The following is a 144,179-nucleotide window of genomic DNA, read 5'->3' on the forward strand; positions in this document are numbered from 1 at the left end:
CATTTCGGAAACAAGGAAAGCCCGCCAGACGTCGAGAGAAGGAAGCCTGTGATGATGAGAGTGATCGAGAGGATGAAGAGGAAACCAGTGAGCAAGAGTTTCAGAAGGCCACTGACGCCCTGTGCATTGACGGTGGTGCGTCTCTGCACACCTCTCACCGCTAGCTCAAGCGGTGGGCGTGGGAGGTCAATGCCGTGGAACCAGCGCCAGAGGCCCGGAAGCCGCTCAAGTGGTCGCGCACGCCCATCATCTTTGACGAGGAGGATCATCCTAGCTGTACCACTGCGGTAGGGTGTTTGCCATTGTTGGTCTCTCCAACAATTCGCAACCTCAAGGTCACAAAGGTGTTGGTGGACGGCGGGGCCGGGTTGAATATGATCTCCCCAGCTGTTATCAGCAAGCTTCAGATAGCAGAGGAAGAGCTAGAGGTGACCGGCACGTTTCAAGGAATTAATCCCGGCAAGAGCCGTCCTAGAGGAAAGATTACGTTGCCAGTAACGTTTGGGGGAGAACTGAACTACCGGACTGAGAGGATTGTGTTTGATGTGGTCGATCTCCCCTGCCATACAATGGGATTCTTGGACGCCCGGCCTTGGCTAAATTCATGGCGGCCTCCCACTATGCCTACAACACCTTGAAGATGCCTGGGCCACTGGGAGTCATCACCATCCCATCTGATGAGAAGGATGCAATCATTTGTGTGGACAAGATGTACCAGGATGCAGTTGCGGCAGAGGCAGCGACAACAGTAGTTCCTGCAAGGAAAGCAAATGGAAGAAGGATTGTAGGGACTCCGGCAAAGAGTCCGGGATGCGTGCCCCATCGAGTACACGGCACCTGTTGACGACGTCCCGGAGTGTTCCAATAGCAAGAGATCCAAGGTCGCTGCACCCCAACTGAAGAAGGTCCCGGCAGGGCTGGCTGGCATTGATGGTACTTTCACTATCAGCGCCACCCTTGATGACAAATAGGAAAGCGCGCTCATTTCCTTCATGCAGGCGAATATCGATGTGTTTTCCTGGCAACCATATGATATCCCCGGTGTTCCCAGGGAGGTAATCAAGCACCACCTTGGTGTCTGCCCACATGCCTGACCTGTCAAGCAAAAAGTCCGGAAGCAGGCCTTGGAGAGGTAGCAGTTCATTGCGTAAGAGATCAAGAAACTTGAGGCAGTTGGTTTGGTCAGAGGAGTGCTGCATCCCACGTGGTTGGAAAATCCAGTGGTAGTCCGGAAGGCCAATAGGAAGTGGAGGCTTTGCATAAATTTCACTGATCTCAACAAAGCTTGCCCGAAGGACCCATTTCCCTTGTCGCATATCGATCAGATTGTGGATTCCACTTTAGGTTGTGATTTTCTCTCCTTCCTAGATGCATATTCTGGGTATCACCAAATCTTCATGTCCAAAGAAGACGAAGAGAGGACGTCGTTCATCACTCCATGTGGTACGTACTGTTTTGTCCGCATGCCATTCGGATTAAAGAGTGTCGGGTCCACTTTTGCAAGGGCAGTCTAGATTGGTTTTGAGCCACAGCTGCACAGAAACATGGAAGCTTATATGGATGACATTGTGGTCAAGACCAAGGATAGAGCCACCCTTATTTAGGATTTGGAGGAGACATTTGCTAATCTGCGCAAGATCAATTTGAAGCTCAACCCGGGGAAGTGTGTATTTGGTGCTCCCTCGGGCAAGTTGCTTGGGTTCTTTGTGTCCCATCGTGGGATCGAAGCCAACCCCGACAAGATCAAAGCTATAGATACGATCCAGGCGCCAAGGACAATTAAGGATGTGAGGCGTCTGACAGGATGCGTTGCCGCGCTAAGCAGATTCATCTCCAAGTCTGCCGAGCGCGCCCTGTCGTTCTTCAAAATTTTGAAGAAGGCAGGGCCCATGAAGTGGACCCCGGAAGCAGATGCAACCTTGCAAGAGTTGAAGGCCTATTTGTCCTCTGTGCCTACCCTAGTTGCTCCCAAACCCCAGCAGCCGTTGCTGTTGTACTTAGCGGCAACCAACCAGGTGGTCAGTGCAGCCTTGGTAGCGCAGCGAGAAGTGGATGAAGCGGAGAGTGATCAAAGACCGGCAGAGTCAGAGAAGAGGCGGGACAGTGATGTGCACGACAGCGAGAGCAACCCCAAGGACACGGAAAGGAAGAAAGTGGTGCAACACCCAGTGTACTTCGTCAGCTCCTTGTTACAGGGGCTAGATCGAGGTACTCTAGTGTGCAAAAGTTGATCTTTGGTCTCATCATGGCCTCAAGGAAACTGTGCCACTACTTCCAAGCCCATGAGATCACGGTTGTCACTCGTTTCCGTTGCAAAGGATACTCCGAAACCCCGAGGCTACTGGCAGAATAGTGGAGTGGGCTTTGGAGGTATCCAACTTTAGTTTAAAGATTGAGAGCACATCAACCATCCAGAGTAGGGCATTGGCAGAGTTTATTGCAGAATGGACGCCAACCCCTGATGAGGAAGTGCCAGAGACAGTTATCCCCGGCAAGGAATCACCCCAAGAATGGATTATGTATTTTGATGATGCTTTTTCCCTACAAGGTGCAGGAGCTGGCGTGCTTCTTGTCGCCTCCTCCGGGGAGCACTTGAAGTACTTGTCCAAATGCATTTTGCTCGGGAAGAAGCAACCAACAATACAACAGAATATGAAGGACTCCTTGCCGGGCTCAGGATTGTAGCCGAATTGGGAATTAAGAAGCTGGTCATTCGAGGAGATTCATAGCTCGTGGTGAGACAAGTCAACAAGGATTACCAAAGTCCATTGATGGAGGCATACGTCGAGGAAGTGAGGAGATTGGAGGAGCGCTTTGACGGATTGCAAACAGAGCACGTACCCCATGCGGAAAACAGTATAGCTGATCATCTGTCAAAGTGTGCTGCGCAGAAGCTTCCTGTGGAACCAGGGACTTTTTTTCTCCATCTCTCTCAGCCCTCCATATCCCCAGCAACAATGGCCCAGAAGAGGAGAAAGTTGGACTCCGGTAAGCCTCTCCTGGTAGAGCCGTCCGCTCTTGGCAGAGACCCTGCCAGAAACAACTCCTCGCAGCCTGCCGGACCGCACCCTCCAGCCAGGCCCATGGACTCCGCAAATGAGGCATGTACTCCCACAGTAGAGGAGGTGCCGTTAGTCCTCGTTGCCGAGCCCCAGGCTCCAACTTGGGCAAGGCACATTGTCCACTTCCTCCAAACCAGAGCTTCCCGGCGGCCAAGATGAAGCTGAAAAAGTAGCTCGGAGGGCCAATATGTATCAGTTTGTCGATGACACTCTGTATAGAAGGAGGCCCAACGGTGTGAAATTGAAGTGCGTCTTACGGGAAGAAGGAAAGGAACTGCTGGCTCAGATACACAAAGGCATGTGCGGCTCCTACATTGGATGAAGGGCCTTAGTTGGGAAAGCATTCCGGCAAGGATTCTATTGGCCCACAGCCCTCCAAGATGCGGTCGAGCTAGTCACTATGTGTGAAGCCTGTCAGTTCCATTCCAAGAAAATCCACCTGCCTGCCCAAGCTCTTCAGACAATCCCTCTATCATGGCCATTTTTGGTCTAGGGGCTCGATATCCTCAGCCCCTTCCCCCCGAGCAATCGAGGGCTTTGAATCCTTGTTCGTTGCTATTGACAAGTTTACAAAGTGGCCGGAAGTGACTGCCGTGAGAAAGGTGACTGCTCAGTCAGCTATCAAGTTCTTGAAAGAATTGGTGTGTCATTTTGGAGTTCCGGCAAGGATCAGTACCGACAACGGCACCCAGTTCACGAGCCGCGCCTTCATGCAATATGTTCATGCCCTCGGATGCAAGATCTCATTTGCCTCCGTGCCACACCCCCGGAGCAATGGACAAGCTGAGAGGGCGAACGCTGAAGTGCTGCATGGACTCAAGACGAGAACCTTTGATACACTTCAGAAGCACGGCAGGCGGTGGATCGAGGAGCTACCAGTAGTTCTCTGGTCCCTCAGAGCGACACCAAACCGAGCTACCAGGCAGACTCCCTTCTCCCTGGTCTACGGGACAGAAGCAGTTATCCCCATAGAACTCATTTACGGGTTGCCTCGAATGCTTGCCTACGATGAAGTAGCGCAAGATCAGCACCGGCATGACGACACTGTGCTACTCGAGGAGAACCATCTCCGGGCTGCTATGCGTGCTGCATGCTATCAGCAAGCCCTACGTCGCTATCATAGCCACAGGGTTCATGCCCGGTGTTTTGAGGAAGGTGACCATGTCCTTAGGCGCGTTTGGTCCGCCAAGGGTACAAACAAGTTGTCACCGAAGTGGGAAGGCCCTTACCGGGTAGTACGAGTCACCAGACCTGGCGCAGTCCGTCTGGAGATCGGAGATGGCATTCAATTGCGAAACTCATGGAATATTGAGCATCTCCGCAAGTTCTACCCATAAGGCACGGCTGTCGAGCCCTGCCAGGCAGCCACCCTTTTGTATAGGCCTTGCCTCAGCTGCATGTAACTCCTTGTACAAAGATAGGGCGATGACCCTGTGCAAGAGAAAATAAAGAAGTGTTGTGGGGGGCCCCGGACCAAAATTGCATGCATGCATGAGCATCCCAAGACCACTGCATAAGCATTTCATGAGTATTTGCATATGCATATAGATAGGATCGCATCCTGCATTTATCCTCATCTGCATGAAGCTGCAGGTTCCTGCCGTGAACTTGGCTTCGACAAGGAGTTGAGAAGATTTCCCGGCATTGCGATCCCCGGCAAGCCACATAGATAAGTTCTACCTCTTGTCCATTTGTGTTCTGTAAGCTACAACTTGTGCATAAGGAAACCTCGCCACCCCTTTGAGACTTAGGTGCTCCCATCCTTGACTCGAACGTTGCTTTGGTCAGGATGGTCGCAGTGGCCTTTGATAAAAAGGAGTTGGCGGGGGCCTGGACCCTTTGTATTTTGCCCAGTAGACGTAGTTCTCTGGCAAGCAAAAGGGTACCGGCAAGATAGCCTGCCGGGGAAAACTCGTTTATTTACACTAAAGAGGCACCTCACATCTGCATGGACATATACATGCACGAGTTCCCAACAAAGTTCATCTTTTTCGTTAATATGCTGATACAAGTACAAGCATTACAGAACACAAATATGGACTCGAGAGATTTCATTATTTGAATTAAAATTTGGCAAGTCCCTACAGGTTTAAGATTTAAAAAGATAAAGTGCCCCGTAATCCTTTTTCCTTTCTCTACTCCTCCTACTCAGGATGTTGAAACAGGAGGGAAAGGGGAATAAAAGGGGCGCATAGGAGAGGAGGGCGATGAAGCACTGGTATAACGACGTCCTAAACAAACGATTTAAAACCCCTTTCCACGATGGCATTTGGAACCGTCGCCAAGTGAGTGTGGGAGATAGGGGGGGTCCTTCCCACACGACCCAGAAATCGTCGGGGATAGGCCCTCCTGGGACCCAGGCTGGGGCCGTGTGCGATCGGGCAAGGCATGGAAACCCAATCATTTCCGTAGGTATGTACGTCCCACATGGTATATCCCAGAAATCATTTCCGTAGGTATGTACATCCCACACGGTGAATCCCAGAAATCATTTCCGTAGGTGTGTACATCCCACACGGTGAATCCCAGAAATCATTTCCGTAGGTATGTACACCCCAAACGGTGAATCCCAGAAAATCATTTCTGTAGGTATGTACATCCCACACAGTTCTTTGTGCGGAAACGTTTGTGCAAGGTGGCCTAATGCAAACAATTTGCTGCCGGAAGCCGTGTGTGATTGTTAGTTGATCGAACACGCCTACATTCTAGAAACCGTGCGGGTTGTTTGAGTTCATCGCCCACGGTGTTGTCTGAGTAACCGTTTGCAATATAGAACCCCAATAAGCAGGGTAATTAGCCTATTATTGATAATCCATGTACTAATCAAACTAATATTTCTTATAAAACACGCCAGATATTTCATATCCGTATAAAAGCAACCAGAATTTCATAATCGAATTACATCAGATAGCTTCGGCACTCAGTTACACCATTACACAACAGCACCAAGTTTCACATGCAGCATCAAAAACCTTTGGAAGGTAGCATCATACACGGTAAATAGACAGATGGATCTCTTCTGGGAAACTGCAGAAGCGTAAGGCAAGTATTGAGCCTTCAGTGATGTTGAATGTCCTTGCGACTTTAGGCCAGTGGCTATGGATAAGTGTCCGCCCAACCTTTGTCCTCTTCAGCAAGACTTCAATATTGTACCGCGGGTGTTGAATGAATACCTTCCTCGCCTCTTGACCATGTAGGTGGTTTGAGAGGTAATCATCGGTGAACTGCTTTGAAAAGTACTGAAAACAAAGCTATGCATAAATCGCTATTGTAAATTTTGAAATGGCGCAAGGGATAAAAACAAGGTAAAAGAGTTGGTACCATCCTATAGTTGACCGATGTCTTCTTCATTGTGCAAACAAAGATCTTGCTGTTATTCGTCGCAAGTTTCTTCATCCTAACAATCTTTCTGAGTTTCTTGACTTGACTGATATTCATGGACATCTCATTTCCCCATATGCAAAATGGGTCGAACAGTGGGTCTAAGCCTCTGACAGCAGGACCTACATGTGCAAGACCAAATTGTAAGAAACCTAAATATTAGAATGATTCCTGCAACTACACAATAATGTGCTATTAGCCAAAGGACCCTACTTGAACAAACCTCGATGGTAAACCGCAGTGTCTCCCATTGTTTCCCTGCAACACACATAAGGAAGATCTTGATCAGGTTAACTGAGAGTTGCCATACTATCAGTAGAATATGTATTGAGTACAGCCAAATTCGATTGGTGTCAGATGCATAAGATTACAAAATTGTACCCACAACAAATGAAAATCAAATTGCAGAACTGAACCAAACAGTTAAATGGACAGCAGACCAAATGAACCAAAATAGTAAACTGAGCACGACATTGCAGAATAGAAACATGTATGAGAAGATCAGACAGTTAACAAAACAAAGAATGCTTGAGAACAGTACTACGAAATGTAGCAATTGTTCGACCAAAGTGTTAACTGAACATTACATTTCAGAGGACCGAACTGTTAACTGAACATCAGATTGCATATTAACATTACAGAGGACAAATCAATATAAGGCACTACTGGTGGCCTTATATTTCAATGTAGCAATAGTAAACATCACGGACTGTATTTTAAATAGACAACCGCGTGGTGGTGTCGACGGTGGCCTCGAAGACGAGGTGCTCCTCCAAGATCTGGCGGTTGACACGCATGGCAGCCATAGGGAGCTCGTTCGCGCGTGCGGCCGCATGCTACTGAGCTCCACGTTATACTGCATGCAAAATGGTTGTGGGTGGCGCTTAATTGGAGTAGGGGGGCAGTGATTTTGGTGGAAGGTGTCGCTCCATCGGTCGGGGCATGTGGGACGGGAAATGAGGAGGATGGTGTGGGTGGGGTGTGGATTACCTGACCATATCGACGAGGCCGCGCAGCAAGAAGAAGGGTCGGCGGCGAGGAGGCGGCGCTGCAAGAAGATGGGTCGCCGGTGAGGAGGCGGCGCTGCAAGAAGAAGGGTAGCCGACGGGGAGGCGGCACTGCAAGAAGAAGGGTAGCCGGCGAGGAGGCAGCGCTGCAAGAAGAAGGGTCACCGGCGAGGAGGCTGAGCTGCCAGTAAGCAGCAGTGAAGGTTTGAACTTGGAAAGCAAGGAGGAACAGTGGAAATGTGGCTTTTGGTAGGAGGGAGGGGGCGGGGAGATAGATATTTCTGCGGTGGAAAAAAATTTGCTCGGTGTTGCGAGAACTGGCGCGCAAGTGTGGTTCAAGCGGGGGCGGTGGACTATAGATGACGAAGCTTCCTGCATAGGCCAGACAAGACGGCGCGCCAAGATATTTTATATCACATCCCACATGATTCTTTCTAGTAAACTGTTTGTGGTATACCTGATTTTTTCATTATGTTTTTAAAGACAAAATGGTGTTACAGAGGGAAATGATGGTGTTTGAGTTGCTAGAACATTTACGTACAGTGAACATCCAACTAGTACATGAGTGTCATGTCTAAATTTGGAATTATTCCAGGTTCGTTTGGCATTTTTATGCATTAATTGAGTTTCTGGGCATTTAATGTGCATAATTCAAATTTGAACTACAAGCACATGCTCCAATGCACCAAAGTTTGTTGAAAAATCACATGTGTGTCTTTGGGTGAATTTATAGGTCCCATGCAAGAAATGGGAATGAAATTCAAACATCTGGGCGTCGTGGCTCGGCCGGAATGATTGAGAAACTTGGTTTTTTAATTCCTGTAAATCCAAAACATGGCTGAAAATCATGAACTTGGCATGGTGTCATGACATGGCACCAACATGTTTGAGTAATTTTTTTGGCCGAATTGGGACAAGCTTTGGTGTAAGCTTCTTGCAAACCGGAGCTTCCGTCAAGAAGGCTCATGGTTCCGAGAGGGAACGTGCCACCTCCGTGTGTGAAACGACATACGTACACTGCCTTCTCCCGCCTTAATTTTTTTTACACTGGCAAATTAGACCAAATAGAAGTATCGTGCTAAAATTTGGAATTATTCCGGGTTCGTTTGGCATTTTTATGCATTAATTGAGTTTCTGGGCGTTTAATGTGCATAATTCAAATTTGAACTACAAGCAGATGCTCCAATGCACCAAAGTTGTTTGAAAAACCACATGTGTGTCCTTGGGTGAATTTATAGGTCCCATGCAAGAGATGGGAATGAAATTCAAACATCTGGGCATCGTGCCTCGCCTGGAAAGATTGAGAAACTTGGTTTTTCAATTCCTGTAAATCCAAAACACGTCCGAAAATCATGAAACTTGGCATGGTGTCATGACATGGCACCAACATGCTGCGGTAAATTTTTTGGCCGAATTGGGTCAAGCTTTGGTGTAAGCTTCTTGCAAACCGGAGCTCCGTCATGAAGGCTCGTGGTTCCAAGAGGGAACGTGCCACCTCCGTGTGCGAAATGACATACGTACACTGCCTTCTCCTGCCTTAATTTTTTTACACTGGCAGATTAGACCAAATAGAAGTATCGTGCTAAATTTTGGAATTATTCCGGGTTCGTTTGGCATTTTTATGCATTAATTGAGTTTCTGCGCATTTAATGTGCATAATTCAAATTTGAACTACAAACATAGGCTCCAGTGGACCAAAGTTGTTTGAAAAACCACATGTGTGTCCTTGGGTGAATTTCTAGGTCCTATGCAAGAGATGAGAATGAAATTCAAACATCTAGGTGTCGTGTCTCGGCCGGAAAGATTGAGAAACTTGGTTTTTTAATTCCTGTAAATCCAAAACACGCATGAAAATCATGAAACTTGGCATGGTGTCATGACATGGCACCAACATGCTGCGGTAATTTTTTTGGCCGAATTTGGACAAGCTTTGGTGTAAGCTTCTTGCAAACCGGAGCTTCCCTCAAGAAGGCTCGTGGTTCCGAGAGGGAACGTGCCACCTCCGTGTGTGGAACGACATACGTACACTGCCTTCTCCCGCCTTAATTTTTTTACACAAGCAGATTAGACCAAATATAAGTATCGTGCTAAATTTTGGAATTATTCCAGGTTCGTTTGGCCCTTTTTATACATTAATTGATTTTATGCGCATTTAATGTGCATAATTCAAATTTGAACTACAAGCACAGGCTCCAGTGCACCAAAGTTGTTTGAAAAACCACATGTGTGTCCTTGGGTGAATTTCTAGGTCCTATGCAAGAGATGGGAATGAAATTCAAACATCTGAGCGTCGTGGCTCGGCCGGAAAGATTGAGAAATTTGGTTTTTAACTCCTGTAAATCCAAAACACGCCTGAAATTCATGAAACTTGGCATGGTGTCATGACATGGCACCAACATGCTGCGGTAATTTTTTTGGCCGAATTGGGACAAGCTTTGCTCTAAGCTTCTTGCAAACCGGAGCTTCCGTCAAAAAAGCTCGTGGTTCCGAGAGGGAACGTGCCACGTCCGTGTGCAAAACGACATACATACACTGCCTTCTCCCGCCTTAATTTTTTTACACACGCAGATTAGACCAAATATAAGTATCTTGCTAAATTTTGGAATTATTCCGGGTTTGTTTGGCCTTTTTGTACATTAATTGAGTTTCTGCGCCTTTAATGTGCATAATTCAAATTTGAAGTACAAGCACGGGCTCCAGTGCACCAAAGTTGTGTGAAAAACCACATGTGTGTCCTTGGGTGAATTTTAGGTCTATGCAAGAGATGGGAATGAAATTCAAACATCCGGGCGTCGTGGCTCGGCCGGAAAGATTGAGAAACTTGGTTTTTTAATTCCTATAAATCCAAAACACACCTGAAAATCATGAAACTTGGCATGGTGTCATGACATGGCACCAACATGCTGTGGTAATTTTCCTGTCCAATTTGCCAAGGCGCACACATTAACAATCAACAAAGTCATTTTGGAACAAGTGATGTCACGTTACAAATCGGAAACACAAGTATTATTGAAACCATGGGCGTTCTACTTACCAATTAAGTGCCGCCATGCGTCCCCTTTTTTATTGGCTAGGAGGTGCCGTGCGGGGTAGCTATTTGAGTACGGGAGGCGTGTGATCAGACCCCTGCGCGTGCTCATCGGGAGGAGAGCCCTTTGACCGCTGCCCGCCGCACACCTCCCTCCCAACGTCCCCATAAATGACGCCCGAGCACCTGTTCTACGGCGTGGCTATATGTCTCATTGGACTGAGATTTAAGAGAGAAAAATGAAAATCTGAAAAGAAAGTTTTGCACAGATCTTGATGTAAGATCCGACTGACCTATATAGCATCGACTGCGACTTATAGCAAGCATGATGAATATAAGGACGATGACAGTGGATAATAATTGTCTTACATATTTAGGAACATAATAAAAAAGCCACATGCGGCAAAGCCCGTAATACACAAGGGCAAAAGAAGAAGGAAGACAATGATCTGGCTCGCTGATCTCTACTTTGTTGATGCGTTGCTGCAGGCCGCGGGAACTAGTCTCCGCGGCGAGTGGCGATGAGCTCTTTCTTGTCCTCAAGATGCTGCTTGAGAGCATCCATGGATTCCTCCACCAGCTTTCTGCGCTCGATGCGCAGCATGACATTCTCGTCCATAAGTTTCTTGACGATGACGCCGGTCCTCTTCAACAAGGCAGTGGTCTGCTCCTGCTGCCCCGCACTTCCGACGATCTTCGCCCTCAGCAGGTCGCGCTCAGCCTGGAGCTTCGCATTGCTCTCATTTAGTTGCCGGATGACGCCGGTAGACTGTTCAAACGAGGCTTTCAGGTCATCCTGCAACCTCGCCCACCTGGAGATCTGATCCATCTACCTAAGGACGAGGGAACGCATGCGCCTGTAAGAGTCCTCGCCTGCCCGCGAGACATTTTCCCAGGCCGCCGCGACGCGGGAGGACATCTCTGCTGGATTCGCGGCATGGCGGGACATCTCTTCTACTTCCGCAACACGGCTGGACCAGTCTGCTGCATCGACGGCGCGGCGGGACCTCCGTAATGCTTCGGTGGCGCAGTGGGACCTCTCTGCTGCTACGACCGCACGACGGGACATGTTGGCTGCTTTCGCGGCGAGGCGGGACATCTCTCGTGCTTCCGCTTCCAGGCTCGCCTCTCCCTGGTGGCAATCTCTCGACCCAGAACTCACGGTGGCCATGGCAGACGCAAGGGAACAATGATGAATCACTTGTTTGTTTTTGTGGATGAGGAGTTGAGGAGGAATGTGCAGTCATCTTGGAGTAGTAGTATTTATAACGGAGTAGTAATACGCTCCTAAGTGGGAAACCGTTTAGGTTTTGATCGGTGTGAACAGGTTTGCAATTTGGAATGTGACAGGATGCGGCCTCCCTGTTCTTCTAAAAAAAATATTGTGACGGGACACATGCTCAAAATTTACTGACGGTTATAAGTGCGGCACTATTCCCGGAAGGCGTAACGTGGGCACGCACGCCTTCTTGGCCGCATACGTGGCGTTTGCACCATAGGGTGCACCGCAATAGGCAATGTGAGCACACGTCTTGTTCCAACAACCGTGTGCGCTCGTTATTACCATCGCGCACGCTTCTTTTAATTAGAATGTGTGTGCCCGTCTAGTGCACACATGTTGATCTATCTAACTGTTTTAGTTTGTTGTGGCTAATCGCATATAGTTCATCCATGTGAAGTTTATGCCATCAATCGCAGACACTTTGATCTGGCTGACCCGTTTCTGTTCTGTTGCCTAATCGCAAACAGTTAACCCTTCTGAAGCGTGTGCCCTCAATCACACACACCTTGATCTGGCTGACCGTTTCTTTTGTGTTGCCCAATCACAAATAGTTCATCCAAGTGAACCGTATGCTGTGTATCGCACACGCCTTCATCTGGCTGCCTGTTTGTTTTGTTCCTCCTCATCGCAATAGTTAATTGAATTGAACCGCATGCCCTTCATCACACACGCAACTAAAACCTGAACTGTGTTTGATGCATATGTCATCGCAAACGTTTTATACATTTCTGACGGTTTTCATACATCTCTGTTTGCGATTATTGCATCGCACACAGTTTCTCGAAGGGTCTCTGATCGTAGTGTCGCGTTAGCAGCATCCCGCAGTAGTGAAGGGACCAGCGGGACGGCCGCCCGCTGTGGCACACAGGTGGTGTACACTCAGGAGCTACGCAAGGTGACGAGCAAGACCCGCCGCCCCTCCCAAAGAAGCAGAAAACGGTAGCGACATCGCCCACAATGGGCATAGAGTGTTACCGCCCGCTTTGGCGGGTTGGAGGACCGTCTTCTTCAGCATCGGCCTCCAGCTCCGCTAAGAAGGGCAGTGCAAGGGACACCCATGACCTCATGCACTGCGCCCTAGAGTGGCGCCTAAAGCTCCGGAGACCCAGTCGCCGGGAGGTAGGGACGAACATCGACAATTCGAGAAAGGAGACAGACATCCCACCATACTGGCGGTGCTCAACGCCTCCCGCGCCCCGAGCGTCCCAGCCGCGACACCTTCCCGCGTTAAGGACCAGGCTCACTCCCCCAGCACCAGAATTTGGCAACACTAGCCCCCAACCAAGAGCCCGGGACCTGGCCCCATGCCCTTTTCTTCAGCACAACCAACAAGAAGTAGGGAACGGAGGAGAAGGAGCGCGAGGATGGATTACTCCGCCCTCCTCCGCCCCTCCTTTTATAAGAGAGCCGGGGAGGGGAGCCGCTCCCTCAGTTGGCGGCCACCGTCCTCCTCTGCCAATTCAAGAGAACCGGGCCCTCGCCTTGATGCTCTCCCGCGCCACGTGCCTCCGTTACCTACCCCGCGCGATGCATGCAGCATACGTGGCTAAGGATAAGGGCGTGGTGGGAAGAGTGAATTGGCAGTTTCTACCCCGTGTGTTAAAGTCATTCACGGGCCATTACTGGAGCGGCCCCACCACTATTGGCTTTACACGACGCGCGGGGAAATCGGAAGCTAGCCCGGAATCAAGACTAATGAAGAAGCAACAAAGACCTCAAGAGATCAACCTCTTCAGCACCCCCGCCTATGCACTTATTGGGCCCTACCCCGACGATGCTCGGCAGCGCGTTCGGGGCAGGCCCGGGGGCTTCTGTCGGTGCAACAAACCCTGGGTCTGTTGCCCAGAATGTGCACAGGCACGGGAACAAGATTGAAGCACCAACCAAGTCAGAGTACAAGTAATCAAGATCATCGAAGGAAAAACATGCAGATCAAGAGGACCAGGATCCAGCCAGAAGAGCAAGATACCTTCAGAAGAAGGGCCTCCCTTGCCTGGCAGGCGAGCACGGCAAGGGGCAAGGCCGCCCTCGAAAGAAGATACCCAAGACGTCCCGGCAGAGCCTGCCGGGACTCGCGAAGGCAACAAGACCTCACCCAAGCACTCCGCCACGACCCACGTCGTCAATCAGTGCGGTGTCAAGCCGCAAAGTGACTAAGTGGCAGCCATTCGCCACATGGCAGCCTCTTTCTACAGGAAATACCTATAGATGACACCCATCCAGCGACGTGTCAAATGAGCAGGTGTGGAGCTGGCAAGATAGCCCAGCAAGGCTTGCCGGGCAACCAACGGCGTCACATTAAGCGGTGCATTTAATGCGCCCTGTCAGCCTACAGAGTTAGGTATGATAGCACTGTTTGCTATCTTATCAGTGCATAATGACTACTTTGCCATTGTGGTAACCCCTTTGATATCTAAAAGGAGGCCCATGGCAACCGTAGAAAGGGTTGGAAGATTGGATAACTCACACCCCCATACACGTGTAGCCACGGTCGCCCTGAGGCAACCCTTGCCGGGCAGCGTGCTACGCCTCACCACCTGTTTTTCCCACCATCAGTCCACCAAAGCAGGAGTAGGGTTTTACGCCTCATGGCGGCCCGAACCTGGATAAAAATGCCTATGTGATCTTTGCTGTGTTGCCCCATGCTCGTCTGCTCTTTTTGCAACAAGACACCCCCTGCCGAACCAGCAAGGGGCCTTTTGGTCCCATAGGTGGCCATGGTTTCCCGCGATAGAGACGGATCGACCGCTATGTACGTACACGTTCGCGGCCAGACAGATAACGCTACCTTCGCTTCAACCTGGTGGGTCCTAGCTGTCAGGGGGTAAGAAGGCAGTTCCTTCCGTGCAAAGATAAAGTCGGGTGGAGGAATTATTATTTTGCACATAATAAGGAGGCACTTCCTTGCGTGCGTCCATGGACCCAGCTGTCAGCCTCTCCACTTACAGTCCTCTTCAGAGGCTGTCGTTCGTTGACCGCGTTGACAGAGCACCAAGGTGGTGAACGATGGCGCGACCTAGGAAGGGAACGACTCAGAGCCGGGGAATACGCAGGAGTGGATGCCCACGCGGAGGGGAGTACGAGGGTTGACTGGTTCGGCTGCGGTTTGAGGCTGGCATTACCGGAGAATAATAGGGGGTGTGGGTGATTAGAGGGAAGGCCTGGCCAGCGGTGGGAGTAGGGTGGGGCGGTGAGGCCTGCGTGGCAGCACAGCCGGCCATGGGAGGCAGGAGCAGGCGGCACGGTGGGCGCTGGTTTGGGCGGCTGGAGTAAGAAGACCAGATGTTGAAGAAGCACAACGACCGTTGGATGGACATCATACGGTCACGGCAACTAGAATCGTTTATATTGACTAAGTTGACAAAGCCCTGCGTCCACGTCAACTTAGTAGGCCCACAAGTCAGCCTCCAAATATGGTGGGACCGACCTAGCAGCGGGGGTATTCATTACTTTTGTGCGTAATAGCTGGTGGATCCGAGCTATCAGCGGGGCGAATGTTTTTTCGCGAAATACAGAGGCCCTTCTGGTCGGTCCCAGCTGTCAGGAGGAGGAATCATTATTTTGCGCGTAATAAGGAGGCACTTCCTACTCGCAAAAAAAGGAGGCACTTCCTTGCGTGCGGCCGTGGACCCAGCTGTCAGCCTCTCCACGTACAGTCCTCTTCTGATGGATGTCGTTCGTTGACCACGCCATGCCAAGAGCACCAAGGCTGTGGATGACAGCGAGGCCAAGTAAGGGAACGGCCCAGAGCCGAGGAAGACTTGGCAGTTGTTTCCCACGCGGGGTGGGTACAATGGTTTACTTGTTCGGCCGCAGTGTGAGGTTGCCGTCACCGGAGAATAACAGGAGGTGTGGGTGAGTAGAGGGATAGCCAGGCCAGGGATGCGAGTATGATGGGGCCATGAGGCCTGCATGGCAGCACAGCCGGCCATGGGAGGCGGGAGCAGGCGGTTCCGCCTGCGCTGGTTTGGGCGGCTGGAGCAGGAAGATCGGAGACAGAAGAAGCACGATTGCCATTAAATTGACATGTAACGCTCTGACACTGGTAGAGTCAAATAAGTTTCTTTTTTTGAGAAACCTTGTGTATGCATGAACTTAGTAGGCCCACAAGTCAGTCTCCAAATTTGTGGCAGACAACACAGAGCCCATTTGCTATTTTTTTATAATTTTCAGCCCATTTGCTAATTCTTAAGGAATTTATTACAACCCATTTTCTGCCCAGGACCACGATCAAAAAGTTCAACCTAATTTTGCATATTTCGGTGGAGTCCAAACTATTTTAATCCAGAAATGATAAACATTTATTTTTTAAGAACTTATTGATTTGCCAAATAAAATATTGTTTTATTTTTCTAAGCTAATATGACATAGGACAATTGAGTTTGTTTTAGGGAAAACCAGTGGTAAAAAATCAGCGCTGGGAGAAAAAAAAGGATGTAAAGATGAATAGGGAACTTTATGTATTTTCAATATAATAATACGTGTATATGAACTAGTAAAACTATAGGTAGAGATTAGAAAACGGAAGTAGGACATGGAGTTTCAAGAGGAAAATAGAACTAGACTGCGTGTTTGATTCAGTAAAAAAAACTGCCTGCGGATGTTCTAAGAGAAACTATAACTAAGGCTGGCGGGCCAGAGGCCAGTTGATACCTGCTGGATCTTTGTGCCCCGTTGTCTTCATGGGCTGGGCATGTTAAAAACAAAACCAAGCCTGGGCAGTCTACAGCCCAGTTGAAACTTGCTCGACCTAAAAAAACAATATACTTGCTGGATCCCAGTTATAAGTCTATACTTGCAGAATTCTCTCGTTTATTGACTACGTTAAAAACTTCATGGGTTTCACCGTCTCAGACGTCAGCACTATTTTTCCATCGTGATAATAAGTGCATGCACTTGCTTGCGTACGGCCATGGACCTGCTAGTTCCGTACGGTTAGGCTCTGTATGGACAGCCGTCTTGTGGATCCACGGACAAATTTCATGCAAATCGGATGGTTTTCAGTGAAAGCGGACTAAATTCATTGCATTTTACATATTTCTTTTCATTATGGAATATTTTACCTATTTCAACTAATAATAACCGACTAGGCCTTTTTTTAGTCCATGGGAGGCGCTTCACGATCGAGGTCGCGACACTTAACTGTTCTGGAAGGCCCAAATCCATCGCTCCTCTCTTTTAACAATTTGCAGCTAGGCTTGGCGTGCCACAGCCCAGTTCCGACGTGCTGCGTCCAACTATCAGCCTATGAAACCGGATGGATCCCCTGCTTACTTCGAAGATGTAATAAATTTGGAGAACCGGGAATTCAAACGGCTGGTGCTTATGCTACCCATCAAATAAAAAGCAGGTGCCTAAAAATTCGTTTTGAAATAATGATTCAGCTTGATATCCACATCGACCCTCGACATGATGGTTGGAAGCAAATGCCAAGTTCATACCGGAAGATCCTTAACAATAGTACCAACTTGCAGACGACCAGGTAGTACAAGTACCGATACCAAACTAACTTATAATCTTTTTAGTACTGGCCCTAGTATTCGTCTGGTAGAAAATCTTGCAGAGGACCGGCTCCCGCTCCTTCTCTTGCTCCAGGCCCCGAGGTGGTACTACTACATCACCTAGTTGGTCCTCTGTTGGTCGAAGTTCTTGTTGGTGTGCAGCACCAGAACCTTTTTGCTGCCCGTCTGCCGGTCGTTGACCATCACCAGCAAGGTATTCCCGGTCTTGTGCCACATCACGTGCATGCATCACTCCGACTGTATCTTGCGATGCGTTCGCATGCCCCTTTTGAACGCCCTGGAGTTGCGCTGGAAGAAATGCTTGCTTAGGCCACTAAGTGTGTGATGTCTACTACACAACTTGTTCTTGTAGACTCGTGCTGGGCCTCCAAGCGCAGAGTTTTGTAGGACAGTAGCAAATTTCGCTCAAGTTGATGACCTAAGGTTTATCAATCCGTGGGAGGTGTAGGATGAAGATGGTTTGTCTCAAACAACCCTGCAACCAAATAATAAAAAGTCTCTTGTGTCCCCAACACACCAAATACAATGACAAATTGTATAGCTGCACTAGTTCGGCAAAGAGATGGTGATACACGTGTAATATGAATAGTAGATATTGATTTTTGTAATAGTAACAATAAAAAACAGCAAGGTAGCAAGTAAAAATTGAGCACAAATGGTATTGCAATGCTTGAAAATGAGGCCTAGAGTTCATACTTTCGCTTGTGCAATCTCTCAACAATGCTAATATAATTGGATCATATAACAATCCCTCAACATGTGATGACGAATCACTCCGAAGTTCTTATCTAGCGGAGAACATAAGAAGAAATTTTTTGTAGGGTACGAAACCACCTCAAAGCTATTCTTCCGATGGATCTATCCTAGAGTTCATACTAAAAATAACACCAAGCTATTCTTTCCGATCGGTCTATCCAAGAGTTCATACTAAAATAACACCATATGATACACATCAACCAACTCTAATGTCACCTAGATACTCCAATGTCACCGCGTGTATTCGTGAGTTAATTATACGATATGCATCAGACAATTTCAGATTCATAATACTCAATCCAACACAAAGAACCTCAAAGAGTGCCTCAAGATTTCTGTCGGAGAAACAAGGACGAAAACGTGCATAAACCCCTATGCATAGATTACCCCAATGTCACCTCGGGAATCCGTGAGTTGAGTGCCAAAATATATATCAAGTGAATCAATATGACACCTCAATGTCACCACTAGTATTCACAGCAAGACATACATTACGTGCTCTCAAGTGCATAAAGTATTCAATCCGATAAGATTTAAATCTCAAAGGAAAAACTCAATTCATCACAAAGATAGAGAGGGAGAAACACCATATGATCCAACTATATTAACAAAGCCTGTGATACATCAAGATCATGCCATCAAGAACACGAGAGAGAGAGAGATTAAACACATAGCTACTGTTACAAACCCTCAGCCCCGAGGGTGGACTACTCCCTCCTCATCATGGTGGCCACCGGGATGATGAAGATGGCCACCGGTGACGATTTCCCCTCCGATAGGGTGCCGAAACGGGGTCTAGATTGGTTTTTATGGATACAGAGGCTTGCAGCGGCGGAACTTCTGATCTAGGGTTATTTCAAATGGTTTCCCTATTTATAGGATTTTTTGGCGTCGGTTTCACGCGTAGATGGGCCTCGAGGTGAGCACAACCCATCAGGGCAAGCCAGGCCCCTCTGGCATGCCATGGTGGGTTGTGCGCTCCTCGTGGCTCTTTTGGCCCTCCCACGAAGCTTCGGGGGCCTCTTTTATTCAAAAAAATAATCAAAAAGTTCAACTCATTTGGAGAACTTTCATTTCTGCACAAAAAACAACACCACGGTAGTACTGCTGAAAACAGCGTTAGACCGGGTTAGTTCCATGCAAATCATACCAAAACCATATAAAATTGTTGTAAACATGGCATGAATATAAATTATAGGTACGTTGGAGACGTATCAGTGTGATACCTACCGTATTGGCGAATACAGGTTTTAGGGTACGTAGTTGGCATTTTCATAACATCTTTGGCATGTTGCAGTCACTTGTTTCACTTTTTATTAACTGTCAAATTGTAATTGCTTCACTAGGTTTGCGTCTAAAAAGAAAAATAGAGCTATAAACAAAGGAATATGTTTGTGCAAGTAGACGGCCGATCGGTGTCTCACCTAGGAGTTTCTCGGGATGGGTGTAGCATATGCTGTGCTTGCTGTCGATGGTTGGTATGAACAAATCGATGAGAGGGTGAGATCTCGTGCTGTCAGCACTCACTTTGGCCTCAAGGTGCTCGACCAACTCCTGATCCGTGGGATCGAACTTGACGCTAGCCGGCAGCACCAGCTAATCCTTCTTGGACTTGCATCGGTTAATTCCAGTTAAATGGTACTCAATGTATGATCAATCAACTATTTTAAGTAAATGATGAAAGATATCGACGGATAAGTGGTACTCCAAATCTGAAGTCCACAATACCCGAACAAACTAGGGTCTCGGCTTCGTTACTACATGCAGACTCTAAAGACTTGAAAACCCCCATAAAGATCGAAATAACATACAGGCCAACGTGACGAATACTCGCAGCAGCGGCCTCGCTGGTTCCTTCCTTCATCCGGCTAGCGTGAAGAGCATCCTTGTTGAGATCAATTTTTTCAGCGTCTTCCTTTTGACTACTTGCAATGAAGTATAGCAACTCCAATAGCTCATCGCTCATCGTACCAAATGGATCAGAACAAGGCGGCGGCTGGGAGGCGGGGAGATCGGGAGAGAATGGGAGAGCGATTTTCTAGAGAATGCGAGAGTGATGTTGTAGTATGATGTTTGCTTGAACTACGTCGGTATTTCCCCAAAGAGGAAGGGATGATGCAGCACATCAACGGTAGGTATTTCCCTCAGTGATGAGACCAAGGTTATGGAAGCAGTAGGAGACCATGCAACACTACGTGAACGACACCTGCACACAAATAACAAATACTCGCAACCTGTCATGGAATTGTCACGGCAGATGTCCTCGAGCTAGGACTTAGTCGTGGAGCCATCGCAACTAGGAATCTTGAAGGGGTTAATGTGGGACAAGGAACACGAGGGTTTATACTGGTTCGGCCCCTTACGGTGAAGGTAAAAGCCTACGTCCAGTTGAGATTGTATTGATTAGGGTTACGATCACCAGGGAGCTAAACTGCTATGCCCGGCTCTCGATGAGATTGTTGTTGTCCCCAAACCGCTGCCGGGTCGTCCCTTTATATAGGGAGGAAACGCCCAGCATCCCTTAAAGTCCCGGCCGGCTCATAAGAGTGTCCAGCTCGGACTCTCAACTATACTTGCCTTATGCTACAAGTTCAACCATAATAATGATTGTAACTACGGGCTTTAAGCCACATCCGAGTCTTAGCCCATCTCTGGCCCATCGTCTTCAAGCTTGGCTCCGGGCTTCTGGCAACGACCATATGAGTAACCCGGCCCCCCCCTGGCGGGTGACTCTAAGGTCTATATCCTCAACATTAGGCCCCAGATTGATTTGAGCCGGCTCATGTCAATCTTCAACTCTGCCGACAGAAAAAATCTCCGGCTTACCATTCATGTGAAAGCCATAACCCGGCGTGACGTCATCCTCTGGACTCCGGATAATCCGCCGTGACATCATCTTCCATTAAGCCCCTTTTTTACTCCACCAGATCCGCAACGGATCTTTGCTTTTACTGTCATTCCGAGAATCGAGGCGTCGTGGGGGGAGATAACCACGCCGTGGTCTCCTTGAATCTCGCGCCCACTTATGACCTTGCCTTATAAATAGGCCGGCCCGACGGGCTTTCAGCCACTTCCTCCCCATCTTCTTCCTCGTGCCATTGCTCCTCTGCCCGAGCTCCTCCGCCGTCGCCGCCGCGGGTCTTCTCGTCGTCACCAAGCTCAGGCCGCTGCATCACCCTGAACGGACCAGAGAATCACAACAACCTCCGCAGCTCTCCAACTTCGGTAAGTCTTGCTTGCCCTGTAAGATAGATCTACCGTAGGGTTCGTCTGTGTTCTTCGTGTTCGTCGCCATTGCCGCATACTTCGGTAGCTTTCTTTCTTACTGCTCCTGTTGATCTTAGATCTGTATAGACTTGCTGCAGTAGTTGTTTAGTACTCATTTTACCTGCAAAACACACTTCTTTCTACTGCATAAGACCTCCTTCGAGCTCAAGAACACCCCTGCGTCCGCTTTTTTAGGTCTAGAAAATTTTCTTTGGACCGACCATTTTGATCCAAAAAAGTTACGGCAATATGTGAAACCTGTTTTACCACACTTAGTAAAAACTGCAACCATTGACCCTTGGCGGCTTACAATTCCGGTTTAAAGAGACCACGCGCCGTAGAATCCTCTGGCTTTAAAGAAAACCATGCTTCGTAGAATCCTCCGGCTTAACTGTGGTAAGGCCGTAGATAACCAACTTAGTCTGAATGCCCTTGCAGCTTAAATAACCCACTGTACCAGAGTATATATCATTAGTCCCCTTCATAAGCCGCCACCTTAGTTGTGAATTGTAGATCTCTGGCTTAAAGTTAACCCGGACATTTTTCCTTTTTGTCATAGACTGCCAACTTTCACCATGCCTCCTAAGGCTCCCATCACTTGCAACTGGATGAGGTCCAACATCACCAACGAGACCCTAGCCAATTTTGTTAAGTCCGGATATCTGCCTAAGAAGGAAATCATGTCCTACCGTGCCCCTGACCCGTCAGAAGAGAGACCACAGCCAAAGGACGGGGAGGTAGTGATTTTCGCAGATCATATGAGCCGGGGCTTCGCACCGCCCGGCTCAAAGTTTTTCAGGGACGTGCTCAACTTCTTCGACTTGCGGCCTCAAGATATAGGCCCCAACTCAGTGTCCAACATCTGCAATTTCCAAGTCTTCTGCGAGGTTTACCTTGGAGAAGAGCCTAGTCTGCTGCTCTTCAGAGAGCTTTTTTATTTAAACCGCCAGAATGAGTGCGCCAACGGACCAAGTCTGGAGTTAGGTGGCATTTCCATCCAGCGGCGTAGGGACTGTCTTTTCCCTTACGCAGAGCCGCCGAGCCACCCTAAGGACTGGAACATGACTTGGTTTTACTGCCAAGATACGTCCCCGGCTGATGAAAGCCCGCTGCCCGGCTTTCGCCCAACACGTCTGGAGCCGACTCACCCACTGTCGGACAAGCTGACTCAAGCGGAGCGCCAGCCTCTGCTTCCTACTATCAACAAAATCAAGGCCCTCCTGGGCAACGGTCTGAACGGAATTGACCTGGTCCGGGTCTGGATCTCCTGGCGGGTGATCCCATTGAGCCGCCGCCCCGGCTTAATGTGTGAGTACACAGGGCGAAAGGATGACCCTCAGAGGCACAGCCGCAATGATCTTCCAGAAGACGTTGCAGAGGAGGAGACCAAGGCTCTTTTAAACGAGAGCCTGGCAGACTGCGGAAGGACCGGGTTAGCCCCCTTCTGCAAGACCAATCCAGCCCCAGCGGTAAGCCGCTGACTTTAACTTTTTATCTTCGTCTGCATATAACCTTCATCTGAACCGTTTAAAAATCTGTCATTGTATTTTTCAGGCTGATGATAAGTTCTGGCGGGTCAAATATGACCATGAGGCGGCCAAGAAAGCCAGGAAGGCAAAGAAAGCCGCCAAGAAAGCCGCCCCTCGCAAAAAAGGAAGCAGGCCTACTGCTTCGGAGCTGATGCAATTAAGCGACAGCTCCGAGTCAGAGGTAACTCCTGAGCATTTAAGTCTTTACTATATTCACTGTTTGTTGCTGTCCGCCTTATCGATACTTGCTCATTGACAGGATGACACCGGCGCAAGTAACCCGGTGGTTGAAGAGGTAATGCCACTTTCCTCCGACTTGGAGCCCTTGCCACAGCTGAAAGTCCGAAGGGTAACCCGGAAAGTAAGCTTTTCACATCCTTTAGCTCATCAAGACCCTCAATTTCTTTTGAAGCGACAGGTTCACGAAAGCCGGCGTCACACCCGGACCAACAAGGACACCGACCTCTCCGCCGGGTTACCCGACGCAACAAGGAAACGCCGAACTGAGGTTATTTTCCACTTGTACCCTTTTCATCCGTTGGCGGGTGTTATCCGTCAGCCACTCAATTCTTCTGACTCCAATTATCAGGAGACCTCCCCTTCTTCGGGCGACTCTATGCAGTCGAGTCTTCCGGCTTTCAAGACCGCGCCCGGGTAATGACAACCATCTTACATTATATTTGTCTATACTTACTCTTTGTGTGCTTAACACTTCTGTCCTTCCAGTGCTCAGGCAAAACTTACCAAAAGAGCAAAGAAGACCAGATCAGCCGGAGTGCCGGATTTGCCTGAACCGGAGGTGACGGCTCAAGAACCGCCGGCTGCCTCCGCCCCCGAAGCCACCACTCCAATGGACACGGCACCTGAAGCCGCTGCCCCAACTACCAAGGCAACAACCGAAGCATCGGTTAACCCGGAGGCCTCCGGCTCAGCTCCACCAGCAGACGACCCGGACGTGGTAATCACCCGGACGGAGTTTGTTGAGCCGGGGAGACCGACCGTGTTGGCCAAGTGCTCCGCTAAGGGGGAGCTGCTGCAACCCCACCGGGCGAATCTGGACCTCTCCAACTACAGCAACCTGAGCATTGGAGAGCTCGTCTCTGGCTACATCAACCAAGTACACAAGAGCCGGGACGCCGAGGTCGCCATGGTAAACCAGATCCAGCAAAAATCTGAGGTATCCTTCTGTTATCTTCTTACTAGCCCCCAAGTCGACGACTTATGATTCGAATATGTTGTAGACTTAGGTTCCGGCTTACTCAATTGAGCCGGCTGTATGTAGATAGATACGTTCAATATGCATTAGCCCCCAAGTGCCAAGTATCTTTGCTTGGAAAGTGCTTGGGACTTATATAGTAATGCTCATGTCATAACCCGGAAATTTATACAGGCTATTGGCAAGAAACTAGAGTCGGACCTTGCGGATCTCAAGAGCCGGCTGAAGACGCAGGAGATGGAGACCCGGAAGGCAAACGCCAAGTTTGTCTCCAGCATCGCCGCTCAAGAGAAGCTGAAGACGGAATTTGATGCTGAGCGGAAGGCCTGGGCTGAAGAGAAGGCCGCACTGGTGACCCGGGCAGAACAGGCGGAGAAAACTCTCTCTGAGAAGACCGCCGAGCTCTCCGGCCTAAAGCGCCAGGTTTCCCAAATGGTGGCCGCCATCTTCGGTAAGTCGCCTCACCGGCTTTCATCAATGTTAGAATGTTTATATCTCATGATTCATCCTTGGCGCCGACTTACTTGATTCTGTTAAACAGGTCCCAGAAGTGCTAACCTCAACCAGAACGTGGTCACCAAGCTAAAGGCCGTGTATACCCTGGTGGAGCATCTCTACACCGGGTCACAGCGTGCCTTAGCTGTGGTGGCCCTCTCCAACGAGGTGCCGACTCACCTAGCAGAAGTCCTGCGCCGGCTCGCCGTTCTGCCTCAGCGGATCCAAGAGCTGCGACGGGCTTCTGCGAGAGCCGGAGCGATCGCCGCGCTGAGCCGGGCCAAGGCATTCCTGCCGGAGTTAGACCCGGCGGACATCGCCCTTGGCTATCCAAGCCTGAAGGAAGACGGCTCAGCTTTTGATCAGAAGGACTTCGCGGCGTGCGTGAAGGCTGTACGCCCGGTGGCCACCCTCATCGGGAACGACACAGATCTGACCAAGTACCAGCCGGGTTACGACGCGGAGAATCAGAGGATTCCAACCCCTCGCGATGAAGCCCTCAACCTGATCCCGCCGGCTCGTCAGCACACCTTCGCCCCGGAGATTGACCCGGCCGGGTTATTTGACGAGGAAGCCCAATTCGAGGCTCTCCGCGGCATCGACTGGAAGTCATCAACCTTCCAAGTCTTGGGATCAGCCGGAGGAGAGGACAGGAACGAGCCAGAGACTTCCACTCAGCGGGCATCGTAACGCGGCTGGCGATTTACCAAACAACGCTCCACCCTTTTGAGACTTGATGAGTTTTGTAATAGAGTAGGTGCAACAGTCTATCTCTGCCGTGCCATCATGCACGTATTGAATGCCAACGTCTTTTGAAATTGTCTCTTTAATGTTTCTCCGGGTTATAATCATCCCTTTGTTTTTCTCAACCTGAAAGAGGTGCCTTTAAGTATCCTGCACAGAAAGGCAAATCACAAGTCTCGAGGCGGCTTACCGCCCTGAGAATCAGGTGTTTCGGATAGATAACCCGGAATATGAATCAAAAAAGACTGGTCCTCAATTATACCCTTAACACAGTCGTAATAACACCCTTAGTGGCCTGTAAGCATACTTCCGGTTTAGATAACCCGGGAAACAAGGTTGATATCTTAACTCCGAGTTACCTGTCTTGATGACACCCATGGTGTTCAACTAACATCGTAAACCAAAGTTAAGCCGGCAAAGCGAGACCCGGCCGTATACACCTTGACATAATCAGAGTAAACTTGTGATAGAACATAGGAACTCAGGGGCTTCCAGTTCGAATACGACCAGAAACCCAGCCCAAAGGGGTTAAGCTAAGTTTCGGATACGATCACATAGCCCCCAGTGGGTGCGGCGATGCCAATCAAGAGGGTACCGACAGCTATGCTCTCTTTGGTTCGAATACGACCCATGTTTGAACAGGAAGCCCCCAAGTGATTTTAAGAAATTGTTTAACGACGCTGATTCGAATACGATCCACGTCGGTTCTCAGAGAGGTTAAACTATGATTCAAATGTGACCAAAGGTAACCTCCCAATGAGCTCGGCACTTTGCCAATCAAATGGGTATCGACAGCTATGTTCTCTTTGGTTCGAATACGACCCATGTTTGAACAGGAAGCCCCCAAGTGACTTTACTGCTTACGGCTCGATTCGAATACGATCATAAGCCGGATCCTCCTTTAAGCCATCATGTAATCTTGTATAAAAACAACACGTGCATATTTGGAGGAGAAAATAGGACAGAGGTCCTGCTTTATTGCTTTATCATAATATATACATGTCTGAGAGAAATATGTACACCACGAGAGCCGGTGGCTCAAGTGTAGTAGGGCCGAAGCTGAGCTATGTTCCACGGCCGATGGGTCTCCTCCTCCGACTTACGTGAATCTTTGTGCTCCCGAATGTCAATGAGGTAATACGACCCGTTGTGCAAGTTCTTGCTGACCACAAAGGGCCCTTCCCAAGGCGGGGATAACTTGTGTGCATCTGTTTGATCCTGGATGAGCCGGAGCACAAGGTCGCCTTCCTGGAAGACCCGGGATTTGACCCGGCGGCTATGATAACGGCGCAGGTCTTGTTGGTAAATCGCTGAACGGGCTGCTGCCACATCACGCTGTTCGTCCAACAAGTCAAGAGCATCCTGGCGCGCCTGTTCATTATCCGTCTCAACATAAGTCGCCACGCGAGGTGAGTCGTGACGGATGTCACTGGGGAGGACTGCTTCTGCTCCATAAACCATGAAGAAAGGCGTGAAGCCTGTAGACCTGTTAGGAGTAGTGTTGATACTCCATAAGACGGAGGGCAACTCCTCCACCCAACAACCCGGCGTCCGTTGCAAAGGGACCAAAAGCCGGGGCTTGATGCCCTTCAGGATCTCCTGGTTAGCTCTCTCAGCTTGACCATTGGATTGAGGATGAGCCACTGAGGAAACATCAAGTCGGATATGCTCTCGTTGACAAAACTCTTCCATAGCGCCTTTGGAGAGATTGGTGCCATTGTCAGTTATGATGCTGTGCGGAAACCCGAAGCGGAAAATCACCTTTTTCATAAATTGAACCGCCGTGGCTGCATCGCACTTGCTAACTGGCTCAGCTTCCACCCACTTTGTGAACTTATCAACCGCCACCAAGAGGTGGGTCTTCTTATCCTTGGACCTTTTAAAAGGCCCAACCATGTCAAGCCCCCAGACCGCAAAGGGCCAAGTGATTGGGATCATCCTCAGCTCCTGAGCCGGCACATGAGCCCGTCGTGAGAACCTCTGGCAACCATCACATTTACTGACCAAGTCCTCTGCATCAGCATGAGCCATCAACCAATAAAAACCATGACGAAAAGCCTTGGCCACAAGAGACTTTGAGCCGGCGTGATGGCCGCAATCCCCTTCATGGATCTCACGCAAGATCTCTTGACCTTCCTCAGGGGAGACACAACGCTGAAACACTCCTGTAACACTGCGATGATGTAACTCGCCATCGATAACAGTCATTGACTTGGCGCGCCGGGTTATTTGCCTGGCCAAAATTTCATCCTCAGGCAACTCGCCCCGGGTCATGTAAGCCAGATATGGCGTTGTCCAGTCTGGTATGATATGGAGAGCCGCCACCAGTCGTGCCTCCGGGTCAGGGACAGCCAAGTCTTCCTCCGTAGGCAACTTAACCGAAGGGCTATACAGGACATCCAGGAAAGTGTTAGGCGGCACCGGCTTTCGCTGAGAGCCTAGCCGGCTTAGGGCATCAGCCGCCTCGTTCTTCCTGCGATCAATGTGCTCTACTTGGTAGCCCTGAAAATGCCCAGCAATGGCGTCAACTTCGCGGCGATAAGCCGCCATGAGCGGGTCCTTAGAGTCCCACTTGCCGGATACTTGTTGAGCCACCAAGTCTGAGTCACCGAAGCATCTTACCCGGCTCAAGCTCATTTCCTTAGCCATCCGAAGACCGTGGAGCAAGGCCTCGTACTCAGCCGCATTGTTAGTGCAAGGAAACATCAACCGTAGCACATAATGGAACTTGTCACCTTTTGGGGAAGCCAATACAACACCAGCCCCCGAGCCCTCCAACTGCCTGGACCCATCGAAGTGAATAGTCCAATATGTGTTATCCGGCTTCTGCTCAGGCACTTGTGACTCTGTCCAATCATTGATGAAATCCACCAAGGCCTGAGATTTAACAGCAGTGCGTGGCACATATTTGAGACCATGAGGTCCAAGTTCTATAGCCCACTTAGCAATTCTCCCTGTAGCCTCTCGGTTTTGGATGATGTCACCAAGGGGGGCAGAGCTGACCACAGTGATGGGATGACCCTGAAAATAATGCTTGAGTTTCCGGCTTGCCATGAACACACCATACACGAGCTTCTGCCAATGCGGGTACCGCTGCTTGGACTCAATGAGCACCTCGCTGACATAATAAACCGGCCGCTGAACCGGATGTTCTTTACCCCCCTCCTTGCGTTCTACCACAATGGCCGCACTGACTCGTGCGTTTGCCGCCACATACAGTAGTAAGGGCTCCTTATCAACCAGAGCAGCAAGGACTGGGGGCTCTGCCAGCTGCTTCTTCAAATCCTCAAGGGCGGTATTAGCTGCATCATTCCAGACAAAGTTATCAGTTTTCTTCATCAACTGATATAAGGGCATGGCCTTCTCACCCAAACGGCTTATAAACCGGCTTAAAGCAGCAATGCGACCTGCCAAGCGCTGAACATCATTTATACACGCCGGCTTAGCCAGGGAGGTGATGGCCTTGATCTTCTCCGGGTTAGCCTCAATGCCTCTGTCAGAAACCAAAAAGCCCAAGAGTTTGCCTGCAGGAACATCAAAGACACACTTGGCCGGGTTAAGCATCATCTTATAGACCCGGAGATTATCAAAGGTTTCCCTTAAATCATCTATCAGGGTTTCCTCTTTTATGGATTTAACCACAATATCGTCCACGTAAGCGTGAACATTACGCCCAATCTGTTTATGAAGACAGTTCTGTACACAACGCTGGTAAGTCGCCTGTGCACACTTGAGTCCAAAAGGCATGGATACATAGCAGAAGGCCCCAAAGGGAGTAATGAACGTTGTCTTCTCCTGGTCCTTAACTGCCATCTTAATCTGATGATAACCGGAAAACGCATCCAAGAAACTTAGACGTGCGCAACCTGCCGTGGCATCAATGATTTGATCAATACGGGGGAGGGCAAAAGGATCAGCCGGACACGCCTTGTTCAGATCCGTGTAATCCACACACATCTGCCAGGTGCCGTTCTTCTTGAGTACGAGCACCGGGTTAGCCAACCACTCTGGGTGAAAGACTTCAACGATAAACCCGGCCGCCAAGAGCCGGGCCACTTCTTCGCCAATAGCTTTCCGCCTCTCTTCATTAAACCGCCGAAGGAACTGTCTGACCGGCTTAAATTTAGGATCAACATTGAGAGTATGCTCAGCGAGTTCTCTAGGTACACCTGGCATGTCAGAAGGTTTCCATGCGAAGATGTCCCTATTCTCACGGATGAACTCGATGAGCGCGCTTTCCTATTTTGGATCCAGATTGGCACTGATGCTAAACTGCTGAGATGAGTCACCTGGAATAAAATCAACAAGTTTAGTCTCATCAGCTGATTTAAATTTCATTGCCGGCTCTTGTTCTGTAGGTTGCTTTTTCAGAGAGGTCATATCTGTTGGGTCAACATTGTCCTTGTAAAACTTCAACTCCTCTGTAGCACACACAGATTCTGCATAAGCCGCATCGCCTTCCTCACACTCCAGAGCTACCTTCCGGCTGCCGTGAACCGTAATGGTCCCATTGTGACCCGGCATCTTGAGTTGTAAATACACATAACACGGCCGTGCCATGAACTTGGCGTAAGCTGGCCGTCCAAATATAGCATGGTAGGGACTTCTTATCTTGACCACCTCAAAGGTCAATTTCTTCACCCTGTAGTTGTTTTCATCACCAAAAGCCACTTCCAATTCGATCTTGCCGACTGGATAAGCCGACTTACCAGGTACCACGCCATGGAAGATAGTGTTTGACTGGCTGAGGTTCTTATCAACCAACCCCATACGGCGAAAAGTCTCATAATAGAGGATGTTGATGCTGCTGCCTCCATCCATGAGCACCTTTGTGAATTTATATCCTCCCACTTGAGGGGCCACCACTAAGGCCAAGTGGCCCGGGTTATCCACCCGGGGAGGGTGATCCTCCCTACTCCACACTATAGGTTGCTCAGACCACCGCAAGTAGCGTGGGATCGCTGGCTCCACATCATTCACAGCCCTCTTGTGAAGCTTCTGGTCTCGCTTGCACAAACTAGTGGTAAACACATGATACTGTCCACTTCTAAGTTGCTTTGGATTGGTCTGATAACCCCCCTGCTGCTGTTGATGACCCTGGCCAGACTGTTGATTAAAGCCCCCTTGACCACTCTGAGGACCAGAATTTGAGCCGCCCCCCGGGCCATGAAAGCCGCCGGCGCCTGAGCCGCCGGCACCTGAGCCGCCGCCCGGGCCATTGTAGTTCTTAAAGGCCTTCATGATCGCACAATCCTTCCACAGGTGAGTCGCTGGCTTCTCTCTAGAGCCATGCCTTGGACAAGGTTCATTCAACAGCTGCTCCAGCGTCGGACCTGACCCGCCGCCTCGGGGAGGGGGCCTCCCCTTGCGTCGCTGGTTATTACCTTGTGAGCTGGCGTTGGCCACAAACTCTAGGCTGCCATCTGCCTTGCGCTTGCCTCCTCCTTGGTTCCCCGGGTTAAACTGAGGACCCTTGCCATTGCCGTTCTTCTTTCCCTTCCCTGTCCTTTCATCATCTGAAGGGGGATCCTTGGTACCATCGGAATCGGCGTACTTGACAAGAGCCGCCATTAGTGTACCCATATCACTGCAGTCGCGCTTAAGCCGCCCGAGTTTCATCTTCAGGGGCACGAAGCGACAATTCTGCTCTAACATTAAGACTGCAGAGCCGGCATCCATCTTATCTGATGAATGTATGATCTCCTTAACCCGGCGAACCCAATGGGTCGTGGATTCACCCTCCTGCTGCTTACAGTTAGTCAAATCCACAATTGACATAGACTGCCTACAGGTATCTTTGAAGTTTTGGATGAACCGGGCTTTCAGCTCAGCCCAAGACCCAATGGAATTCGGTGGTAGCCCTTTCAACCAAGTGCGGGCGGTCCCATCTAACATCATGGTGAAATACTTGGCCATGGCCGCCTCACTGACCTCCAGCAGCTCCATAGCCATCTCATAACTCTCGATCCAGGCTGCGGGTTGTAAGTCAGCTGTGTAGTTAGGCACCTTCCTAGGGCCCTTGAAATCCTTAGGTAGACGTTCATTACGGATAGCTGGCACTAAACAAGGGACTCCCCCGGTCCTGGTAGGGATACCCACATCAATGGAAGCCGTCGGATAAGCCGGGGGGGTCTGGTAAGCCGTCAATTGCGGCACTTGCTCCGCCTCTTGCCGCGCTTGGTCTGCTGCGTAAAAGGCTCCATTATGAGCCGGGCCATGGCCAGGGGGCGGGTCATGGCGTCGGACGTTACTTGAGCCGGTTGCTGAGACCATGTGCCGGCTGTAACTCGGGCTCTGGCCTGGACGAGGGGTCGAGTGGATCCTGTCCCGGCTGTAGGAGTACGCCTCTTGCTGCGCCAGTGCTGTCTGAAGGAGTTCCCTGACCCGGCGGGTTTCAATAGCCGTCGGAGAGTCGCCGTCAACTGGTAGAGCCGCCAGCCGTGCTGCCGCAGCGACCATGTTCTCCAGCGGGTTATTATAATGACCCGGAGGTATTGGCACATACTGAGGCGGGGCAGGGGGCACCTGGGGAGGCCCCATCACTCGTGGCTGAATAAGGGGTCCAGACCCGGGCGCTATGATCCCTGGCGGGTTACTAGACCCTGCACCTGGTGTGTTGAAGAGGTTGCGTGGATCGTAAACCGGAGGGAGTCGAGATTGGGCCTTTTGGTGCCTCCTTCTCAGGACCTCATTGGCCGCGTTTTGATCCATCGTGAGTTGGAAGGACTGCGCCTGGATCAGCTGGGTTTGGGCATCGAGAGCCGCCCTCTCCGCAGCCAGCCTGATCCCTTCCGCTGCAAGATCCTCTTTAGCCTTCACTAGATCCAATTTTAACTGTGCCACCTCCGCGTCATGCCGAGCTTGATCCGCCGGGTCAACCGTGGCGGTTAACAGGGCCGTCATCTTGTCCGTGAGATCCATTAGCACCTGAGCCGGCGAAGGCACCGGGGTTCCCGCTCCAGCAGCGGGGCTCTGAACAGGCTGTGCTCCAGCCATAAAAACTCCAACCTGACTTGGTGGCTCAAATAGGTCCGGAATACTGTCACCATCGGAACAACCCATGAGCCTGCCGTCCTGAAGTTGGTACAACGAGTTTGACTCATCGGTGGCCGACTCGCCGTCAGAGCCGGCGGCCGTCTCATCACCAGACCCAGCTGGATCAGAGGGCCCTCCATGGATGCATCCCACAAAAGCGCGCCTTAAGGCAGGCCGGGCCCGGGCGGGTCGTGCGCGCTGAGCCGTTTCGATGAGATCGGCGCAGAGATCCGGCTCAGGTCCCGGCTCACCAATCTTGCCAATGAAGACATGGATTCCACCGAAGGGGACCCGGTACCCGTACTCAACTGAGCCGGCGTCGGGGCCCCAGTTTGCATCGTCGATGTAGAGCTTGCCGCGACGACTCTTGGTCATCCGGCCCACAGCGTATCCCTTGAGCCCTTCGAAGCTGCCCTTCAAGAACTCAAATCCACCGTGCGCTGGCCCCACGGTGGGCGCCAACTGTCGTGGAATTGTCACGGCAGATGTCCTCGAGCTAGGACTTAGTCGTGGAGCCATCGCAACTAGGAAGCTTGAAGGGGTTAATGTGGGACAAGGAACACGAGGGTTTATACTGGTTCGGCCCCTTACGGTGAAGGTAAAAGCCTACGTCCAGTTGAGATGGTATTGATTAGGGTTACGATCACCAGGGAGCTAAACTGCTATGCCCGGCTCTCGATGAGATTGTTGTTGTCCCCAAACCGCTGCCGGGTCGTCCCTTTATATAGGGAGGAAAATGCCCAGCAGCCCTTAAAGTCCCGGCCGGCTCATAAGAGTGTCCAGCTCGGACTCTCAACTATACTTGCCTTATGCTACAAGTTCAACCATAATAATGATCGTAACTACGGGCTTTAAGCCACATCCGGGTCTTAGCCCATCTCTGGCCCATCGTCTTCAAGCTTGGCTCCGGGCTTCTGGCAACGACCATATGAGTAACCCGGCCCCCCCCTGGCGGGTGACTCTAAGGTCTATATCCTCAACACAACCCGACGTATTAAAGGGGTTGTCAATCCCTTTCAGGCAACGGCGCTAGAAATTGGCTAGTAGACGGGATAAAAATTGTAGTAGATTGATAGATGCAAATAAAAGCAAATAAAATTCAGCACGGTATTTTTGTATTTTTGGTTTAATAGATCTGAAAATGAAAGCAAATAAAAATAGACCGTAAAGGCAAATATAATAAAGAAGAGATCCAGGGGCCATAGATTTCACTAGTGGCTTCTCGCGAGAAAAATAGCAACGGTGGGTGAACAAATTACTGTTGGGCAATTGGTAGAACTTCAAATAATCATGACGATATCCAGGCAATGATCATTATATAGGCATCACGTCCAAGATTATTAGACCGACTCCTGCCTGCATCTACTACTATTACTCTCCACATCGACCGCTATCCAGCATGCATCTAGTGTATTAAGTTAATGGAGAAACGGAGTAATGCAATAAGAACGATGACATGATGTAGACAAGATCTATTTATGTACAAATAGACCCCATCTTGTTATCCTTAATGGCAACGATACATATGTGTCGGTTCCCCTTCTATCACTGGGATCAAGCACCGTAAGATCGAACCCGTCACAAAGCACCTCTTCCCATTGCAAGATAAATAGATCAAGTTGGCCAAACAAAACCCAAATATCGGGGAAGAAATACGAGGCTATAAGCAATCATGCATATAAGAGATCAAAGAAAACTCAAATAACTGTCATGGATAAAAAGATAGATCTGATCATAAACTCAAAGTTCATCGGATCCCAACAAACACACCGCAAAAAAGAGTTACATCATATGGATCTCCAAGAGACCATTGTATTGAGAATCAAAAGAGAGAGAGGAAGCCATCTAGCTACTAACTACGAACCCGTAGGTCTACAAAGAACTACTCACGCATCATCGGAGAGGCACCAATGGACATGATGAACCCCTCCGTGATGGTGTCTAAATTGGATCTGGTGGTTCTGGAACTTGCGGCGGCTGGAATTGATTTTCGTTGACTCCCCTAGGGTTTATGGAATATTGGGGTATTTATAGAGGAAAGATGCGGTTCGGGAGGCCACCGAGGTGGGCACAACCCACCAGGGTGCGCCTGGGCCTCCAGGCGCACCCTGGTGTCTTGTGCCCACCTCGGGCTCCCTCTTCGATACTTATTTGGCCCACTAGTTGTCTTCTGGTCCAAAAAATCCACAAAAAGTTTCGCTGCGTTTGGACTCCGTTTGGTATTGATTTTATGTGATGTAAAAAACATGCAGAAAACAGCAACTGGCGCTGGGCACTATGTCAATAGGTTAGTACCAAAAATGATATAAAATGACTATAAAATGATTGTAAAACATCCAAGAATGATAATATAACATCATGGAACAATCGGTAATTAGAGATACGTTGGAGATGTATCATAGTATGAGAGGGTTGAGGCTCACTTTGGTGAACCGAACACGCCGCCGGGACTCTTGTGTCACCTCATTCGCAGTGTGTTGTTACGTCAATTCAATATGAGGACATGATGAATAATTTGAGGATGTTCAAATACGAATCCAACAATATAATATTTTGTGACATGCATTAACATTTAGTTAGTTAAATTTATGGTCAAAATTTGACACAAATTACGAAAGGGACCAATAAACCTGGAGGGAGGTAGTAGTACGAGTAGCGCAATATACGGTATAGAGGACTAGTACAAATTTAGCAATGGAGTACGAAGTTACAAGGCTGTGCGATAAGTCAACCGGGTCAAGAAGTAGGTTAACGGGTGCTATATAATCTGATAGGCACCAACTTCAGTTTTTACATTAAAATAATCCGGCAGCTAATGACGCGCTGGTTCAACCACCTCCTAAAATTATTGACTACACGTACAACAACTTGTCTATGAGATATAAGGATGCGAACGAGATGCTGATTATTCTTGTTAGGTGGAGGGAAATTTTCTAGTCAGAGTAGTTTTCGTTAAATAGGTAGCGTCGGAACATTATCTTTTCTAGATTTTCTACACAATATAGTAAAGAATATAATACTTTTAAACACTTGGAGTATACTCATGTATGCTTGTAGTATGGAGTTTTCCAACATACATATAATTATTGGAGTATGGAGTATGTATTGACAAACTTTGCGTGAAATATCTTAGCGTATAAAATAGTACCCCAAAAGGTAGTACTATGTATGTAGTATACCCTTTTTTGTAGTATGGTGTGTACATACTACTCTCATTTTCTTGGTAAGGGTACATACTAGTTTGTATGGAAGTGTACATACTGCTCTTAGTTGTAGTATGGTGTGTACATACTACTCTCATTTTCTTGGTAAGGGTACATACTATTCTAGTTTGTATGGAAGTGTAACTGCTCTTAGTTGTAGTATGGAGTATATCAAAATGATAGTATGGAGTATATGTGTATTTTCTTTTGAAACTGGGGTATATAATTTTTTAATTCTGAAAAAACCATATAACTTCTTTAATAAAATATTGAGTAGTATATTAATCCAAAAAAGAGTATATCCAGAAAGTGACACAGAATATATGTAAAAAGAGCGTAGAATGGGTTTAAAAAGAATGTGGTGCCATTTTTTAGAGAGTATAGAGTATATAGTATGCGCTCAAAAGGAGTATATAGAATGAAGTAATATTTTTAGAACGTAGGGAGTATATATGTAAAAAAAGTATGGAGTAGTTTCCTGTCAAGGAAGTATGGAGTATATTGTGTTACAAACAAATGTATAATACAAATTATGGAGTATATCATAAATGGCGTATGTACGCTGCTGGCCGATCTCCACCAAGTAAATTCAAGGCAGGCTTTACGTACCAACTCTTAAGTAGTATGTGTATCTCTATATAAAACGTATCGGGCATACATAAAGTAGTATGTAGTATACATTATTTTATACACAGAAGTAGTAGTATGTAGTATCAAAAAAATGAGCATGGATCGTGTATATCAAAAAATAAACTTGTTCGTTGATAAATTCATGAACTCCAGTCTGTGATTGATCCTCAAATGTTGCCTAGGTGGATGTGGATGAGAGACCCAAAAACTACATCGTTCTTTGGTAGGAATTTAACCGTAGATTTCTGTCAAGTGCAAAAGAATATCACGCATCATACAACCACCATTATTGGATCTAGCAGTTCGTGAGCATGGGTCGTGCACGCGGGCGTCGCTACCGTCGACGGCGGTCGACAACGTTGCAAGGTTTGGATCGTCGTCATCGTTTGTCGCATGTTCAGGAACAACATTGGTTGCCGTCTCCGTCGCCGTACAGCCACCCACAGGTCGCCGGCGAACATCGATCAACTTTGTGCATGTCGTGTCGCCTCAACGCACTACTCCCTGCCGTTGCTCGTAACCTGTTGATCCACATGAAGCAATAGAGATTAGAGTTGAAAGAGCAAGCGACGGAGCATGGAAGCATGCAGCTCATGTTCACCTTGACTTGCGTGGTACTCAGGACGACGTTGGCCAGCCGTGGTTTCACTGCCTCAGATGTGGCAGGAGAATAATCATGACGACGCTTCGCCGTCCAGCCGGTGAGAGTCACGATGACGACGCCCATCCGCCGTCTCCAGTCGTTGAGGGAAGTGTGGCCGGGCAGAACGGTAGGTCTTGAAAATAGAACCGTTTTGGTTAGTAGCCGGATAAGAACGACGAATAGATAGATGCATTCAAATTCTGGGATAAGCCATGTGATCAGTACGCGGTGGGTAACCATCAATTAAACTAATAATATAATTAGTAATAACAGCAAACAGGTCGGGTGGAACCTAGCCTAACCCGTTAAAATTCTGTAGCATTCTAAGAAAAAAAACTCAGACCTAAGCACGCAAGATCGATGGTGGATTCTTAGGTGGTAGCATCCATTTTCCATATATATATATATATATATATATATATATATATATATATATATATATATATATATATATATATATATATATATATATATGGCTTCTGCATAGTATCTCCATCATCATTATCAGTACATCATACGCAGGTGAGTTAGGATGCATTTGATCCCATTCAAACTAACTACAACATATAATATTCAACAAAAGAGGGTCATGCTACAGCAGCAGGATACATGGCTTAGTCTAGATATCACTACGAATCAAGTTGTGCATATTTGCTCTTGGCATGAACCACATTGCCGCATGTCGGTTTTGCAAAAGCAATTCATCGCTTGGAAGCTTGATGCCTTTCACACATTCAAGATTATCTGGTAACAAGCTATGTCGATGAATCTCTGGATATGATGATTCATGAAACCCATGGTACAATGTGTAAACATAGTTCCCCCTGGCGAACGGAAGATGCATAGCATGGTAATCATCGCCGGTGATATGATCGATGATTGGTTGGATGATCGGATAATTGAGCCCGACGAACATGGAGTGGTTGCCGAGGCTGTAAACCCGCTTCCAGTTGAATACGCCTGGCCCAACGGAGCTGGGATCTTTCTTGAACACGAAGCAGCCATAGCCGTCACAGTAGCGAATGCCCCAGGCATTGTATTGTATGTGGTTTGATGAAATGGTTTGGTCAATTTGGTACGTGCGAATGAGCATCAAATGACCGCTGTCAGTTGAACAAGCGATAAACCACCACCCGTTGACTTGTATATTTCCAGGTCCTGGAATTATGAAGGCCAGCGCATTTGCATCTGCTACAACAAATCAAATTGGAGACCAAAAGGACAAAAATATACAATCATGTTCAGAGTATGTGTGGAATTAAGATTATATAACAGTGACACAGATCATAGACAGAGAAATGCGATGTCGTGGTCATAATCATACCCCAAGTTAAAAAATTAAGCCAATGGCTTTCATATTCTAGCAATATGTCATGGTTCAAACATCATGTAAAAATGAGAGGAAAACAACTATGACAGGGCCTACTCATATTCTACCATTGTAGTTACTACTGTTCTCATAACAACTCTAACAATAACATGCGTGGTTATAAAAAATCTTGGAAATGAGAGTAACATATAGCAATCATGAGGTTATACTCATAATATCTATTCTAACAATCATTAGATGCCAATTGTTCTCATATCAACTCTAAAAATAACATGTGTGGTCATAAATATGTAGGAAATGAGACGAACATATAGCAATGATGTGGTTATAGACATACTATCTATTCGAAATTTCTAACAATCAACAGGCAGTCGTATTCATAAGGTAAAGATGAGATGAGATAGAACAATTACAAGACGATAGATTCCACCAGTATATGCAACCAATCTGTGCGTCGATCGCGTAAACGATGCCATCATGCACTATAGCATCAGACAGAAATGGAGGGTCAATAGGATTGATGATGAGCCATAACTATGTATGGCGACCGGATTCCAGATAGACCAATCCCATGTCAAACAAGGTAATGAGCTTGTAATCCATGTAGTCTTCTGATGGTGTGGGCACTTCGCAGATTACAACCTTCAGGAAATGGAGGTCGCACCAAAAGCTCGATGCGTCTCGTACGTAGTAGGCAGGAGTGTCTGGCGGGCCGTGAGGCTCGATGCCGGCGGTATCCAATGATGGAAGGGTGATCTCTCGCTGGGTGTAGATATCCACAAGACACCACAGACTACCAGATTGGTGGATGAGGATGATCTAGTTGGTCTTCATGCCCGCCCAGTAGTGGCCGCGCATGAAGGACAGGTGGACGGGTAGTGGTAGCATGTCGAGGGGCACCACGGCAACCTCCGTAGGATCGTCAAGTTGATTTCTGGGCCACCTATGAGGATCGGGCATCAGCAAGCAGGGTGTCTTGAAAAGGGCCGGCCGGCTACAGACGAGTAGACGGTAGAAAGAAACCGAGCATGCGGCCAGACACACGGTGTTGAGCAGGTCCGTACGATTACAAATCTGCTCCAAGAGAACATCGGGGAGGGAATTCCAATCGCGGCTCTACGTGTCAGTCGGTTCTGCCATAGGGTTTTTTAGGGCGCTGGGTGATTGGGGTTTTCGGTGCCTGCGAGCGAGCGGGGAAGTGGATTCGGGCGGGCGAGCGAAGAAGATGGCGTGTGTGGCCGAGCAGTGAGCAGGGGGGATATGGTACGCGCGAGCTACCAAGGAAGATGGTGCAGGCATGCGAGCAGTGAGCGGGGGGAAATGGTGTGCGGCCGACGATGGGTAAGAGAGGAGGAATAAGAAGAGAGGAGGAAGAAGAGGGAAAGACGGGCAAGAAAGTGCATTAAATCTGAATTCTACTAGTACTACTACCAGGATATACCGTCCTTCGGAGTGTGAATAGTTAAGCCGATGACATGTGGGTGTACCTCAAGAGGGCCCATATGTTAGTTAATGGAAGAGAGAGGTGCGTAGGTGTATTTGCGGAAGCGTGCTCCACTGGCAAACATGATGGCAATACAGGGTAAGGCTGATTTAGTAACACCAACACGATGGTTCAGCTTATTAATTAAGTGTCCCATCTGCTGCAGCGTGTATTGGCACTTCACTGTGAAGACTAGTTGAATAGTTCTCTCTCATCGAGATGGGCAATAATGGATCGCCAAGACTTCCTATCTACAGTATCCCTATGCCTCTACTCTCATCCTGTCCAACAAGATGAAACATTAGCCAAGGCACCCGGCGCCAATAATGTAGGAGTACTAGTTGTATTTTGTGTCAAACTTTGAACATATATTTAACTAATAAAATGTTAATGCATGTCACCAAAAATCATATCACTGGATTTGTATTTGAACATAGTTTTTAATGGTATAGTTTTTTATGACATGCATTGACACTTTGTTAGTTAAATTTACGGTCAAAATTTTACACTAAGTACGAAGGGGACCAATAAACCAGGACGGAGGTTTATATACAGGTCAATAAAAAAATCATCAACCAAGGTAGTAGTAAATGATGAGTGCCCGAAGAATTTTTTCCGGAAGTACTCAATAATGGGCTCGTCTTCCTCAAGAAAATTGTGTTTACGAACGTATTAATTGGAATGCATGCGTGAGGAACAAAAGACCAGAACTTTTACACGCATTGGTGAGCTTTCTCTTAATTCTTGCATGCAACGTTTTAATGAAGCTTGAAATATGAACATGTCAATGGGAGGGAGTAAAATCCTCATGCATGCATGCAACATGCAACACTCACACATACACATTCACTTACACAACACTCATGCATCCATGCGGCACACAGCACACGACACAACACACACGCTCACGCTCAAGTGCTCAACCTACTCCCCCCGTCCGTGAAAGACTGTACATATAGAGATTTACATGTTGACCAAGAGGAACTGGAACTTCATGGCATAATTAACGCCCAAAAGTAGCAGACTTATGTGTGCATGCGACTATTGAGAGAAGAAGATTAAATGAAGGTCGTTGCATGCTGTAACTAAGGATAGACATGTAGCCAATAGCTAGAGCACAAATTGGTGCATTAGTCAATCAATACCGATTAGATTAAAGGCTAAGTGCATTGGAAGTGTAGATGTACACTCTTTGTTGGAAAATTTTCTAATGCTAGACGTACAGTTTTTCACAGACCGAGGGAGTATACGTGCATGCACTCACATACACAGCCAGGGTGGTTCGCGTGCAAGGGTTGGACTCCTGTCGCGCCTGCGTAAAGTTTGGTTAACTGATTTCTTTGCTCTGCCAACTGACAGGTGGGACCCAGAAACCAGGTGTCAATTTAACCAGTCAACAAAGTGCCACGTTGACTATGTGGCTGGTCAGTAGGGTCCAATACAATGCTCTACGGTGAGCTAGTGACCGTATAATCACCACAAAACTATAGAGTGACCGTAATGAGCATATTGTTACATATGTTGACTGCCAGTGTATTTTTCTCGTTTCAAATTAAGCCATATTAACCAGAAAGGATGCAGTATGGACTAGTACTACTTTGATGTGCCCCGTCAGCTCCCCGAACGAGGAGAAGCTTGCTTACTACGCCCTCTCCCTCGCCCACGCGCGGTGGCTCACAGGACGAGGAGAAGCTTGCTTACTATGTACGCCTATGCCCTCTCCCTCGCCCACGCGCGTGGTGGCTCGCAGGATGAGGATAGGGTTTTGACAACAGTGCCCTCTCCCTCGCCCTCGCCCTCGCGGTGGACGTGCAACAGTTCATTCGGTGTCAGATTGCCAGAAGCATATTGTACGGTAGTATCATCATTGTTGGACCTTCCAAAGAGACGAAGAGCCAAGTGCAAGGTTCACATGAGTACGAACTGTTGAACCTCCCGAAGAGGCAAAGAGCCAAGTGCAAGACTTATAGGAGTTGTCTTCCTAGTACTACAACTATAGCAAACGATCGCTACTGTATGATGCCGCCACGTCACCTATATCCAAAGTTGTGCCACCTTTTTTTCTCACAGAGCGTGTTGGAGCCCGTGCAACAACCACACAAGTTGCACGTAAACATAACACATTTACTAGTAATAAATTCTAAAGGACAAATGCCAGTATGCCACACAAGTTCATCTCCACTTCATGTGATAAATTTGTGCACGACTAGTCTACATATATTTACAGTGCTACCATTCACAATTTACCATACTCCACTTACACATTATAGATGAGCTCCATGTCCTCCTCCAGGTTCCAGTCCTAGGTGTACTTCATAGATGTCACGATCCAGAGCAGTGGGCAACGGGAATCATTGTCACAGCTTTCTAGTCCAGTTCCACATGATGGAGACTCATCCAAGCTGAAGTGGCATAAATGGGGGATAGCGTGTCCTAGCATGTCGTTCATACAGCGGTGCGCACTGAAGACACAACCATGCTTCATGAACGGCAGGCGTTCGGTGTCGTGCACGGAAGGTGGCATCTACTTCATAATGGGGTAGCTATCCCTAATGAAAAGCGAGTACTCTCCAAGAGTGTTCCTCGGCACCCACATAGCATCACCGGGGTCGAACTTGGCGCCGTTCATCTGGTACACGCGGCATCTCAGATCTGGACACATGGTGACGTACATGGTCAAGGTCCATGCATAATAATGTTGTGCTCAAATATGGCGGTCAGTAATATTGTGCAGCAAATAGTACTACTCCGGTACAGAGGAAGTAAAATAACCGGCTTATTATATATAGCCACTCTTGGCTACATGGATGAGATAGTAAGACATGGAAAAACAAAAATGGTGGGAGCTAGTGGGTTCAAGTCTTCAAGGGCCTAGCTAGCTATACGCTCCTCCAAGGTAAAAGGTACTAGTACTAGTGGGTAATACTACAATGAAAGAGAAGGCGAGAGGGTTAAAAAAAATCTAATACTAAATTGTAGTACTAGTACAGTAAACATGTCCTAGTGAAGCAAAGAAAATAACTAACAAGTACTACTACTCTAATACTACAATGAAAGAGAAGGCGAGAGGGTTAAAAAAATCTAATACTAAATTGTAGTACTAGTACAGTAAACATGTCCTAGTGAAGAAAAGAAAATAACTAACAAGTACTACTACTCTAACACACAACAATGAGAAAATGGAATACCTGGGTAGATGGTGACGGTCCGATCATGGTAGATCGTGTGACCATGTTGCACATGAGTGGTACCATGGGTAACGACTGCTAAGATAGTTGATCCCAATATGCCAAAGTCAGCTACAAGGTTCCAGGTTGGACCGAATCGCGGATGCAAATGCACATCCAGGATCGGCGATCTTATTATGATCGGTGGATGGCTGGTCCCTGCAAAATAATGGAGTACCGTTAGGGATGCAAATGATGGTTTGTGCATTGCGTTGTAATCTCCCGTACTGTAGGATGGCAACCAGATGACACAAGTCCCCTGGCTTGTCACCGCGAAGATGCGGCCTACATGGCACACGGCGTCTTTGAACGTGTAGGAGTACAAATCTGTCGCGGCCAACATGTGCCAGGCTCTGCCGTTACTGGCTTTTGTATTAATGGCCATCCTTATGTCGAACACCGCGATGAGATAGTAATCATCGTAGCCGCGTCGCTTTGTCGGCGGGTCCGAATTGCTATCTTCTTCAATCTCATGTAGGCATCATCATACGTATTCAAGCCCAGCCAGTCCGGAAGGCCGATCCCAATGGTGGAGAAGGGGTCTACGGGAACGGCTGCACTGTTGTGCAAAATGATTGTGGTATCCCGCCGGAGGTATGCAATCCAATCTTCGTTGGCACCAACCCAGACCTATATATAAAACGGTGGGCAGCGGAGAAATTACGGGATTGAATAACTAAGTACTATATTTAGAATATACACTACATGATCAAACTCCATGACTGACCTGCTCATCGGACATAATCCGACTACCTCTCAACGTCGGCAACTCTTGCAAACTCAACATGAAACCATGGCCAGGGAGCGGTGGACTGTTCGATGGATTGTCCCATAGAATAACCTTCTCCTCGAGGACGCATGGAAGACCAACAAGCATGGCCTTTTCCCAGGCCTGTTTAACCACCGTCTTAAAATAGTTGGTGCAGGAAGCACCGAGTCTTGCGGCGGTGAGGACGTCGGAGTGGCGTGCGATTTCTCCCAGAGGATCATCGTCCAAGGTCTCCTAGCCCCGACGAGGAGGAGAACCGCCTGGCGAATCCATGGGAGCAGCAAAGAACTGCCTTAGTCTCCTCGGGGGGAGGGAAACTGGCAAGGAGAAGGTAAGAGCGTAACCGCAGGGCCTCGTCCCTTCGTTAAGGAAGTAATGCGGGCACACATAGTGGTAGTGCCTAGTGCCCCGCGATGGTGAGGCTATTATTTACTACGTAGTACTGTAGCAGCAGTAGTACTACTTTCTCAACTAGTAGTGCGATGTACTATACTTCTATAGTGCACCAGTTTTGAACTCTTGAATCTCAAGGCCAAGGAGCTACAGTTGCATGTGGAGGGTACTACTATTCTCTAGAACCATCGTTGTACTATCAATGCAGGGAAAGTACACCTGCCTAGTGCATAATCTTCGTGCTCTATTCAAGCACGTAGCTATCCTACTCAGCTGCTCCTCTCACGCACACACTAGTAGCCTGTTTTGTCAGCGACGGCTACTGCGGGGGCAGAACATTTGAGTTCTTTGATACAGTGAGACTAGGCTTTTCGCTTCCACTTGTGGAGGTGTAATGGATCTCGCCGAACTTTCTTAGTTCCTTCTTTATGAATGAGATGAGGCAAAGCTATTGCCTCTGTTTCAAAACAAAAAAGAATCACGTCAAGAGGAATTTCTTTTATAGAGCCAATAATGGAGCAAAGTCCATGCGTGCAATGCCACAAGCTACAGAGTAGTAGCACTTGACGTACAGAGCCATATTGCACAGTTCCCAATGCCACGCCATGCTTTTTTGGCTCCTCGGGCTTAATTGGGAAGGCGCTAGTTTAAATATGGTAGCTGATGAGGAAGCTGCAAGCGAGGTGCGGCTAGGGCAAGCACGCAGGCGAGAAACTTTGCATGGTGTGAATTGATATATAGGAGTACTACTCTAGTCAGTGGCGGAGGCAGGGGTGCTGGCAGGGGCCTTGCCACCCCTATGCTCTCACAAATATAGCTATATGTACTCCTAATCCTTCATTTGTCAGACAAAATTAGCTAGGTTTAGGTGATTCGGCCCCTCTAAAATTATATCACATGTTTTGGCCCCCTCTATATTCAATTTCTGGCTCCGCTACTGGCTCTAGTACGCGAGCCACGAGATGATGGGAGGGCTGTTCACGTGGCTGGGCTATCCGGTGCACCCAGATTGTGGTGCGACACTTCCGTTCAACTTCAAAAGTCAAACTACCAGTGTACAATATTGCCTCGCAGTGAGGTTACTATTTAAAAAAAAGGCCGCCGTGCGTTCGGCCGGGATCAAACCCACAAAATGAGCTATCCACTCCCGCGACCACTAGTAGTACTCGTTGGAGTACAACGCAACCTAGAATCTCCTTTTGTCGCTTGTACATTGTTCCTTACAAGAAACCACTACCAAGAAACTACCACTTACCAACCAGCCCTACTAAGAAACGACTACTCTACAAAAATTAGCAAAAACATACCGAAATTTTCTTAATCTGTCGCAATAAACTACCAAGTGCCGTTATAGGCACGTTTCAACCCATGTCACCCCTTAAGTCAACGCCTTCTATTTGACCGGCAGGTTAGGCGTTATGACTTGTGGGACCTACATCTCAGTCTGGACAAAAATCCCCGAGTGACCTCCTACCTCTGGCCCGTCCACCTAGTCATCCTCGGCCATGGGACGCAGCTACCGCCGCCGGCAGAAGGCCAGGTCAAAAGCGCCGACGGTGCGCAGCGCATCTTGCAGCAGCCCGGATGCGAGCTCCGTCCGGTGCTCGCGGCCGCTAGCTAGCCAAGCTAGCACACACCCCGTTGGATGCATCCAGCTGCTTGTCTGCAAGGTTTGCTAGCTAGGTTGCCATGACGGTGCGGCGGCTTGCGCATGCGTGCCGCACTAAGGCCAACCATCTGGCTCGAGCGAAGGCCAGTGTGATGACCCACAAGTATAGGGGATCAATCATAGTCCTTTCGATAAATAAGAGTGTCGAACCCAACGAGGAGTAAAAGGAAATGACAAGTGGTTTTCAGCAAAGTATTCTCTGCAAGCGCTGAAATTATAAGTAACAAGTAGTTTGATAGCAAGATAAGTTGTAACGAGCAAGTAATGGTAACGGTAACCAAAGTGCAGCAAGATAGCCCAATCCTTTTGAGGCAAAGGACAGGCCAAAACGGTCTCTTATGATAAGCAAAGTGTTTTTTTAAAGGAAAGCGGTAGGGGAAGCCCCCCACAACGAGTTTATTTTTTTTATAATAAGAACCCAAATTCGAGCCCGTGAGGACTTGAACCTAGGTGGATGGGTTATACATCCACTCCACTAGCCAAGTGAGCTAGGCTCACTTCCTTTGATAAGCAAAGTGTTCATAAGGACACATGGAATTTCATCTAGTCACTTTCATCATCTTGGTTTGATTTGTGTTCGCTACTTTGATAATTTGATATGTGGGTGGACCGGTGCTTATGTGATGTTCTTACTTGAAGAAACCTCCTACTTATGATTAACCCCCTCGCAAGCATCCGCAACTACGAGAAAAGTATTAAGAATAAATTCTAACCATAGCATTAAACTTTTGGATCCAAATAAATCCCTTATGGAATAGCGCATAAACTAAGGTTTAAGCTTTTGTCACTCTCGCAACCCATCATCTAATAACGCTAGCTCTAATAACTACTCCACAATGCATTCCCTTAGGCCCAAATATGGTGAAGTGTCATGTAGTCGACGTTCACATGACACCACTAAGGGAATCACAACATACATGCCATCAAAATGTCGAACACATATAAAATTCACATGATTACTTGCAACAAGATTTCTCCCATGACCTCAAGAACAAAAGTAACTACTCACAAATGATAATCATGCTCAAAATCAGAGGGGTGTTAAATAGCATATTGGATCTGAACATATAATCTTCCACCAAATAAACCATATAGTAATCAACTACAAGATGTAATCAACATTACTAGTGACCCACAAGTACCAATCTATAGTTCCGGTAGAAAGATTGAACACAAGAGATGAACTAGGGTTTGGGAGGAGATGGTGGTATTGAAGATGTTGATGCAGATTGCCCTCCCCAAGATGGGAGAGTTTTTTGCTCACCAGGTGCCCCCCTCCGGTAGTTATTTGCTCCAGTATTTCTTATTTATTCCATAAACATTCCTCGTGAAGTTTTAGCTCATTTGGAGTTGTGCAGAATAGGTAGCCTGATGTAGCTTTTTCAGGTCCAGATTTCCAGCTACCGGAATTCTCCCTCTTTGTGTGAACCTTGCATATTATGAGAGAAAAGGCATTAGAATTACTCCAAAAAGCATTATTATGCAGAAAAACATCATAAATAACAGTAGGTAAACATGATGCAAAATGGATGTATCATAGCGCGGCAGCTTGCTCGCGCGTGAGCCACGCTCGGGCCCGCCAGCCAACCTATGTGGAGGCCCGCGCGGCGTCTGGCCCGTCTGGCGGAGCAGTGGCCAGCTCGCTCATCACCGACGCCACCGATGAACACGCATAAGAACTGTTTGAAGTAATGTTCAGGAAAAATAATGATTGGAGGAGGAAGAACAGGATAGAAGGTCAGATGTGGGTCCCTCGTGTCAATGGTCAAACAAAATGTGTTGGTTTAAGCTGCCTCGTCAGCACGGACGTTTGGGCCAGCCCTATCATAAACGAGTTTAAACGAGCCTAATCGGCACTAGGTAGTAGTTTCTCGTCACGGATTAAGAAATTTGGGTATGTTTTTGTTATTTTTTGTACAATAGTTTCTTCCTAGGGCTTGTTGAAAGTGGTATTTTTTGTTAAATACTCTACATACTGTAAGTAGGAGTGGAAGTTAAGCTTTGGAAGCCAATAAGCACGGCTAGTTACATAGGGCCTATGTGTACGTAATTCAAACTAAATATCAACCATGAGTGACTAATATCTTGATGGAAAACTCGAACTATGGAAATACTAGCCATTTTTTGCATGGTTGGAAATACTAGCAATGTGCACGTGCGTTGCAACGGATCATAACTAGAATAATACTTATTCACAAACTTGACAGAAAACACTGTAATTTTGATATACATATATCACTAGATATATGTTATGTTTCAACCAAACTATATTCCTTGGGCTGTTTTGGTGAGGTGAGGGAGGGATGTGGTTGGTTTTAAGATACTAATTAAGGGGTTTTCTGCAAATTGGGTAGAGAAGTGGGATGTTGTTGAGAAAAGGCAACAACTTACCTCACATCCATTAGATGTAGATCTAATGGTCAGAAATGACGGATGGCAGACACACCATCATCACCAACTAAGTCTTCTATAGGAGTACTAGGAAGATACCCGTGCATTGCACGGAACATCAAGATGTATTTTTTTTATAAAACAATTGTTGTGATTGACCCATGTGGGAGTAATCCCATGTGTAAAAACTAATGATATCTTGAGAAAGAAGAGAGATAAGGTGAGGAGGAGTGGGGCGTGGCGGTGATTGGTGGTCAGACTGAGCAGAGGCATGGGGATGGACGACGTCGGCAGCGACCACCATGCCAGATTGTTCCTGAGGCTTCCTTTTTTAATTGCTCAACAATGAGGTTGTGGGAGATAAGGATGAACAAGGGAAGGCCTTGTCTGCAAATGTGGAAAGAGGTGCAGGTACCTTTTAGTTTAATTTCTATCCACCAGATATAGATCGGACGGTCTATATTGCAAGATGGCAGGCATACCATCATCACCAACTCGATTTTTTTTATAAGAAGAGATATAAGTATGGAGATACAAATGTATTATCGATACTTGTTTCCATAAACTTGGATCTACATTCTATTCAATGGCTGAGCATGTGGGGCCTTAGCACGATGACTTCTCGACTGTTAAAACAAAGGTTTTCCCGTCGCCGATAAGGAGGGGGTGACGGCGACGTGCTTTCGGCTCGCTATAGTCCTAGTAGTCATACTAGGTGGTCTACGCACGTGTAGATTTATTCTTTTTCATGTCTCGTGTTCATCGTACTGCCACGACTGTTGATGAATAGATTGTAAGTTATTCACGAGAAAACCTTGGTTGAGCGTGAGAGAGAGAGACGGTGCGTGAGTGTGTGATATGTGTAGAGACTGAGGCAATGATAAGAGATTCTTTGTGTCTCTGTGTGTGGAGGATAGAGAGAGACACGTGCATGGGGCTTTTTGTTGTGTAACGTGGAGACACATAGACATAATCAGAGAGTGAGTGTGTGAGATACACATGCGGACATGGGGAGAGATGTGTGTAGTTAGAGAGATGGAGAATTTTGGTGTGCATGTGAGCTAGAGAGAGAGGGGGATATATACATACCTAGAGCTAGAGAGAATACGCAAGGGTGTGTGTCTTAAAAGAAGGATCCAGATAGATGGGTGTTTGTGCGTGTCTGTGTGTGTTTGTGTGCATGCGCGCGTGTGTGTGAGAGGGAGTGTGTATATGTGGAGAAGAGAGACTACTAATGATGTAAACCTAGTAGGGAAGGGGGAATGGTGTGACATGTGTGTCAAAGAGAGAGAAAGGCATGCGTAGTAGCAGGATAGCCTTGGTACGGGCGTGGAGCAGACTATTTGGAAAGAGACATCGAGTGTGTGTGGGACAGGGGTGTGAGAGCGAGAGAGAGACCTAGCGAGGGAGAGAGAGGAAGACAGGGGGAGAGATAGGGGTCGTTTGTGTGCGGAAGTGTCTTATAGATAAGGAGACAAGGTTGATGTTGTCCGAAAGTGGCCTATGTACGGAGACGTAAGGGAAGAGAGTCATCGTGTGTGTGTGATAGAGACTTCATGAGAGATCTAGAATAGATGTTGTAGAGAAGAACATGCGAGATTGAGAACGGTGATACGTTAGGGAGCTATGGAAAGAGTCACGACATATATGTATATAGCAAAGGAGCTGGGGCGGGTCCACATGTGGGAGAGATAGAAAGAGGAGAGTGGTGCACAAGGAGACAAAGGGTGCTTGTTTGGAGTGGGGGTGGTGAGTGAGGTGAGTGTGCGAGAACCACATAACTAGAGAGATAGACATTTTGTGTGTATGGGAAAGATACACTCTATATAGTGCGTGTGCTTGGGAAAGAGAGATGCCGGGAGACCTAGAGAGTGGGGGAAGATATGTGTGCATGCCCGAGAGACAAAGTGATAGATACCTATATTGGGGTCCGGACTTAGTAGAGAGAGGGATGTTAATGTGCTCCTGTGTTCCCGTCTGGGTGAGAGAACGACTTCTGGGGGACGGACGGACGGGCCGGGACGGGTGGGTGGCTGCAGATAAAGAGTGAGGTGTCTATATTTGAGAGACTTTAGCGTAACTGAGATATATATGGTCAATAGTGTGTGCACTCATGGTTCATCAATTTGTCTCACAGTTTGGACTATGAGATAACGATACTTTTGAACATGTGTGATATACTTTGAAGTACCAGAATTACAAACCTAAGATTGGAATTTTGGAATTTGACTCCATGATTAGCTTTTGTAATTCATTTAAATGGAGGTACATTTTTTAAGGCGGGATTTCGTGATTTCAAATTCTTATATCAAACCTAGAGATATACACATATGGGCATGTTCAAACCTTATAATCATCCACTTTATTCATACACATACGCATATTTGTTTTTGCCATCATATTTAGGATAAACACATTTGGAATTTAATTTGAATTGGACCATATGATGGTATTTGCTTCCACTAACTCCATGATCCATATTTGAATTGAATGGACAATCTAAGTTTTGAGTTGGAGACATTGATTTTCGAAACTTGCACTTTTTTGCGTGCAAAACAAATAAATTCTTGCCATGATGTCATAGTCGGCCGTACAAGAGCAGAACACTTAATTTCAGCCGCCAAAAGCTTTCAAACTTCCCGCTCACATCGAAATATCTCGCGCCTGAAAGTTTAGCCCTGCGATATTCCTGTTTTACCGCTGCCACATGAATGAAAAAGGGCTGCTTTGGTAACTCCATTGTTTTCCCCTCTTTGCTCCCAACATTCTTCCCCAGAGCCCGTCCCCTTCCTCTTCCCGCCTCCCCCCAACCACGCCAAGCCACCGAATCTAGTCCTCCGCTGCAGCGGTGGACCTCACACCCCGCCGGATCTACCTTCCGCACCTTGGAACCCCCAACTGCCAACTCACCACTTCACCGGAGCCGCTTCAGTGACTGTCTTGTCCACCGCTCCAGATCACCTTGACTGCCATCATGGTCCACTTCACCGTATCTTCTTCACCGGCGCCCTCGTCCACCATAGTGCAGGCCCTTCACCAACTCCCTCGTCCGCCCCATCGCTGGCCCTTCATACAAGCCCTCGTCCGCCGCAACAGATCTGCCTCACCGAAAGCACTGTACACCGCGCCGGATGTGCTTCGCCGACACCTTCGTCCACTGCACCGGACCCGCTCCACGGTCGCCATATTCAACTCCACCTGCCCTGCTTTACTAACGCCGCTGCGTCATCAGGTTATTTCGATTTATACTCCTTCGGTTTTTCTCTTCTTTATCGTGGAACTGTTCACTTACCACATATGAGCTTTCTTGTATGTCGACAGGCGTTGCAACCGAAGCACCGGAGCCGCTTCAGCAACGGCGACAGCCGGCCCAAACTCAACCGCAACACGAGCACCATCGATGATCCTTTGCTATCAAGTATGACAACGATACCCATACGCCGCCGAGAATTAGGTACTATTATCCAACGGCCGATGCCTACGTTCACTTTCTTAGCATAAGCACTTCACCTTCGAATTTCTTCAGGGCATCATTCAATTTTCCATGAGACGCGTTATTCTGCTTGCCCCTGTAGGGCCATACTTATGGCAGTGAACATGTTACATGTGCTAAATTTCAAACCAGTGCACATATAGTTACAATGCTTTTGTTTTGTCCTAAGTATTACTGTACTTCCTAGATATCACTGCCTACTATTTTACTTCTTGCATGCTATATTGATAATGGTGTTGTTATGATGCCACCTGTTGGTTACATCAGACTGCTTCATGTTCTCTATGCTTAATTACACATCAGCAAACTAGCTTGTGGTTCCGCTGCTTTTTGTTTGTTTTACCCTACATTTTCCAATGCTAGCTATTACATCACTGCTCCGAGCCTCTGTTCAATACTTTATTGTGTGTTCTTGATCTTCCCAAGTTGCATGACTAATTTGATGCTTCTATTAATTATGGAGCTGCCAACCCCATCAAGCAAAATATTTGTTCTTTTGGGGCTGGCACCTTGAACAAGCATAAAAATAGAGTGAAGCACATATATTGTCATGTAAGCACACACCCTTCTTTCATTAGTTTAGATTAACCATTATGATCAATTTGAACCAGTGCATGCGATTAAAATTAATTTTACCTAAATAGAGGGTGCAGAATAAACTACAACAACTAGATTTGCAACCACGGGATGCTGACGATATCTTCAAAGAACATTGCAACAGCAGCGAGGCTTCACATCAACATATGGTAAGCTAGTGTGTTTTAGTACATGTGAAATGTAATGCGTGTGGGCTGCTTTCTTGGCTTGTGCCCTTACCCTATAATCCTATAGAATTACAAATAGTTCAGTTGTCTGCTGTTTTATTGCTTGTTTCGAATGCTTGTTTGTTACTTGTTAGGCTATACCTGAGTTGGCCAATATGTCAGCAGTGCATGCTGTACTATCGTAAAGAAATGCATGCTTAGTTCATTTGACTCCTTAACTTTTCCTATGAACTTCATAACAAGACTGTCTTTGTAGTTTATATGAAGCCACACTATTAAGTGCTTTCTCAGATTATTTCAACTGCTTAGATGCCTTGGCAACTTAAATATAGCGGAGGTACATTGCCATTCATCTAGGGATGTTAACTGGGTCCCGTTTAATCCCAATTAAAGTCCAGTAATGGTATGATAGTTCAAAAGAGTTTTTGTTTTTTGAGGAAAATGAACTAGCGAGCTAGCAAAAACTAACTAGATGGGACTGGCGGATGCCATTTATTTGCCACTTACATCCCTACTTTCATCTTACCATTTTAATTTGTTTTTGGCTGATGCCGCTTCGAACCATTTAAATATAGCTATCCATGCTCGGCAATAATACGTATGTGGTTACCATGTAAGCTTACTGCCTGGATCATGCGATAACTATCTCTTATTTATGTCCAGCAGAAACCTTTTCGGATGCCGTTCACACTAGGACACAATGTACAACCCCAGAATCTATTTGTGGAAGTAGTGCGCCATCCATGTTACCAGATGGTAGCAATTCAGAGGCAACACCGCTGGAGAGCAGTCTGAGCACAGATATTATAGTTCTTGTGGCTCTACAAGAGGCAGAAAGAGATGGTATGGCTGCGATGAATGAGGTAATCTTGATCTTGAGTCTGGAAATTATGCAATAAGCCGCATGCATTATGCAAGCAACCCAAGAATTGGAGGAAGTAAGAATGTTGCATTTGAAGATGGAGGTCCAGCTGCTTCTGCTATCTGAAGCCCAGGGTAATCCCAGTTCTTCTTTAGATACCAGTTGAAATTGTCACTAGATTAGTATAGTTGCATGTTGAGTCATGTCTCTGAATGGATTATGTTGTAAGACCCCCTATGTTGTCCATGTGTTGTAATGATCTGAATCTTTTAGGTGAGGTAATCCTTAGTACTTGTATGATTGACCTATGGTGAATTGTTTTTCGTGTGAGCATATTGTATTGGATGAAATAACTGTCTGACTCAAAGTGTATCCAACCTACTGAATTCGAAGATCACTGCATTTCTAGATCATATTCATATATAAAGGTGGAATAAATCTTTGTCGTGGTTTTGAAGAAATAAATAACAAAACGTAGAATGATGTATGGATATTCGTAATCGAATACAAATTGGATTTGAATTTAGTTGCCAGGGCCCGGGGTAAATGTGAATGCTAATTCTCCGAAATTTTGAATGAAGCGGCAAACTACCCACTATCATTTGTCGGCTGCCTGAAGCAAGTGTTTGTGAGATGGAAATTACTCTCTACCCTTGACATTTCACATCCTAACCGACCTGATTTCCACTGCTGTCGATAGGGGTAGACTAGTAACTTCAATCAGACGTGACACGCCCGCCTCAGAGCCCATTCAGACACGGTGGGTGTGGGGGAACATAGTAATTCAAATTTTTTGCCTACGATCACGCAAGATCTATCTAGGAGAAGCATAACAACGAGTGGGGAGAGTGTGTCCACGTACCCTCATAGACCGAAAGCGGAAGCATTTAGTAACGCGGTTGATGTAGTCGAACGTCTTCGTCGTCCAACCGATCAAGTACCGAACGCACGGCACCTCCGTGATCTGCACACGTACAACTCGGTGACGTCCCTCGAACTCGTGATCCAGCTGAGGCCGAGGGAGAGTTTCGTCAGCACGACAGCATGGTGACGGTGATGATGAAGTTACCCGCACAGGGCTTCGCCTAAGCACTACGACGATATGACCGAGGTGTGTTTCTGTGGAGGGGGGCACCGCGCACGGCTAAGAGAAACTTTGGTGTGCCTTTGGGGTGCCCCCCTCCCACGTATATAAAGGGGGGAGGGAGGAGGAGGCCGGCCAAGTGGAGGAGGCGCGCCATGGGGGGGGCAATCCTACTCCAAGTAGGATTCGGCTCCCCTTTCCTATTCCAACAAGGAGAAGGGGGAAGGAGAGGGAGGAGAGAAGGAAAGGGGGGCGGCCCCCCTAGTCCAATTCAGTTTGGGCTAGGGGGTGCGTGCCACACCTTGGCCTGCCTCCTCTCTTCCACCACTAGGCCCATGAGGCCCAATAACCCCCCGGGGGGTTCCGGTAACCCCCCGGTACTCCGGAAAATACCCGATACACCTCGGAACTATTCTGGTGTCCGAATATACTCTTCCAATATATCAATCTTTATGTATCGACCATTTCGAGACTCATCGTCATGTCTGTGATCTCATCCGGGACTCTGAACTACCTTCGGTACATCAAAACACATAAACTCGTAATACCGATCGTCATCGAACGTTAAGCGTGTGGACCCTACGGGTTCGAGAACTATGTAGACATGACCGAGACTCATCTCCGGTCAATAACCAATAGAGGAACCTGGATGCTCATATTGGCTCCCACATATTCTACGAGGATATTTATCGGTCAAACCGCATAACAACATACGTTGTTCCCTTTGTCATTGATATGTACTTGCCCAAGATTCGATCGTCGGTATCACTATACCTAGTTCAATCTCGTTACCGGCAAGTCTCTTTACTCGTTCCGTAATGCATCATCCCGTAACTAACTCATTAGTTACATTGCTTGCAAGGCTTATAGTGATGTGCATTACCGAGAGGGCCCAGAGATACCTCTCCAACAATTGGAGTGACAAATCCTAATCTCGACCTATGCTGTAACGCCCACGATGCGGCTATATCTCCCACGTGTCGAGGCACGACTTAGAGGCATAACCGCATTGTAGGTATTGTCGCAAGAAGGGTCATCTTCACACAATCCCATGTAATGAACAAGAATGGGATAACGAGAGTTGGCTTACAATCGCCACTTCACACAATACATAAATTAATTCATACATCATCCAAAATCCACACATAGACCGACTACAGTCAAATCCAAATGAAAATAAGATAACCCCAAATGCTAGATCCCTTATTTATAGCTAGAGGGAGCTTGGAGACTCCAAATGGAGTGCGGTTTTCGCCCACACGATCATGATCGAATGACCGAGAGCATGGAGGGGGCTTAGATGGGTTAATGGGCTGTTTGGAGGGGTGTTTGGCTGCCGGTGGAACGACCTCCAAATGGAACGAAACTTGACAGGTGGTCTACCGGTGGTGTACCAAGGCCACTTGGCAAACCTCGGTCCATTCCGAGAACGTTTAACACCCACTCACGAAAAGAGACAAGAGGGGTGCGCCGGTGCATGTGGGAGTGTCGGAATGCAAAACGGACAACGGGGAAAATGCTCGGATGCATGAGACGAACACGTATGCAAATGAGATGCACATGATGACATGATATGAGATGCATGACGTGAAAAAAATGCAAAACGAAAGACAAAACCCGACCACGAAGGGAATATCATAACACATAGCCAAAAATGGCAAGAGTTGGAGTTACAAATATGGAAAGTTACATCCGGGGTGTTACACCACTCCACCACTACGAGAGGATCTCGTCCCGAGATCTAGGACTGAAAGAACTCCAGATATTCGGAACGGAGGTGGTCCTCGCGCTCCCAGGTAGCTTCTCGGTTGGAATGGTGTGACCACTTCACTTTCAGGAATTTGATTGACTTGTTGCAAGTCTTGCGCTCAGTTTCTTCAAGAATAGCAACGGGGTGCTCATGATAAGACATATCTTCTTGGAGGTCAATCTCTTCGAAGTTGATGGTGCGCTCAGGAGTCTTGAAGCACTTGCGAAGCTGTGACACGTGGAACACATCGTGCACGTTCACGAAATTGGAGGGAAGCTCAAGTTGATAGGCGAGGTCGCCTCTTTTGCCAATGATCTTGAAAGGACCCACGTATCTAGGGGCAAGCTTCCCTTTGATACCGAAGCGACAAGTGCCTTTCATTGGAGAGACGCGGAGGTAGACATGGTCTCCGATCTCGAAAGCCAAGTCACGGTGCTTGCTATCATAGTAACTCTTCTGGCGCGATTGCGCGGCTTTGAGATTTTCACGGATGACTTTACACATTTCTTCAGCCTCTGTGATTAAGTCATTGCCAAGAAGGTGGCGTTCACCAGTCTCTGACCAATTGAGAGGAGTACGACACTTTCTGCCATATAGAATTTCGAATGGGGCCTTGCCAGAACTCGCTTGGAAGCTGTTGTTGTAGGAGAACTCGGCATATGGAAGACAATCTTCCCACTTCATGCCAAAGGAAATGACACAAGCCCTAAGCATATCTTCAAGGATTTGATTGACTCGCTCGACTTGGCCACTAGTTTGAGGATGGAAAGCTGTGCTGAAGCGAATGTTGGTGCCCATGGCCTTCAGGAAGGAGTCCCAGAACTTAGAAGTGAAGATACTTCCACGATCTGAAGAAATCATTTGTGGAATGCCGTGCAAGGAGACAATCCTGGAGGTGTATAGCTCTGCCAACTGAGCTGATGTGATAGATTCTTTGATTGGAAGGAAATGATCCACTTTAGTAAGCTTGTCGATGACAACGAAGATAGCATCATTTCCGCGCTTGGACTTAGGAAATCCAGTCACGAAGTCCATTTCGATATGATCAAACTTCCATTCTGGAATAGCAAGAGGTTGGAGGAGACCAGCTGGTCGTTGGTGTTCTGCTTTCACCCTTTGACAGACATCACATTCGTTCACGAATTGAGCGATTTCTCGCTTCATTCGAGTCCACCAATACGACTGCTTGAGGTCATGGTACATCTTCGTACTTCCAGGATGAACGGAAAGAAGAGAATTGTGCGCCTCGTTCATAATGACTTTCCTTAGATCACCTTTAGGAACCACAATCCGGTCCTCGAAGAATAAAGTGTATCCGTCATCAATGCGATAGCACTTGTATTTGGAAAGACCCTTGTCAATACCACGTTTCACCTTCTTCACCATGGTATCCAGGAGTTGTGCCTCACGAATTTGATCTTCCAAAGTAGGAGAGACTAGGAGGTTGGCAAGAAAGCCTTGAGGAACAACTTGGAGATTCAGTTTGCGGAAAGCTTCACAAAGATCCGGTTGGAATGGCTTGAGAATTAAGCTGTTGCAATAAGCCTTCCTGCTCAAAGCATCTGCAATGACATTGGCCTTGCCTGGAGTATATTCAATACTCGGATTGTACTCTTGAATCATCTCGACCCATGGAGTTTGCCTGAGGTTGAGGTTGGGCTGAGTGAAGATGTACTTGAGACTCTTGTGATCGGTGAATATGTCCACTTTCCTTCCCAACAAGAGATGTCTCCATGTTATTAATGCATGGACAACTGCCGCCAACTCAAGATCGTGAGTGGGGTAGTTCTTTTCGTTGGGCTTCAACTGACGAGAGGTATAGGCCACAACTTCCTTCTCTTGCATTAACACAGCACCGAGACCTTGAAGAGAAGCATCACAGAAAAATTCGAATGGCTTGGATTCGTCAGGAGGAGTCAAGCAGGAGCTGTGACGAGTTTCTCTTTGAGAGTGTTGAAAGCAACGTCATACTCAGGAGTCCAGACATACTTCACATGCTTCTGGAGGAGGTTGGAAAGAGGCTTTGCAATCTTAGAGAAATTCTCAACGAATCTTCGGCAATAGCTTGCAAGACCAAGGGAACTGCGGAGCTGCTTGACATTCTGAGGAGGTTCCCAATTCACAATTGCAGACACCTTCTCGGGATTAACAGCGATGCCCTTGGCAGAGATGATATGACCAAGGTAAAGAACTTCATCAAGCCAAAACTCACATTTGGAAAACTTCGCATAGAATTGATACTCTCTGAGCTTGTCGAGCACCAATCGCAAATGTTTGGCATGATCCTTCTTATTCTTGGAGAAGACCAAGATATCATCGAGATACACCAGGATGAATTCATTGGTATAGGGGTTGAAGATGAAGTTCATCATTCGAGAGAATATTGGAGGAGCATTGACAAGGCCGAAAGACATGACAGTATATTCATAAGAACCAAAGCTTGTTCTGAATGCTGTCTTGGGAATATCTTCTTCACGAATGCGAATCTGATGATAACCCATACGAAGGTCAAGCTTGGAGAATACTTTAGCACCTTTAAGTTGCTCGAATAGCTCATTGATGTTGGGAAGTGGATACTTGTTCTTGATTGTCTTCTTGTTCAATGGACGGTAGTCGACACAAAGTCGGTCCGTGCCATCCTTCTTCTGGACAAAAAGAACTCCACAACGCCATGGAGATGAACTCGGTCTGATCAAACCCAGACGCTCTTGTTCATCGAGTTGTTTCTTCAATTCTTTCAGCTCCTTGGGTCCAAGCTTGTAAGGACGCTTGCAAACGGGTTCCGTGCCAAGCTCAAGATCGATAACGAACTCAACTAGCCGGTGAGGAGGCATACCCGGAAGCTCTTCTGGAAAGACATCTTGGTACTCACAAACGACTGGAATCTGAGAGATTGCGTCTAGCTCGCCCTTCTCATTGAGAGAGAATAACCGAATGGTCTCATCACGAGCGGCATAGATGATCACATCCTCAGAAGAGTGTGTCAATTGAATTTCCCTGGGAGCACAATCAAGTTGAGCCTTGTGCTTAGAAAGCCAGTCCATGCCGAGAATTAGATCAATATCAGAGTCACCAAGAACAATTGGAGAAGACAGAAATTTATAGTTTCCCATCTTGATGGAAACATCCGGAACCACCAAACTAGAGCTCAAAAGTTTACCCGGAGAAACGACATCCATGGGTTTACCCAAATGTGAACAAGTAAATTCATGCTTGGCAAAAAAACGGTCTTGACATTAAACAAAGCGAAGCACCAGTATCAAATAAGACTTTTGCAGGAATATCATTAACTGAGAGATTACCCATTATCACATCAGTAGATTCCTCTGCTTGAGCTGCATTCATCATGTTCACCTTTGCAGACTTGGGATTATGCTTGACCACTGCATTGCTGGAAGATCTCATAGGAGGAGGAGGCGGAAGACACCTTTGGTTGAAGCACTTGTTAGCATAGTGACCTTTCTGCTGACACTTGTTGCAAGTCACCTCTCAGAGTGGACGATGATTAGGAGCATTCGACTTTGGAGCTTGATTCTGAGACTTGTTCTGATAGCCAGGGTTGGGTGGGTGGGAAGATCCATGGCCACCTTTGTTCTTCTGCTGGAAAGGCTGACGAAACGGAGGAGGAGGAGGCAATCAGAACTTCTGTTGCTTAGCAGCCACTAGTGAGGAAGAAGAAGACTGAACTGCGTCCCTGACTCTCTTCTTAGAAGCCTCACACTTGAGCTGAGCAGCCTCTTGCTTCAGTGCCATGTTGTAGAAATCATCATACTTGGTCGGCTCAAAAAGAACGAGAGGTAATTGCAGATCTTCTCTGAGGCCACCTCTGAATTGATAGATCATACTCTTTTCATCAGGAACGTCTTGCTTAGAGAAGCGAGCGAGTTTCTGAAACTGGGTATTGTATTGATACACGGACATGCTTCCTTGCTTGAGATTGCGGAACTCCTCACGCTTGCTCTCAACAACACTTTGTGGAATGTGCTGAGCTTTGAAGTCTCGGCGGAAATCATCCCAGGTAATCACACGAACTCCTCTGGAATCTTTGTATTGTTGATACCACTCGGCAGCTTGATCCTTGAGTTGAAAAGAAGCAAACTTGACAAAGTCCTCAGGCCTGACATTGCTACATTCAAAATGCTTGTTGATGTCCACAAGCCAATCATCGGCGTCTGTGGCCTCGGCACAGTAGCTGAAAGACTTCGGCTGATTTGCGAGGAACTGGTTGAGGGTAGCGAAGTGAGGCTGATTGTTGCCTTGGCCTTGATTTCCTTGGTTGCCTTGCCCTTGGGTGCGCTCTTGCAAGAGTTGCAAAATCATCGGAGCATTGGCGTTGGTGGCTGCCATGATAGCTTTCCATGCCTCCGGAGGCGGAGGTGGTGGCGGAGGGTTCGCCTGACTCCCATCATTGCGTTCCGGATGCTGACGCGTTGGCGGAGCCATCCTGAAGAGGGTGACATCCGTTAGCATCTTGATAGACAGATAGACAAGTTGAATCAACGGATATAAATTGCAACATATAGTCTTCACAATAAACATTCGAACGAGGATGAACGAATGAATTCCATAGTAAATCATCACACTTCCATTAAGGTGAGAAGCCACTTGATAAAAGGTTTATGAATAAAATAACAAGGTACGAGTGGAACAAATAAGTGGTAAGGATTACCCAATCACACACCAAATATCTGCGGGAAGAAATGCTAAGAGCTATTTGAATCCCACCTATAAACTCCCGAAACTTTCTGGTTATGCAATCTGGTGTTGGGGATACAGGGGACACAAAATATATCACCCAAACTAGCAATCCCTAGATCCAGTTGTATCCATCCGTCAACACATAACCAAGAAACCTTCGGAAATCGTGTACCTCAACCTTCGAAAAGCATCCGTTATACGAGTTATGGCAATACTCCCGAACTCCCGCCCCAGTACTGGGTGGCGTCAAGGTGATCTCACCAACAACTGCATAAAAGAGATTTTCGATGTCGGTGAAACTCAGGTATTCCAGAACTGCAACGATCAAATTGTGACGACAACACCTCGGAGCTCAACTCCCCGGGACACTGCCACAACCCCTAAATGTCAGGAGGCACCAAGAACAATGTTCTCGTGACAAAACCATCGGAACGATTCCAAGATACCCGCGTGATCCTAATTTTTTTTAGTGAAATTTGAGGAGAGAAGAGTCAAAACTTCTACGTCAGGAGGCCTCACCAGAGCGACGAAGGGACTGAGGAGTAAAAAGAATCCTACTCTCCGATATATATAATCCTAAGACTCAAAACATTTTTGTTCTAGACTCAACAACGCCAGCGATTCGATCAAGCAGGGGGCTCCTAGGGCGGGGATGGCTCTGATTACCAACTTGTAATGCCCATGATGCGGCTATATCTCCCACGTGTCGAGGCACGACTTAGAGGCATAACCGCATTGTAGGTATTGTCGCAAGAAGGGTCATCTTCACAGAATCCCATGTAATGAACAAGAATGGGATAACGAGAGTTGGCTTACAATCGCCACTTCACACAATACATAAATTAATTCATACATCATCCAAAATCCACACATAGACCGACTACGGTCAAATCCAAATGAAAATAAGATAACCCCAAATGCTAGATCCCCGATCGTCCCAACTGGGCTCCACTACTGATCATCCGGAAAAGAAACATAGTAACGACCACGTTCCTCGTCAAACTCCCACTTGAGCTCGGTTGCGTCATCTGCACTGGTATCATCGGCACCTGCAACTGTTTTGGTAGAATCTGTGAGTCACGAGGACTCAGCAATCTCACACCCGCGAGATCAAGACTATTTAAGCTTGTAGGAAGGGATGGGATAAAGAGGTGGAGCTGCAGCAAGCACTAAGCATATATGGTGGCTAACATACGCAAATGAGAGCGAGAAGAGAAGCAACGCAACGGTCTCGAAGCTAGAAATGATCAAGAAGTGGTCCTGAAACTACTTACGCTCATGCATAACTCCAACCGTGTTCACTTCCCGGACTCCGCCGAAAAGAGACCATCACGGCTACACACACGGTTGATGTTGTTGGGGATCGTAGCAGAATTTAAAATTTTCTTACGCTCACCAAGATCCATCTATGGAGTATACTAGCAACGAGGGGAAAGGAGTGCATCTACATACCCTTGTAGATCGCGAGCGAAAGCGTTCCAATGAACGTGGTTGATGGAGTCGTACTCGCCGTGATCCAAATCTATGATGACCGAGTGCCGAACGGACGGCACCTCCGCGTTCAACACACGTACGGTGCAGCGACGTCTCCTCCTTCTTGATCCAGCAAGGGGGAAGGAGAGGTTGATGGAGATCCAGCAGCACGACGGCGTGGTGGTGGATGTAGCGGGATCTCGGCAGGGCTTCGCCGAGCTTTTGCGAGAGGGAGAGGTGTTGCAGGGGATTAGGGAGGCGCCCAAGGCTGTCGTATTGCTGCCCTCCCTCCCCCCTTTATATAGGCCCCCTGGGAGGGGTGCGCCGGCCAAGATCCATCTAGATGGGGGGGCGGCGGCCAGGGGGGAGACTTGCCCCCCAAGGCAAGTGGGGCGCCCCCCCACCCTAGGGTTTCCAACCCTAGGCGCAGGGGGGAGGCCCATGGGGGGCGCCCCAGCCCACTAAGGGCTGGTTCCCTTCCCACTTCAGCCCATGGGGCCCTCCAGGATAGGTGGCCCCACCCGGTGGACCCCCGGGACCCTTCCGGTGGTCCCGGTACAATACCGGTGACCCCCGAAACATTCCCGGTGGCCGAAACTTGACTTCCTATATATAATTCTTCACCTCCGGACCATTCCGGAACTCCTCGTGACGTCCGGGATCTCATCCGGGACTCCGAACAACTTTCGGGTTTCTGCATACTCATATCTCTACAACCCTAGCGTCACCGAACCTTAAGTGTGTAGACCCTACGGGTTCGGGAGAGATGCAGACATGACCGAGACGCCTCTCCGGTCAATAACCAACAGCGGGATCTGGATACCCATGTTGGATCCCACATGTTCCACGATGATCTCATCGGATGAACCACGATGTCGAGGATTCAATCAATCCCGTATACAATTCCCTTTGTCAATCGGTATGTTACTTGCCTGAGATTCAATCGTCGGTATCCCATTACCTTGTTCAATCTCGTTACCGGCAAGTCTCTTTACTCGTACCGTAATGCATGATCCCGTGACTAACGCCTTAGTCACATTGAGCTCATTATGATGATGCATTACCGAGTGGGCCCAGAGATACCTCTCCGTCATACGGAGTGACAAATCCCAGTCTCGATCCGTGCCAACCCAACAGACACTTTCGGAGATACCCGTAGTGTACCTTTAGTCACCCAGTTACGTTGTGACGTTTGGCACACCCAAAGTACTCCTACGGTATCCGGGAGTTGCACGATCTCATGGTCTAAGGAAAAGATACTTGACATTGGAAAAGCTCTAGCAAACGAACTACACGATCTTTGAGCTATGCTTAGGATTGGGTCTTGTCCATCACATCATTCTCCTAATGATGTGATCCCGTTATCAACGACATCCAATGTCCATAGTCAAGAAACCATGACTATCGGTTGATCAACGAGCTAGTCAACTAGAGGTTTACTAGGGACACGTTGTGGTCTATGTATTCACACATGTATTACGATTTCCGGATAACACAATTATAGCATGAACAATAGACAATTATCATGAACAAAGAAATATAATAATAACCATTTATTATTGCCTCTAGGGCATATTTCCAACAGTCTCCCACTTGCACTAGAGTCAATAATCTAGTTACATTGTGATGAATCGAACACCCATTGCGTCCTGGTGTTGATCATGTTTTGCTCTAGGGAGAGGTTTAGTCAACGGATCTGCTACATTCAGGTCCGTATGTACTTTACAAATATCTATGTCTCCATTTTGAACACTTTCACGAATGGAGTTGAAGCGACACTTGATATGCCTGGTCTTCCTGTGAAATCTGGGCTCCTTCGCAAGGGCAATAGCTCAAGTGTTGTCACAGAAGAGAGTCATCGGGCCCGACGCATTGGGAATCACCCCTAGGTCGGTAATGAACTCCTTCATCCAGACTGCTTCCTGTGCTGCCTCCGAGGCTGCCATGTACTCCACTTCACATGTAGATCCCGCCACGACGCTTTGCTTGCAACTGCACCAGCTTACAGCTCCTCCATTCAAAATATACACGTATCCGGTTTGTGACTTCGAGTCATCCAGATCTGTGTCGAAGCTAGCGTCGACGTAACCCTTTACGACGAGCTCTTCGTCACCTCCATAAACGAGAAACATATCCTTAGTCCTCTTCAGGTACTTCAGGATATTCTTGACCGCTGTCCAGTGTTCCATGCCGGGATTACTTTGGTACCTTCCTACCAAACTTACGGCAAGGTTTACATCGGGTTTGGTACACAGCATGGCATACATAGTAGACCCTATGGCCGAGGCATAGGGGATGACACTCATCTTTTCTCTATCTTCTGCCGTGGTCGGGCATTGAGCCGTGCTCAATTGCACACCTTGTAATACAGGCAAGAACCCCTTCTTAGACTGATCCATATTGAACTTCTTCAATATCTTGTCAAGGTATGTACTCTGTGAAAGACCAATGAGGCGTCTTGATCTATCTCTATAGATCTTGATGCCTAATATATAAGCAGCTTCTCCAAGGTCCTTCAATGAAAAACACTTATTCAAATAGGCCTTTATACTTTCCAAGAATTCTATATCATTTCCCATCAATAATATGTCATCCACATATAATATGAGAAATGCTACAGAGCTCCCACTCACTTTCTTGTAAACACAGGCTTCTCCATAAGTCTGTGTAAACCCAAACGCTTTGATCATCTCATCAAAGCGAATGTTCCAACTCCGAGATGCTTGCACCAGCCCATAGATTGAGCGCTGGAGCTTGCATACTTTGTTAGCATTCTTAGGATCGACAAAACCTTCCGGCTGCATCATATACAACTCTTCCTTAAGGAAGCCGTTAAGGAATGCCGTTTTGACGTCCATCTGCCATATCTCATAATCATAGTATGCGGCAATTGCTAACATGATTCGGACGGACTTTAGCTTCGCTACGGGTGAGAAAGTCTCATCGTAGTCAACCCCTTGAACTTGTCGATAACCCTTAGCGACAAGTCGAGCCTTATAGATGGTCACATTACCATCCGCGTCTGTCTTCTTCTTAAAGATCCATTTGTTTTCTATGGCTCGCCGATCATCGGGCAAGTCAGTCAAAGTCCATACTTCGTTTTCATACATGGATCCTATCTCGGATTTCATGGCTTCTAGCCATTTGTTAGAATCCGGGCCCGCCATCGCTTCTTCATAGTTCGAAGGTTCACCGTTGTCTAACAACATGATTTCCAGGACAGGGTTGCCGTACCACTCTGGTGTGGAACGTGTCCTTGTGGACCTACGAAGTTCAGTAGTAACTTGATCTGAAGCTTCATGATCATCATCATTAACTTCCTCCCCAGTCGGTGTAGGCACTGCAGGAACATCTTCCCGCGCTGCGCTACTTTCCGGTTCGGAAGGGGTGACTATCACCTCATCAAGTTCCACTTTCCTCCCACTCAATTCTTTCGAGAGAAACTCTTTCTCCAGAAAGGACCCGTTCTTGGCAACGAAGATGTTGCCTTCGGATCTGAGGTAGAAGGTATACCCAATGGTTTCCTTAGGGTATCCTATGAAGATGCATTCTTCCGATTTGGGTTCGAGCTTTTCAGGTTGAAGTTTCTTGACATAAGCATCGCATCCCCAAACTTTTAGAAACGACAGCTTAGGTTTCTTCCCAAACCATAATTCATACGGTGTTGTCTCAACGGATTTCGACGGAGCCCTATTTAAAGTGAATGCGGCAGTCTCTAAAGCATAGCCCCAAAATGAGAGCGGTAAATCGGTAAGAGACATCATAGATCACACCATATCCAATAGAGTGCGATTACGACGTTCGGACACACCGTTTCGCTGAGGTGTTCCAGGCGGCGTGAGTTGTGAAACGATTCCACATTTCCTCAAGTGTGCACCAAACTCGTGACTTAAATATTCTCCACCACGATCTGATCGTAAGAATTTTATTTTTCTGTCACGTTGATTCTCAACCTCACTCTGAAATTCCTTGAACTTTTCAAAGGTTTCAGACTTGTGTTTCATTAGGTAGACATACCCATATCTACTTAAGTCATCAGTGAGAGTGAGAACATAACGATATCCTCCGCGAGCCTCAACACTCATTGGACCACACACATCGGTATGTATGATTTCCAATAAGTTGGTTGCTCGCTCCATTGTTCCGGAGAACGGAGTCTTGGTCATCTTACCCATGAGGCATGGTTCGCACGTGTCAAATGATTCGTAATCAAGAGACTCCAAAAGTCCATCTGCATGGAGCTTCTTCATGCGCTTGACACCAATGTGACCAAGGCGGCAGTGCCACAAGTATGTGGGACTATCGTTATCAACTTTACATCTTTTGGTATTCACACTATGAATATGTGTAATATCATGTTCGAGATTCATCAAGAATAAACCATTGACCAGCGGGGCACGACCATAAAACATATCTCTCAAATAAATAGAACAACCATTATTCTCGGATTTAAATGAGTAGCCATCTCGAATTAAACGAGATCCATATACAATGTTCATGCTCAAAGCTAGCACTAAATAACAATTATTGTGGTTTAAAACTAACCCCGTAGTTAGATGCAGAGGTAGCGTGCCGACGGCGATCACATCGACCTTGGAACCATTCCCGACGCGCATCGTCACCTCGTCCTTTGCCAGTCTCCGCTTATTCCGCAGTTCCTGTTTTGAGTTACAAATATGAGCAACCGCACCGGTATCAAATACCCAGGAGCTACTACGAGTACTGGTAAGGTACACATCAATTACATGTATATCACATATACCTTTAGTGTTGCCGGCCTTCTTGTCCGCTAAGTATTTGGGGCAGTTCAGCTTCCAGTGACCACTTCCCTTGCAATAAAAGCACTCAGTCTCGGGCTTGGGTCCATTCCTTGGCTTCTTCCCGGCAACTGGCTTTCCGGGCGCGGCAACTCCCTTGCCGTCCTTCTTGAAGTTCTTCTTACCCTTGCCCTTCTTGAACTTAGTGGTTTTATTCACCATCAACACTTGATGTTCTTTTCTGATCTCCACCTCCGCTGATTTCAGCATTGAATATACCTCAGGAATGGTCTTTTCCATCCACTGCATATTGAAGTTCATCACAAAGCTCTTGTAGCTTGGTGGAAGCGACTGAAGGATTCTGTCAATGACCGTGTCATCTGGGAGATTAACTCCCAGTTGAGACAAGCGGTTATGCAACCCAGACATTCTGAGTATGTGCTCACTAACAGAACTATTTTCCTCCATTTTACAGCTGAAGAACTTGTCGGAGACTTCATATCTCTTGACCCGGGCATGAGCTTGGAAAACCATTTTCAGCTCCTCGAACATCTCATATGCTCCATGTTTCTCAAAACGCTTTTGAAGACCCGGTTCTAAGCTGTAAAGCATGCCGCACTGAACGAGGGAGTAATCATCAGCACGCTGCTGCCAAGCGTTCATAACGTCTTGGTTCTCTGGGATTGGTGCTTCACCTAGCGGTGCTTCTATGACATAATGTTTCTTGGCAGCTATGAGGATGATCCTCAGGTTCCGGACCCAGTCCGTATAGTTGTTGCCATCATCTTTCAGCTTGGTTTTCTCTAGGAACGCGTTGAAGTTGAGGACAACGTGGGCCATTTGATCTACAAGACATATTGTAAAGATTTTAGACTAAGTTCATGATAATTAAGTTCATATAATCAAATTATTCAATGAACTCCCACTCAGATAGACATCCCTCTAGTCATCTAAGTGAAACATGATCCGAGTTAACTAGGCCGTGTCCGATCATCACGTGAGACGGACTAGTCAAGATCGGTGAACATCTCCATGTTGATCGTATCTTCTATACGACTCATGCTCGACCTTTCGGTCCTCCGTGTTCCGAGGCCATGTCTGTACATGCTAGGCTCGTCAAGTCAACCTAAGTGTATTGCGTGTGTTCCAAGGCCATGTCTGTACATGCTAGGCTCGTCAACACCCGTTGTATGCGAACGTTAGAATCTATCACACCCGATCATCACGTGGTGCTTCGAAACAACGAACCTTCGCAACGGTGCACAGTTAGGGGGAACACTTTCTTGAAATTATAATAAGGGATCATCTTACTTACTACCGTCGTTCTAAGCAAATAAGATGCAAAAACATGATAAACATCACATGCAATCAAATAGTGACATGATATGGCCAATATCATTTTGCTCCTTTGATCTCCATCTTCGGGGCACCATGATCATCTTCGTCACCGGCATGACACCATGATCTCCATCATCATGATCTCCATCATTGTGTCTTCATGAAGTTGTCACGCCAACGATTACTTCTACTTCTACGGCTAACGCGTTTATCAACAAAGTAAAGTAATTTACATGGCGTTATTCAATGACACGCAGGTCGTACAAAATAATAAAGACAACTCCTATGGCTCCTGCCGGTTGTCATACTCATCGACATGCAAGTCGTGATTCCTATTACAAGAATATGATCAATCTCATACATCACATATATCATTCATCACATCTTCTGGCCATATCACATCACATAGCACATGCTGCAAAAACAAGTTAGACGTCCTCTAATTGTTGTTGCAAGTTTTTACGTGGCTTGTATAGGTTTCTAGCAAGAACGTTTCTTACCTACGTAAAACCACAACGTGATTTGCCAATTTCTATTTACCCTTCATAAGGACCCTTTTCATCGAATCCGTTCTGACTAAAGTGGGAGAGACAGACACCCGCTAGCCACCTTATGCAACTAGTGCATGTCAGTCGGTGGAACCTGTCTCACGTAAGCGTACCTGTAAGGTCGGTCCGGGCCGCTTCATCCCACAATACAGCCGAAACAAGATAAGACTAGTAGCAGCAAGAAGAATTGGCAACATCAACGCCCACAACTGCTTTGTGTTCTACTCGTGCATAGTAACTACGCAAAGGCCTGGCTCATGATGCCACTGTTGGGGATCGTAGCAGAATTTTAAAATTTTCCTACGCTCACCAAGATCCATCTATGGAGTATACTAGCAACGAGGGGAAAGGAGTGCATCTACATACCCTTGTAGATCGCGAGCGGAAGCGTTCCAATGAACGTGGTTGATGGAGTCGTACACGCCGTGATCCAAATCACCGATGACCGAGTGCCGAACGGATGGCTCTGATTACCAACTTGTAATGCTCATAATGCGGCTATATCTCCCACGTGTCGAGGCACGACTTAGAGGCATAACCACATTGTAGGTATTGTCGCAAGAAGGGTCATCTTCACAGAATCCCATGTAATGAACAAGAATGGGATAACGAGAGTTGGCTTATAATCGCCACTTCACACAATACATAAATTAATTCATACATCATCCAAAATCCACACATAGACCGACTACGGTCAAATCCAAATGAAAATAAGATAACCCCAAATGCTAGATCCCCGATCGTCCCAACTGGGCTCCACTACTGATCATCCAGAAAAGAAACATAGTAACGACCACGTTCCTCGTCGAACTCCCACTTGAGCTCGGTTGCGTCATCTGCACTGGTATCATCGGCACCTGCAACTGTTTTGGTAGAATCTGTGAGTCACGAGGACTCAGCAATCTCACACCCGCGAGATCAAGACTATTTAAGCTTGTAGGAAGGGATGGGATAAAGAGGTGGAGCTGCAGCAAGCACTAAGCATATATGGTGGCTAACATACGCAAATGAGAGCGAGAAGAGAAGCAACGCAACGGTCTCGAAGCTAGAAATGATCAAGAAGTGGTCCTGAAACTACTTACGCTCATGCATAACTCCAACCGTGTTCACTTCCCGGACTCCGCCAAAAAGAGACCATCACGGCTACACACACGGTTGATGTTGTTGGGGATCGTAGCAGAATTTTAAAATTTTCTTACGCTCACCAAGATCCATCTATGGAGTATACTAGCAACGAGGGGAAAGGAGTGCATCTACATACCCTTGTAGATCGCGAGCGGAAGCGTTCCAATGAACGTGGTTGATGGAGTCGTACTCGCCGTGATGCAAATCACCCATGACCGAGTGCCGAACGGACGGCACCTCCGCATTCAACACACGTACGGTGCAGCGACGTCTCCTCCTTCTTGATCCAGCAAGGGGGAAGGAGAGGTTGATGGAGATCCAGCAGCACGACGGCGTGGTGGTGGATGTAGCGGGATCTCGGCAGGGCTTCGCCGAGCTTCTGCGAGAGGGAGAGGTGTTGCAGGGGAGGAGGGAGGCGCCCAAGGCTGTCGTATTGCTGCCCTCCCTCCCCCCTTTATATAGGCCCCTGGGAGGGGGGGGGCGCCGGCAAAGATCCATCTGGATGGGGGGGGGCGGCCAGGGGGGAGACTTGCCCCCCAAGGCAAGTGGGGCGCCCCCCCACCCTAGGGTTTCCAACCCTAGGCGCAGGGGGGAGGCCCATGGGGGGCGCCCCAGCCCACTAAGGGCTGGTTCCCTTCCCACTTCAGCCCATGGGGCCCTCCGGGATAGGTGGCCCCACCCGGTGGACCCCCGGGACCCTTCCGGTGGTCCCGGTACAATACCGGTGACCCCCGAAACTTTCCCGGTGGCCGAAACTTGACTTCCTATATATAATTCTTCACCTCCGGACCATTCCGGAACTCCTCGTGACGTCCGGGATCTCATCCGGGACTCCGAACAACTTTCGGGTTTCCGCATACTCGTATCTCTACAACCCTAGCGTCACCGAACCTTAAGTGTGTAGACCCTACGGGTTCGGGAGAGATGCAGACATGACCGAGACGCCTCTCCGGTCAATAACCAACAGCGGGATCTGGATACCCATGTTGGCTCCCACATGTTCCACGATGATCTCATCGGATGAACCACGATGTCGAGGATTCAATCAATCCCGTATACAATTCCCTTTGTCAATCGGTATGTTACTTGCCCGAGATTCGATCGTCGGTATCCCAATACCTTGTTCAATCTCGTTACCGGCAAGTCTCTTTACTTGTACCATAATGCATGATCCCGTGACTAACGCCTTAGTCACATTGAGCTCATTATGATAATGCATTACCGAGTGGGCCCAGAGATACCTCTCCATCATACGGAGTGACAAATCCCAGTCTCGATCCGTGCCAACCCAACAGACACTTTCGGAGATACCCTTAGTGTACCTTTATAGTCACCCAGTTACGTTGTGACGTTTGGCACACCCAAAGTACTCCTACGGTATCCGGGAGTTGCACGATCTCATGGTCTAAGGAAAAGATACTTGACATTGGAAAAGCTCTAGCAAACGAACTACACGATCTTTGAGCTATGCTTAGGATTGGGTCTTGTCCATCACATCATTCTCCTAATGATGTGATCCCGTTATCAACGACATCCAATGTCCATAGTCAGGAAACCATGACTATCGGTTGATCAACGAGCTAGTCAACTAGAGGCTTACTAGGGACACGTTGTGGTCTATGTATTCACACATGTATTACGATTTCCGGATAACACAATTATAGCATGAACAATAGACAATTATCATGAACAAAGAAATATAATAATAACCATTTATTATTGCCTCTAGGGCATATTTCTAACAGATGTATTTTAATTAAATCAAGTGTCAAGTTCTCTACAACCGGACATTAACAAATTCCCATCTGCCTCATAACCGCGGGCACAGCTTTCGAAAGATAATACCCTGCAGGGGTGTCCCAACTTAGACCATTATAAGCTCTCATGGTCAACGAAGGATAAACCTTCTCCCGGGAAGACCCGACCAGTCTTGGAATCTCGGTTTACAAGACATTTCGACAATGGTAAAACAAGACCAGCAAAGCCGCCTGAATGTGCCGACAAATCCCGATAGGAGCTGCACATATCTCGTTCTCAGGGCACACCGGATAAGTCAAGCTAGGAGTAAAACCAGGCCTCGAGTTTCCCCGAGGTGGCCCCGCAGGCTGCTCGGTTCGGACCAACACTCGATGGAGCACTGGCCCGGGGGGGGGGGGTTAGATAAAGATGACCCTCGGGCTCGCGAAAACCCAAGGGAAAAAGGCTTAGGTAGGCAAATGTAAAACCAAGGATGGGCCTTGCTGGAGGAGTTTTATTGAAGGCGAACTATCAAGGGGGTCCCATAAATCACCCAACCGCGTAAGGAACGCAAAATCAAGGAACATAACACCGGTATGACGGAAACTAGGACGGCAAGAGTGGAACAAAACACCAGGCATAAGGCCGAGCCTTCCACCCTTTACCAAAATATATAGATGCATTAATTAAATAAGAGATATTGTGATATGCCAAAATATCCATGTTCCAACATGGAACCAACTTCAACTTCACCTGCAACTAGCAACGCTATAAGAAGGGCTGAGCAAAAGCGGTAACTTAGCCAAACAATGGTTTGCTAGGAAAGGATGGTTAGAGGCTTGACATGGCAATATTGGAGGCATGATATAGCAAGTGGTAGGTAGCGCAGCATAGCAATAGAGCGAAACTACTAGCAAAGCAAAGATAGAAGTGATTTCGAGGGTATGGTCATCTTGCCTGCAAGGTTCTCAGAGTTGTCGAAAGCTTGATCCTCGTAAGCGTACTCAACAGGTTCCTCGTTCACGAACTCGTCTCCCGGCTCTACCCATAGCAAGAACACAAGCAATGGAACCACAATAAATCACGGGAAATGCACAAGCAACATGATGCAATGCATGCATGATATGCGAGATGTGATATGCGATGCATATGCGTGCTCCGGAGGAAAAAGGATGAACAAGGCACCAACTTGGCAAACCAAGTATGCCACTGGAAAGATGAGATGATTTCGGTCGAAATCGATATAAAGATCACCGGAAACGGATGCACGGTTTGCAAATGGCAAGCAAAACAAGAATGACACAAATCTGCGATTAACAGCATGATGCCACTTAGAATACATCAAGTAACTATGCTACAGCAGCCCAACATAGCAATAAAGCATGTGACAGTGATCTACAAGAGATGCTTGACAAAAGATGAACACTGAGCTACGGCTAGATCACACAATAACAGGTTCAAACAAGCATGGCAAAAGTGCAAAAGATATCAGCTTCACAGACTTGGTGAAAATACTGAACATGGCTGAAACAGCATCAGGTAGCAATGTTCAGAGCAAGCAATCAACATGCTACAGGAACTTATCATAGCAAAACAAGGCACGAAATTAATCTACTAAATTCATAGAACAAAAGTCCCTTACTGATCATGAGCCAAAAAGGATCACAAGATATGATGGCACCCATGTAAACATAGCAAGTTTCGTTAACAGGTTCCAGACTTGGCAGAAAATAGAGCATGGCATTAACAGAATTATGAAGGCATCTTTGTGAGCTCGATTCACTCATGACAAAGCAATGCATGACAAAACAAGCATACCCACAGCAATATGGCATGTTCATGAAGCTAACCATGGCAAGAGCAAGTTCATAGCATGTATGGATCAACTACAAAAACCTTGGCAAAATTGAATATCATATTAACATTCTGCCAGGAACATACTATAGCAAAAGTAGAGCAAGATTGAGACATGCTAGGTCACTCCATAATTGCAAACAGGGGCATGGATGGATAGAGCACAACTATATCTACAAAACGTCCTTACTGAATATACCCAAAAGAAGCATGGATCTCACTGTAGACACATGGATACATGGCATCAAAATAACAGCAGGTAGAAGACAGCAAAATCCCAAGTCCCTGAAAACAGAAACATTGGGGAGGCTAATTTGCATGCTTGTGCTAGTCACCACATAGATCACAAAAATACATGGAGAGCACCTCTGTAAATATGGCATGGCATAGATCAAAACACATGTAGAGCTGATGCCCAAAAGATGCACACATCAAATGTAGCAAAAATAACAAAACATCAAGTTCTGATAAGTAACAGCAGTAAACAACATATAGCACCCTTGCATCAGAGATTTGGGCATCAAGATGGACTCAAACGAGCATGGCACAATGGAACAAAATGAAGAGCATCTCGTGATGAACATTTCGATATATCACACGCATGAAACGGAGCAATATGCAAGGAGATATGATGTGATGAACATGGCATGAAAATAACACAGGAAAAGACTTGGAGAAGAAAACGAGGTCAACCGTGGATCTAGATCTAGATCGGGCGCGCAGTTCGAGGATCGCCGGAGTTGGAGGACGGGGCGGCCGGACCTCGGGGCCGGTGAGGACGGCGGAAGGCGGGGTCCGGCGCGGAGGGAGCGGCGGCTCGGGCGGCGCGCGGAGGCGGCGCACCCGCGCGGCGGTGAGCTCGGACGGCGCCGGCGTGGAGGCGCGGGCGGCGAGGACGGCGGTGGTCGGCGACGGCGAGGATCGAGGTGGCGGCGGTCGGCGGTGGTACGCGGGCGGGCGACGGGCGGAGGCGGCGGGGCCGGGCGACCCGGGGCGCGGGCAACGGGGAGGCGGGCCGCGGGGGCCAGGCGTGGGCCTCGCGGGCCGGCGGCGGTGGAGCGGCGGCGTGCCACGTGTCGGCTCCTGACTGGTGCGGGCGCGGGCGTGGTTTCGTCCGGCGCGGGACGGACGCGTCCGGCGGCGGAGAAGGAGCGGGCTAGGGTTTCGTCTGCGCGAAAAATCCGGGGGGATCACTTATTTATAGCTAGAGGGAGCTAGGAAACTCCAAATGGAGTGCGGTTTTCGCCCACACGATCGTGATCGAACGACCGAGAGCATGGAGGGGGCTTAGATGGGTTAATGGGCTGTTTGGAGGGGTGTTTGGCTGCAACACACAAAAGGCCTTTGCGGTTACCCGGTTAACCGTTGGAGTATCAAACGACCTCCAAATGGAACGAAACTTGACAGGTGGTCTACCGGTGGTGTACCAAGGCCACTTGGCAAACCTCGGTTCATTCCGAGAACGTTTAACACACGCTCACGAAAAGAGACAAGAGGGGTGCGCCGGTGCATGTGGGAGTGTCGGAATGCAAAACGGACAACGGGGAAAATGCTCGGATGCATGAGACGAACACGTATGCAAATGAGATGCACATGATGACATGATATGAGATGCATGACGTGAAAAAAATGGAAAACGAAAGAAAAAACCCGACTACAAAGGGAATATCATAACACATAGCCGAAAATGGCAAGAGTTGGAGTTACAAATATGGAAAGTTACATTCGGGGTGTTACAACACTCCACCACTACGAGAGGATCTCGTCCCGAGATCTAGGACTGAAAGAACTCTGGATATTTGGAACGGAGGTGGTCCTCGCGCTCCCAGGTGGCTTCTCGGTCGGAATGGTGTGACCACTTCACTTTCAGGAATTTGATTGACTTGTTGCGAGTCTTGCGCTCAGTTTCTTCAAGAATAGCAACGGGGTGCTCATGATAAGACAGATCTTCTTGGAGGTCAATCTCTTCGAAGTTGATGGTGCGCTCAGGAGTCTTGAAGCACTTGCGAAGCTGTGACACGTGGAACACATTGTGCACGTTCGCGAAATTGGAGGGAAGCTCAAGTTGATAGGCGAGGTTGCCTCTTTTGCCAATGATCTTGAAAGGACCCACGTATCTAGGGGCAAGCTTCCCTTTGATACCGAAGCGACGAGTGCCCTTCATTGGAGAGATGTGGAGTTAGACACGGTCTCCGATCTCGAAAGCCAAGTCACGGTGCTTGCTATCATAGTAACTCTTCTGGCGCGATTGCGCGGCTTTGAGATTTTCACGGATGACTTTACACATTTCTTCAGCCTCTGTGATTAAGTCATTGCCAAGAAGTTGGCGTTCACCAGTCTCTGACCAATTGAGAGGAGTACGACACTTTCTGCCATATAGAATTTCGAATGGGGCCTTGCCCAAACTCGCTTGGAAGCTGTTGTTGTAGGAGAACTCGGCATATGGAAGACAATCTTCTCACTTCATGCCAAAGGAAATGACACAAGCCCTGAGCATATCTTCAAGGATTTGATTAACTCGCTCGACTTGGCCACTAGTTTGAGGATGGAAAGCTGTGCTGAAGCGAATGTTGGTGCCCATGGCCTTCTGGAAGGAGTCCCAGAACTTAGAAGTGAAGATGCTTCCACGATCTGAAGAAATCAATTGTGGAATGCCGTGCAAGGAGACAATCCTGGAGGTGTATAGCTCTGCCAACTGAGCTGCTGTGATAGATTCTTTGATGGAAGGAAATGGGCCACTTTAGTAAGCTTGTCGATGACAACGAAGATAGCATCATTGGCTTGATGTGATTGGTTCTCTTGGGAAATCTGGATTCCTTTGCCAAGGCAATTGCGCCAGTATTGTCACAAAAGAATTTCATTGGACCCGATGCACTAGGTATGACACCTAGATAGGATATGAACTCCTTCATCCAGACTCCTTCATTTGCTACTTCCGAAGCAGCTATGTACTCCGCTTCACACATAGATCCTGCCACGACGCTTTGCTTAGAACTGCACCAACTGACAGCTCCACCGTTCAATATAAATACGTACCCGGTTTGTGACTTAGAGTCATCCGGATCAGTGTCAAAGCTTGCATCGACGTAACCATTTACAACGAGCTCTTTGTCACGTCCATAAACGAGAAACATATCCTTAGTCCTCTTCAGGTATTTCAGGATGTTCTTGACCGCTGTCCAGTGATCCACTCCTGGATTACTTTGGTACCTCCCTGCCTGGGACGGAGCCAGGATTACGACATAGGGGGGGCGAGGTTTCACACTAAGTCTCATACGCAACGGCTATGTTGTAAAAAAATTAGGGTCTGGTCTAATGGAGATGCCATGGTGTCAACATACCCTTTTTGTGTCTGTTCATTGCATTCACTTGATCAAACTTGATAGAAAATTGACAAATGAAAAAACAAATTCACAACACTAGAAACACCGGATAAACTTAAAGAATAATTTGTAGTAATCCAATGTGGGTAAATAATATTTTACCTAATCTCATTATTTATTGGAATTGGCAAGGTGGACTTCACTGACTGAACCCAATCCCAAAACCTGAATCGAAAATTTATGATTCGATTCTGCACTCTTATTCTTCTTCACGTTTACACAAGCACAAGTAGGAATGTTATAATTGATTCTAAATCTGTCTGATTATATTTCTATAATATTGAAGCAAAGAACCAACCTGAAGTGAGAAACAATTACCTTTTCCCCTTTTGTGGGTGCTGTTCATCCATGCGTCCTCTCTGCTGGGAACCGGCAACATGTGCGTGGATCGACACCTGCGTATCCGGCGATCCCTTCCCTTCCCCGCTTCTCTCCATGATGACCCGAAGAAGAGATATGATCGCAGCAGCCATCAGGTGTCAGTTTCGATAGCAGCGGCGGCTTGGAGAGATTAGCGATAGGGGAGTGCCCAATCAGGTCGTGGCTGCGTGCTGCAATTAACAGGCCTCCTTTCCTTCCATGATGGCCTGTTAGGCAATTTTCTTTTATGATGATTTTTTTTATTTTATCACGTAATGGGCTATACACAGGCTGAAGCTTACACGTTAATGAGAATGGAGTGAGGAGGGTAGGGGGGCGAAGCCTGCGCTGGACACGGGGGCAAGCCAAAAAATTAGCGATTAACTGATCGATATCAAGGGACGAGACGTTCGTTGGGGGGGGGGTCTCGCCCCCCCTTGTCCCCCCTTAGATCCGTCCCTGCTCTCTGCTAAACTAATACCAAGGCACACATCAGGTCTGGTACACAGCATTGGATACATGATAGAACCTATGGCTGAAGCATAGGCAATGGCTTTCATTTTCTCTCTATCTTCTGAAGTGGTCGGGCATTGAGTCTGACTCAACTTCACACCTTGTAACGCAGGCAAGAACCCTTTCTTTGCTTGATCCATTTTGAACTTCTTCAAAACTTTATCAAGGTATGTGCTTTGTGAAAGTCCAATTAAGCGTCTTGATCTATCTCTATAGATCTTGATGCCCAATATATAAGAAGCTTCACCGAGGTCTTTCATAGAAAAACTTTTATTCAAGTATCCTTTTATGCTATCCAAAAATTCTACATCATTTCCAATCAACAATATGTCATCCACATATAATATTAGAAATGCTACAGAGCTCCCACTCACTTTCTTGTAAATACAGGCTTCTCCAAAAGTCTGTATAAAACCATATGCTTTGATCACACTATCAAAACGTTTATTCCAACTCCGAGATGCTTGCACCAGTCCATAAATGGATCGCTGGAGCTTGCACACTTTTTTAGCATCCTTTGGATCGATAAAACCTTCGGGTTGCATCATATACAACTCTTCTTCCAGAAATCCATTCAGGAATGCAGTTTTGACATCCATTTGCCAAATTTCATAATCATAAAATGCGGCAATTGCTAACATGATTCGGACGGACTTAAGCATCGCTAAGGGTGAGAAGGTCTCGTCGTAGTCAACTCCTTGAACTTGTCGAAAACCTTTCGCAACAAGTCGAGCTTTGTAGATAGTAACATTATCGTGTGCGTCAGTCTTCTTCTTGAAGCTCCATTTATTCTCTATGGCTTGCCGATCATCGGGCAAGCCAACCAAAGTCCACACTTTGTTCTCATACATGGATCGCATCTCAGATTTAATGGCCTCCAGCCATTTCGCGGAATCTGGGCTCATCATCACTTCCTCATAGTTCGTAGTTTCATCATGGTCAAGTAACATGACCTCCAGAATAGGATTACCGTACCACTCTGGTGCGGATCTTACTCTGGTTGACCTACGAGGTTCGGTAGTAACTTGATCACAAGTTTCATGATCATCATCATTAGCTTCCTGACTAATTGGTGTAGGAATCACAGGAACTGATTTCTGTGATGAACTACTTTCCAATAAGGGAGCAGGTACAGTTACCTCATCAAGTTCTACTTTCCTCCCACTCACTTCTTTCGGGAGAAACTCTTTCTCTAGAAAGTATCCATTCTTAGCAACGAATATCTTGCCTTCGGATCTATGATAGAAGGTGTACCCAACAGTTTCCTTTGGGTATCCTATGAAGACACATTTCTCCGATTTGGGTTCGAGCTTATCAGGTTGAAGATTTTTCACATAAGCATCGCAGCCCCAAACTTTAAGAAACGACAACTTGGGTTTCTTGCCAAACCACAGTTCATATGGTGTCGTCTCAACGGATTTAGATGGTGCCCTATTTAACGTGAATGCAACTGTCTCTAAAGCATAACCCCAAAACGATAGCGGTAAATCAGTAAGAGACATCATTGATCGCACCATATCTAATAAAGTGTGGTTACAATGTTCGGACACACCATTATGCTGTAGTGTTCCGGGTGTCGTGAGCTACGAAACTATTCTGCATTGTTTCAAATGAAGACCAAACTCGTAACTCAAATATTCTCCTCCACGATCAGATCATAGAAATTTATTTTCTTGTTACGATGATTTTCCACTTGAATATGAAATTCTTTGAACTTTTCAAATGTATCAGAATTATGTTTCATTAAGTAGATATACCCATATCTTCTCAAATCATTTGTGAAGGTCGGAAAATAACGATACCCGCCGCGAGCCTCAACACTCATCGGACGCATACATCAGCATGTATTATTTCCAACAAGTCTGTTGCTCGCTCCATTGTTCCGGAGAACGGAGTTTTAGTCATCTTGCCCATGAGGCATGGTTCGCAAGTATCAAGTGATTCCAAAAGCCCATCAGCATGGAGTTTCGTCATGCGCTTTACACCAATATGACCTAAACGGCAGTGCCACAAATAAGTTGCACTATCATTATTAAACTTATATCTTTTGGCTTCAATACTATGAATATTTGTTTCACTACTATCGAGATTCAACAAAAATAGACCACTCATCAAGGGTGCATGACCATAAAAGATATTACTCATATAAATAGAACAACCATTATTCTCTGATTTAATTGAATAACCGTCTCGCATCAAACAAGATCCAAATATAATGTTCATGCTTAACGCTGGCACCAAATAACAATTATTCAGGTCTAAAACTAATCCCGAAGGTAGATGTAGAGGTAGCGTGCCAACGGTGATCACATCGACTTTGTAACCATTTCCCACGCGCATCGTCACCTCGTCCTAAGCCAATCTTCGCTTAATCCGTAGCCCCTGTTTCGAGTTGCAAATATGAGCAACAGAACCAGTATCAAATACCCATGAACTACTGTGAGCATTAGTAAGGTACACATCAATAACATGTCTATCAAATGTACCTTTCACTTTGCCATCCTTTTTATCCGCCAAATACTTGGGGCAGTTTCGCTTCCAGTGACCAGTCCCTTTGCAGTAGAAGCACTCAGTCTCGGGATTAGGTCCACACTTGGGCTTCTTCACTTGAGCAGCAATTGCTTGCCGTTCTTCTTGAAGTTCCCCTTCTCCCCTTTACCCTTTTTCTTGAAACTAGTGGTCTTGTTGACCATCAACACTTGATGCTCCTTTTTGACTTATACCTCCGCAGCCTTTAGCATCGCGAAGAGCTTGGGAATCGTCTTATCCATCCCTTGCATATTATAGTTCATCACGAAGCTTTTGTAGCTTGGTGGCAGTGATTGAAGAACTCTATCAATGACACTATCAACCAAAAGATTAACTCCCAGTTGAGTCAAGTGGTTGTGGTACCCAGACATTCTGAGTATATGTTCACTGACATAACTATTCTCCTCCATTTTGCAGCTGTAGAACTTATTGGAGACTTTATATCTCTCAATCCGGGCATTTGCTTGAAATATTAACTTCAACTCCTGGAACATCTCATATGCTCCATGACGTTCAACACGTCGTTGAAGTCCCGGTTCTAAGCTGTAAAGCATGGCACACTGAACTATCCAGTAGTCATGAGCTTTGCTCTGCCAGGCGTTCACAACGTCTGGTGTTGCGCCTGCAGCGGGTCTTGCACCTAGCGGTGCTTCCAGGATGCAATTCTTCTGTGCAGCAATGAGGATAATCCTCAAGTTACAGACCCAGTCCGTGTAGTTGCTACCATCATCTTTCAACTTAGCTTTCTCTAGGAACGCATTAAAATTCAAAGGAACTGTAGCACGGGCCATTGATCTACAATAACATAGACATGCAAAATACTATCAGGTACTAAGTTCATGATAAATTAAAGTTCAATTAATCATATTACTTAAGAACTCCCACTTAGATAGACATCCCTCTAATCATCTAAGTGATCACGTGATCCAAATCAACTAAACCATGTCCGATCATGACGTGAGATGGAGTAGTTTTCAATGGTGAACATCACTATGTTGATCATATCTACTATATGATTCACGCTCGACCTTTCGGTCTCAGTGTTCCGAGGCCATATCTGCATATGCTAGGCTCGTCGAGTTTAACTCGAGTATTCTGCGTGTGCAAAACTAGCTTGCACCCATTGTATGTGAACGTAGAGCTTATCACACCCGATCATCACGTGGTGTCTCGGCACACGAACTGTCGCAACGGCGCAAACTCAGGGAGAACACTTATACCTTGAAATTTAGTGAGAGATCATCTTATAATGCTACCGCCGTACTAAGCAAAATAAGATACATAAAGGATAAACATCACATGCAATCAATATAAGTGATATGATATGGCCATCATAATCTTGTGACTTTGATCTCCATCTCCAAAGCACCGTCATGATCACCATAGTCACCGGCTTGACACCATGATCTCCATCAAAGCATCGTCGTCGTCTCGCCAACTATTGCTTCTACGACTATCGCTACCGCTTAGTGGTAAAGTAAAGCAATTACATGGCGATTGCATTTCATACAATAAAGCGACAACCATAAGGCTCCTGCCAGTTGCCGATAACTTTTACAAAACATGATCATCTCATACAGAAATTTATATATCATCACGTCTTGACCATATCACATCACAACATGCCCTGTAAATACAAGTTAGACGTCCTCTACTTTATTGTTGCAAGTTTTACGTGGCTGCTATGGGCTTAGCAAGAACCATTCTTACCTACGCATCAAAACCACAACGACTTTTCGTCAAGTGTGTTGTTTTAACCTTCAACAAGGACCGGGCATAGTCACACTCGATTCAACTAAAGTTGGAGAAACAGACACCCACTAGCCACCTGTGTGCAAAGCACGGCGGTAGAACCAATCTCATGAATGCGGTCATGTAAGGTCGGTCTGGGCCGCTTCATCCAACAATACCACCGAATCAAAGTATGACATGCTGGTAAGTAGTATGACTATTATCGCCCACAACTCTTTGTGTTCTACTCGTGCATATAACATCTACGCGTAGACCTGGCTCGGATGCCACTGTTGAGGAACGTAGTAATTCAAAAAAATTGCCTACGATCACGCAAGATCTAACTAGGAGAAGCATAGCAGCGAGCGGGGAGAGTGTGTCCATGTACCCTCGTAGACCGAAAGCAGAAGCGTTTAGTAACGCGGTTGATGTAGTCGAACATCTTTGCAATCCAACCGATCAAGTACCGAACGCATGTCACCTCCGCGATCTGCACGCGTACAGCTCGGTGACGTCCCTCGAACTCTTGATCTAGCTGAGGCCGAGGGAGAGTTTCATCAGCACGACGGCGTGGTGACGGTGATGACGAAGTTACCGGGGCAGGGCTTCGCCTAAGCACTACGACGATATGACCGAGGTGTGTTTCTGTGGAGGGGGGCACCGCACACGGCTAAGAGAAACTTTGGTGTGCCCCCTCCCATGTATATAAAGGGGTGAGGGAGGAGGAGGATGGCCAAGGGGAGGAGGCGCGCCATGGGGGGGGCAATCCTACTCCAAGTAGGATTCGCCCCCCCTTTCCTATTCCAACAAGAAGAAGGGGGAAGGAGAGGGAGGAGAGAAGGAAAGGGGGCCGCCCCCCTAGTCCAATTCGGTTTGGGCTAGGGGGGGCGCCACACCTTGGCCTGCCTCCACTCTTCCACCACTAGGCCCATGAGGCCCAATAACCCCCCGGGGGGTTCCGGTAACCCCCCGGTACTCCGGAAAAATACCTGATACACCTCTGAACTATTCCGGTGTCCGAATATAGTCTTCCAATATATCAATCTTTATGTCTCGATCATTTCGAGACTCCTTGTCATGTCTGTGATCTCATCCGGGACTCCGAACTACCTTCAGTACATCAAAACACAGAAACTCATAATACCGATCGTCATCGAACGTTAAGCGTGCGGACCCTACGGGTTCGAGAACTATGTAGACATGACCGAGAATCATCTCCGGTCAATAACCAATAGCGGAACCTGGATGCTCATATTGGCTCCCACATATTCTACGAAGATCTTTATTGGTCAAACCGCATAACAACATACGTTGTTCCCTTTGACATCGGTATGTTACTTGCCCGAGATTCAATCGTCGGTATCACTATACCTAGTTCAATCTCATTACGGGCAAGTCTCTTTACTCGTGCCGTGATGCATCATCCCGTAACTAACTCATTAGTTACATTGCTTGCAAGGCTTATAGTGATGTGCATTACTGAGAGGGCCCAGAGATACCTCTCCTACAATCGGAGTGACAAATGCTAATCTCGATCTATGCCAACCCAACAAACACCATCGGAGACACCTGTAGAGCATCTTTATAATCACCCAGTTACGTTGTCACGTTTGATAGCACACTAAGTGTTCCTCCGCTATTCGGGAGTTGCATAATCTCATAGTCATAGCCATATGTATAAGTCATGAAGAAAGCAATAGCAATAAACTAAACGGTCATAGTGCTAAGGTAACGGATGGGTCATGTCAATCACATCATTCTCTAATGATATGATCCTGTTCATCAAATGACAACTCATGTCTATGGCTAGGAAACTTAAGCATCTTTGATTAACGAGCTAGTCAAGTAGAGGCATACTAGTGACACTCTGTTTGTCTATGTATTCACACATGTACTAAGTTTCCGGTTAATACAATTCTAGCATGAATAATAAACATTCATCATGATATAAGGAAATATAAATAACAACTTTATTATAACCTCTAGGGCATATTTCCTTTAGTGGGTGCCAAACGTGGGCGGCAAAACAAATTTGATCAAGCTCGTCCGAAAGACTTGTGTCTCTCCCTCCATTTCCCCATTCATACATGATGGGCAGCAAAACAAAGTCTCCTCGTCCGAAATTGATGTAGCCAAATATTTTAAATAGGGGCAAATGTGTAACTTCCCTCAGACGTGACACAATCGCCGTACCGGTTAGCAACGTTCATACACCGTGGGCGGCAAAACACCCTCTCCTTGCCCGAAATCGCTACCGGAAAATATTGGGGAGATGCGAGATTACCGTCCTATCCCCAACCGACGAGATGTCCAAAATATTAAACGGGGGCTAAGTTCGTAACTTTCCCACATTTTAGACAAGCGCGTCCCAAAGTTTGAGATCCCCCTCCCCCTCCATTTCCCAATTCATACACTGTCGACGCCACAACAACCCCCCACTCCGAACAGCCTCCTCCGTCCGCCACCCCATCCTCCACCTTGTCAGAGCCGCTACCCCTACCTCGTCGTCCACTGCAAGAGATTGATGTCTCTCATCCACGGCGCCAGACCAGGATCCTTTCATCGCGTCCTCTCGCGTCATTGGCGCCATCATCCACCTTGTCTATGCCGCTCCTATGACCGCCTCATCCACGACAATAGGACTTATCCCCCGACCCGACCGTCTACCGTCTAAAGTCTTCTTCCACACCACCGACAGCCTTCGCATCCGCAGCAACCTCAACGTATCAGCAAGGGCCTACACAGCGTTGCAAGAGAGGTGGTACTCTTTCATATCTGCTTAAGTTATTGATCTCACCCGGAAAATAGATCGTGACTTGTTTACTGTACTTTTCTTGTCCATACCAAATCGTAGTGGCTAGTTGAAAACAAACATTAGTTGCGAAGTAGCCTTTGTCCAGTTTGCACCTTCAGATCAACCATGGCATGACCACTATACTCGTAAAGCTTATGGTTTCCCCCCTTTATATTCACTACCATCATCATAGGTGCTTCATGTCATGCTAGTACTGCTCCTCAAGACCTCAACCCATCAAGAGAAACAACATGCCACTTATAATTCCAAAGCTTAGTTGTTGAAATACGAACCTGATATGATGCTCATATTACTAAAACAGAGAACGTTTAATTGGTCAGCTAATGTTCCTATATTGATTTCGAAAAGCATGTGCGCCACATATAGAGAGACAGCAGGGATTTGCATTTCTCTGTGCGCTCTGGTTCATCATGGGTGGGAAACACACATTGTATTATCTAACTAGCAAGATTCCCGTGCATTGTACGGAACATCAAGATGCATTTGTATGAGTAGTTTATCTTGTGGGCGAAAGGGATGAACAAAAATGTGGAGAGGGGTGTGGGTATCTTTTTACAAAATTTCCATAGTTTCTTTCCTATCCGTGAGATATAAATCGGACGGCCTATATTGTAGGATGGCAGGCACACCATCATCACCAACTCTGTTTTTTATAAGAATAAGGAAAAAAGTAGAGAAATCTGCTTGCTCTTTGTTATCATGTTCCTCTTCTGTTCTTCTTAATAAGTATATTACTTCCTCTGTTCCTAAACTGCCTTGGGTGCGTGCGTGTGTTGCGCTGGTGTGTGTTTGTACCGGGTGTTGTTCAACGTTGCTTTATTTATAAAGCGGGGCGAAAGCCTTTTTGGGTAAAACATAAGTCTTTTTAGATATTCCAATAAGAACTACATACAGATGTATATAGACATATTTTAGAGTGTACATTCACTCATTTTGCTCCGTATGTAGTCCGCATTCGAATCTCTAAGAGATTTATATTTAAGAACGGAGGGAGTAGTACAATATGTTCCTTGTCGGGAAGTGGAGCAGGGACATTTGCAGTCGACAGGTCTATTGGGTCGCTTCAGATGGATGCTTTCAACGATTCTAGATGGTCTGCCATAATATCCGGGAAATGATGGGAGCTATGTCGTCTTTGATAGTCTAGACTAATAGTAACAGTATTGTGCCTTCAGTTGAATAAAGCTGCCCCTTTTGGGGCCGAAGCCTTTCTGAACCCTTTCTTGTCGTACCGGCAATACAAGCCCATATGGTCCAGCTAGTTCCACTTTCCTGATTTTACTCTTGATGCTTAGGGGTTTCCCCTTTTATCTACCCTACTATGATCTGCGTAGGTGATTTCTGTCGTACTAGAAGTACTCCACCCTTCAAGCTAAACAACAGAACACTCATAATTCCAAAGCTTAGTTGTTTAAATATGATTGTGATATGATACTTATATTAGTTAATAGACACATTTAATTGGTTTGCAAAAGGTCCCACTTGAGTTTCCAAATGCATGTCGCGACATATAGAGAGATAGTAGAATTGCATTTGTTTGTCACTTGTTGACTATACTTTCTTGTCCATACCAAATCTTAGTTGTTATTTCAAAGCAAACATCGGTTGCTAACTACCCTTTGCACAGTTTGCAGCTTCAGATCTGCCATCCTACTGCCACTGTCAACACTATACTCGTCATGCTTACGGTTTCCCCATTTTATGATGACCACGATCAGCCTACGTGGTTCGTGTCATAATAGCACTGCTCCACCCATCAAGCTAAACAAGCTTAGTTGTACAAATTCGAATATGATATTATGCTGATATTAGTAAAACTGAGACCTATTTAATTGGTCAGCTAAATGTTCCTACTTTAGTTTCGAAATGCATGTGAGCCACATATGGAGAGACCGGAAGGAATAGTATTTCTCTGTGCGCTCTGGTTCATCATGGGTGGGCAACAGACATTGTATAGAAAGACTTGTAATATCTTCAATCTGCTTGCTCTTCTGCTCTTCTTTAACATGATCCTCTTCTCTTCTTTAATAAGTATGTTCCTTGTTGGGAAGAGTAGCAGAGACATTTGCGGTCGACTGGTCAAGTCGAGTTGTTCTCCCTAAGTATATTTTGAATCTGTCAGGTCACGTCGACTTGTTCTTCTTTACTATATGTTGAAGCTGTCATCTGCGAAGTATCATCACTTCTGGAGCTCTCATATTTTGAGTAGTAGGCCACATTATATTAATGCACACACCAAATTACAGCATGCATGGCATCTCTCAGAATAATTGCAGAGATAGCACAAAGGGGTTTACAGGGAGGCAGTATTGGATTGGAATCACTTCTACATTGCAAAGATAACTCACTTGTTTTTATATTTTCATGCATGTCAGGTATTGAACATGATCAAAATGAATATCAGAATGGGCGCACGAGAGGAATATTGCGGAACAATCCACTAGCTAACAAAGTTGGCATGGTGGAGGATGGCCTATCTTATTCACCCATCAAGGTGCTTGCTCTAACTTGTCAAGGTTGTATTGGTCGCACATATTTAGCATATGACCTCTTGCATTACTTCTACTTTGCTACACCACCATCTGCTTAGTTTAAGCATCATATATGAGTATATGCCATACCTATCCATTTTCTATACCTATTCCATGTGTCATCATACTATGTATTTCCAGTCAAATATTGTTCTTTCGAAATAGATGTCCAAAAGGAAGAGGGTGAGTGCAGATCCTCAAGGACTGCAAACTAGGTATTTGGAAAAGGTAGTGATACCTGTTAAATCAGATAGATCAATAGCCACAGAAAACGCAGGCCCAACTATATCACACTTTACCCCTACTCCACTGGCCAAACCCCTATTAGAACTATAGAGAGCCCAGCGTCAGGTATTGTCTATGATATCAATTCAAAATTTGCACTCCCAAATTTCTGCATGTGCCTTACCTTCTCTATTTTTATGAAAACTAATTTGAGATGAATCTCCTTTCTCAAAGGATCATAGGATCTCACAACAATACTGGGCACTTCATTGCACTTGTCAGTACCTCTTGCCCTTTGTCAGCATACTTACACTCATTGTTGTTTGATTATGTAGCATCACTGTAAATGTTTGCTTCTTTATCCTCCCTTTGCTCGAAATTACAAGATCTATATTTACTCTTAGATAAATGTAGAATTAACACAATGGTTATGAAGTTTTGGATTGCTCATGTAAGTACATGTTGTCATGTACTCCCTCTGTATCGAATTAATTGTTGCTCAATTGGATGTATTTAGAAATTAATAGTGCTAGATACATCCATTTGAGCGACAAGTAATAACGGACGGTGGTAGTATTACTGTACTTGCATTGCGAGATAGTTGATTGTCTAGCATTACTCTGCATCTTATCTGCCCTGCCCTCCACTTTCTGCAAATTATTAGATCTACATTTACTCTTACCAAAATGCTGAATAAAACCAATGCTGCTGCACACGTTGATGTCTGCATTCCTCTTGTCAGTATTTTTTGCCTTGTAACGGTGTACTTAATTAATTGCTATTTGATTATGTATCATCACTCTGCACCCGAGCTTCATTATCCTCTATTTCTTCCAATATTATTTGATCTATATTTACTCTTTACAAAATGTAGAATAAAGGCAACACTTATAAAGAAGTTTCTTTGGGGAATTTATTGAATTATCCTTCCATCAACATGGAGAAGGGCTTTGTCTAGCCCGTGTTAACATGTAATGTAAGTTCATCCTTCTCAAGCCTTCAAACTTTGTTCTAGTATAGATTTGTATAGGCATCATTTCCTCCACTGCTGTTTACTTTGGTGTTTACATCTGATTGGATGTTCGCAACAACTACCAGTTTTAAATTGTAGTTGTAAAAACATGTTCCTTATGCACAATAGATCCATTTATTTGCTTATGCAATTGTGAAACCTGTTACGTGTCTCCTTGTTTCTCTTTCAGAGTCGTATCTCTTATGCCAGGCAGAACTTTAGGGAAGATAGTGAGCCAAACCATCTTGAAGAGAGCAAGATGACCCCAAGTTCATGTCTTGATGAAGACAGTGAGTTGAAGCTACTCACCAGCAGCTATGAGACAACCACTGTGTAGTTGCTGCCTCAATCAGTTCGAATTCTTCGGTCTCAACTTAAAGTGGAAAGGTTTGCTTCAGCTCAGCTCCAACTTGATGTCAATGATGCAAAGAAGGCCGCAGAGGACACCCCTGCATGCTTTGTTGCTACATAGCTACGGTTAGAGCATCTATCGTTGACACAACTGAGGTCTCATCAGCTTGTTGTGCTGCTTCTAGTGCACTGCCAGGGCAGGCCTAATGCCATCTGAAGTGCTCTTAGTTTTGTATATTCTTTTGTCAGCGCGTTTATATGCACTGGTGGCGACCTTTGATGCCCAGTGTATGTAATCCGCGGTCACGTTGCACTTTATTATCACTGGTGGCGAACTTTGATGCCCAGTGGATGTAATATGCTGTAATTTCATTATTGTATAGTCTTGGTTTATTCTTTGTCGGTATGTTGTAATTTAGGCCTGAAGCTTCAATGGATCTCAATGTTGTCGGTCTTCAGGCCGGCCCGTAACTCGCTATATATGGGCCAAAACGTGGGCCCATAATCATCTTGGGCCATTAGCAGGTCTAAACGTATAGTAGTTTTCCGCCTTTAACAGGCCGAGTAAAGTTCTGGCCAACTGGGCCAGAGAATACCATGGGATTTTAACAGGGTAAAAACTAGATTGGGCTAGCGTTGAGCCGAAAAATTCACTAGCCAATACAGGCCGAAACTGCCTTTGCCCATGTTTGGCCCAAATAGAACAAGCCGTTAATAGGCCAAAATATATCTCGGGCCCTGTTTGGCCCAATAAAATTATGGGCTTTAAGCAGGCCGGTATCAACGTGGGCCGTAGGCCCAACAGTGTCACGGGCCATTAACAGATGGGCAGTAAGGAGGCTGGATTCAACACAGGTTGTAATTAGGCCCAACTGTTACACGGGCCATTAACTGGTCGATAGGCCAGTTGGGCTGAAATTTATCCACGAAGACTACATGCCGTTAAGAGGCCTAAAGTTGGACAAGAAATAGCCCAGTTTCTGCATGGGCTGTTAAGTGGCCTAAAGTGAAACTGGGCCGACAACGGCCCAGATGCACCACGGGCCGCAAACAGGCTGAAACTACTGTCAGGCCGAACTGTTAAACGGGCATTTAAGAGGCTGAAATACAAACCCGGCTTAGAATGGGCCCAAAAGAACAGTGATCTGTTAATGGGCCTGATCTGATATGGGCCGTAATTTAGCCCAAAACACGACAGGCTATGAACGGGCCTGATCTGATATGGGCCTTAATTTGACCCAAAACATGGCAGGCTGTTAACGGGCCAGCCCACTAGTGTCTGAAAAAATATGGTGGGCCTTTAGCTGGGCCAGCCTTTTTACCTTAAATGGGCCACTGTTGGGCTGTGCCACGTGTCGACATATCGTAGGCGTCTTCCGTCCATTGTAGGGATACCATCTGTCCAAACGATGAGCTGACACGTGGATCATCCGGCGAATGAGAATTTTACATGTGGAAAATGCCCATTGGTCGGGGCTGTTAACGGGTTATCGGATCCAAACCGAAACCGGATAGCTTAAGGGCGACCCGTTATGGTGGATGCCACATGTCGGTTGCCCTTGACGAAAACACTTCCATGACACGCCATTTATCGTCATGGAAGTGGACATTTCCATGATGATAAATTTGGTATTGTCTTGCAACACTTCTACGATAGCACATGTATGACTATCTTGATTCTGTCATAAAATCGTCATGGATGTACATGCATGACAGAAAACGTGACCTATTGTGACAAACACGTATCATCACGGAAGTGTATTTTTTGTAGTGTATGTTGTCATAACGGTTCGACTGATAAAGATCTTCGTAGTATATGTAGGAGCCAATATGGGCATCCAGGTTCCACTATTAGTTATTGACTGGAGAGGTGTATCGGTCATGTCTACATTGTTCTCGAACCAGTAGGGTCTGCATGCTTAACGGTTGTTGACGATATAGTGTTATATGAGTTATATGATTTGGTGACCGAATGTTGTTCGGAGTCCCGGATGAGATCACGGACATGACGAGGAGTCTCAAAATGGTCGAGAGGTAAATATTGATATATAGGACGATGGTAATCGGATACCAGAAGGGTTTCGGGATGCACCGGGTAGCCATCAGGTTAGCGAAAGGGGTTCCGGACACCCCCGGGAGGTGTTATGGGCTTAATAGGCCAAAGGAGGGACATACCAGCCGCCCCTCTCCCTGGCCGGCCAACCCTAGGGTAGGGAAAGGGGAAGGGCTAGTCCCTCCTGCCTTTCCCTCTCATGGGAGAAAGGAAAGGGGGGGCACCCTCCTCTGCCTTCCCCCCGCACTTATATAAGGCAGGGGGGCCGACTTGGGAGAGAGCCCAAGTAGGATTCCTCCTACTTGGGCGCCCCCTTTGGCTGCTCCTCCCTCCCTCCCACCTATATATATGTGGGACGGGGCGCCTAGCACATAACAGACAATTGCCTAGCCGTGTGCGGCGCCCCCCTCCACCATTTACACCCCCGGTCATATTTTCGTAGTGCTTAGACGAAGCCTTGCGGAGATAGCTTCACCATCACCGTCACCACGCCGTCGTGCTGCCGGAACTCATCTACTACCTCACCGTCTTGCTAGATCAAGAAGGTGGAGGACATCACCGAGCTGAACGTGTGCTGAACGCGGAGGTGCCGTACGTTCGGTACTTGATCGGTTGGAGCGCGAAGAAGTTCGACTACATCAACCGCGTTGTTAAACGCTTCCGCTTACGGTCTACGAGGGTACGTAGACACACTCTCCCCCGCTCGTTGCTATGCATCTCCGTGATAATTCTTGCGTGTACGTAGAATTTTTTTGTTTTCCATGCAACCACTACAAAAAAAAGACACATCCGTGACATTTTGGCCCGAACGAATTTTTTTGTGTCATGCTTATGACACTTCTATGACGATAATTGTGACAAAAACCTGTATCATCCTAGATGTGGTGGGCTCCTACTTCTATGACAAAAAATCATGACAGAAAATGGGCTTTTCGTCCTGGGCGGGCCGGAGACGCAGCTACATGACATTCTTTGGGCCGCCCATGACAGGAAAATTTGTGGTAGAAGCGAGGGCGAGGAAAATTTCGGGGAGTTCCGGTTATGGTGGGTGGTCGGGGCCGAGCGATGAACGGAGGTTTGCGCGTTTCTCTCATACATGTCACGTGTATGTGCGAGGCGTTGGGCGAGGCATTCGCTTACTGAACCCGAGCGATTGCACTAGCTACATTACTGAACCCGAGCGTTCGATCCCTTCGCTGCTAACTGAACCCGACCGACTCCTTCGCTCTAACTGAACCCGATCGCTCACTGCTGCTGCTTACTAAAGCCGATCGAACCTGCTGCCTCTTGATGAACAGTGAATGTGGGGTTGGTTGAACGAGTCGAGACGTATGTGGTTGGGGTTGGAAGAACAGTTCTCGGCAGGGGTTGGATGAACAGTTCCCGCTGGGGGTTGGATGAATAGGAAACCGTGGGGTTTGGACATTGCGGTTGCCGCTGGATGAACAGGACCCTGAGACGAGGCCGCCACAGCCGAGGCGTTGGGGTGGATGAACACGAAAAACAGAATCTGTCAAAAACAGAACAGTCTGTAGTAATCCGTAACTAACGCAAACTTCTGGAACTCAAAAAATCAGCCAAAATAGGACGACCTAGACAATTTGTTTATTGATCAGCAGCAATTGGAATCAGTATTTTATCACTTTCTGGTGATTTTTAACAATTGTTTTCGTGAACATAAAGTTTCTGGAAATTTCTGCAAGATCAAATAACTATCATCCAAGAAGATCCTATAGGTTTAACTTGGCACAAACACTAATTAACACATAAAAACACATCTAACCAGAGGCTAGAACAAATATTTATTCCTAAACAGAAGCAAAAGCAAAAAGACTAAAAATAAAATCGGGTTGCCTCCCAACAAGCGCTATCGTTTAACTCCCCTAGCTAGGCAAAAAGCAAAGATAGATCTAGGTATTGCCATAATAATGGTACGGCAAGTCATGAAAACTTTTCTCATATTCTCTACGTTCAGCAGCAAGTTTTCTTTGAGGCAAGCTAAAATAATCAAAAGGGCTAAATTTAATGGGACAAAAGTCCCCAAGATCAATCTCGGGAGGTATGGGTTCCTCCCTAGGCCCTTTGTACTGCACAACCAATTCATCATTACAAGCATTCTTTTGGCAAAAAGTCACAAGCCTTTGTTCAAGAGGAAAACGTAATCCATTATTCTGAATAGCAAAATCATCATTAAGCTCGGAAATTCTATCAAATAGAACATCGGCGGGAACCTTTTTCCCAAGATTTTCATTATAAGCAATATGATCCAAAGATTGTAAACGCATCATGTCTTCTTGATTAAAAAGGATAGCTTCTATGGGAGGATGGCTAGCATCTACCCTATAATGCGCAAAGATTTCTCTAGCCTCTTTCATTATGAATCTAAACTCATGAGCCAAAAAGATAGTGGCGGCACGCTTAACAGAAGAATCCTCAATATTAGAAAATTCTAGGAAAATTCTTTGTATGCAAGGATGCATATGAAGAAATTGCCTTTCAAGTTCAACTACAAGCAAAGATATTGCATCCACAACGCTACTAGTTTTATGAAGAATAGAGGCACCCATAATGGGCAAAGCGCCGGCACAAGTAAAGAAATCTTGAATAACTCCTTTCCCAATAATATTACCACTACCGACTCGAAACTTTTTGGTGTGCAAGATAGTAGGTTCCTCAAGAGGATCATCGAAAGCATCAAAATTTCCCAAGTTGCTATTATTGCCTTCATTAGCGATAACCTCCCCAGATTCAGACATGGCGAAAGGAAGACAAGCGAAAAGAGGCAAACGGAAAAGAGAGGGCGAATAAAACGGCAAGGGTGAAGTGGGGGAGAGGAAAACGAGAGGCAAATGGCAAATAATGTAATGCGAGAGATAAGGGATTGTGATGGGTACTTGGTATGTTGACTTTTGCGTAGACCTCCCCGGCAACGGCGCCAGAAATCCTTCTAGCTACCTCTTAAGCACTGCGTTGGTTTTCCCTTGAAGAGGAAAGGGTGATGCAGCAAAGTAGCGTAAGTATTTCCCTCAGTTTTTGAGAACCAAGGTATCAATCCAGTAGGAGGCTACGCGCGAGTCCCTCGCACCTACACAAAACAAATAAATCCTCGCAACCAACGCGATAAAGGGTTGTCAATCCCTTCATGGTGACTTACGAGAGTTAGATCTGATAGATATGATAGGATAATATTTTTGGTATTTTTGTGATAAAGATGCAAAGTAAAATAAAAGCAAAGTAAAAAAGCAAAGGAAATAAATAAGTGTTGGAAGATTAATATGATGAAGATAGACCCGGGGGCCATAGGTTTCACTAGTGGTTTCTCTCAAGAGCATAAGTATTTTACGGTGGGTGAACAAATTACTGTAGAGAAATTGACAGAATTGAGCATAGTTATGAGAATATCTAGGTATGATCATGTATATAGGCATCACGTCCGAGACAACTAGACCGACTCTTGCCTGCATCTACTACTATTACTCCACACATCGACCGCTATCCAGCATGCATCTAGAGTATTAAGTTCATAAGAACAGAGTAACACCTTAAGCAAGATGACATGATGTAGAGGGATAAATTCATGCAATTTGATAAAAAAAAACCCATCTTGTTATCCTCGATGGCAACAATACAATACGTGCCTTGCTGCCCCTACTGTCACTCGGAAAGGACACCGCAAGATTGAACCCAAAGCTAAGCACTTCTCCCGTTGCAAGAAATATCAATCTAGTAGGCCAAATCAAACTGATAATTCGAAGAGACTTGCAAAGATAACCAATCATACATAAAAGAATTCAGAGAAGATTCAAATATTGTTCATAGATAATCTTGATCATAAACCCACAATTCATCGGTCTCAACAAGCACACCGCAAAAGAAGATTACATCAAATAGATCTCCACGAGAGAGGGGGAGAACATTGTATTGAGATCAAAAAAGAGAGAGGAAGCTATCTAGCTACTAACTATGGACCCGAAGGTCTGAGGTAAACTACTCACACTTCATCGGAGAGGCTATGGTGTTGATGTAGAAGCCCTCTGTGATGGATGCCCCCTCCGGCAGATCTCGGGAACAGTCCCCAAGATGGGATCTCGTGGGTACAGAAGGTTGCGGCGGTGGAATTAGGCTTTTGGCTCCTGTTCTGATCGTTTGGGGGTACATAGGTATATATAGGAGGAAGAAGTACGTCGGTGGAGCAACAGGGGGCCCACGAGGGTGGAGGGCGCACCCTGGGAGGGTAGGCATGCCCCCCTACCTCGTGGCCTCCTGGAAGCTTCTCTTACGTAGGGTCCAAGTCTCCTGGATCATGTTCGTTCCGAAAACCACGTTCCCAAAGGTTTCATTCTGTTTGGACTCCGTTTGATATTCTTTTTCTGCGAAACTCTAAAATAGGCAAAAAAACAGCAATTCTGGGCTGGGCCTCCGGTTAATAGGTTAGTCCCAAAAATAATATAAAAGTGAATAATAAAGCCCAATAATGTCCAAAACAGAAGATAATATAGCATGGAGCAATAAAAAATTATAGATACGTTGGAGACGTATCAAGCATCCCCAAGCTTAATTCCTGCTCGTCCTCAAGTAGGTAAATGATAAAAACAGAATTTTTGATGCGGAGTGCTACTAGGCATAATTTCAATGTGATTCTTCTTAATTGTGGTATGAGTATTCAGATCCGAAAGATTCAAGATAAAAGTTCAATATTGACATACAAATAATAATACTTCAATCATACTAACTAAGCAATTATGTCCTCTTAAAATAACATGGCCAAAGAAAGTTCATCCCTACAAAATCATATAGTTTAGTCATGCTCCATTTTCGTCACACAAGAATGCTCTCATCATGCACAACCCCGATGACAAGCCAAGCAATTGTTTCATACTTTAGTAATATCAAACTTATAAACCTTCACGCAATACATGAGCGCGAGCCATGGACATAGCACTATGGGTGGAATAGAATATGATGATGGGGGTTATGTGGAGAAGACAAAAAAGGAGAAAGTCTCACATCAACGAGGCTAATCAATGAGCTATGGAGATGCCCATCGATTGATGTTAATGCAAGGAGTAGGTATTGCCATGCAACGGATGCAGTAGAGCTATAAATGTATGAAAGCTCAACAAAAGAAACTAAGTGGGTGTGCATCCAACTTGCTTGCTCACGAAGACCTAGGGCACTTGAGAGGCCCATTGTTGGAATATACAAGCCAAGTTCTATAATGAAAAATTCCCACTAGTATATGAAAGTGACAAAACAAGAGACTCTCTATCATGAAGATTATGGTGCTACTTTGAAGCACAAGTGTGGTAAAGTATAGTAACATTGTCCCTTCTCTCTTTTTCTCTCATTTTTTTGGGCCTTCTCTTTTTTTTATGGCCTTTCTCTCTCTTTTTTTTATTCCTCACTTGGGACAATGCTCTAGAAAATAATGATCATCACACTTCTATTTATTTACAACTCAATGATTACAACTCGATACTAGAACAAGGTATGACTCTATATGAATGCCTCCGGCGGTGTACCGGGATATGCAATGAACCAAGAGTGACATGTATGAAAGAGTTATGAACGGTGGCTTTGCCACAAATACTATGTCAACTCCATGATCATGCTAAGCAATATGACAATGATGAACGTGTCATGATAAACGGAATGGTGGAAAGTTTCATGGCAATATATCTCGGAAAGGCTATGGAAATGCCATAATAGGTAGGTATGGTGGCTGTTTTGAGGAAGATATAAGGAGGTTTATGTGTGAAAGAGCGTATCATATCACGGGGTTTGGATGCACCGGCGAAGTTTGCACCAACTCTTAATGTGAGAAAGGGCAATGCATGTTACCGAAGAGGCTAGCAATGATGGAAGGGTGAGAGTGCGTACAATCCATGGACTCAACATTAGTCATAAAGAACTCACATACTTATTGCAAAAATCTACAAGCCATCAAAAACCAAGCACTACGCGCATGCTCCTAGGGGGATAGATTGGTAGGAAAAGACCATCGCTCATCCCCGACCGCCACTCATAAGGAGGACAATCAAAGAACACCTCATGTTTCAAATTTGTTACATAACGTTTACCATACGTGCATGCTACGGGACTTGCAAACTTCAACACAAGTATTTCTCAAATTCACAACTACTCAACAAGCACGACTTTGATATTATTACCTCCATATCTCAAAACAATCATCAAGCATGAAACTTCTCTTAGTATTCAACACACTCATAAGAAAGTTTTTACTAATCTTGAATACCTAGCATATTAGGTTTATTTAAGCAAATTACCATGCTATTTAAGACTCTCAAAATAATCTAAGTGAAGCATGAGAGATCAATAGTTTCTATAAAACAAATCCACCACCGTGCTCTAAAAGATATAAGTGAAGTACTAGAGCAAAACTATATAACTCAAAAGATATAAGTGAAGCACATAGAGTATTCTAACAAATTCCAAATCATGTGTGGCTCTCTCAAAAGGTGTGTACAGCAAGGATGATTGTGGCAAACTAAAAAGCAAAGACTCAAATCATACAAGACGCTCCAAGCAAAACACATATCATGTGGTGAATAAAAATATAGCTCCAAGTAAAGTTACCGATGGAAGTAGACGAAAGAGGGGATGCCTTCTTCCGAGGCATCCCCAAGCTTTGGCTTTATGGTGTCCTTAGAATATCTTGGGGGTGCCATGGGCATCCCCAAGCTTAGGCTCTTGCCACTCCTTGTTCCATAATCCATCAAATCTTTCACCCAAAACTTGAAAACTGCACAACACAAAACTTAACAGAAAATCTCGTGAGCTCCGTTAGCGAAAGAAAACAAAAGACCACTTCAAGTTACTGTAATGAACTCATTTTTTATTTATATTGGTGTTAAACCTACTGTATTCCAACTTCTCTATGGTTTATAAACTACTTTACTAGCCATAGATTCATCAAAATAAGCAAACAACACACAAAAACAGAATCTGTCAAAAACAGAACAGTCTGTAGTAATCTGTAACTAACGCAAACTTCTGGAACTCCAAAAAATCAGCCAAAATAGTACGACCTAGAAAATTTGTTTATTGACGAGCAGCAATTGTAATCAGTATTTTATCACTTTCTGGTGATTTTTAACAATTGTTTTCGTGAACAGAAAGTTTGTGGAAATTTCTGTAAGATCAAATAACTATCATCCAAGAAGATCCTATAGGTTTAACTTGGCACAAACACTAATTAAAACATAAAAACACATCTAACCAGAGGCTAGAACAAATATTTATTCCTACAGAAGCAAAAGCAAAAAAACTAAAAATAAAATCGGGTTGCCTCCCAACAAGCGCTATCGTTTAACGCCCCAAGCTAGGCATAAAAGCAAAGATAGATCTAGGTATTGCCATAATAATGGTACGGCAAGTCATGGAAACTTTTCTCATATTCTCTATGTTCAGCAGCAAGTTTTCTTTGAGACAAGCAAAAATAATCAAAAGGGCTAAATTTAATGGGACAAAAGTCCCCAAGATCAATCTCGGGAGGTATGGGTTCCTCCCTAGGCCCTTTGTACTGCACAACCAATTCATCATTACAAGCATTCTTTTGGCAAAAAGTCACAAGCCTTTGTTCAAGAGGAAAACGTAATCCATTATTCTGAATAGCAAAATCATCATTAAGCTCGGAAATTCTATCAAATAGAACATCGGCGGGAACCTTTTTCCCAAGATTTTCATTATAAGCAATATGATCCAAAGATTGTAAACGCATCATGTCTTCTTGATTAAAAAGGATAGCTTCTATGGGAGGATGGCTAGCATCTACCCTATAATGCGCAAAGATTTCTCTAGCCTCTTTCATTATGAATCTAAACTCATGAGCCAAAAAGATAGTGGCGGCACGCTTAACAGAAGAATGCTCAATATTAGAAAATTCTAGGAAAATTCTTTGTATGCAAGGATGCATATGAAGAAATTGCCTTTCAAGTTCAACTACAAGCAAAGATATTGCATCCACAACGCTACTAGTTTTATGAAGAATAGAGGCACCCATAATGGGCAAAGCGCCGGCACAAGTAAAGAAATCTTGAATAACTCCTTTCCCAATAATATTACCACTACCGACTCGAAACTTTTTGGTGTGCAAGATAGTAGGTTCCTCAAGAGGATCATCGAAAGCATCAAAATTTCCCAAGTTGTTATTATTGCCTTCATTAGCGATAACCTCCCCAGATTCAGACATGGCGAAAGGAAGACGAGCGAAAAGAGGCAAATGGAAAAGAGAGGGCGAATAAAACGGCAAGGGTGAAGTGGGGGAGAGGAAAACGAGAGGCAAATGGCAAATAATGTAATGCGGGAGATAAGGGATTGTGATGGGTACTTGGTATGTTGACTTTTGCGTAGACCTCCCCGGCAACAGCGCCAGAAATCCTTCTTGCTACCTCTTGAGCACTGCGTTGGTTTCCCTTGAAGAGGAAAGGGTGATGCAGCAAAGTAGCGTAAGTATTTCCCTCAGTTTTTGAGAACCAAGGTATCAATCCAGTAGGAGGCTACGCGCGAGTCCCTCGCACCTACACAAAACAAATAAATCCTCGCAACCAACACGATAAGGGGTTGTCAATCCCTTCACGGTCACTTACGAGAGTGAGATCTAATAGATATGATAGGATAATATTTTTGGTATTTTTGTGATAAAGATGCAAAGTAAAATAAAAGCAAAGTAAAAAAGCAAAGGAAATAAATAAGTGTTGGAAGATTAATATGATGAAGATAGACCCGGGGGCCATAGATTTCACTAGTGGCTTCTCTCAAGAGCATAAGTATTTTACGGTGGGTGAACAAATTACTGTTCAGCAATTGACAGAATTGAGCATAGTTATGAGAATATCTAGGTATGATCATGTATATAGGCATCACGTCCGAGACAAGTAGACCGACTCCTACCTGCATCTACTACTATTACTCCACACATCGACCGCTATCCAGCATGCATCTAGAGTATTAAGTTCATAAGAACAGAGTAACGCCTTAAGCAAGATGACATGATGTAGAGGGATAAATTCATGCAATATGATAAAAAAACCCATCTTGTTATCCTCGATGGCAACAATACAATACGTGCCTTGCCGCCCCTACTATCACTGGGAAAGGACACCGCAAGATTGAACCCAAAGGTAAGCACTTCTCTCATTGCAAGAAAGATCAATCTAGTAGGCCAAACCAAACTGATAATTCGAAGAGACTTGCAAAGATAACCAATCATACATAAAAGAATTCAGAGAAGATTCAAATATTGTTCATAGATAATCTTGATCATAAACCCACAATTCATCGGTCTCAACAAACACGCCGCAAAAGAAGATTACATCGAATCGATCTCCACGAGAGAGGGGGAGAACATTGTATTTAGATCCAAAAAGAGAGAGGAAGCCATCTAGCTACTAACTATGGACCCGAAGGTCTGAGGTAAACTACTCACACTTCATCGGAGAGGCTGTGGTGTTCATGTAGAAGCCCTCCGTGATGGATGCCCCCTCCGGCGGAGCTCCGGAACAGGCCCCAAGATGATATCTCGTGGGTACAGAAGGTTGCGGTGGTGGATTAGGTTTTTGGCTCCTATTCTGATCGTTTGGGGGCATGTAGGTATATATAGGAGGAAGAAGTACGTCGGTGGAGCAACAGGGGGCCCACGAGGATGGAGGGCGCGCCCTGGGAGGGTAGGCGCGCCCCCTACCTCGTGGCATCCTGGAAGCTTCTCTTACGTAGGGTCCAAGTCTCCTGGATCATGTTCGTTCCGAAAATCACGTTCCCGAAGGTTTCATTCCGTTTGGACTCTGTTTAATATTCTTTTTCTGCGAAATTCTGAAATAGGCAAAAAACAGCAATTCTGGGCTGGGCCTCCGGTTAATAGGGTAGTCCCAAAAATAATATAAAAGTGAATAATAAAGCCCAATAATGTCCAAAACAGAAGATAATATAGCATGGAGCAATCAAAAATTATAGATACGTTGGAGACGTATCAGACCCCATGGAGGGCTGGATGAACATGACCCCATGGAGGGCTGGATGAACATGACCCCATGGAGGGCTGGATGAACAGGACCCCATGGAGGGCTGGATGAACAGTAGCTGGTGGAGGCGGAGGAAGACACGGTGGATGAACAGTGCAGGTGGAGGCTGGAGGAAGTTGACGGTGGGTGAACAGTAGCCCGTGGAGTCTCGTTTTGCGGTACGCCACACCCCTCCCGATGAACAGGACCCCCGTTTCAACCGTAGCGCTCCAACACAAGTCCGTTTCCTCCGTTTTGCGGTACGCCAGACCCCTCCCGATAAACAGGATCCCGTTTCGACCGTAGCCGGTCGAGCAGAAGGCCGTTTCCTCCGTTTTGCGGTACGCCAGACCCTTCCCGATTAACAGGACGCCGTTCCAAACGTACGCGCTCCAGCAGAAGGCTGTTTCCCTCTGTTTTGCGGTACGCCACACCAGGTTTTGGCTGTTCCGTCCAAGTTGGTTGCCTCCCGATGAACACGATGCTGTTTCTCCGTTCAGACCCCGCCGGTTGGCTGCCGATGAACACGACGCCGATGTTGCCGTACGTATCCATGAATATGCGTTCGAGACTCCGCCCGTATGTACGTACGTATCCATGTTTTTTGCCCTGTGGATGTACGTACGTGTACATAGTTTTGAAGGGACTGCCTGAACTGCTACCTCGGGGGCTCTACTACTACACGTGTTGTTGCTTGCTCGGCCACGATTCATCGTTGCAGAGAGACCAATCGACCAGCATGTACATACACGTTCGTGACCAGAATGACAACGCTATGTACGCTTCGACCAGGTGGGTCCCGGCTGTCAGGGAGGATAAGGTGGCACTTCCTTGCGTGTGAAGTTATTGATGGTGGGTCCGAGCTGTCAAGAGGGCATTCATTTTTTTCGCGCCTAATATGGAGACACTTTCCTTTCGTCCAAAGATATAGCTGGTGGGTCCCAGCTGTCAGGGGGAAAAGTTTTTTTTTGCAAAATACAGCGAAGCCAAAATACAGAGCCCTTCCGGTAGGTCCCTGTTGTCAGGTGGAGGAATCAGTATTTTGCGCGTAATAAGGAGGCACTTCATTGTTGCGGCCGTGGACCTAGCTTTCAGCCTCTCCACGTACAGTCCTCTCCCGATGTAAGTCGTTCTTGACCACGTTGACCAAAGGCTGCCGTCGCCGTAGAATAAAAGCAGGCCTGGGTGAGTACAGGGATGGCAAGGCCAGGGATGGGAGTACGGTGGGGCGGTTAGGCTTGCCCGGCAGTAGAGCCGGCCACGGGAGGCAGGAGCAGGCGGTACGACCGGCGCTGGTTTGGGCGGCTGGAGCAAGAAGACCAGAGGTTGAAGAAGCACTATGGCCGTTGGATGGACATCGTACGGTCACTGGAGCTAGAATCGTTCATATTGACTAAGTTTACAAAGCCCTCCGTCCGCATCAACTTAGTAGGCCCACAAGTCAGCCTCCAACTACGGTGGGTCCTAGATAGCACAAGCAGTATTCATTATTTTCTGCGTAATAAGGAGGCAGTTCCTTGCGTGCAAAGATATAGCTGGAGGAACCGAGCTGTCGGAGGGACGAACATTTTTTTGCGAAATACAGAGGCCCTTCCGGTGGGTCCCTGCTATCAGGTGGAGGAATCATTATTTTGTCGTAATAAGGAGGCACTTCCTTGCGTGCGACCGTGGACCCAGCTGTCAGCCTTTCCACGTACAGTCCTCTTCCGATGGATGTCGTTCATTGACCACGCTGCGCCAAGAGCACCAGGGCGGTGGACGATGGTGAGGCCTAGGAAGGGAATGACTAGGCGCCAGGGAAGACTTGGCAGTTGTTTCCCACGCGGAGGGGAGTATGAGGGTTTACTGCTTCGGCTGTAGTGTGAGGCTGCAATCACTGGAGAATAACAGGAGGTCTGGGTGAGTAGAGGGATGGCTAAGCCAGCGATGAGAGTACGGTGGGGCGGTGAGGCCTGCGCGGCAGCACAGCCGGCCGCGGGAGGAGGGAGCAGGTATTCCCGTCGGCGCTTGTTGAGCAGCTGGAGCAGGAGGAGCAGAGATTGAAGAAGCACGACGGTCGTTGGATGGAGATCCAACAGCCACTGCTCTCATGTGTTGACTAAGTTGACACGACGTTGCGTCCACGTCAACCTTTTTTTAGGAAATTGTACGCGTCAACCTATAGTAGTCGCACAAGTTAGCCTCAAATCTATGGAAACAGCATACAACCATCTGCCATTTTTCTAATAATTTAAAGCCCATCTGCTAATTCTTAGGATTTTTTTGGAGCCCATATTATTTGTGTTAGCATTATAGCCCATATTGTGGCCACGGTTAAAACATTATACGAAATTGTGCATATTTCGGTGCGCTCAGAACTATTATTTCACCTCGAAATTTCAAGTCACATTGAAACCAATTTGAAAAATAAATTCATATCAATATAAAATCCAAATAATTGTCCACGCATAAAAATCAATGGAATTTAAAATCTCGAAATGAAACAAAAAGAAATTTGAAACTAATTGCCGGTTTGATGTGTTTTAAAAATGTACAACCCATTTCTCATTATTGATAGCCCATTTTCTGGGCAAGCCGAATGAAGCTCTCCACGTTGAAAGATTTGCAGCCCAGCAGGGCTGACAAAGCAAGTAGGCCTCGGTTTGGTATTCAGCAAAAGAACAAAAAAACTGGGCTAGCCATTTTCAGAAAGAAAAAAAACTACTGGGCTGGTCTTGTGGTAAACATAAAAGAAAAGGCTGGCTAGACTGGCCAGAGTGCCCCGCACAACCCAGTTGACATCCTGCTTCCGTCTCAAAAACAAAAATAACTGGGCAAGCTGCTGGGTCCCTAGTGTCGGCCGCTCGTGCAATTCTCTCGTTTATTGACTACGTTGACATTGGCATGGGTCCTAGATGTCACAGATCCATTAGGAGGAACCAATTTTTTTGGCCTGAAATAAGGAGGCACTTGCTTGCATACTGCCATGAGCCAGGTGGGTCCCTGCTGTGATCCTCTCCACTTACAATCATCTCCTGACTATGTACGCGTCAACCTAGTAGGCCCACAAGTCATCCTCTAAACCTGTGGTGGACAAATACAACCTAGTAGTATATGCGTGATCCGCTATTTATTCGTGTAGGATCGAGTAGGTCGGATAGTGTACGTGCAGGATCGCATTAGCTGATGAACGTTCACTGGGAGATAAGGCATTTGCAAACGTTTTTGTTGGCAGTATCTTCAGATTCATGGAATTTTCTTCAAAACACCTTGTTAGTTCCTTCAGAGGTAGGCATTTTTATTCAAAAAACTGCCACCTTTGGATCTTGCGTCGCAACTAAAACTGCCAAGAGCGTAATGGTAGGCTAGCTAGTGATCAATCAGTAACTTGTAAACACTGAGAGAATGGAAATAAGGAACTTCTTGTAACTTGTAAACCCTAAGCACACAGAAATAAGGATCATGCTGTGCACACTAAAAGACCCGATCCGTTCGAAATGTTCACATGAGACTCACAGGCCTGGCTTTGTATTATGTTCCCATTAATAGCCCAAATTCACAACCGACTAGTACCATTCCCACCCATAAGATCAACATGTTAATGCATCTCAATGATTCCTAGATCATATACAATATGTAGCTCCTAAAGCAAAGATCAAGAAAAAACATTTGTTCTTGCTACTGACATGGATGCTTCTCTAGGCCAACATTCAGTACAAAGTGAAAGACAAATCTGATCGTGAAGTTTACATTTCCACTTGCAAACGTAAGTGGTTTCACCAACAGATGGAACCATAAGAGTGAACCACACATGATGGAGGAACATCCACTGAAATCGAGCATACAATCATTGAGTCATGTCCTGCACCTCCAATGTAGGTCCACCCTGCCAATAAATTCACATGCAAACCACTAATATTACTATCTAATGACAGTACAAAAAGAGTAGCAAGATAGTAGCAAATCATGTACCTTCGTAATGAACAGCTCATAGTGCCACCAATTGGATATAACGGTTTGGAAGAAAACATGCTCATAATGTTGAACCATTTGTACTTTTTGTGCAGTTCCACTAAAATTGAGCATCCATGTTTGCACAGGTATTGAAAGTGTGATTACTATCAAAGTGGCACTATTTGAAGCATAGACTCAGAAATATAAGCATTCCAATTTCTTAATGGGAAAAGGTAGCAAGACTATTTCTAACCACCTATCTGAAGGAATAAATAAGGCAACAGCGGCTGATGTCAGGAAGGCATACATAGTACTTTCTGATAAACTGAACCATTCCTCACCTTTCCTCTTCTTTTAAGCATATTTTGTGCAGTTCAACTAAAATAAAATGCCATAACCGCCTTGACAATTCAGTGACACTGTACAAAAAGAAATGACTTACCATTACATCATGATACCAGGTATGTAACCGACAGGCATTAGAGACAAACATGCAGACCTCCTCCGATAACATAATGAACATTAATTTTAACAAATGTGTGACTAGCTTTACTGGCAGTATTTGAGTGAACTCTACACCCTCTGTACCAATGCCGAAACTTCTTGCACAGCCAGTATACCAATGCTGAAACTTGTTGCTCTGGGAAAGCTTGCCACACCTTATATATGTCCATACACTAATGCAACACCATTCAAATAGTTCAAATATACACTAATCCAGTGCCTAGTGCAACAGTGGAGTAGTTTTTTTTATTACGGGGTACAGTATAATGGTTTTACTAACTGATCTCCATAAGCTAGCACTGGAAGATTTCTATAAGCATTAAGAATACATAATGTAAAGGTAACAAGTATCAGCATTGGTATACTAGCTGTGCAATAGCATTAAACCAAATACAAAAGTCTGAAGGTAACTAGCATTATGAACTAATGATAGTACAAAAAAATTGCAAACCATGTGCCTTGAAGGTATATATCATTTTGAACTCGAGAGGACCTGAAAATTGCTATCCCTATCTTGATAGTCGATTAAACATAAAACATGATCAAACGAATCAAAGAAAACAGCCAGAGAAGGAGGTGCCCACTCTTGACCTTTCCTCTTCTATTCATAATTTTTTGTGCAGTTTAACCAAAATAAAATGACATCAGCGCCTTGGCATTATGGTGACACTGTACAAAAAAATTAACTTATCTCATGAAAGTGAGGTATGTAATCTATAAGCATTAACAGTGCAAAAATCTAAAGGTAGTAACAAGTTTCATCGTTGGTATACTGGCTGTGCAACATCATTAGAATGCCTTAGCTGAAAAATCTTTAATACATCCACAATCAGTATGTACCTCCACGGACGCATAGAGTGGTGAGGGAGGGATGGTTGCCCAGAGCAACAAATACCCAGGCAACATATGTGGATTACGTCCCATTTTTGTTCTATTTAGCCACCTTTTTCCTATGTGAGGAAAACAAACTGATCGACCTGGTCACTCTCTATTGCGTTGTCATGCCTTTCTACCCTTTTTCAACCAAGAGACATGACCATGTAAAAAAACAAGAGACACGAGACGCGTTCCTTAGCTACCATTTTCCCCTTTTCAACCTAGATGCGGGTTCGATACCTAGTCTCTTCAAGAGTACTTTCCTCCTTACTTTCCTTATTCAACCCAGACATGGATTAGTCTGCATGAAGTAGGGTTTCCTTTAATAGTGCAAATTAAGGTTTTCGTCTGCATGACCAGCAGATCAGAGGATTGCAAATTGGGGAGATGGTGGAGTGGAAAAATATCCACATGCAGCGACGTGGCAGATGGGGGCAATAGAACAAGAGTATGGTTCAAAAAGAGGTAGCATGCCTGAGGGTCGGCAGGAAGTGTCTTCGCTCGTGGTCGTCGTCCTCCGCACACACTATGGCAGCAAGCTTGGGGAAGGAGGCCATCCTGCGCGGGCGCTAGGACTGAGAGGACGGCCTTGTCGTCAATGTGTGACCTCGCTCGCCGACGACGAGTGCGTTAACGCTGCACGTCCTTTTCTTCCCCGGTGGACGGGATCCTGACGGAACTCTGACCACCAGTGAGGGTGAGGAGGGAGAGAGAGGGACCACCGCCGTCCTTTTTAGATCTGGAGAGAGGGTGATTGTGTGAGAAGCAAGTGGGCAGCCCTTAGCAAGCAAGCGCTAAAGCTCCAACCTATATATCTTTTTTGATACTAGTACGAGGCGGAGTAGTGGTACTGTGGTAGAGTAGTTTAATATTTTCATTGCATACAGTACCAATTAGTGGTGCTTCAAAACCGAACGGCACGCCATTAAAAAAATAAAGTCGAGAAATAATGCGGCACTGATACGTCTCCGTCGTATCTACTTTTCCAAATACTTTTGCCCTTGTTTTGGACTCTAACTTGCATGATTTGAATGGAACTAACCCGGACTGACGCTGTTTTCAGCAGAATTGCCATGGTGTTATCTTTGTGCAGAAACAAAAGTTCTCGGAATAACCTGAAACTTCACGGAGATTATTTTTGGAAATAATTAAAAATACTGGTGAAAGAATCAAGGCCAGGGGGCCCACACCCTTTCCACAAGGGTGGGAGGCGCGCCTGCCCCCTACCTCGTGGGCCCCCTGGAGCTCCACCGACATCAACTCCAACTCCATATATTCTTGTTCGGGGAGAAAAAATCAGAGAGAAAGATTCATCGCGTTTTACGATACGGACCCGCCGCCAAGCCCTAAACTCTCTCGGGAGGGCTGATCTGGAGTCCGTTCGAGGCTCCGGAGAGGGGAATCCGTCGCCATCGTCATCATCAACCATCCTCCATCACCAATTTCATGATGCTCACCGCCGTGCATGAGTAATTCCATCGTAGGCTTGTTGGACGGTGATGGGTTGGATAAGATTTATCATGTAATCGAGTTAGTTTTGTTAGGGTTTGATCCCTAGTATCCACTATGTTCTGAGATTGATGTTGCTATGACTTTGCTATGCTTAATGCTTGTCACTAGGGCCTGAGTGCCATGATTTCAGATCTGAACCTATTATGTTTTCACGAATATATGTGAGTTCTTGATCCTATCTTGCAAGTCTATAGTCACCTACTATGTGTTATGATCCGGCAACCCCGAAGTGACAATAATCGGGACCACTCCTGGTGATGACCGTAGTTTGAGGAGTTCATGTATTCACTATGTGTTAATGCTTTGGTCCGGTACTCTATTAAAAGGAGGCCTTAATATCCCTTAGTTTCCAATAGGACCCCGCTGCCACGGAAGGGTAGGACAAAAGATGTCATGCAAGTTCTTTTCCATAAGCACGTATGACTATATTCGGAATACATGCCTACATTAGATTGATGAATTGGAGCTAGTTCTGTGTCACCCTATGTTATGACTGTTACATGATGAACCGCATCCATCATAATTCTCCATCACTGATCCAATGCCTACGAGCTTTTCACTTATTGTTCTTCGCTTATTTACTTTTCCGTTGCTACTGTTACAATCACTACAAACCCCAAAAATATTACTTTTGCTACTGTTACCATTTCTTCCATACTACTTTGCTACTAAATACTTTGCTGCAGATATTAAGTTATCCAGGTGTGGTTGAATTGACAACTCAACTGCTAATACTTGAGAATATATTCTTTGGCTCCCCTTGTGTCGAATCAATAAATTTGGGTTGAATACTCTACCCTCGAAAACTGTTGCGATCCCCTATACTTTTGGGTTATCAAGACTATTTTCTGGCGCCGTTGCCGGGGAGCATAGCTCTATTCTTCGAGTCACTTGGGATTTATATCTGCTGGTCACTATGAAGAACTTGAAAGATGAGAAAACAAAAATTTATCCATCAACTACGAGGGGAGGTAAGGAACTGCCATCTAGCTCTGCACTTGATCCACCTTCTGTTTTGAGTAAGCTTGCGACACCTAAACCTGCTTCTGCTATTAATTATGATATGTCGCATGTTATTGATGATGCCACTTCTGCTATGCATGATACTTATGATGAAACTACTTCTATGCTTGATACTACCGTGCCACTTGGTGAATTTCTTGATGAACAACTTGCTAGGGCTAGAGAGAATGAAATTATTGAAACTGATAATATTGATGGAAGTGATGATGAAGATTCTCCCCCTAGATATGAGTTGCCTGTTGTGCTTGAGGGCTATGTTATGGATGAAGAAACTGCTAGAGACTTTCTTGCTTGTAATGATAGAAGTGATCTTAAGAAATTATTAGCTAAGCTGAAACAAAAAACTTTGAATGCTAGAATGAAATATGATCCTGCTTATGCTACTTCACCTATCTTTGTTACTGATAAGGATTATGAATTCTCTATTGATCCTAATATAATTACTTCGGTTGAATCTGATCCTTTCTATGGCTATGAATTTGAAACTGTTGTGGCACATCTTACTAAATTAAATGATATAGCCACCCTGTTCACTAATGATGAGAAAACTCGCTATTACTATATCCTTAAAATATTTCCGTTCTCATTAAAGGGTGATGCTAAGATATGGTTTAATTCTCTTGATCCTGGTTGTGTGGGTAGTCCCCAGGATGTGATTTATTACTTCTCTGCTAAATATTTCCCCGCTCATAAGAAACAAGCTGCTTTAAGGGAAATATATAATTTTGTGCAAATTGAAGAAGAGAGTCTCCCACAAGCTTGGGGGAGGCTTCTCCAATTACTTAATGCTTTGCCTGATCATCCTCTTAAGAAAAATGAAATACTTGATATCTTTTATAATGGACTAACCGATGCTTCCAGAGACCACCTGGATAGTTGTGCTGGTTGTGTTTTCAGGGAAAGAACACCAGATGAAGCTGAAATTTTATTAAATAATATGTTGACCAATGAAAATAATTGGACACTTCCTGAGCCAACTCCTAAGCCAACTCTGAAGAAAAGGGGTATTCTATTTCTCAGTCCTGAAGATATGCAAGAGGCAAAGAAATCTATGAAAGAAAAAGGAATAAAAGCTGAAGATGTTAAGAATTTACCTCCTGTTGAAGAAATACATGGTCTTAATCTACCGCGTGTTGAAGAAATACATGGTTTTAATCCATTACCTATTTAAGAAGTACATAGTCTTGATAACCCGACACAGGTAGTAAAGGTAAATTCTCTCTATAGATATGATAAAGCTGAAATCCCTCCTACTAAGTTTGCTAGCCAATGTTTTGATGAGTTTGATAACTTTATTGTCAAACAAGAAAACTTCAATACTTATTTGGTAGAGAATTAAAACGCAATGCTTATATGATTGAATACTTGAGTGATTACATGTCTAGAGTTAAGGGTGAACTTAAACTCATTAGTAAACATTCTTCTATGGTCACCACTCAAGTAGAACAAGTACTTAAAGCTCATAATGATTTGCTCAATGAATTGAATAGTAAGAATAATGATTTTGCGGTTAGAGTGGCTACTAGAACTGGTAAAATGACTCAGGAACCTTTGTATCCTGAAGGCCATCCTAAGAGAATTGAGTAGGATTCTCAGAGAAATAATGTAGATGCACCTAGTCCTTCTAAGAAGAAGAAAAAGAAAAATGATAGGACTTTGCATGCTTCTAGTGAACCTGTTGTAGACACACCTGAGAATCCCAATGATATTTCTATTTCTGATGCTGAAACCCAATCTGGTAATGAACATGAACCTAGTGATAATGTTAATGAGGATGTTCATGTTGATGCTCAACCTAGCAATGACAATGATGTAGAAATTGAACCTGCTGTTGATCTTGATAACCCACAATCAAAGAATCAACGTTATGATAAGAGAGACTTTGTTGCTAGGAAGCACGGTAAAGAAAGGGAACCATGGGTTCAGAAACCCATGCCCTTTCCACCCAAACCATCCAAGAAAAAGGATGATGAGGATTTTGAGCGCTTTGCTGAAATGATTAGACCTATCTTCTTGCGTATGCGTTTAACTGACATGCTCAAAATAAATCCTTATGCTAAGTACATGAAACAAATTGTTACTAATAAAAGAAAGATACCGGAAGCTGAAATTTCCACCATGCTTGCTAATTATACTTTTAAGGGTGGAATACAAAAGAAACTTGGAGATCTAGGGGTACCAACTATACCATCCTCCATTAAAAGAAACTATGTTAGAACTGCTTTATGTGATCTTGGAGCTGGTGTTAGTGTTATGCCTCTCTCTTTATATCGTAGACTTGATTTGAATAAGTTGACACCTACTAAAATATCTTTGCAAATGGCCGATAAATCAACTGCTATACCTGTCGGTATTTGTGAGGATGTGCCTGTTGTGGTTGCAAATGTTACTATTTTAACAGACTTTGTTATTCTTGATATTCCCGAGGACGATAGTATGTCTATTATTCTTGGAAGATCCTTTTTGAATACTGCAGGGGCTCTTATTGATTGCAACAAAGGCAATGCCAGTTTTCATGTTAATGGCAATGAGCATACGGTACACTTTCCGAGGAAACAACCTCAAGTTCATAGTATAAATTCTATTGGAAAAATTACATCGATTATTTTTGGAGGTTTTGAATTTCCTCTTCCTACTGTCAAGAAGAAATATGATATTCTTATTATTGGGGACGTGCATATCCCCGTTGAGGTAACCTAGTGTTATTCGAAATTTCTCCGATTTCATGTGATTCGGAATGAGTTTGTTAACAAAACCCGATCAACCTTGTTAGTGGATTCCTTTTGATGAGCATGAGATGGATGAAGTTAGAAAGCACAACCTTCTGTACCCTCTTTTTACTTTCTGTTATTTAGTTGAAATAAAGTAAAAATAATATTTTTTGTCAGTTTTCTGATTTATCCGTGCAATAAAAAATACCCCGAAAATAAAAGTTCTCCAAATGCCCCGAAATTGAAATATGATTTTTTCTGGAATATTTGAGAATATCTGCACTGAGAACACAGCAGGGGAGCAAGCACCTGGCCACGAGGGTCCAGTGCGCGCCCACCCCTACAGGGCGCGCCCCCTGCCTCGTGGGCCCATGGTGGCTCCCCTCCACTTATTCCAGCAACCACACACTCCTTCTTCCTCCCAAAAAAACCACCAACCAGCTCAAGCACGAGTTCTAGCTCATTTTGCTGCGATTTTCGATCTCCTTGCTCAAAGCACCTCTCACAAAACTGCTTTGGGGGACTTGGTATGTGACTCCTCCAATGGTCCAATTAGTTCGCTCTAGTTCTTTATTCATTGCAAATTTGTGCTGCCTAGGTGACCATGTTCTTGAGCTTGCATGTCAAATTTATATGGTCCCAAGTAGTTCTAATGCATGATATAGTCTCTAGGCACTTGTGGGAGTAGTTGCTATCAGTTTTGTTGAGTTTGGTTCACTTTTATTTGAAGTTACTAAAATTTTCAGAAATTTTTCAGAGGAAGGAACATGTTTTGGAAAATGTACCAAGCTGGCCCTTCAAGGAAGCAAGGACCAATGCTCGCAATGCGCGATGCCAATGATGAACCACCAAGGGACGCTCAAGTGCGGGCTTGTGAATGGCCTTCAGAGGACTTCATGGATCGAGCAGGAATCAAGGAAGAATTTAACGCATATATGCGTAACGCTGATCTTGGAGCTTCGAGGCAAATAAGTGCCGTCAGTACCACTATCTCACTGATTCCTTTGTGAGGAGGTTTGAATTTTCATCGTCACGCAATTCTCAAACTGTCCTGTTTGATCTTTATGAAAATTCTTATACTATGGACTTAGAGGATTTTAATACTGCTTGCAAACTTCCACAATGGGGTAGTCCTAGTGAACCTCGCAAATCTGAACTTAGATATTTTCTTGCTAGTATAACTGTGGGAGAATCTAGAGACATAGCACAAGCTACCATAGGGAGCATTCATTTTCCTGCTATACATTATTTTGCTCTCTTCATAGGTAGGTGCATAAATGGTAAGGATGAAGCATGTCACATGTGTGTCCCCGACCTCAGTGTTCTCAGGAGTGCTGTATTAGGAGATAAACATTATAATTTGGGAGCCATTGTTGCACGTAGGTTGCATAATAATAGATTTAATGGAGATTTCTTTGGTGGAATTTATGCAACCCGTTTAGCTAATTTTCTTGATATACCCGTTCGTGATTATGATATGGAATTGCCTCCTTCTTATCTAGATTTTAATGCCATGGTTTACCATCGGTTTGTTGAGAGGAATGAATCGCCTCTACAGTACCGACTAATCTTTGACAGGCGGCATGCTGTCCATATTGTCCTCCCTGCTCCTACTCTCTTTGACTTTCAGGCAAAGGGGAGGTATTTTATAACCAGAGAGGAGGCAAATGAGTACGAGAGGAGGACGAGGGCAGCTCGCCTCCAAGCTGCAGCCCATGATGCAATAACCGCTGCATCTCAGTACGACCCCAGCTATATCTTTGGATATCCGCCAGCCCAGCCGTGGCAATAGAACAACTTAGGCCAAAAGCCTAAGCTTAGGGGAGTACGTATTTCTCACCGACATTACATTCATGTTCACACACTCATAGCTAGATGTCGGTGCTCATACTTTTTCATTGTAATATCCATGCTAGTTTATTTTCTTTTTCTTGCTTTCTTCTTGTGTGTTTGAAAAACCTTAAGAAAACCAAAAAAATAGTTGTAGCATTTAGCTAGTTTACTTTCTTGCTTGTCCCGTGTAAATAGTTTTTATTTCTTTTCTTTTCTTTGGGGGTCGATAGGAGAAGACCATAATGAAATTGTTAAAGTGGCTCTTATATGCATTATTGTTGATTTAACCAAGAGCCCATATTACCTTGTCTTCTCCTGTTTATTGAATGCTCGCAGATTCCAGCTTAGTCCAATGCACGTGCACTATTATTATTATTCACATCATTCGGTCGTGCATGTGAAAGGCAATTATGACGATATATGATGGACTGATTGAGATGAGAGAAGCTGGTATGAACTCGACCTCTCTTGTTTTTGTAAATATGATTATTTCATCATTCCTGATTCAGCTTATTATGAATAAACATGTTTGCAATGACAATTAGAGATTATAGTTGCTTATCCCATGCTTAATTAGCTAGGAGGTTATAATGGTTTATCTTGCGTGCCAACATGCTATTAAAATGGTTGTGATGTGGTATGATAGGGTGGTATCCTCCTTTGAATGATTTAAGTGACTTGACGTGGCACATGTTCACGCATGTAGTTGAAACAAAATCAACATAGCCTTCATGATATTTATGTTCATGGTGGATTATATCCTACTCATGCTTGCACTCCATGTTTATTAATTTTAATGCATGTTCATGACTGTTGTCGCTCTCTAGTTGGTCGCTTCCCAGTCTTTTGCTAGCCTTCACTTGTACTAAGCGGGAATACTGCTTGTGCATCCAATCCCTTAAACCCCAAAGTTATTCCATATGAGTCCACTATACCGTCCTATATGCGGTATCTACCTGCCGTTCCAAGTAAATTTGTATGTGCCAAACTCTAAACCTTCAAATGAAATTCTGTTTTGTATGCTCGAATAGCTCATGTATCAACTAGGGTTGTCCGTATCTTCCATGTTAGGCGGGTTATTCTCAAGAGAAGTGGACTCCGCTCCTCACTCACGAGAAAATGGCTGGTCATCGGGATGCCCAGTCCCATGCTTTATTCAAATCAAATAAAAATAATTGCAAACAAAACTCCTCCGGGACTGTTGTTAGTTGGAGGCACTCGTTGTTTCGAGCAAGCCATGGATTGATGCTTGTTGGTGGAGGGGGAGTATAAAATTTACCATTCTGTTTGGGAACCGCCTATAATGTGTGTAGAATAGAAGATATCGCCATCTCTTGGTTGTTGTGTTGACAATGAAAGTACACCACTCAAAATATCGGTCTCGCGTAAGCGTACGCATAATGTCGGTCCAGGCCGCTTCATCTCACAATACCGCTGAACCAAAGTATGACATGCTGGTAAGCAGTATGACTTATATCGCCCACAACTCACTTGTGTTCTACTCATGCATATGACATCTACGCATAAAACCAGGCTCGGATGCCACTGTTGGGGAACGTAGTAATTTCAAAAAAATTCCTACGCACACGCAAGATCATGGTGATGCATAGCAACGAGAGGGGAGAGTGTTGTCCACGTACCCTTGTAGACCGAAAGCGGAAGCGTTATCACAACACGGTTGATGTAGTCGTACGTCTTCACGATCCGACCGATCAAGTACCGAACGCACGGCACCTCCGAGTTCAGCACACGTTCAGCTCGATGACGTCCCTCGAACTCTGATCCAGCTGAGTGTTGAGGGAGAGTTTCGTCAGCACGACGGCGTGGTGACGATGATGATGTTCTACCGACGCAGGGCTTCGCCTAAGCTCCGCAACGATATTACCGAGGTGTAATATGGTGGAGGGGGGCACCGCACACGGCTAAAAGATCGTAGACCAATTGTGTGTTTAGAGGTGCCCCCCTGCCCCCGTATATAACAGAGCAAGGGGGGAGGCCGGCTGGCCCTTGGGGGCACCAAGGAGGGGGGGAGTCCTCCTCCTAGTAGGAGTAGGACTCCCCTTTCCTAGTCCAACTAGGAAGAGAGAAGGGGGAAGGAAAGAGAGGGAGAGGGAGAGGGAAAGAGGGGCCGCGCCCCCCTCCCCTAGTCCAATTCGGACTCCTCATGGGAGGGGGCGCGCCACCTCCCGGGCTGCTGCCCTCTCTCTCCCCTCAGGCCCACTAAGGCCCAATACTTCCCCGGGGGGTTCCGGTAACCCCTCCGGCACTCCGGTTTTATCCGAAACTTCTCCGGAACACTTCCGGTGTCCGAATATAGTCGTCCAATATATCAATCTTTATGTCTCGACCATTTCGAGACTCCTCATCATGTCCGTGATCACATCCAGGAGTCCGAACAACCTTCGGTACATCAAAACATATAAACTCATAATATAACTGTCATCGTAACGTTAAGCGTGCGGACCCTACGGGTTCGAGAACTATGTAGACATGACCGAGACACCTCCCCGGTCAATAACCAATAGTGGAACCTGGATACTCATATTGGTTCCTACATATTCTACGAAGATCTTTATCGGTCAGACCGCATAACAACATACGTTGTTCCCTTTGTCATCGGTATGTTACTTGCCCGAGATTCGATCGTCGGTATCTCGATACCTAGTTCAATCTCGTTACCGGCAAGTCTCTTTACTCGTTCCGTAATACATCATCCCGCAACTAACTCATTAGTCACAATGCTTGCAAGGCTTATAGTGATGTGCATTACCGAGTGGGCCCAGAGATACCTCTCCGACAATCGGAGTGACAAATCCTAATCTCGAAATACGCCAACCCAACAAGTACCTTTGGAGACACCTGTAGAGCACCTTTATAATCACCCAATAACATTGTGACGTTTGGTAGCACACAAAGTGTTCCTCCGGTAAACGGGAGTTGCATAATCTCATAGTCATAGGAACATGTATAAGTCATGAAGAAAGCAATAGCACCATACTAAACGATCGAGTGCTAAGCTAACAGAATGGGTCAAGTCAATCACGTCATTCTCCTAATGAGGTGATCCCGTTAATCAAATGACAACTCATGTCTATGGCTAGGTAACATAACCATCTTTAATCAACGAGCTAGTCAAGTAGAGGCATACTAGTGACACTCTGTTTGTCTATGTATTCACACATGTATCATGTTTCCGGTTAATACAATTCTAGCATGAATAATAAACATTTATCATGATATAAGGAAATAAATAATAACTTTATTATTGCCTCTAGGGCATATTTCCTTCAGTCTCCCACTTGCACTAGAGTCGATAATCTAGTTCACATCGCCATGTGATTTAACAGCAATAGTTCACATCACCATGTGATTAACACCCATAGTTCACATCGTCATGTGACCAACACCCAAAGGGTTTACTAGAGTCAGTAATCTAGTTCACATCGCTTATGTGATTAACACCCAAAGAGTACTAAGGTGTGATCATGTTTTGCTTGTGAGATAATTTTAGTCAACGGGTCTGTCACATTCAGATCCGTAAGTATTTTGCAAATTTCTATGTTTACAATGCTCTGCACGGAGCTACTCTAGCTAATTGCTCCCACTTTCAATATGTATCTAGACCGAGACTTAGAGTCATCTAGATTAGTGTCAAAACTTGCATCGATGTAACCCTTTACGACGAACCTTTTGTCACTTCCATAATCGAGAAACATATCCTTATTCCAGTAAGGATAATTTTGACCACTGTCCAGTGATCTACTCCTAGATCACTATTGTACTCCCTTGCCAAAATCAGTGTAGGGTATACAATAGATCTGGTACATAGCATGGCATACTTTACAGAACCTATGGCCGAGGCATAGGGAATGACTTTCATTCTTTTTCTATCTTCTGCCGTGGTCGGGATTTGAGTCTTACTCAATTTCACACCTTGTAACACAGGCAAGAAACTCTTTCTTTGACTATTCCATTTTGAACCACTTCAAAATCTTGTTAAGGTATGTACTCATTGAAAAAACTTATCAAGCGTCTTGATCTATCTCTATAGATCTTGATGCTCAATATGTAAGCAGCTTCTCCGAGGTCTTTCTTTGAAAAACTCCTTTCAAACACTCCTTTATGCTTTGCAGAATAATTCTACATTATTTCCGATCAACAATATGTCATTCACATATACTTATTAGAAATGTTGTAGTGCTCCCACTCACTTTATTGTAAATACAGGCTTCTCGAAAAGTCTGTATAAAACCAAATGCTTTGATCACACTATCAAAGCATTTATTCCAACTCCGAGAGTCTTGCACCAGTCCATAAATGGATCGCTGGAGCTTGCACACTTTGTTAGCTCCCTTTGGATCGACAAAACCTTCCGGTTGCATCATATACAACTCTTCTTCCAGAAATCCATTCAGGAATGCAGTTTTGACATCCATTTGCAAAATTTCATAATCATAAAATGCGGCAATTGCTAACATGATTCGGACAGACTTAAGCATCGCTACGGGTGAGAAGGTCTCATCGTAGTCAATCCCTTAAACTTGTCGAAAACCTTTTGTGACAATTCTAGCTTTGTGGATAGTAACTCTACTATCAGCGTCCGTCTTCCTCTTGAAGATCCATTTATTTTCTATGGCTTGCCGATCATCGGGCAAGTCAACCAAAGTCCATACTTTGTTCTCATACATGGATCCCATCTCGGATTTCATGGCTTCAAGCCATTTTGCGGAATCTGGGCTCACCATTACTTCTTCATAGTTGGTAGGTTCGTCATGGTCTAGTAACATAACCTCCAGAACAGGATTACCGTACCACTCTGGTGCGGATCTTGATCTAGTTGACCTACAGGTTCAGTAATAACTTGATCTGAAGTTTCATGATCATTATCATTAACTTCCTCTCTCATTGGTGTAGGTGTCGCAGAAACTGATTTCTGTGATGATCTACTTTCCAATAAGGGAGCAGGTACAGTTACCTCATCAGGTTCTACTTTCCTCCCACTCACTTCTTTCGAGAGAAACTCCTTCTCTAGAAAGGATCCATTCTTAGCAACGAATGTCTTGCCTTCGGATCTGTGATAGAAGGTGTACCCAACTGTCTCCTTTGGGTATCCTATGAAGACACATTTCTCAGATTTGGGTTTGAGCTTATCAGGATGAAACTTTTTCACATAAGCATCGCAACCCCAAACTTTAAGAAACGACAACTTTGGTTTCTTGCCAAACCACAGTTCATAAGATGTCATCTCAACGGATTTAGATGGTACCCTATTTAACGTGAATGCAGCTGTCTCTAATGCATAACCCCAAAACGAGAGCGGTAAATCAGTAAGAGACATCATAGATCGCACCATATCTAGTAAAGTACGATTACGACGTTCGGACACACCATTACGCTGTGGTGTTCCGGGTGGCGTGAGTTGCGAAACTATTCCGCATTGTTTCAAATGAAGACTAAACTCATAACTCAAATATTCTCCTCCATGATCAGATCGTAGAAATTTTATTTTCTTGTTACGATGATTTTCAACTTCACTCTAATTTTTTTTGAAATTTTCAAATGTTTCAGACTTATGTTTCATTAAGTAGATATACCCATATCTGCTCAAATCATCTGTGAAGGTGAGAAAATAACGATATCTGCCGCGAGCCTCAATATTCATCGGACCACATACATCTGTATGTATGATTTCCAACAAATCTGTTGCTCTCTCCATAGTTCCGAAGAACGGCGTTTTAGTCATCTTGCCCATGAGGCATGGTTCGCAAGCATCAAGTGATTCCAAAATCCCATCAGTATGGAGTTTCTTCATGTGCTTTACACCAATATGACCTAAACGGCAGTGCCACATATAAGTTGCACTATCATTATTAACTTTGCATCTTTTGGCTTCATTATTATGAATATGTGTATCACTACGATCGAGATCCAACAAACCTTTTTATTGGGTGTATTACCATAGAAGGTTTTATTCATGTAAACAGAACAACAATTATTCTCTAATTTAAATGAATAACCATATTGCAACAAACATGATCAAATCATATTCATGCTCAACGCAAACACCAAATAACACTTATTTAGGTTCAACACTAATCCCGAAAGTGTAGGGAGCGTGCGATGATGATCATATCAATCTTGGAACCACTTCCAACACACATCGTCACCTCGCCTTTTACTAGTCTCTGTTTATTCTGCAACTCCCGTTTCGAGTTACTACTCTTAGCAACTGAACCAGTATCAAATGCCGAGGGGTTGCTATAAACACTAGTAAAGTACACATCAATAACATGTATATCCAATATACCTTTGTTCACTTTGCCATCCTTCTTATCCACCAAATACTTGGGGTAGTTCCGCTTCCAGTGACCAGTCCCTTTGCAGTAGACGCACTTAGTCTCAGGCTTAGGTACAGACTTGGGCTTCTTCACTTGAGTAGCAACTTGCTTGCCGTTCTTTTTGAAGTTCCCCTTCTATCCCTTTGCCTTTTTTTGAAACTAGTGGTCTTGTTAACCATCAACACTTGATGCTCTTTCTTGATTTCTACCTTCGTCGATTTCAGCATCGTGAAGAGCTCGGGAATTACTTTCGTCATCCCTTACATACTATAGTTCATCACGAAGTTCTACTAACTTGGTGATGGTGACTAGAGAATTATGTCAATCACTATTTTATCTGGAAGATTAACTCCCACTTGATTCAAGCGATTGTAGTACCCAGACAATCTTAGCACATGCTCACTGCTTGAGCTATTCTCCTCCATCTTTTAGCTATAGAACTTGTTGGAGACTTCATATCTCTCAACTCGGGTATTTGCTTGAAATATTAACTTCAACTCCTGGAACATCTCATATGGTCCATGACGTTCAAAACGTCTTTGAGGTCCCGATTCTAAGCCGTTAAGCATGGTGCACTAAACTATCAAGTAGTCATCCCATTGAGCTAGCCAAACGTTCATAACGTCTGCATCTGCTCCTGTAATAGGTCTGTCACCTAGCGGTGCATCAAGGACATAATTCTTCTGTGCAGCAATGAGGATAATCCTCAGATCACGGATCCAATCCGCGTCTTTGCTACTAACATCTTTCAACATGATTTTTCTCTAGGAACATATCAAAAACAAACACAGGGAAGCAACAACGCGAGCTATTGATCTACAACATAATTTGCAAAATACTACCAGGACTAAGTTCATGATAAATTTAAGTTCAATTAATCATATTACTTAAGAACTCCCACTTAGATAGACATCCCTCTAATCCTCTAAGTGATCACGTGATCCATATCAACTAAACCATGTCCGATCATCACGTGAGAATGAGTAGTTTCAATGGTAAACATCACTATGTTGATCATATCTACTATATGATTCACGCTCGACCTTTCGGTCTCCGTGTTCCGAGGCCATATCTGCATATGCTAGGCTCGTCAAGTTTAACCTGAGTATTCCGCGTGTGCAACTATTTTGCATCCCTTGTATTTGAACGTAGAGCCTATCACACCCGATCATCACGTGGTGTCTCAGCACGAAGAACTTTCGCAACGGTGCATACTCAGGGAGAACACTTTTATCTTGAAATTTTAGTGAGAGATCATCTTATAATGCTACCGTCAATCAAAGCAAGATAAGATGCATAAAAGATAAACATCACATGCAATCAATATAAGTGATATGATATGGCCATCATCATCTTGTGCTTGTGATCTCCATCTCCGAAGCACCGTCATGATCACCATCGTCACCGGCGCGACACCTTGATCTCCATCGTAGCATCGTTGTCGTCTCGCCAACTATTGCTTTTACGACTATCGCTACCGCTTAGTGATAAAGTAAAACAATTACATGGCGATTGCATTTCATACAATAAAGCGACAACCATATAGCTCCTGCCAGTTGCTGATAACTTAGTTACAAAACATGATCATCTCATACAATAAAATATAGCATCATGTCTTGACCATATCACATCACAACATGCCCTGCAAAAACAAGTTAGATGTCCTCTACTTTGTTGTTGCAAGTTTTACGTGGCTGCTACGGGCTTAGCAAGAACCGTTCTTACCTACGCATCAAAACCACAACGATAGTTTGTCAAGTTGGTGCTGTTTTAACCTTCGCAAGGACCGGGCGTAGCCATACTCAGTTCAACTAAAGTGAGAGAGACACACACCCACCAGTCACCTTTAAGCAACGAGTGCTCGCAATGGTGAAACCAGTCTCGCGTAAGCGTACGCGTAATGTCGGTCCGGGCCGCTTCATCTCACAATACCGCTGAACCAAAGTATGACATGCTGGTATGCAGTATGACTTATATCGCCCACAACTCACTTGTGTTCTACTCGTGCATATGACATCTACGCATAAAACCAGGCTCGGATGCCACTGTTGGGAACGTAGTAATTTCAAAAAAATTCCTACGCACACGCAAGATCATGGTGATGCATAGCAACGAGAGGGGAGAGTGTTGTCCACATACCCTCGTAGACCAAAAGCGGAAGCGTTATCACAACATGGTTGATGTAGTCGTACGTCTTCACGATCCGACCGATCAAGTACCGAACGCACGGCACCTCCGAGTTCAGCACACGTTCAGCTCGATGACGTCCCTCGAACTCCGATCCAGCCGAGTGTTCAGGGAGAGTTTCGTCAGCACGACGGCGTGGTGATGATGATGATGTTCTACCGACGCAGGGCTTCACCTAAGCTCCGCAACGATATTATCGAGGTGTAATATGGTGGAGGGGGGCACCGCACACGGCTAAAAGATCGTAGATCAATTGTGTGTTTAGAGGTGCCCCCCTGCCCCCGTATATAAAGGAGCAGGGGGGAGGCCAGCTGGCCCTTGGGCGCGCCAAGGAGGGGGGGAGTCCTCCTCCTAGTAGGAGTAGGACTCCCCTTTCCTAGTCCAACTAGGAAGAGAGAAGGGGGAAGGAAAGAGAGGGAGAGGGAGAGGGAAAGAGGGGCCGCGCCCCCTCCCCTAGTCCAATTCGGACTCCTCATGGGAGGGGGCACGCCACCTCCTGGGCTGCTGCCCTCTCTCTCCCCTCAGCCCCACTAAGGCCCAATATTTCCCCGGGGGGTTCCGGTAACCCCTCCAGCACTCCGGTTTTATCCGAAACTTCTCCGGAACACTTCCGGTGTCCGAATATAGTCGTCCAATATATCAATCTTTATGTCTTGACCATTTCGAGACTCCTCGTCATGTCCGTGATCACATCCGGGACTCCGAACAACCTTCGGTACATCAAAACATATAAACTCATAATATAACTGTCATCGTAACGTTAAGCGTGCGGACCCTACGGGTTCGAGAACTATGTAGACATGACCGAGACATCTCTCCGGTCAATAACCAATAGAGGAACCTGGATGCTCATATTGGTTCCTACATATTCTACGAAGATCTTTATCGGTCAGACCGCATAACAACATACGTTGTTCCCTTTGTCATCGGTATGTTACTTGCCCGAGATTCGATCGTCGGTATCTCGATACCTAGTTCAATCTCGTTACCGGCAAGTCTCTTTACTCGTTCCGTAATACATCATCCCGCAACTAACTCATTAGTCACAATGCTTGCAAGGCTTATAGTGATGTGCATTACCGAGTGGGCCCAGAGATACCTCTCCGACAATCGGAGTGACAAATCCTAATCTCGAAATACGCCAACCCAACAAGTACCTTTGGAGACACCTGTAGAGCACCTTTATAATCACCCAGTAACGTTGTGACGTTTGGTAGCACACAAAGTGTTCCTCCGGTAAACGGGAGTTGCATAATCTCATAGTCATAGGAACATGTATAAGTCATGAAGAAAGCAATAGCACCATACTAAACGATCGAGTGCTAAGCTAACAGAATGGGTCAAGTCAATCACTTCATTCTCCTAATGAGGTGACCCCGTTAATCAAATGACAACTCATGTCTATGGCTAGGAAACATAACCATCTTTGATCAACGAGCTAGTCAAGTAGAGGCATACTAGTGACACTCTGTTTGTCTATGTATTCACACATGTATCATGTTTCCGGTTAATACAATTCTAGCATGAATAATAAACATTTATCATGATATAAGGAAATAAATAATAACTTTATTGTTGCCTCTAGGGCATATTTCCTTCAGAGTGCTAGTTGAAGGCACGTGATGTGCATCTTAGGTTAAACTGTAAATCGAATCTTACTCTCGAGTAACTCCAAAAGCGGCCACCGAAAATCATTATTGGATTTGTTTTTCATTACCAGCACGTCGAGGTGAAAGATGTGCAGGTTCAGTGGGTCGACTTGCGTTTTCACTGACATGTGGGACCGAATGTAAGCAAACAGACGATGGGCACACTCCGCGCGTCTGCTGGCTGGCTGAGAAGAGAGAGGAGGGTTGAGCACGGACTGTAGGAAATTTCGTGACAATGTGAGTAGTACTAGTGGTGTACTGTACTCCTCGAGAGATAATGTGTTCGCTCTACGTAACCAGCCCCTCGATATAGTGGGGTGGCATGGGCCATAACTAGCATTCACGTCTAACAGTACGGCACATTCCACCAATTTTCTTGGAATCCATGCTACAGCTATCTCTTCTCCCTCCTATTTTCTCTAACTCAGCCATCGCGCGGTGGGAGGGGTGGGGGTTTGCCGATGTCAGTTTGCTCAACTTCGGTCCCACTTGTAAGTGAAAATGCAACACAGCACGCATCCCCCCTTGAGCGGCGTGCCAGACCAACCGTGTGGAGGTGCGATGCGAAAATGGCAGGCTTTTCCTTTTGAACTTGTAACATGTAAATTTTGGTTCTGCTCCTTGGCCCGACCGATAGATAGTAATGAGAAGTTGATGCCAAAAAATGAGAAGTTTGGTTCTGGCGCGGTTCATGCATGGTACGTACAAAAATTATGAAGTTGATGCAAAAGGCAAGATAATTACTAGTACAATATAGTCCCTCCATTCCTAAATATTTGTATTTTTAGGAAAGATACATATGGATCCACCAACGACATCCTCACGCCCTAGTCCGCCCGGTCACCAACCAACGGGTGAGGAGCAGCAGCGTTGGCGGCGAGCTCAACGTGCTTCTAAACAATGCCGTCCAAGGTTGCCCTGCGTTCCAAGAAGGCCAGCGTCCTATCCTCCTCCTCTGGCATGTAGTAGTCCTTGTGGACGATTTGCGCGTAGACGTGGGTGATTATGTCGATGGTGTCTTACTGTGCCAGGCGCTGCGCGGCGAGCGTGACCTCGAGGTGGACAATCTCCGGCACGACGACGGGCAGTCGCAGGTCCACCAGTGCATCGAAGAGGTTGTCATCATAGAGGTCGTTGAGGGTGGCGGGCATCGTAGAGCCTGGGCGCGTGGGCTGGAGGCGTATGTCAAGGTCGTCCGTGAGCTTCTTCACGACGTTGAACTTGTCGAGGAATCCAACGAGGACCTTGTCGAACAAGGAGACGAAGCTGTCGTCCAAGAGACCTCTCGCCCTAGCGGCCTCAAGCACGACCTGGAGACGTTCCTCGGTGCCAGGCCGCAGGCCGGCGTCATGGACCATCTGGCACAGTCGGCTGATGCTCGCGCTCATCGCCTCCATGGGTATAGCTTCCATTAGTCAACTGATCTTGCGATTGGAGTGATCACTCTTGCCCTTGTTTAGGGTGCGTAGGTGCATAGGATTTCGTAGATTGGACTGGCGGGGAGCCTTTATATGAGAAGTGCAGACTGCGTTGCATTCACGTGTGTGTTGGCCATCTACTCCTCAGGCCTCCCCGCCCTCCCTCCGTGTCGGTGCAGTATAGTCATCTCACCGAGACCAAGTTGGGACAAAATGAGAGAACTTTGATGTTTACTGGTTTATTGGTCCCCTTTGCATTTTGCGCCAAGTTTTGACCTTTGATTTAACTAATAAAATGTTAATGCATGTAACCAAAAATAATATCATTGGAAACTACTCCCTCCTTCCATCTATACATGGCCTAAGTTTTGAATCTGTTGCATAAAAAGCGGAGCAAATATTGGGATTAGTACTTGGCCGTGTAGCCAGCTCTCATCCCTCTCGATTACTCCCTTGCACGCAACTTCCTCTCCCCCTTTTTTTGAATGCAGCCCAACAATAACTCCTCCACTCATGCATGCGTTGGCCAAAGAAATACCTCTTTGGAGAAAAAGGACGAGGAGGTGAGGTGAAGCATGCCTAATAACTGGTCTGTGCATGCATGCAAATCAATGTTGCCGCCATCTCGTTTTCACGAGGACGACCACGCGCGACCTGCGAGGGGGAATTAAAGTGGGAGATGCATTGATTAGCTCGTTTGGCCTTCTATAGATGGAAAAATGAAATCGTTTGAAAATAGAACATCTAAATTTTACAATGGTATGTTTTTTTGTAATATATGACTTCTACTTGGTTGGTTAAATTGATGACTTAGGGGTACGCGCACGCCTTGTAAACTGAGAGAGGGAGCATATTTTGAAATTAATGTCATTAATGAAGAGAATTGAGCACTGCATGGGGTGCATATTTTGTAATTAATGTCATTGCATAAGGTGACGTAGGCTCGCTGTAAGGCTTAAAATACTGTACTGTATCTTTGCTCAGTCGGATGAGAGAGAAGATATGCGGGCTATAGATATACAGCCGACTGTAGCACGAGCTCCAAGAAGATATGTGAGAGTGAATGATGGACCATGTTGTAAAAAAGTACTACTCCCTCCGTCTAGGTGAATAGTCATTTTGTGCACTGCAACCAAGGCGGAGTTGAAAACGAGAGAACTTAATGCTTACAATTATACATGAAATGAATAGTACTCCCTTCGTAAACAAATATAAGAGTGTTTAGATGGAGTATTCGTTAATTAATAGTAGCATTGCATGCAATGAAATGACCACTGTTATGTACTACTACTACATGTTTGCTACAGATGGCATGGCAACATGTTATAGCCACTGGTCGGCTAAATAATTAAACATGCTCTAAGTAGTCTCAAGTGATTGAATGCATACGCACCCCACATCTCCTATTGGGTGATTTCTTTTTTTGCGCTAAAAACAGGGAACGAGGTGGGTAGTTAATGAACCGCGCCTAAAAGTTTTGGGATTATTTGGTTTTCATAACGTGACTAATGCACCAGTACGGAGGGAGTACAGACGGAGCAATAGTCTTGATTGCAATTTTTTTGGTAGCTTACCAAGCTGACCGCTCGGTGAGTACAATAGTAGTATACTAGTCTGATTGATGAGAATTCATATTTGAGCCATCTACCGGAAGGGAGAGTGTATAATATCATCCGGAACTACGTTCAAAACTGAATAAAACAATACTCCATGTAGTATTTATTTACAGAGGGAGTTGTATATTTTTTGTAACATGCATTACTAGATATTGCTAGTCAAATAGACGGACGTGGTAGTACTACTAAATCCAGACGGTGGTGCTAGTACTAGTAGTAGCACCAATGTAGTAGTACTGTACTACCCGTTGGTCAAATTATTACGTGCTGCTCTCACTGACACAGTGACCGTATAACCCCTCGGTATAGAGAGATCGAGTGAGAGGGGAGGCCCGTGAGGAATAGTAGAGAGAGAGAGAAAGAGCTACTCCCTTCGTTCGATAATGTAGTGCCTGTATTTTTTTAAGTCAAACTTTAGAAACATTGGACGAGTTTATAAAGAAATTACTTATATCTACAATACCAAAGATAAATGATAGTATGAAGTAAGTACATGTTGTGATGAATCTAATGATCGTTCCAGATGTAAATGTTTTTCTCCACATATACCTGGTCAAACTTTTCAGAGGTTTGACTTTTCAAAACGTCCATATGTTTATGGACGTGAGAGAGTACCCGACTAGAGAGAGAGAGTGTGTGTGTATGAAATATAAAGAGTGAGTGAAAAAAGTGTGTGTGCGTGTGTGAAAGAGACATGGACAACATACGATAAAGTAGAGAAAAAGTGTGTGTGTCTTATGCAAACATATCACACATGCATCTTCGATAACGGAAGCGAGGTGAGGAAATAGTGTGTGGTTGTTTGCAATCTAGAGAGAAAGACCCCTAGCACGTGGCCAAGAGAGGTCTGACAAACAAGGGAGACAGGTCGAGAGAGATGTATGGAGAAAATGCAGACAATGGGAGCAGCGAGTGTATGTTTGTGACAAAGAGATCCCCTGGAGATCGTGATTGGACTACATGGGTGGGAGTGTCGGCGTCAAAACCGGCGGATCTCGGGTAGGGGGTCCCGAACTGTGCGTCTAGGGTCGATGGTAACAGGAGACGGGGGACACGATGTTTACCCAGGTTCGGGCCCTCTCTATGGAGGTAATACCCTACTTCCTGCTTGATTGATCTTGATGAATATGAGTGTTACAAGAGTTGATCTACCACGAGATCGTAATGGCTAAACCCTAGAAGTCTAGCCTATGAGAATATGGTAATGAGTATCCGCCTATCCGGACTATGCTCTCCGGTTTATATAGACACCGGAGAGATCTAGGGTTACATGGAGTCGGTTACATCAAAGGGAATCTTCATAGTCGGTTGCCAAGCTTGCCTTCCACGCCAAGTAGAGTCCAGTCCGGACACGGGTATGGTCTTCGGCCTTCATGTCTTCTCAGCCCATCAATTCAACCCATGGCTAACAGGTCGGACGCCCGAGGGCCCCTTTGTCCAGGACTCCCTCAGTAGCCCCTGAACCTCGCTTCAATGACGAGGAGTCCGATGCGTAGATTGTCTTCGGCATTGCAAGGCGGGTTCCCCTTCTTCCAAATTCCAAGATAGTCTTCGGATGCGATGATTGTATCCGGACCTGTTACACACACCACACACAATTGCAGAGAGAGTATATATTTTTACACGAGCTCCATCCGCTGACAGCTTTCTATCACGTCCGTCCGGTCATAATTTTCGAACCGTTTTTCATCTGCCATCCCATGTTTCAAGACGCGGTTGCTATTGGCATGTCCCGTCGAAGCATAGATCGTGTCCCCTTATTGCGGGATTCTCATCAATGCAGGCATGGGTAACCCAACCGTGCCGTTTATACAACCCTTGGGAATAGGCGGATCTTAAGGCGAGTGAGGAGGCATTTAATATATGCTGCCTTTATAAGGGGATAAGGATCCCTCTTCCTCTTCTCACGCTCTCTTTCCATCTCCATCTTTCCAATCTCGAGCTCCAACGCCCAAGTTCTCATCTCCTTTCCACTCAAGCAACTATGTCCGGATCCGGTGGTTAGGGCAAGTGGATGGTCTCCTTCGTCAAGGAGGAGGACATTACTGAGCTCTGGGCGGCTGGACATTTGGCGAAGGGAATCGCCCACCGCTTGCCGGCCGAGGGACAAATCATCCCCACGCCGGAACCCAACAAGAGGGTAGTATTCCTCCCTCATTTCTTCCGCGGGCTAGGGTTTCCACTCCACCCTTTCGTCCGCGGGCTAATGTATTATTACGGGATAGATTTCCATGATCTGTCCCCGAATTCCTTCCTCAACATCTCGGCGTTTATCGTCGTGTGTGAGGCCTTCCTCCGCATCCAACCCCACTTTGGGCTATGGCTCAAAGTCTTCAACATGAAGCCGAAGGTGGTGGACGGCCAGCACGCGGAGTGCGGAGGGGCAATGGTGAGTAAGTTTTCCAACGTCTCCTAGCCCAAAGGCACTTTTGTGGACACGGTAAAGGAGTGGCAGAAGCAATGGTTCTACATCATTGAACCTCGCGGCACCACCTGGGCCGCAGCTGCCAAATTCCGCTCCGGCGCTCCCATGCGACTCACCTCCTGCGTCGAGAAGAGTCCGGACTGGTGTTCTCCTGACGAGCTGATAGCGCTGCAGATGCGTGTTCAGAGTATGGTAACCAAGAGAGTTAAGCTCGTTGATGTGATCCAGGTGATGTTAGTTCGCCGGATCCTTCCGTGCCCGCGCCGAAGCCGCCTGCTGTGGGAGTTCAATCCGAAGAAGCACCAGACCCTGGTGAGGCTCTTCGAGACTACACACGAAGGCGCATGGAAGTTTCTCTTCAAGGGCAACGAGAAACCGTCGGCCGCAGATTCAGATCGCGGACACGACGCTAAACACCCCGCTAGCGAGGTATGTAGTTTTCCATGCATTCTCCACTTGTTTGTCTTCAAGGATGACGCCTGAGCTTTTATTGTTGCTTTTTGAGGACTGGATGGAGAGGGCGAAGCGGATCCAGTGTCCGGCTCCGCTGCCTGAAGAACCAGTCATCCCGCGTCTGGCGAAGATGCTGGTGCCGGCGCCATATAAGGCGCCGGAGAAGAAGGCAAAGGGGGCCAAGAGTGGCCCCGCCGCAAGGGCACTTCGGACGTGATGTCCGAAGATGATGAAGCTCATTCCTCTGTCCCTGAGGACAATGATGAGGAAGAGGAGGAGGAGGAGGAAGAAAACTACCATCCCCCTGAGGAGAGGAAGAAGAAGAGGGCGGCTTCGGCGCATCTGGAGGCGGAGACGCCCAAGAAGGGGAAGGGCGTCCCAGCGGTCAACACCGCGTGGGACGTTGACAGCAGTCCGGAACGACGCCCCCGCACTAAGCCCCATGCCGCATCGTAAGTGATAGGGCTCGCTCGTGCACACATCCAACCCTTTCTCTCCATTATCTTGACGTAGTTAATTGTACTATTGCAGTTCGGCCCGCGACCTAATCCAACAATCCTCGTCTGGAGGTTCGTTGGCTCCGTCGGAGATGGCGAGCATGTCGCCACCGCCTGCTTATTCTCCCGGGGCCAGGGATGACACCGAAGTGTTGTCCCTGAGGGCCGCTCCGAACCGGGGAGGAGCCCAGGACGCTGTCCGGGAGGCGCCATGAGGCGAAGCCTCCACTGCCGGACACATGGGGGAGCCGACCCCCATGGAGACTGGCGAAGAGGGCCGCATTCAGCTTGGCCCTCAGCCGAATACGATTCCGGAGACCCATATGGCTCCGAAGTCGGACAAGCAGCCCCCTTTGAAGGAGGGAGGTGCGCCGCTTCCGCCGGTGGCCCCTGTTCATCTAGGGACACCGGATAACCTGATGGAGGCGCTGCAAGGTGCCTCCATTATGGACGAGCACCGTGTCCTTATGGGCGCGGTGGTCGAGAAGGTTCAGTCCGCCAAGAGTGGACTGAACGAAGCCTGCAGCAACCTGTTGACAGGTTTCGAGGTAAGTGACATAGAAAGAGAAAAACCCCATGTAGTCAGTAGCCCCTGAGACACTGTCTGGTATTCGGCAAGAAGAACCGGACAGAGGATCAATTCTTTGTTTGTAGGAGACTAACTTAATATATACCAATAAGCAGGCATCACTATTGGCCACAACCTCGCATGCTGCTGAAGTCTCTGAACTGAGGCAGAGGCTGGAGCGGACCGAGAGCGAGCTCGGCGAGGTTAAGGTTCGGCTCCAGGAGAAGCAAGGTGAGTATTGACTTGCGGTGTGTTCGGAAAGCATAGGCGCTGTGTATCGACTGTGGTGTCGTAATATGTGCAGGATCCGCGACCGAGGTCGAGGCCCTGGGCGAGGCCGAGGAGAAGGCTGTCCAGCAGCAAGCCGCCCGGAAAAAGCTCAAGGCCCGGGTCAAGGAGGTCCGGCAGGAGCTCCAGGATGCGGTGAAAAAATGCGAGGCCTTGGAGCATGATGCGTCGGTGCAAGGGGCCGAACTCGCCAAGGATCATCAGAGCATGGAGACCGCACAGAATGAGGCCCAGGCCACCCTCCAGGAGATCCAGGAGGCCAAGAAGATCACGGCAGGTAAGGCATTTAAGATGCAAAGCAAGTATGCGGAGAAGCAATACCTTTTACTAACCCGGGTTCGGAGTTCCCCAGGGCTTTTGCGGATCTACCACGCAGCGTATCAGACGCTGCGGAGTTCTACCGAGCCGAAGGAGGGGGTTCTACGGAGAAGCTATTCTGGTCGCAGTATGCGACGCCAGAGCATCCTGTGTCCTTCACCGATCAGTTGAAGCAGCTGGTGAAGCAGCACAGGGTGGCCGAACTAGCCATGAAGGATTTGATGATCCGGCTGTGGCCAGCCGAAGCTTTGGCCGGCAGCTACTTCGGACTCGTGAGGCGGCTAGTGGTAGCCTGTTCGCGGCTGGACGTCGTCAAGCGCTCCGCCTGTATTGAAGGTGCCTGTATGGCCTTCGCTCGTTGCAAGATGTGGTGGGCAAAGATGAATGCCGTTGAAGTTGCCAGCGGGCCGCCGGAGGGTAAGGAGCACCGCACACCCGAGAGATATTTTGCGGATGTCATAGAAGGGTCTCGACTTGTGGCAGCTCAATGTTCACAGGACATTTTATTTGAATAAATGTATTCATGTTGCCCTTGCTTTGTATTATGGAAACAAAGCCTGTAATGTAATTTTGTTATGCTTTAATTGTTTCCTCCTATGCGGCCGTGTTATTTGTAATCTGAGGGTTGGCCAGTAGTCGGCTTCTGCCCTCGCGTAGGTAGTACGGAGGTATTCAGGATGGAATCTAAACAATCTTGATCCAATTATATGGTCCTTTGAAGGAGTTGTTTAGCGCAACGAACAAGGCAATCAGACTTTACGGCTTAAACGCCCTCACTTAGCCATAGGAGTTTTATAATAAAGCAAGCGCGCAGCCCTTGGTCCAAGACAGGGTGCTGTCAGCATCTGATCGGGAAGTGCCGATCCTTCGCATAACACGGAAAAAATCTCCAACGATTTTGTAACCCTCGAACAGCTGACCGGCTCTCGCCGTATCATGACAGTCAGTTTTCGGCTTTCTCTACTGAGGTGCTCATCCGGTCAAGGCCAGGGCACAATCACAGTAGTTCTCCCTTTACTACCCTAGCCGATAGAGCGGAACGTAGGGTAGCAAGCACAGGAGCCGGGCAACCCAACTATTGACCAAAGACATGATTCGGAGCCAATGCATATAATGCTAAATTCGGGGTGCCGAACTTATATATAAGAAGTGTTTGGACTTTGCTGCCGTATTATGGGGCGATGGGGAGCCCCTGGCGAATATGAAACGTACCAAAGTGTACGGATGCAGTCGATAAGCAGATCAAAATAAAATGAAGTAAGAAGCGAAAACCATAGGAACTGGGCCGCAAACTGTTTTCATTATAACTGGATGGATACGTCGAGGCGTATCTAGTACAAATATTGTGATAAGCATCCGGGCTATTTAACATGCCGGAATCAAGAGGGCGCAGCGTGCGGGTCCTGAGAAATGAATATAAATACCGTCAAGAAGACATATAGAGGTTACTCTACGCACCTATGCTGCTTGCATCCTTTATATGCCGATCCTTCAAAGGGACTGGTCAGCAGGCCCGTGGGAAAAGGAACCTAAAACAAAAAGAAAAAGGTGAAAATATGTGTGTCCAGGATCGGTCTAGCCGAACTGTAGATCCCGGGTTATCTTCTGCCTCCGTCGATGTCCACGGGATTTTGAGTGCGTAATTATGTACGCGTGGTGCGAGTGCCACTACTTCATCGGGACTAGGACGGAGGCCGAATTGCTAATCGAGCTTTTGACGAGCCGCGCTGTCCTGCTGCAGTGTAGTCCGGAACCTCTTAATGATGTCCAGGAGCTCGACAGCCGCACTATGGTGCTGCTTGAGAAGGCTGCTCTGTACCTCTGCTGCTAGGGCGGCAGTGTCCTCCTCTGTTCGGAGGGAGCGTTCCATATTGCCATTGACTGTTATGACGCCGCGTGGACCGGGCATCTTGAGCTTGAGATAAGCATAGTGTGGCACTGCGTGGAATCTAGCAAATGCTGTTCGTCCGAGTAGTGTGTGGTAGCCGCTGCGGAAGGGGACGATATCGAAGATTAACTCTTTGCTTCGGAAATTGTCTGGAGAACCAAAGACCACCTCCAGCGTGATTGAGCCCGTACAGCGGGCTTCTACGCATGGTATGACTCCTTTAAAGGTAGTCTTTGTTGGATTGATTCGTGAGGGGTCAATGCCCATCTTCTGCACTGTGTCCTGATAAAGCAGGTTGAGGCTGCTACCACCGTCCATCAGGACTCGTGTTAGGTGAAACCCATCAATAATTGGGTCGAGGACTAGTGCGACTGAACCACCATGGCGGATACTAGTTGGGTGATCTCGACAATCGAAGGTAATCGGGAACGATGACCACGGATTGAATTTTGGGGCGACTGACTCTACCGCATAGACGTCCCTAAGTGCTCGCTTACGCTCCCTTATGGGAATGTGTGTGGCGTATATCATGTTCACCGTCTTGACTTGAGGGGGAAATTTCTTCTGCCCCCCAGTGTTCGGCTGCCGGGGCTCTTCGTCCTCGTCCTCACTTTGTGATCCCTTTTCTTTGTTTTCGGCATTTAACTTGCCAGCTTGCTTGAAAACCCAACAATCCCTGTTGGTATGATTGGCTTGCTTATCCGGGGTGCCGTGTATCTGGCACGGTCGGTCGAGTATGCGGTCCAGGCTGGAAGGACCTTCATTGTTTCTTTTGTAGGGCTTCTTCTGTTGGCCGGACTTTTAGCCAATGAATCCGGCGTTGACTGTGGTGTCATCGATGATGTTGCCATTGCTTCGGCGTTTGTGTCTATTGCGCCGGAGCTTGCCAGTGCTATTCTTGGCCTCGGAGGGGCCTGTCTCGCTGGCTGTGTTGTTACTACGAGCCAGCCAACTGTCCTCACCCGCGCAAAAGCTGGTCATGAGTGCCATGAGGGCTGCCATGGACTTCGGCTTTTCTTGGCCGAGGTGGCGTGCTAACCATTCGTCACGGATGCTGTGTTTGAAGGCTGCAAAGGCCTTGGCATCCGGACAGTCAACGATCTGGTTCTTTTTGGTTAGAAACCTAGTCTAGAATTTTCTGGCTGATTCTCCAGGTTGTTGAACTATGTGGCTTAAGTCATCGGTGTCTGGTGGCCGGACATAGGTTCCTTGGAAGTTGTCCAGGAAGGCTTCTTCCAAGTCCTCCCAGCTGCCGATAGAATTTTCACGCAGGTTGTTAAGCCAGTGCTGAGCTGGCCCTTTGAGCTTTACTGGGAGTTATTTAATGGCGTGGAGGTCATCTCCTTGAGCCATATGGATATGGAGAATAAAATCCTCGATCCATACTGCGGGATCGGTTGTGCCGTCGTATGATTCGATATTGACGGGCTTGAACCCCTCGGGGACTTCGTGATCCAGTACGTCATCTGTGAAGCAGAGAGGGTGTGCGGCACCTATGTACCGGGCCACATCGCAGCGTAGCTCTGATGGAGTCCGTCTACGGCATTCGGCCTGGGCGTGGTTGGGTTTATCACGTCCGAATAGGTAGCCATCATCGTGCCTCGAGGCACGTCCTCGCGATCCGTAGATCGATCTTGTATGTCCTGCTCTACTGTCCAGGGTCTACCGGAGGTCGTACGTGTGACACCGAACTCTTTCGTCTCTATTTTGCGGGGCGGTGGGGCAGGCTGCTGTTCAGCCTGAGTTGCCGCTTTATCCCGACCGCGGGGTGGCTGGTCGGCCGCCCTGTCTCGACCGCGGGGTGGCCGGTCGGCCGCCCTATCTCGACCACGTGGTGGTCGTTCCGCATTACGCGAGGGAGATGTGCGCTCTGGTGCCTCCTCATCAAATTGAGGTAGCAGTCTGCGTTTCAGGTAGCTCTTGGCTGGGCGCTTGAGGCCGTATTCTTTGGCTGTCAGGACATCAGTCCATCTGTCGATGAGCAGATCTTGTTCAGCTTGAAGCTGCCACTGCTTCTTTTTCAGGCTCCTTGCAGTGGCTATGAGCTGAAGCTTAAAGCGCTCCTGCTCCAAAGGATCCTCAGGCACGATCAAGTCTTCGTTGCCGAGGCTTGTCTCCTCCTCGGAGGGTGGACGGTAACTATCGTCCTCCGAGCCATCTTCTATGGCCTGTTCATCAGGGTTGTCTTGCCTGTTGTCATGTTCCTCCTGTTCGGATGCTGCTCCGACAGGGTCTTCATTGTTTTCGGCGTCGCGCGGAGTACTATTTTCTCCGGTGCCAGTGTTTCCATCTTTTGAGCGACGAGGCTTAGAACGGCGTTTGGGGTGCTGGAGCTTGGACTGCGTCAGTTTATTCGCATCTGGCTCTTCTTTGTCATCGCCAGATCCTTTGGGTGTATCAACCATGTACACGTCGTACGAAGAGGTGGCCGTCCAGCGTCCAGTGAATGGCGGGTCTTGGCCTTGCTCCTTGTCGGCATCGTTGTCCATATCGTTGATGTCTTCGGAGCCATAGTCAAGCACGTCGGTTAAGTCATCGATAGTGGCTATGAAGTGGGTGGCGGGTGGGAAGCAAAATTCCTCGTCATCCGCCTCTAGCTCGAACCGAACATAGTTTGGATGTGAGTCCTCCTCCAAGGACAAGTTCTGTAAAGAGTTTAGCACGTCACCCAAAGGTGAATGCTGGAAGATGTCCGCGGTGCTAAATTCGAAAATCGATAACCGATCCAGCTCGGTGTCTGCAGGCATACCTGGCCCAGAACGTATAGCCGGAGACGAGTCCGGAGTTCCATTGATGCAGACATTGTAGGATGTCGAGTCCGTGTGCGGCTCCAATGCCGCGGACTTTGTGGCCTCGGCGGGCACAATCTGCTTCGGTTCTAAGGCCGTTGGAGCAACAGGAATCATCTCCTGGATGTAATCCGATGACAGATTTAAGTCATGTTCATCGGGGCGAGGGGAAGCGATCGCTGCGGTTTCAAACCGATTGAAGATTGAGTCTCCACGGGTATCTGCAATGTAGTTCAAGCTTCCGAATCTGACCTTGTGGCCAGGGGTGTAGCTATCGATCTGCTCTAGACGGCCAAGCGAGTTGGCCCGTAGTACGAAGCCGCCGAACACAAAAATCTGTCCGGGGAGGAAGGTTCTTCCTCGGACAGCGTCATTATCGACGATTGAAGGGGCCATCAAACCTTTTGTCGACGGCACAGTGGAACTCTCAATGAAAGCACCAATGTCAGTGTCAAAATCGGCGGATCTCAGGTAGGGGTCCCGAACTGTGCGTCTAGGATCGATGGTAACAGGAGACGGGGGACACGATGTTTACCCAGGTTCGGGCCCTCTCTATGGAGGTAATACCCTACTTCCTGCTTGATTGATCTTGATGAATATGAGTGTTACAAGAGTTGATCTACCACGAGATCGTAATGGCTAAACCCTAGAAGTCTAGCCTATGAGAATATGGTAATGAGTATCCGCCTATCCGGACTATGCTCTCCAGTTTATATAGACACCAGAGAGATCTAGGGTTACATGGAGTCGGTTACATCAAAGGGAATCTTCATAGTCGGTTGCCAAGCTTGCCTTCCACGCCAAGTAGAGTCCAGCCGGACACGGGTATAGTCTTCGGCCTTCATGTCTTCTCAGCCCATCAGTACGGCCCATGGCTAACAGGTCGGACGCCCGAGGACCCCTTAGTCCAGGACTCCCTCAGGAGATCGAGTGACAAGGTGTGTGCGTGATAGAAGATACCCCGAGAGATGTCGAGATAGATGTATGGATGGAAGGAGACAATATGTGTGTTCCTGAGGGGGGAGTGCGTGAGTGTTAGATGGGTCTATGCAGCGCGAGCGAGATATGTGTATGTGTGAATCAGGGAGATATAAAGTTTGAGAGATATAGAGGAGCCCCGATACGGCTGACCAGTGGTGCGTCAGATAGCTGAGAGGGGGAAAGAGATACTCCATCTGTTTGATAATGCAGTGCATATAATTTGTTTAGAAGTCAAACATTGGAAACTTTGACCAGGTTAAGCAAATATTATTTATATCTACAGTACCAAAGATACATCGTACGAAACTACATCTCATGATGAAAGTAATGATATATGTTTGTCGTTCTAGATGTAAATGTTTTTCTCCACGTACAAGACTTTTCAATAAATCTATATGTTATGGACCGACGAGAGTGCCTAAGTCGAGAGAGATCAAGTGCGTTGAAGGAGAATGAGTGAGTGTGCAAAGAGAGTGTGTGTGTGTGAAAGAGAAAGGGACAACATACGATAAATCCGAGAGAGAGAGAGAGTGTTCATTTCATGTGCAAGCATATCACGCATGCATCTCCGAGATAGAAAAGCGAGGTGAGGAGATACATGAAGATAGATAGTGCGTGATTGTTTGCAATGGAGAGAGACACCTCTATAGCACATGTCCAATAGAGGTCTGTCCAACAAGGGACAAAGGTCGAGAGGGACGCATAGAGAAGATGGATGCATGGGGAGGGAGAGAGGGTGTGTCTGTGATAGGGAGATCCGCTCAAGATCGTGAGGGGACTATATGGGTGGGAGATCGAGGGACGAGGTGTGTGTGCGTGATAGAAAGATGCCCCGAGAGAAATTGAGATAGACTAAGTGAGGGAAAGAGACAATGCACATGTTTGTGATGGAGACTAAGAATTAGTCATACATATAGGGGGACTGCGTTTGCCTATAATTAAGTGAGAGACAATCATACTTGGCTATGGTTGAGATTGTGTGTGTGTGTGTGTGCGTGTGAGATGGAGAGAGAACGAGGGAGAGAGGGAGAGTTTTAGATGGGTCTATAAAGTGCGAGTGAGATATGCATGTGTATGTGTGACCCAGGGAGACGAAGAGTTCGAGAGAGAGAGAGAGAGGGAAGAGCTCCGAGACGGCAAAGTGCTGCGTGAGAGAGTTACGGGCAACGAGCCTGGGAATTTGTGTGCGTACGATGAGTGCCCAAGATATTTAGCTTGGACTAGAGAACCATACATAGTGTGCCAGAGAGACCTATACATGGAGTGTGCATGCGATCTAGAAAGACCCCCCCCCACACACATGGAGAGAGATAAAGAGAGAGGGAGAGGGGACCGACAAGGTTTGTGTTTGGATGCGTGCGATAGAATTGAAGATTGTCGGTGAGAGAGAGAACACGAGCCCAGGAGAGGGGAAGGTCGCGTTTATGCATCAAATATTTGAATTGGAGAACATGTTGTATGCAATCCACACATGAACCGAGATATGCGTATATGCGTATCAAACAAGTTCATGAATTAGACTTTCAACATGTTCATGGAGTACTATAATACTGTACAACATGTTACTCAATTGAGGTGTTCAACTTTGGATTTAGTTCACTATTTTGACCTGGTGAACGAGCTATTTCGTTGAATCGAGATATTTTATTTTGGGTTTGATTCCCGTTTTTCAGTGGGTCAACTATTTGTCTCGTTAGCAACGAGCATGTAAAAACACATTAGTCCCGAGCATCATCTCACCATCTAAAAAAGAAGTGGCAAGTTCGTATTTCAAAATTTGATTCGAATCGACCTGGTAAGGTAGACGTGGATGCTCGTTCTCCCAAGATTTGAACGAACCGCTAAACACCCTCTGCTCCGTGGAATTCGCCTGAGCAAATAAATGCGTGACACGAAATTACCAGCCTATGTGGGGATACGCATCAATTGGCCCGTTGTACATCGAGGGTAGGTTCGTAACTACATCCGAGCGCGGCTTCTCCTCGGCTGAAATGATAGGTGCCGAATAATTCATAAACCATGGGTGGCGAAACACCCTCTCCTTGGCCGAAATCGCTCGCGCCGACTATTTCAAAACACGCCCTCCTCGGCCGAATCACTCGCGCCGAATATTTCGAAACACGCCCTCCTCGCCCGAAATCGCTCGCGCCGACTATTTGAAAACATGCCCTCCTTGCCTGAAATCGCTCGCGCCCACTATTTCAAAACACGCCCGAAATCGCTCGCGCCCACTATTTGGGAGAAGCAAAGTTACTCTACTATCCCCGACCCTCAGTACACAGACCCAAGCCCAGAAGCCTAAAGGCAGGGGTAGAACTGTAACTCCCCCCACATTTCAGACAAATGCGTCCGTAAGACATGGTTCCCCCTCCCAATTCCCCATTCATACATCGTGGGCGCCAAATCACCTTCTCCCTAGCCGCGAAACCTCAGCCCCTCCTCCATGGCGCCCCCACCGCACCAAATTCACAGCCGCCCTCCTACCCAATGCCGGAGACGCTGTCCGTTCGCCGTCGTGCACGGGCCCGTGGGCCTCTTCCTCCGTGCTGTTGGAGCTGCCTCGACGATGGCCGCGTAACCGTACCGGAGCCGATTCACCCCCGCCTTTGTGCACGGCACCGGAGAGGCTCCAACTTCGGATGCGTCCAGGGCCCCGACGCTGCTTCCCCATAGCAGTAGACCGTCGCGACATCTCTGCTTTCGTGCCGCCGGTAGCTACCGCAACCGCGCCGGCCTCACCGACTCGGCAGCTGGAACTGCCTACTTCACCTGGCCGCAAGATAGGTCATACACTCATCTCAAATCACTTTATATACGCGTCAGTTGTCTGAATTTTTATTCTGGGCCAATCGATTCCCAATGGGAAGCAGCACCCCTCGAGGCGGCGGAGCTCCTAGGCTACCGGTTGGCTGGTGTCTAACGTACGGGTGCGGGGGCACAAGTTCGTCGTGGAAGCAGCGCTTAGGTGGCTATCTTAGAGTTGCATGGTTTGAAGGTACTGCCGCCGCCAGATCGGGAAGACGGCGAGTCTTTGTGGATTAGCCGGGGCGGCGCAACCACGGCAGTGCGGTCGGGCGGGGAGCGAGGTTTTGCTCGGACCTCTCGTGGCCAGGGACGATGGAGGCAGGCTGCTCTGCCGGTGGTCTCTGCCTCAGCCGGGAGGCATAAGACGGCCATCAAGCCGTTCGGCGTAGATCGGACAGTAGCAAAATAAAATAAAATCGTGTGACCCCATTTTAGTTTTCAGTCAACAGACATGTGACCACTCTCGTACCTTACTGTTGATCTCTTAGGGTATTTCTTCAGATCAGAGATATGTGTCGTTCTTAACATTTTGCCTTTTCTGCATCTTCAGCCACACTATCTTCCTTCTCACCTCAGCTGCTCCAACAAGGGAAGCATACACCAGAAGGGATCTATAGTCCCCACTCAACAGTTTCCTACATCGAATGTGCGTGCCCTACTTTGACAACCACAACAACTGCAGGGCCATTGAAAAGTCAGCACATGATGCTCACTCCTATGGATGGGGGCCAGATAGGTTGTACCCTCATCTTACTTGTGTGCAACATTTATGGCATTGTTATTCATCTAAGCATGGAAAATAGATTATCAAATTTCACTGTATATTCATGCTAATCTCTTAAGAGTCTTGTTCAGGAGTTAACGATGTTCCATAGTTCAGATAAGAGACTTGTTCTTTAGGTAACGTTGTTCCATAGTTATCATCCATCAGGCAATGTTATCCCACAAGTTGGTGATTATACCACTTCTAGTATTACCTATGTTGTTCTTTAATACTTTTGTGTGCCATCTAGTTAATCTCAAGTACAAATGATACATATTATGTAGCTTTCATATGTGTTCTCCCTTTAGTTTTTGAGACCTGTTGCTGCTAGTTAAGCCCATTCCTACTATTTATGTCGTCTCCTACAGGCACTCATTACATAAATCTAACTACTAGTTGTCTTCCATGCATATCAGATATAATTGCACACGTTGATATATCCACAAGAACCTCATGGAGCAATGTAACGACCCTCGAACTTGACGTTAATGATACCCAATATGATGGAACATGTAGAGGCAGTTCTTCAGAAGACTTGCAGAAAGATGCTGAATCCTATTCACCCCACAAGGTCCTTGCTCTAACTTGGCCCGTGATATGGGTACAACATGCATATAATGTCCTGGAGTGCATCTACTCTATTGCAATGCCTTGTTCTTAGCCAGCTGATCATGCATGTAAATATGTCATGCCTTCCTGTTTTTCAGTACCTATTCCATTCATGATAACATGTTTTCAAATTCAAGTACTGTCATTCTACTCTATCGCAGTGCCATCTGCTTTGTTTGGACACCATGCTTCTGAATATCTTATGCATTGTTATTCATCAGTATGCACTTCATCTGTCTACCATACCATGTTCTTTTTTTACATTGAAGTGTTGTTCTAGCGGTCTGTTGCAATGCCATCTTAGTTTCTCAATCATACACGCATATGTTGCCTTAGTGTTTTTCTGTATGTATTCCGCTAGCATACAATTTTACATTCAAGTAGTGTTTTTTACACTGTTGTCCTGTCGTATCCCTAGCTCTTACATCATACTCCCTCCTCCAGACTACATGTCGCAGAAATGGATAAAAATGGATGTATCTAGAACTGAAATACGCCTAGACCCATCCATTTTTTTCCAGATGGAGGGGATACATGTCAATATGCATGTCTTTCTATTGTTTAGTACCTATGCTATCTCTGTTGTAGCATGTTTTATAATTGAAGCACCATTCTTCTATATAAGGCATGCAAGGGGAAGACAGCTATGTTAGAATCTGAAGGGTTACAAGCCAGGTCTGTGCAAAAGATCCATACGCCGGGAGATAGTAAACCAACTCCAGTTTTCATAGATACTACTCCAGCACAAAGAAACCCAACTCCTACTAATAATAAGCAGATTCCAGTGGCCAAAGAACTAGACCGCTCCAGACCAGCAAAAATATGTCAACTCCATTCTAAGAAGCGTGTGCGTAACCTCGCATCATGAAATTTTATAGCATTCTGATCATATTTTCTACATGTTTCTTACCCAGCCCTCTTTTAGAAAATAAGGTTAAACGATAGAAGACTTTCTGCACTGGGATCGTATTCGAGGAAAGTATCTTGCGGGAATTCTCTGTGCTCCAATGCTGATGTAAGTACCTGTTTTATATCACTACATTTTACATCAGCATGTATTTTGTTAATTTTCCTGAATCCAACCTTTATCTGATCTAAATTAGTTGTAGCAAAATGAATAATGTTGATTTTTGTAAGGAAAACTTCCTGGTAGTTTTGCATACTGAGCTGCATGAGTGTACTATCTCATATCATCCACATTACTGAATTGTAGTGCTGCTCTGGTTGCCCATTCATTCATTGTGTCAATGTTGCTTTCGTATTACCTTACCTAGCTGATGATAGATGTGCCATATTGTGTTAATTTGGTGTAGGCTGGTGTTGTCTGGTTGCCCAAACATTCATTGTGTCAATGTTGCCTTCCTATTATCTGACCTGGCCAATGATAGCAATGCTAGTGTGTTAATTTGGTGCAGGCTGCTGAAGATAAGAAGACAAACTCTGAAAACAGCAAGGCAACCCCTTTGTTTCTTTCCAATAAATGTAGGATAGGTAATATGGCAATAAATCTTGATTAATCTGTTCGGTTCCCCTCCTAGTTTATGTTATGATGCAGTGGTCGAGACACACTGAAAGTGCGTTATATCGACTAGAGGGGGGGGTGAATAGGCGATTTTTATGAATTCTTCACTGAAGAATTTTCCAGTGAGGAAATTCCTTAGTGAAGAACTACTTGCAGCAGAATTAGTACTCAAAAGTATGCATAGCAGAACAGAAGCATGGTCATCATGATGAAATGAAGACAAGCATAGAGTACAGAAAGTGTAAACACAGGATAACACAGGATGAAGACAAACAGACTGAAGAAATTGAACTGAGGAAATTGAGAAAGTCTTCAGTCAAAGTCTTCAAACACAGATATGAACAAGCACACAACACAGTTATGTGGAAGTGAAAGAGTTGAGGAAATAGAACCAGTAAGCTTGGTGAAGACAATGATTTGGTAGACCAGTTCCAACTGCTGTCTTATTTGTACATCTGGTTGGAGCGGCTTGGTATTTAAACCTAAGGACACACAGTCCTCACCGTATTCTCCTTGAGCTAAGGTCACACAGACCTCGCCCAATCACTCGTGGTAAGTCTTCAGGTGACTTCCGGACCTTCACAAACTCGGTCACTCGGCGATCCACAATTCCTCTTGGATGCTCTAGACCATGATGCCTAACTGTCTGGAAGAAGCACAGTCTTCAAAGGTAACAAGCGTCGGATCCACGCAGGATCAATCTCTTCAGTGATGCTCAATCACTTTGGGTTTGTAGGTGTTTTGGTTTGGGTTTTTCCTCACTTGATGATTTTCGCTCAAAGTCCTCGGAGGATGGGATGCTCTCAAATGAAAAATGACAGTTTCTCTCGGAGCACCCAACCAGCTAGTGGTTGTAGGGGCAGCTATTTATAGCCTAGGGAGCAGCCCGACATGATAAGACATAAATTCCCTTCAATGATATGACCGTTAGGTGGGTAGATATTTTGGGACAGCTGGCGCATAGCACAGCAACGGTCGGAAATTTGAGTATCAAATTCCTCAGGGCTATCATGTTCCTCACTGTGTAGGCAATCCGCACTGGCGAATTCCTAACTCCTCAGTCTGAACAAATTCCTCAGAGACCAGAAGAACTTTGTGTCTGTCACTGAAGAATATGACTGAACTGTATGATATTTCCAATGGCTTCACTCGAAGGGATTGGTAGGTGTAGGATTTTGAGTTGAGCATCACATGGAAATTTTTCCTTAGTATTTCCTCGACCCCCTTTAACAGTACGGTGTTTCCTATGACTCAAGAAGGAGAAAATGAAACTACGAAAACAAAAGTCTTCACGCTTCATGTTCCTCAAATGAATACCAAGTCTTCAAGGTCACACCAATTTCTTCACTTTCAAAGTCTTCAGAAAGTCTTCAGAAATCCAAAGTCTTCAGTCGAAGAACTTCATTTTTAGGGGTCGACTTTCTCTGTAAATATCAAACTCCTCATAGACTTATAGACCTGTGTACACTCATAAACACATTAGTCCCTTAACCTATAAGTCTTCAATACACCAAAATCAATAAGGGGCACTTGATGCACTTACAATCTCCCCCTTTTTGGTGATTGATGACAATATAGGTTAAGTTTTCAACGGGGATAAACATAC

The sequence above is a fragment of the Triticum aestivum genome, chromosome 4D, assembly GCF_018294505.1.
Source record: "Triticum aestivum cultivar Chinese Spring chromosome 4D, IWGSC CS RefSeq v2.1, whole genome shotgun sequence".
NCBI classification, from domain to species: domain Eukaryota; kingdom Viridiplantae; phylum Streptophyta; class Magnoliopsida; order Poales; family Poaceae; genus Triticum; species Triticum aestivum.